Here is a 143,712-nt window from a genome sequence, read left to right as displayed (position 1 = left end):
CTTGCATAAACTATATTGTTTTTTATTTTAATTTTTGTCAATTGGTTTACACTGGAATATGAGGGGTTCCTAGGGATCTTTAGACTCTAATTGAACCCTGAAACTTTAAAAAAAATTCAGAATTGAAGTTTAGAGTTCGCCGGTAGCAGAGAAGACGAACAGAGGAGTAGAGAAAGCTCAAAGTGGGAGAGAGAAGGCTCCAGATTTGTGGGAGCCATCTCCCCCTTCAAAGAGCTAGCTCCAAGGGGTTAGGGAGCCATCTCTAAGTGGCAAAGAGCCTGCTCTGTGATTTTAGAGCAGGCTCCCTTGGTTGGGTTGTGTTTGGACGTGGTTTGGACACTGTTTGGGCACCGTTTGGGATTTTAAATGGTTTCAGGGACTGGAATGGGAATTCTAAAAGTAATTACAATGGATTTTTGTCCCTCTAATGGTATAATTTGGTTCCTAGGGCAATTGGAAGAAACAGGGTAAGAATAAACAACTTTGTACGCTCTAACGGATAGGACGGATTAAATTGCTAAATCTTGTTTTAAAAATTTAACGGATTGTAGCATGGACTTTAAACATTATACAATGCTATATTAGAGCCACCTGTAATAAATTTAGGTCTTAGTATTCATGGATTTAACCGTAGGGAAGTATACAACGGTTTAGACGGTTAACTGATGGAAGGAGTTTAATTGCCTAATATAATTTTAGCAATTGAACGGAATATGTATATATTTATAAATCTTATTTTGGTTGCATGCTAGGATCGTTTAATTAACAAGTTTGGTCTATGCATAACTTGGATGTTAATGGTTGAAGTTCTAAATTCTTTTCTGAAATGCATGGATTTAAGCTTGGAATCTTAATTGCTGTAATGTTAAGCAGTACACTGAAATTATTGGATTTTGGTTTGAACTTAAATTGCTGAACTAATACTTAAGTTCTGTCGATCTAATTGGATGTTCGCCTGGAATTAATTGCAGAATTAATTATATATTTTCTATCAAATTATCTGGATGGATGCTGGATTTTAACTTGATGAAATGTTAAACTTTGTCTCGTTAGTTACGTGGAGGGATTCTGGATTGCTAGTTGATTAACTGTTTAAATTCTGTATATCAACTATTTGGATTACGTGGATTTGATTTGATGAACTGCTTAAGGTGTTGCATCATTTACGGATCATTTGCATGATATGCACCGGTATGGGACGGTGGCATACGGAGGGACGGATTAGGTCACAACGCTAATCCCTACCCATTCATACATAAGGAATAGATTAACTAAAACAGTTAAATCCTACATGGATACATGTCCTGTCAACTAAAACAGTTGAACGACATAATGGATATTTGTTTTATCTTTCTGCACTAGGAAGGAATTTATATATATACTTATGGTACCGTGATACAAGCTTGAGTCTTCTGATCACGGTTAGGGTGCGTATATCGCAAAAGTTGGGTAGCTAGATATAGCTGGTATTCCCTGGTAAGTCTAGGTACTTGGCCGCTGGAAAACGTGTTTTTATGTCACCTTCTACCCAGGCTGAACTATGTTATAGGCTAGTGAGTATCCTATAGTGTGTGTATATATATATGGACTATTTTAGATATTGCCGAGCAATATAGGATGTATCTGCGTATCGGGTTTATGTACGGATTGTAGTAGGATAGAACTTGCATGTAGGCCTGGCCCACCTTTATTTTTCAAGTGTTCGTGAGTACCATATTTAGGGCTTGATCGTGGTGATGCAGATACAGTCACTCACTCTTCCGACTACATAGGATTTACTTTCTTATTTTGGTTTTGGATTTTAATTCTGTAACTGTTTTACCAGTTGGAATTATTAGGGGTCCACTAGATGGATTCCCGAGTTGTACAGATTTGAAGGATTTAAATGATATTAATTTATTATTTTAAGTTGATGATTTTTATTTTAAAATTCTTTCAGCGTTTTGTAATTTTATTCTTAATTCAATTTTTATTCCTACTTGTTTACATATTAATTGTCTGATATCCCTCGAATCTGTGCTCGGACTTGATCACCCGTGGCTCTAGAATCGAGGGGTATCACACACATGCTTGCAAATATAAGATGATAACAATCCCTTAGGGTATGTTTGGATAGATAGGAGAGAAAAGAAAAGAAATGATAATATTGTTAGGAGAGAAAAGAAAAGAAAAGAAAGGGTAATAATAATTTCTATTCGTGTTTGGATAGACAAGAGAGAGAGAGAGAGGGAGAGAAAAAAAAAAGAAAAAAAAAAAAAAGAAAAAAGAAAAAAAGATAGTTATTCTTGTTTGGATAAGATAGAGGATAGCAAATAAAAGAAAAGATAGTGACCAAATTACTATCCTACCATTTAATAACCACTTCACACATTATTCATTTCCAAAATCGCACTTAAAATATTTTGGAATGTTTCTTTGGATAAAAAAAAAAGGAAAAAATAAAAATAATGGGTGAAAACAAAATTAGAAAGGACCCATTCAACCCAAAACACACTCCTACCTGTGACTGACAACTTAGCGTAGATACATGATTTTCAAGTTCTTTTCCATAATACTTTCTTTTTTATTTAAGTCCATTTTTAAAAAAATTCCTTTATTTATTTATTTATTTTTTACTTTTATTTTGTCTTTTCCCCAAACAGAGCGTTAATTAATCAAAATAAAAACTAAATAAAAAATGGAACCATAAATCCCTGCGTGTAAATCCCTGCGTGCAAGGTGCGTTGTCTTCCTCATTTTTTCTCTCTAACCAGAATAAAAATTCTAGAGACAACCACAGTAAAGTCCTTAAACATGAAGAGGAAGAAGGTTCCACGGCCCATTAAAGTTCAATATGAAATGAGAAGTGATAGATCTTCCGACCTCAATTGCCGACTCTTTCTCCGAATATAACGTGGTTAGGAATGAATCGAATAGAAAGAGATGTTTACGGGAATTTTTTTAAGAGTTCCAACAGAATTCAACCACGTTGTATTCGGGAGATGAGTCGGCAATTAAGGTCAGAAAACCTATCATTTCTCATATGAAATTCTTGGATTGGAACACACAGTGACAGACTACTTGAGCAATTTATTGCTAAAACGGAAGGTACTTTGCAATATAATAAACATATTAACAAAAATTATCATAATTTTTATTAGATTGCAGATGGTTTCCAACTTTCCATATTGCAGATGGTTTATTATAGGGTTAAGTGCAAAAAACGTCCCTGATATATAGACTTTGTGCAGAACATGTCCCTACTTTTTGAAAAAGTGCATGCAAGTCCACAAAATTCAAAAAAGGTGCATAACCGGTCCCTCTGACAACTTTTTACAAAAAGTAAAACTTAAAACCCCATTTTACCCTTTTGTTTTCCATTTTGCCCCCCACCATTTGTGCATAAAAGTCCCTCAGCATTTGTGCAAAAAAAGTTGGTGGACTACACCAATCAATTGTAGACAGATGTGATAAAAAATATTTTTATATTCCACACCTAACATGCTTACACCCGCACCTAATCATCTCCCTCTCTCATCCCCTCTGCACTCTCTTTTCTCCCTCTCTCTATCTCACCCTCACCTTTGTAAAACCCAGATCAAACAAAACCAAAAAACCTGATCTCTCCAAACCCATGTCTCTCTTTCCTCTGCCACCGCCGCCACCACCACCACCACCACCATTATTTCTTCTGTTCATTCTCTCTATCTCTCTCTTATATATACACACAAATGTATTATAGACACATAGCAATCCAATCCATACCCTAACCTTCCCCAAATTAATCGTAAAATTTCTCTGTCCAAACTAGTGGAGACCCAAAACAGCAATCGCCAACATGTTGGTTAATGTAAAAGCTGATGTGAAAACTAAGAGCTCACATGTTAGTTGTACAGATAGAATCCAAACCAGCCCCAGCCGAATTGATTGTGAAAACTGAAGATACAAGAAATCCCTCCCCCTTTCTCTCTCTAGAATTCTTGCATTTCAATCCAAAAAATATCTCCCCTATTCTTTCCATTACTTCTCCTATTTATAGATATTTACAAATGTTGATGGACTGCTGGATCTAGGCCCGTTCCTCCATGAGTTCTGGCCATCTTTTATGGGCTTATTCGCGTTCGGCCCATATGGCAGTGTCTCTCTATGGGCCTGACCCATCTGTACGGACCGGATGTCGCGTTTGCAAGTCATATCTGGCCCATGTCATCTCGGGCCTCCTCAACTGCCCCCATAATTACCCCTTGTTTAATAAGGGGGTAATTATTAAAGGCGTCTCATCATGACGTTGACGGCTCGAGAAACCCACATGCGGGAACGGACAGTCAGATCCAGAATCAATGTTCCGGGGCTCGATGAATTTCTCGCCTTCCTGACGCTTCGGCCCTCGGGTCCCCCTCGCCTTTATAAGGCTCTAAAATACCACTTCATGCCTTTTTACCATCTCCATCATCAGTCAAATCTCTCTCTCTTTAGAACAGTGCTAAGCTTCTTCCGATGAAATCCTTCAAGAGTCATTCTTCCAGCGGTCTCGCAGTGCTCTTTGTTGCTTTCTACCTCAGAGGTTAGTTTTGTTCCTTTTTACTTTCGGCAGGCTTCTTTTTACCCTTTTAGATCCTTCAATCACTTCCATCATGGTTGTAGATCTAGATGTTCTTCGTATGAGACTTAGACTTCCTGACAACATCCAAGTTAGGGTTTGCCCTAAGGATGTTAATATTATGACCGGTGCCGGCCTCCTTCCCGGCGAAATTTTATTTTCAAACCTTCAACTGAATGTCGTTAGGTTCCCTCTGCATCCCTTCTTTAATTATGTCTTCAATAGACTGGGGATATCCCCCCTGCAGGTAAACCCCAATTTCTTTAGAATCATATCCGTTATGCTACTGTTGATTCGTGACAGAAGCCTGGACCTTGACCTCATAGATTTTCTTCTGTGTTATAAAGTCAGTAAGATCCGAACTAACGAGCCCTTCTACCACCTCTACCCGATCGACAAGATGTCCATATGTACGGACACAATCAAATCTGAAAAGGGTTGGAGGGATAACATTGTGGGCATTAGTGGGGCCTGGTCTTCGCCGGCTGCAGAGGATTACCCAATCCCGAGCGCCTTTGGCGTCTGTTCTGTTTCCTCATATAAGAAATTCAAATCTCACAAAAACGATTGTCCCTGCGAAACATGCGTTCCTCGCTTTTGTACTTTCTTATGTCGCTCCTTAGGCATACCTTATGATGACTTGAGCTATAGTGTTTGCAGGGATAGGAGTAATTACTTGAAGAAATACGTTCTGAACGATATTCCTTCTTGCTCAGACCTCCTCACTTCAGACAACCTTCTAGCGCTCTCATCCCTCGGCTATACCATGAGCAGGCTTCAGATTCCATCCTTTGGTAGGAGGAAAAATACTCCCCCACCCACTTCTGCTGCTGGAGCAACCTCCTCTCCTGCATCAGCCTCTTCCTCAGCCACCATCTCTGACACCATCCCGAGCACGGTGGCTATTGATTCTGTTGTCAGCACCCCTGCTACCAACCCGAGCACGTCTCCACAAATCACTACTGCCCCTGCTGCTGCTGGGGGCGCTCGGGACAAAGAACGAGGCAAAAGGCCTCATCCTGACGGCGGAGTCGACCCCGAGGAGGAACCTCTTATAAGAAGGACCCGGGTCTCTGGGCCGAGTGCTCTCTTGTATCGCCCAGTCAGAACTCCTGCCCCCTACGGGCCTGTCGCAGCTGGTGCCTCTGCTTCTACTTCAGTTTCTCCTTCTCTTCCCACTTTACCACCGTGGGCTCCTCGGTACACCCGAACGGATGGGACGTTCGTGAAGCCGAACGAGACCATGCTAAAGGATGGCCAGACCGCCATGGCGTATTACAGGAGCATGTGGACTTCGAAAGACCTTGAGGCGGCGAAAGGTCTATCCCAAAAGGATGTGTTTAGCCGCTTCCCCCAATCTGCCATGGAGGTGACTTTTATTTCCCAACTCATGAATCATCTCATACTATTTGGTCTTACCTTCGTCCGACCAGACTATCAGTTTAACCATTATTAATGTATATCTATGCAGACTTTGTTCGGTATGATGGCTATGCAGAAGCAGGTTGAAATAGGGAACGCCAGGGCCCGTAAGTTCTCTGATAGCCTGGAGGTGGCCAATAAGGAAAACGACCTTCTCGCCAGCAAGAATACCGAGGTACTGGCTCGGCTTGAAAAAACCGAACAAGAAAGAGATGTCTTGAAGAAAGAAAACGACTCTCTTCAGGATGAGAAGGATGCCCTCCAACTTGAAAAGAGTGTCTGGCAGACTGAGCGTGATTCAATCAGAGACGAAAAGGCAGAGCTCCAGCGCCTTCTGGCTGATGAACAGTCTGCTCTGATGGCTTTTGAGAAGAGAGCTCTGAACGAGCGTACTGCTCTGATTGATACCATCAGCAGAGTGAACGGTGGGATGCTGGCTCTTCATGCTCGGTTCTCAAGGGTCGGCGCTTTTAGATATGCTCAAGGATTCCGAGAAGATTTCTCCGACCGAGTTCCGGATGAGGGACAGACCAGCTCAACTCCAGATGAGGTCGATAAGGATTTAGGGATTGACCCTCTGGGGGTCTATGTTGACCCAGAACCCACCGAAGCGGAGCACATATTTGATGAGTGCCAGGACATTGCTTCCTCTAGGATCACTACAGCTCCTCCTATCGCTCTGCCTCTAACCGCTCCTCAATCGTCAACTGTGGTACCTCCCATAGCCACTGCTGACGTTGGCCCCCAACAGAATGACTCTGTTATTCATCTTGATTCCCCACCTCGTAAGGGTGAGATGGCTGATGGGACCGAGGAGGCGGGTCGGCACAACCAGGAGGCTGTCGGTACTGAGGCAGCTAGCTAGGACTCCTCCGGACTCTTCGATTCCATATTTTTTTTGTAACAATGTGACTTGAATATTTCATTTTTTGTAAATCCAATGCTTATTTTGAATGAGATGACAGAACTCTTTTTCTTTTTTTCCTTTGTGTTGCGCTCTGTTCAAACCCATTTTCAATATATATATACCTTTTCTCTTTTTTTTCTTTTTTTTTTTTTTTTTTGTATTAACTTTGTCATGTGCTTGTTTATGGCAAGTGCTTGGCGTTCGGCTTGCGGTGCCAGCTGCCACTTATCTTGCTCAAGTGCCTGGCGCTCGGCTAGAATGCCACTTGCCACTTGGCTTTTCATTTTTTAGCAAGTGTCTGGCGTTCGGCTTATGGTGCCAGCTGCCACTTATCTTACTTAAGTGCCTGGCGCTCGGCTAGAATGCCACTTGCCACTTGGCTTTTCATTTTTTAGCAAGTATCTGGCGTTCGGCTTATGGTGCCAGCTGCCACTTATCTTGCTTAAGTGCCTGGCGCTCGGCTAGAATGCCACTTGCCACTTGGCTTTTCATTTTTTAGCAAGTGTCTGGCGTTCGGCTTATAGTGCCAGCTGCCACTTATCTTGCTTAAGTGCCTGGCGCTCGGCTAGAATGCCACTTGCCATTTGGCTTTTCATTTTTTAGCAAGTGTCTGGCTCTCTGGCGTTCGGCTTATGGTACCACTGCCACTTGTCTTGCTTAAGTGCCTGGCGCTCGGCTAGAATGCCACTTGCCACTTGGCTTTTCATTTTTTAGCAAGTGTCTGGCGTTCGGCTTATGGTGCCACTGCCACTTGTCTTGCTTAAGTGCCTGGCGCTCGGCTAGAATGCCACTTGCCACTTGGCTTTTCATTTTTTAGCAAGTGTTTGGCGTTCGGCTTATGGTGCCAGCTACCACTTATCTTGCTTAAGTGCCTAGCGCTCGGCTAGAATGCCACTTGCCACTTGGCTTTTCATTTTTTTTTTTTTTTTAGCAACCCATTGAAGAGGAAAGTTATTTTTATAAATTTCAGAAATTTGCACATTCATACGTACTTGATTGACAACAAACAACACCCAATAAAGCCGAAACTTAGCTTTCATTGGTAGTACCTCTTCAGAGACGTGGCATTCCAGGGCTTGCTGACCAACCTTCCCGCCATGGTTTCTAACGTATATGCTCCCTTGCCTATGACTTCTGCAATTCTGTATGGGCCTTCCCAGGGTGGCATCATTTTTTTTACTATCCCCACCTTTCTTTTCAGAACCAGATCGCCAGGGGCAAAATCTCTGTGTTTCACTCTTTTGTTGTGACTATTCGCCAATACTTGCTGGTATGATGCTAACCTTATTGCTGCAGCGTCCCTCCTTTCGTCTATCATATCGAGGTTCAATCTTAACATCTTGTCGTTCTGATCTCAACTCCATGCTAAGCTTCTGATAGTTGGGACCAAGTGCTCAACCGGTATAACCGCCTCGGTACCATATGCCATTGCAAACGGGCTCTCCCCAGTCGGCCGCCTTGGGGTGGTTCTGTAAGCCCATAGGACGTTCAGGAGCTCATCCAACCACTTCCCTTTATGGTCCTCCAGCTTCTTCTTAATGCAGGCGAAAATTGTTCTGTTTGTAATTTCTGCTTGTCCATTGGCCTGAGGATGACTTACTGCAGCCAACTTCTGATTAATTCCATACTCCTCCAGCAGCTCTCTTACTTGCTTGCTGTCGAGGTTCGTGCCATTATCCATCACTATTGACCTTGGAACGTCGAAACGGCAGATAATATTGTTCCAAATAAATCGTCTCACATGAGGCTGAGTCACGCTAGGATATGGTTCTGCTTCCACCCACTTAGTGAAGTAATCCGTGGCTAGTAACACATACTTGTTCTGAGCTCTTGCCGTTGGCAGAGGACCGACCACATCCATCCCCCATTGCGCGAAAGGCCACGGCAAGGCCATTACGTGCAATTCCTCAGGTGGTTGGTGGATCAATGGTCCATATCGTTGGCATTTATCGCACCTTAGAGAGAACTCCTCCGCATCTCTTGACATGTTCGGCCAGAAATACCCTTGTGTCATTGCTTTATGCGCTAACGACCTTCCCCCAGAATGATTGCCACACACACCTTCATGAATAGCTCGCAATACCTGCTGCGACTCTGCGAGGGTGACACACTTCAAGTACGGGCCAGAGTAGGATCTTCTGTACAGCTGGTTATACACGATGGCGTATTTTGCAGCATTCTTTTTGAGTTTCCTAGCTTCATCCCTTTGCATAGGCAAAACGCCATCTCGAATATAAGTAATGATGGGGTCAATCCAACTTGGTTCATACGGTATGACGTTGACTTGCCAAGGGTCAGAGTCCAAAGGTTCTTCGAAAATAGATGGCTGGGTCAATATTCCTATTGGAATCACCCTCGCCAATGTTTCACCAGAACTCGAAGCACTATATGCTAACCGGTCCGCATCTGCGTTCTGTTCCCTCGGTAACTGTATGAATTCAATCTTTGCAAAGTCCTTGGCTTTATGCAGAACGGCAGAACGATATGCCCCCATCTTGTCATCCTTGGTCGCGTACTCACCATTTACCTGCCGAACAATCAACTGTGAGTCACTATAAACAGTCAAACTTCTGACCTGTAGCTCTTTGGCCAACTTTAACCCATTCAGCAACGCCTCGTATTCCGCTTCGTTATTGGTGGCTCAGAACTCAAGTCTGAGTGCTTGACTCAAAGAAGTACCCTCTGGGGTTTGCAGTATAACCCCAATTCCGGCCCCCATCTGGTTAGAGGAGCCATCCACATAAAGTTTCCAAGAGCCGTACCTAAGGTCTTCTTCCGTATCTTCAGAGTCACATTCTAGCAGGAAATCGGCTACCGCTTGTCCTTTGACAGCTGTTCTCGGCTCATATGTTATGTCAAATGAACTTAACTCTATAGCCCACTTTGTCATTCTGCCCGAGAGTTCTGGCTTGTGCATAAGCAATCTGATTGAAAAAGTTGTTAGAACAGCTATAGGGTGGGATTCGAAATAATGTCTCAACTTTCTTTTTGCGTTTACAAGTGCAAGTATCACCCGTTCGGCCTTCGAGTATTTTCGTTCTGCCTCGGTCATTGTTTTACTGACATAAAATACCGGGTGTTGCACGCCTTCCTTGCAACGAATTAGAACGGCACTTGTCGCAACACTAGATACTCCAAGATACAAAAATAACTTTTCTTCTGGATCCGGGGCTGACAGGACTGGTGGATTCTGCATATATTCCTTCAAATGGGTCAATGCTTGTAGTTGCTCATCTACCCAGACCTGTCTTCCATGACTCCGAATCGTGTCAAAGAACGGCTTGTAGTGGTCTGACAATTTTGAAATGAATCGACTTAACGCAGCTATTCGTCCTGTGAGGGCTTGCACCTCTCTGATCGTCTTTGGCTCGGCATTCTTAATCAAAGCCTCTGCTTGAGCGGGGCTAACTTCGATGCCTCTACGGTTGACCACGTATCCCAAGAACTGACCGGAACTCACACCAAACGAGCACTTGGTTGGATTGAGCCTCATCCCATATCGCCTCAGCACATCAAATATATCTTGCAGATGTTTTAGATGATCATTCTTCTTCCTACTCTTTACCATCATATCATCAATATAGGCTTCCACAATCTTTCCTATTTGATCCTTGAAAATTTTGCTAACAAGTCTTTGATAAGTTGCTCCCGCGTTCTTTAGTCCGAAAGGCATAACTTTGTAGCAGTATGTCCCTCGCTCGGTTATAAAAGAAGTTTTTTCTTCATCTGCCGGGTCCATAGGGATCTGATTATAACCTGAATAAGCATCCAGAAAGGTTAAGCGTTCATACCCGGTGGTAGCATCCACCATTTGATCAATCTTTGGCAGCGAGAAGCTATCCTTCGGACAGGCTTTGTTCAATTGGTGAAATCAATGCATACTCACCATTTCCCATTCTTCTTCTGCACGACAACGACGTTGGACAACCAATCAGGGTAGTGCACTTCTCTGATAAATCCCGCATCAAGCAGCCTATCAACTTCCTCGGCTATGATTTGGTTGCGTTCTGGAGCAAATCTTCGTTGCTTTTGTTTTACTGGTTTGAAATTGGGATTGACATTCAAGGAATGACAGGATACGGAGGGATTAATTCCAGGCATGTCTAGGTGACTCCATGCAAATACATCGGCATTGTGAGACAAGAAGTCAGCTAGCTCTTGCCGCTCTTCCCTGGTCAGTCTTATTCCTACTCTGGTAGTTCGTTCTGGCCTGGACTGATCGATCTGCACATCCAGAAGGGGCTCTTCGGTCAAGTCAACTGACTCCTCCACCCTGTTCTGCTTGGGCGGAGGTTCCTGTAATTGCTATCTGGAGCTTGCCGATCGGACGGGCGCCTTCCCTTTCCCAGCATACTTTAGTGTGACGGAATAACACTCTTTGGCTGCAACCTGATCCCCACGAATGTCTATCACCTTATTTCCATCGGGTCCGAGGCACCTCATGACCTGATGCAAAGTTGAGGGTACTCCTTGGACTCTGTGAATCCATCCTCTTCCCATCAGGAGATTGTACGAGGGGTGAATCTCTACAACCACAAAAGTTTCCATAAGAACTCGTTCTGCAGCTTGAACTTCTACTTCCACCATTCCGACGGGCTCCACCCTCTTGCCATCGAATCCTAACAGGGGATTCCCAGTGGGCTTGAGCCTCTCTGGTTTAATCTCGAGCCGATCAAATGTGTCCCTCGGCATGACATTCGCACTGCTCCGGGGATCGATCAGAACTCTGCGCACCAGGCAGTCCGCCACTGTCAAACTGACTACCAACGGGTCTTCATGGGGGATTTGAACACGCTGCAGGTCCGTCCTGTCGAACTTTATTTGTATCGATGTGATCTGCTGGTGTAGAGTATTCACACTGCTGACCCTTTTCTTCATCTGCGCCTACCGTAGGCGCGCTCGGAGCAGCTCATCTGAATCTTCGCTGGGCTCGGGTCGACCGTGGATAGCATTGATTATACGAACTGGTTGTAAATTGTGGGAGCTTTGTTTATGGCTCCTTTTTACTTGTTCCATCGGTCGATTCTGCTCTGTCGCCGAGCCTTGAACATAACTCGCGAACTCCCCTCTAGCTATCAACATCTCCACTTGCCTTCTCAAATTCCTGCATTCATTAGTCTGATGACTGAAATCGGAATGGAAAACACAATGTTTAGTCTGATCCCTCTGTTCGAGGGGTTGCCTAATTGGCAGTGGTGGATGAAACTTATCTTTGTTCTCCTGATATAGCCTCGCCAGAGTGACTTTCAGCGGAGTGATCAGCTCTTCCTCCCTGGACCTCTTTTCTGCCTTCCAAGAGGTCTGACGCTGCGGCTGAGCCTGCTTCTGCCTAATCTTTGCCTTGGACTTTTTCTCGGTCAACACGAGCGACGCTGTCCGAGCATTGGCTGCCTCCTCTTCTTCTAGGCGCACAAAGCCGTCGGCTCTTTCATTGAGTTCATCCATAGTCGTCGGCGTGTTCACTACCAGACTGGTATGGAACGGAGTGCCACGTGTCATGGCTAACTTGAAGGCTTGAACCGCTGTAGAAGGGTGGCATTCGATCACCATACTTTTAGTGAGATTAAACCTGGTGAGAAAAGCCTGGAGACGTTCATCTTTGTGCTGTCTCATTGTGAATAGGCTTGAGATGTCCTTTAGCGGACGCTTGTTCCCATAGTACTGGCTTATGAACCGATCGCACAGGTCTCGGAAGCTACCAATGAAGCTCCTAGGCAAGTTCTTGAACCAGCTGAGCGCCGGTCCAGCTAGGCTTGTAGGGAAGCATTTGCACATTAAAGCGTCGTTTTCCGTATTCAGGGCCATCTTCAACTGGATATGGTACACATGATCGATCGGATCGGTTGTTCCGTCAAACAGAATAAATACTGGCATAGCAAACTTCCTTAGATGCGGGGCATTCAGGATCTCGTCAGTGAATGGTGAATCAACCGTTCGAGCCGCGGATCGGAGTGCTTCATTCTCTCTTTGGCGCCCAGTGGTAGCTCTGTGAGCTACGATTCTGCTCTCCGAACCGCGATGAGTGATTGTAGCCATGGAGGGCCGGTAGGACGGATCGAACGACCGTTCCTCTATGAGCTCTCTTTGCCAAGGCGACGCAACTTGGCGGCGATCAACCTCTATCACCTCCTCTCGGTTGAACCTTTCCCGATGCGGATCGAAGGTCATGGCTTCGTTCTGTCTGATCTGCTCATGTCGCGGATCAACGTGAGTCGATCCTTCGTGATCCTCAATTCGACGAGCATTTGGCGGCAAATCATCCATCCTCCTTTCATCACGGTGGAGAGCTGACTGACTGTTCTCGTCCTGCTCGCCTTAATGCGCGATATTAGATCGAACACCTCCTTCACCGGCCGGAGGTGGACGCGAAACCGCGGGCATTTGCTGATGTTGCATTCCAGCTTTCAATTCTGCATTCTCTTTTTTTAGAGCCTCGATCAAGTTCATCAACTCCTCAAGCTTCGTTTGTTGGACAACCTCCATCGGATTGGAGCTTTCACCTATCATTATTCTTGAACGGAGTAAAGGCATTAATCTCAAGTTCGTGAGTAGATCCGAGCTTCGTGAGTGGGAATTTTTCAGATCTGGTTTCGAATTCTCCGAATTATGCTCACGGTTGACGAGATCTGAATTGTCCGAATTCTAAATCCGTCAGATCCTGCCACAATCGAACAACTCGTTGTTACGTAGATCTGAAGCCACTTCTGCCAAAGCAACAGGAACTAAAATTCCTCTAGAGTAGGTCACAATCGCTCAGATCTGGATCCAACTCCCAAAGATTGAGTCTCGATCACCCGGATTGGTCTGAATCCACGCGATATTAATCATTGATCAACCAAACTTCCACGATTCCCACAGACGGCGTCAATTGAAGATACAAGAAATCCCTCCCCCTTTCTCTCTCTAGAATTCTTGCATTTCAATCCAAAAAATATCTCCCCTATTCTTTCCATTACTTCTCCTATTTATAGATATTTACAAATGTTGATGGACTGCTGGATCTAGGCCCGTTCCTCCATGAGTTCTGGTCATCTTTTATGGGCTTATTCGCGTTCGGCCCATATGGCAGTGTCTCTCTATGGGCCTGACCCATCTGTACGGACCGGATGTCGCGTTTGCAAGTCATATCTGGCCCATGTCATCTCGGGCCTCCTCAAAAACACAGCACAAACTTTGTGTCTTTGTCAAATACAAAAAGTATCTCTACAAAAGCACAAGAACATATATAGAGAGAGATTGATTCCATGCCTTATCTTTTCAATTTCAGGTAAACAAATGAGAATTGAAATAACAAACAAACCCTAAAAGATCTAACATTGGGTTTTAAGCATTAGGGTTAGTAGCTCTTAATAAGTTATCTCTCGATAACTTCGATCTCGGCCAGTTCCTTAAAAAACTTGCGCGTGATACAATTGCCGGCGAGCCTAAGCACAAAACGGCGTCATCTTTGTCGGCGAAGGAGTAAGAGCACCGAAAAAAGGTGCTCCGAGAGCTCAATTCACTCATCTCCTGTTCCTGTGCTTCTCCAGACGAAGCTGTTGACGAAAAAGTTTCCGATACGGAGTGGTTCTTTCTAGTGTCAATGACTCAGTCGTTTGCTAATGGAAGTGCTCTTCCAGGTTAGGCTTTCTTCAATTCGGCTCCAATATGGGTTGCAGAAGGTGACCGACTCACCGCCTCACCCTGCGAGCGAGCTCGATAGGAACGGGTGTTTGGGTTACAGACCATGGTGTGTATACCTTTTGCAAATGGTGTAGTCGAGTTGGATTCGATAGAATTGTTATTACAGTCGTTGGATCTGATGAACAAGGCTAGGGTTTTGTTCAATTTCAATAGAATCTTGGTTTGATTTTCCGGCGGAGGTTGATATTGGTGAGGTGATGAATTTGGATTTGAAGAGATTGAGTTTTTTTGGGTTTGAAAGGGCATGTTTGGTTTTAGATTTAATTATATTCAGGTTTATGCTATCCCAATTTTATACAATTTGAGATTTATATTATCCTTATACCAAACAAACTCCATTTTACACAAATTTGGACAAAATGGTCATTTTACATGGCCTTATTTATAATCATTAATTTATTTAACTGAAGTGAGGGTATTATTGTCATTTTACATCACCAGGAATCCAATCTCACCAAATTGATAGTATAGGGGGTTTTTTTTATCACACGGGGACTGATATGCACTATATCGATAGTAGAGGGATTTTTTTGCACTTAACTCTTTATTATATTGCACTGGGACATAAAAGGAATAACTTTTTTATATAATGATTTGTGGAGGGTATTTTTAGTATTACGAATTAATTACTTACTCTATTATCCTTTCTCTCCCTATCTTTTCAAATTATGAGAGAAAGCAAATAAGGGATAGAAAGGGATAGCTATCCCTCCTTATCTCTCCCTATCCTCTCTTTCTCTCCACTTAAGTTATCCAAACACAAGAGAAATTTGTGTATGAAGTTTTGAATGAAAAAGTCAGCAAAACCATCAGTTACAGAGATCGACGATTGATTCTTCACCCGAATTGCTAATCGTTCCTCCTGAGGTTGTGTTTGAGATGATGAGATCTACGGTTGATGAGGAAGGATGAACATTGACCCAAAAATAAAGTGACGTCACATAGAAGAAAATATATATATTTATAATTTTGCATAGATAACCCTCCAAGTGAACATGAATAAAAATATATGCATGTACGCACACACTGTGTCAATGAACAGGTTTTGCATGACACAAATTGGATTTCGTAGGTGGGTAAGGCCCAAGATTAAGATACAAAGGATGGGCCTAAATTCAAACCATTTGAGCCCACTTGCTACGTGGGCTCAAATGGGTCTTCCACCTATGCTATCACAATTCTTTTTTCTTTTTCTTTTTGTTTTTTTAAATATGAATTCGAAAGTTAAAAATAAGACGATTAATGAGTGTAATGCCGACCTAAGGAATTCTATTAAATAAGTCAATCCAAACACGACCCAATGTAAATTATAAGACACAAGTTTAGATTGTTATTCTGCAACTTAAATAGAAATTTGTTTATGACACGTACATTTAATTCAAACATAATTAAGTAAACGGACTACCTGAATCCTCCATTGTTGATTAACACATAGTAGACAAACGCTGGTAGCAGCATGACAGGATATCGCTTCATGGTATTCTTTGAGTGACGGGTTTATTTTGGTTAATACATTAAGGAAAATAATTGAGTAAGGTGGGGGAATTTAAATGAAAACGATAATGGAGGATTTCCCGCTAAACAGTTTTGCATACACAAGAGTCGGGAGAGATTACTAATTCCATTTAAATGAATTACAGGTATTAAAGAATTATGCACTGTTGGTTTCTCCTACTTGAGGCTACAAGACATCTTTGTCAGTTCAACGCAATGATCTGTCAATATTTATGACTCCAATGTACACCAAACCGTATGGTATAGCTAGGCAACTCGCAACCAAATTGTCTCCAACTCAATCTATTCTAGGAATGTCCGCACATAACTATTAACAACTTCTACCCGACATGGGTCGTCACATCATACCTACGGGACATCTATTTCAATAAAAATTTCTTTCAATCCCTCATCCGCTTTATTGAAAAAAAAAATGCAGCAGCTGCATTTATTCAAGGTGATCATGCGGTCTGATTGACATGAACATTGCAGCATACTGCCGAAGCCTACGTTCATCATCTCCATTTTCCACCTCATGAGTCATTGGACCCTTGGTCCTCATCATGTAACGGCGCCAAGATAACTGTATGTTCACAGCTGCCCATGTTCTCCAATTGGATGAATAGTATCTTGACGTTCGCTTCAGCCTGTGGTTAGCAAATTTGTAGCGGAAGTGATCAGTGATGTATCGCAGATCGTTTGCATCCAGACCAAATGCTTCTGTTGATTCAATACAAGTAAATGTTGCGGATGAGGCTGGAAGTCTGTCTGTGAATGGGCGGCGAAGGCACCATGACAGGAGCTCATCACCCAAAAAGCCTCCCGGTTCTAGTGTGTTTGTGGCTACCATGCCTTTGCTGAGGTTTTGGCTACTCATTACTTGTCCATGAACAATGAACACAATCCGCTGCACCGGGTCTCCTTCTCTAATAATCTGTTCCATACAAAGTTTGAAACATGAAAAAGGTTAAGAAAGTTACTTCCTGGTAGATTAAGTTTTGTGATTTTCGTGTAACTCATGTAACATACCTTTTCGTTTCTGGAGAATACAAGGGGCCTAACTCGGTCACAAATGTTGTCGAGGATAAGATCATCCAAGCTTTGAAACAAAGGTACCTAAAGAAGATGAATTACCGAAAAAAAAAAAACGTTAAACCTACAGTTTGTGTAGTAATGATGGTATGCTAAGGAGAAGCTGTGTGTGTGTGAATATTTCAGATGGTCTTTGATCACAAAAAATAGTTAGCCATTTTGGATTTTTTTTTCTTTTTCTCCTTCGATCAGTTGCTAAGAAAATTACTTGAAACAAAAGTGAAAATATTACACTATATGAGTTACTAAAACCAAAGTGCTCATCACCATTATAACATATAAAATGCCTCTATGAAGTCGGTTATATCAAAAAATAAAAAAATAAACTGAGGCCCGAGGATAAGCTAAATATTCAAACTCTGTGCCGATTGCTAAGCTAAATATTCAAACTCTAGTAGGGTCCTTAATACACTTGGACTGCTTAAGAATTGATGTATCCCCTTCAATCTCAAGACACATTTAGTGTACTACTTCTATAGATAAGTTTTTTTTCTGTTTCATTCCCAAACACATTAGTAGATGGCTGTTCGTAATACCTTTTTTATGAGATCAAGGCAAAGATAGCGCTTAATATCCCGTCGGAGCCCTTCAGGCAAGTCTTTAATCAATTCCAATTCATCTTCTCCACCCATAGTTGCCCATCTTTGGCGTTCGAAATGGCGAACTCTGTGCCTCAGATGAGAAGGCAGCTGTCTCCGTCTCATCCACCATTCCATGTCGCGACACCTCAGCTGCATCTTTCTCTTCTTTGCCATGACCGCGTGCAAGAATACCTTCAAGGCAACATTTTTAATTTGGTCCTCATTGTCAGACCATAATCTAAAATAGAACTTTCACATTAACAATCAGAACATTTAGAGTAAGCTCGTGAATTGTGAGTTACCTGAATATTCCCAATCAAAAGAGTGAAAAGCATTAAGCCACCGAGGACAATAAATATACTGAAAACTACTTCTAACCACTGACTTGTTGGTTCAAGAGCATTGCCAAAAGTGCTGTAACCAAAGATCAAAAGGTGTATGAATGTTGTCCATGAAGGTAATAAGATGGTCAAAACCAGGCCCAAAGAAGCCCACACACACACACACACACACACACACACATATATTATTTTTTTGTTAAAAACAAATCAACATATTGGAATTCACACGTTTTTTTGACACAGAATGGAAGTTTTCCAAAACTCTACCAATTTTCCACTAATATCTAATGAGTTCCAAAAAGAATCCAACTTCCATTGACCAAGTCTATCCAGAGAATAAAATTTGGAAGATTTTAAATCTCCCTCTGGAACTCCTTGTAGTTTCAGATTAACTGCAAAGTCACAGGTCATTAATGAACTCAGATAAACCTACTCCATTATCTATTTGTTAGTCAAGCTAGAGCAAATATAAAAATTTGAAATACACTAACGCAGTCCGGTAGCAGCAAGTTCTTACATGTAGCCCAAGAAGAGGCTACAATTGCAATCACAAGTAATAAATTGCATTTCTAGAAATTGGCAAATAGAAAAGGCTATAAACGAAGGTTTTTAAAACAAATTCTTGATAAGTTTCATTCACGGACATAATTAATTTACTGTTTACCTGAGGCTCATTAATCCCCAAAATATTGGATAAAGAATCTTAACAGCAAGAGAATTGCTTGAAATAACCGGAAGAGCCCCTTTGTAGATCCCATAAGGAAATGCTCCATTTTCATCTAAGCACATTGGCTTTCTGGTCATTGTTGAGTTGCCACCACAAGGATTCCCTAATGTGTATGTCGGTGACAGAAACTGGTAACAGACCTCCTCTGAGCAAGACAGAGAGAGATTGCACTTACTTTTTCTGTCACACTGCTGCTGGAGGCATAATGCTACCCGTTGTATCGAAAGGACATACCAACATCCTCCGGCAACCTGCACATGGAATAAGTGGAGTGCCATGAACAATTTCTCAACACAGATATATATATATATGTATATATATAGTACATATTAACGAAGCATAACATAGACTTACATGAGAGGCAATGAAGTAGGCAATGAGATTAAGGCCAAAACCCCACCATATGGTGCCAAATATATAACCAGTGACCTTTTGCATTCTTGTCATTAGGTGTATGCTGTGGTAGACCTTAGGGAGGAACTGGAACAAGAAGATCAGTAGTAGTATTGTCATTATCAGCTTTATCTGCTCTTCCCTGATCAATTTCGGAACAACTAACCAAAACACAGCCTGCAATTACAGAAAAGAGAAGTAAGAAAAAAGGAGGAGGAGGAAACAGTATGAGAATATCATTGAAATCATATAACAAAATGGCGGGAATGAAGGGCTAAAAGCCAGAATCACAATACTTCATAAGAATTCTGCTTTTAGATATTGGCAGACCATTATAATTGATGTCTTGTAAAACATATCCAATGAGGGATATCATATAATGGCAATTAGAGTTCATGTTCATTGCTGACCACGGTTTTCTATATAATATCCTTCAACGTCGCCAGTGGGGAAAACAATTATTTGTACGTTTTCGAGTTCATGAGCATCGTTTTTCTATCATAAGCTTGTGTTTTGGTTTTTGATTCAGCAAGTAGGGGGGAAAACAATTATTTTGTTGGTAAAAAAACTAAAGAAGCTGATTCAGTATCATGGGCTCGAAAATTCAATAATCAAGGAAAAGATATTTTGCAAGAGAATAAAATGGACAACCAAGAGATATTTTTACCAAAAAAAACTGAAAGTTCTGGAGAGTGGTATATGTCAAAAGCACATGAACGTAAGTTTAAAGGATGTGTGTTCTGTCAATAGACTGTTAAAATAAAGGTAGACTTCCATTTTTATTGTTACTGCCTCCAACAGTCCAAACCCTAAGGAACAATTTACCACTTTCCTTGAGAGCTAAAACACAAAGAAATCCAAGAATTTCAGCTGTTCTTCCATACTGTCGCATAAAAACAAAAACTTAAGCTTATTCACATTTTCCATCCATCATACATCACTATCAAACAGACCCACACTTAACCACATTAATTATGCTCATTGATGGAGTATTACTAATTAATTTCAATCCTCACCCACCATCCAAATCATGGTTAGCACATGCATGATGATTTAGCCAGGACTAACACTACCATCCAAACTTACCATAATTTCTTACCTATAAAATACATTGGAAATCCTAACTTTAATAAGCACCCAAAACTAAAATTAGTAAATATCACATTTTCCTTTTATTTAGCCACAAATTTGAGTATATATATATATATATATTTGTTTTAAAGAAAATAATTTTCTTTTATTGTTCATCAAATATTTACTTCAAGTCTTCAATTAATAGGGTGCAGACTGTTACAATAAAGTCTTAGTACAACAGTGGCATGTTTTGTAACATTTTCTGGTCCTTGAGAAGGTCATACTGGACTCAACAGTGACAGTACGATGAGGATGTACATGTATACATACTTACATACATACTTACATACATACATGTATATTTGTACAGATTATGATGTATATATATGTACATACACAGCTGTCCATATACTCAACAATAAGTACTCACCCTCGCGTAAGATAGCTAGCACGCTTAAGAATCCTCAGTCACAATTAAATACTCACACACAAAGACGGTTATTGTTTCTGATCATATGATGTCCTCATGTCCTTACATTAACATGCAGAGAAAGCATGTATCGTTTTAAAAAAGATGAGGGTGTTTCTGACATTTCAACAGGTAAGTATTAAATGACAGATCTACCCCTTTGGTTTTACTAACCTGAGGAACCGGGAGTATGACGAAGGCGTCGAACCAGAAGCCCTTGAGAGAGCGCACGTAGTGGGAAGCGATGGCACGTGCATCCCACACGAGCTTCCCACAGCCGACCACCAACGACTCGCGCGACACGTACGCAAGCCGAAACTGGAGCCAGAGGTGGCACATGTGCACGGCGTCCACGCACGTGCGGAGGACGGTGACGATCGCCGCCAGCCCACCGTCCATGTAGAGGCACGGCGCGCCACCGCGGCCGATGGACAGCGCGTAGAAGAACAGAGGATCGACGGCCAGGGACACGCCACGTGCCATCAGAAACCCCCGGTTCCACTTCTGCACGCGCTTGCTCCGCGGGTCCAGAACTCGCCCGAACGGCCCCGCTGGTCGCCGGAACCCATGCGACCGGTCCTTCCCGGTTTTCTGGCCGTGCCGGTTCTGAATTGGGATCAGCGACGAACCGGCGGACGCCTCCCACTCGGGTTGGTGGGCCCGGTCGCAGCTAGTGGAGTGAAAAACTGGGACGCCGACCTGCGTACATGCGTAGCATTCGATTGAATTCGAGATTGGATTGTCGTCGTCATCGTCATTGCTGCTGGAATGTGCACTTTTTCTCCGGAATATTTCAAACCACCTGCAGGAATCAAAATACAAAACATTAAATGAGAATAATGGGTTTGAAGTAGAAAATTAAATCTAAAATATTAACATAGAATCCACATTTTATAATTAGAAAACAAGACAAAAATTAATTTAAAATTTAAACTAAGTAATATACTATCAAACGGAGTGTCAAGATAATTTATATATGATCTTCCGAACAAAAAAAAAAAAAAAAAGGAAGATAATTTATGTGTGTGTGTACAGTATAGATTCATAAATAGTATTATAGGTGACCTTGAGAGGAAGAGATGGGAGTTTGCACTAGAGGGCATGTTTGGAAGGTAGGAACCATGGGAGAGAAGAAGAGGCCAGGAGCAAAGCTTAGAGAGAGAGAAATGTGTAATGTGTTATATATATATATATATAGATATATATGAATGATGATGTATAGGATGAAAATGGAAGGTAGTGAGGGTAGGAGAGAGAAGTGGGTGTGTTGTTGTAAGTGGTCTGATGATTTAAGGGGCCTGTCATGTAGCACATGAAGGAGGGTGTGTGTGCAGAGATAGATGAGATGATGAACAACCTTTTACGGAACGTAGCGACGGTGGGCCTAGATGTGGTTGGGGTCCACACAAAGTATTATCACCCTCCATTTATGGTACTAATTTCTTTACTTATATCAGTTTCACTTTCAGTCCCAAAAAATACTCATGAGATCCGTGAAAAATATTGCAATTAAGAAAGTACATGTGTACATATATGTCAATATGTGTTAAATTTCTATTCTTCAAAATAACTCCATTTCAGGATGTCAGAACAATATACATACACATATGTATATATATCTATCTCTCTATATATATATTACAAATTTACATTACATGTATACAATAATATAACTTATATATCAATTAATATCAAGTCCTATATGCTTGTTCTGAGAGGTTGAAGAAGTAGAACATGAAACTGGCAAATTCTCATTTATTTTGGGAATGGGATTTGAATTGGGTTATTTATCGGTTTGGATTGTATTGTATAATTAAAAGGTGTGATTAAAACTTGGAGCAACTTTTTTTTTTTGGCAGATTGATTTTTTAGGAAAAATTACAAACAAGTCTAGGTGTCTTCAAAATGGGGTAAATTAACTTTTAAGTGACAGATACATCAATTATTACTTAATGTTAAACAATGAAAAAATAAAAAATATTTATTTTTTAATTACTATTTAAAAATTTTAGTACTTAAAATTCAACTCGTTGGGATCTTAGAATCTATTCCAGTTACGTGTAAACAATTCCTTGATGGGAAATGTGTGAGTAACAACGAAAAGAAAGAGAAAAAAAAAAAATCTTAAAATTTTCAATTTTATCAAACCACATGAAACTATCAAATCCTACCAATAAACAAATTTACTAAAAGTTTATTGTTAAGACATATATAATAGTCATTTATTTTTAAAAGTATGACTTTTTTTAAATATTTTTTTGTTTTCTTTCGGGAATAACATATTCATACAATTTGTCCAACTACTATACTAGTGTTGTATTTGGTATGGATGAATGGAATGAAATGCAAGCGATAATGGAATGAAATGGTCATTTTTATTCTATTATTTGGTTGCAAATATGAAATGTGTAAGAATAGAATGATTGTTTAGTTAGGCAAATTTAAAATTTAGAATGTAATGAATTTCAATTTGAATTCTCCAAAATACCATTATTAATGACAAATAAATAAAATTAACAAAATAACATTCTTCTATCAAATTTTTTTTTTTTTTTTTTTAAAAAAAATGATGGTGGTGACGATGGTGGTGGAGGTAGAAAGTGATAATGGTGTAGGTGGTGATGGTGGAAGACGGCAAGTGATAACGGTGGTGGAAGGCAGCGATGGGCGGCAGTGGTGTTGGTGGAAGACAGTGGTAATAGCGGTGGCGGCAGTAGAAGCAGTGGTGGTAGTGGTGAAAGGCGTTAGTGTTGTGGTAGTGGAAGAAGGTGGTGTTGAGATGGCGATGGTGTAAGTCGGTAGTGGCAGCGACGGCAGTAGGAAGCAGCGGACACCACAGTGTGGTAGTGGTCGAAGGCGGCGATAGTAGAGGTGATGGCAGTGATGATAGTGGCAGTGGTGGAAGGCGGTAGTGGTATAAGTGGTGGTGGTGGCTACAGTGGCATTATTGGTGACGGTGGTGCATAGACGGCAATAGAGGTGGCGACAATCAAATATGGTAGTAGTGGAAGGTAGTGGTAGTGGTGGAAATCGGTGGTGGTGGTGGCAATGGTGGATGTGGTAGTGGTGGAAGGCAACGGAAGCGGAAGCGGTCTGGTGGTTGAAGGCAGCAACAATGGTGGCGATGGCAGTGACTGTAGTGGAAGGAAATAGAGGTGGTGGTGATGAAAGGCGACGATGTTTGTGATGGAAGGTGATGGTGGTGGTGGAAAGTAACAGTGGTGGTATCGTAGTGGTTTTTGGATTTAGAACAAGACGGTTTTTTAGGAACTTGATTTTTTTGTAAAAAAAAACTTAGGAATGGAATAACCATTCTATAGGTTTAGTTATGGAATGAATTTTCATTCTCATGAATGAATTTTTTTTTCAATGGAATGACCACTACCACTTTAAATTGTATACCAAACAAATAAATAGTTAGAATGTGCATTCCATTTCATTCCCTATTCTTGCACACCAAATGCAGCATAGGTGAATTGTTTATATGTTTGGTTTTCTTTTCATAGGTACCTTTGGAGAGTTGGAATGATCTTTTCTAAAATTAGAAATAACACTGTGCTTGAATAAGTATAGTGCAAAAAAGTGGAAATAATAAGGCACCGTTTGGTTGGATGGAAATAAGTAAGAAAATAAAAAGAAATAGGAAATTAAAAGAAAGTGAAGTGAATGAAAAGAAAAATAATTTTCTGACATACATTTGGTTAGTATAAAAATTTATTCAAGAAAATTATAGAAAAATATTAGTTAATTAGTTTGAATAGCATGAAAGTGAAAAGAAAGTAATTACACATATCAAAACTACCCTTGTGATTTTAAATGTTAAAAAAAAAAAAAAAAAAAAATGAAAATGTGTTTGATGATACTCATTTTTAGTAAAGAAATAATAAAATGATGGATTATTAAATTTAACAATATAATTTTTTAAAATTTATTTGTATTATTTATATTTAAAATAAGGCTCCATAATATTGTTTTTTTTGCAACAACACACCAAGCCAGAAAATAGAAGTGAACCGGTGATGGTGATAAGTATTTAATAATTCGAAAAACAAATGATGTAATAAAATTTCAACAAATTGATAAAGTATTTATTAAAAGTTATAGTATATACAACTCATACCAGCAACATATTTTTAATAAGCTAGATTCCAAGTCTTAAATTTTTTTTTAAGAAGGAGAGATCAATGAATATAAAGTTGAGGTGGAATGGTACTGAATTTTGAGAAATGTCACACCCATACCATACTCCTAAAAAAAACAAGGCTAACGTTAGAAGGCCAACAAGGCTAATATTTATTTCTAAAAAAAACAAGGCTAACGCTAGAAGTTTTCTACTGTTTTATTGTCTTTGTTTGACATCTTATATATCACGAGTAGCTTCCGTTTTACAATTTTTGCACGAGGACGAAAGCTTGAAAGGCACGATTAGGTCACTATGTATATATATATCTTCGTACATATTTGTTGCTTATATGCACAAGTTGATCATTTACTATATATATATAGGTACGACCACGAAATGTGTGATACACCATTGAAAAAACCAAAAATTAAGAAGGAAATTAGATACTATTTTGTTTTTTTTATTATTATTTTTACCAAAAAAAAAAACTCACTTCACTCATTTATCTTAATATTTCTTTTGATCGGAGGATGAAAAAAATGGATGGAATGAAGAGGAGAAGAGATGGATGAGGCATTCTAAGAAAGAGAAGGTGATCACAGTTTTGGACGAATAGAAAATTACAAACGAATAATGGATAAAGTATCTCTTTTTGCTTCCTTCCTCTTTTTCCTTCCTTTCCAACAAACACAAATTTTTTTTATCTTTTTCCCCCTCTCATCCATCACTCCTCAATCCTTCCATCCAACGTACCATAAAGACAACTTAAAATTTCACTCCGTTTTACAAGTAGAAAAAATACCACCAAATTACAGTTTTTGGTGTTCATGGCAGACTTACATTGGTTCGATGCAATATTTTACCGGGAAAAAAAATACATTGGCTCTTGTTATTTATTTTCAGTAGAGAAGATTTAAAAATTATAAAAGTGCTTCCAGTACTAAATCCAAAAAATTCATAAAAGACCCTTTCAAAATTTAAACACTCCTTATTTTCTAGTGTAACTCATTGGCTCTTAGTGAGTCTAATGCTATGTTAGGTGGTATGAAATTAGTATCTTGACATCGGAAATGATAAAAATTTAATTCAAACTTTAAATTAAATTTTTTTTTTTTTAAATTTCATTTTGAAGGCCATATATGCAACTGAACATATCATAAAAATTATAAGAATTAAAATCCAAAAAAAAAACAATTCTTTGCTATCTATTATTTCGGCAGAAATTCTTTTTATCATATAAATCAACGAGCTCTTGAGAGTTGATTTTATTCTATTTAATTAATTAATTTGGTGGCAGGGGATTCAGTACAAATATATTGTAGGTTATATGTCGTGGTCCTATCAATATCAATATCCACACAAGATAAGAAAAACAGATCTGATGACACTTATATTGAAAGCTCGAGTCTGCCTGCCAAAGGAAAAAATCCTTTAATCTCTCTCACAGATACACGCACACACAAATAGGCTCGCGTTATATGCCTAGGGTTCATAAAGCCCCTCTCTCTCTCTATATAATATATATATATATATACACCAGCTTCCACAACTTGTCTACGTTGCTTCAACACCCGTCTTTCACTCTCTCTCTCTCTCTCTCTCTCACACACACAAAAACACACACACACTATTTGAACAACGTTTTCATGGTGAGGGGTGTGGAAGCTTCGTATGGCAAGAGCCAAGAGGGACAAAGCACAGGGCCCACCTTTGATGCATGATAAACGAACAACATTCCAAAACAAGTAGTACATCAATAAATTAATTTAACTAGAATAAATAAATGGCGAATCAAAAGAAGTTTAATACATACTACTACAGTACTACTATTCTTGAGTCTTGACACACACTGAACCGGGCGGAGCCAGTGTGTCCTGGCCCGCCCTATATATATATATATATATATATATATATGATTTTTATTTTATTTTTTACATATATTTATAGAAATTTGTATATTATGCTCTTTAAAATTATTAGTTTTCAATTTTTTTTAAAAAACTTTTTCTATTTTTTCTCTTTTACTCTTTAAATTTTTTTAATTATCTTTTTAAAAAAGTTAAATTTTTCTTATTTAATCATGTTCTAATTTGTTTTTGTCAAAATTTATTTTTCTTTTTTAACAAGAAAAAACATATTTTTCTTTCTCTTTTTTTCTTCTTATTCTTATATATGTATATATATATTTTAAAAATTCCACTATGCTCCGGAATTTAAATCCTAACTCTGTCCTACACACTGACAATGTGTGTGGTTCTCATGTGGGTAGCTTCATTCTACTCACCATTTATGTATTCTAATAACAAAATAATACATCAGCTTTAATAACAAAATCAATAAAATAATTAAAAAAAAAAACCTTTTTACATTTATTCAATGGTTAATCCGAGAAAGCAGAGTAGGAGGGTGTGAATTATTTTGTTATTGAAGCTGATATGTTTTTTTGTTATTATAACACATAAGAGGTGAATAGGGTGAAACTATTTACTGATAAGTAACTTAACAGTATTCTTTAATTTATGAGCAACCTTCCAAATTAATTAATTAAACTGTAAGTCCTGTTACAATGTTCCCCCCTCCATCAGTGGCATGTGATATTGGTTCAGCAGTTACATACTGGGGAATTGCATATATTTATATCTGTGATTTGACATACCCAACCACAAATTTAAATAAAACTAGACAAGAATCGACATTTTTTTATTTTATTCGGATTGCTAATAGTACGTAATTCAACATTTTTTTGATTTTATTGATTGCTAAATAGTACGTAATTCAACAATTATTGAACACATCAATATTATGCAGTAATTCAGAATCATACTTCAAGTTGTAGAAGTAATTCAGAATCATACTTCCAAATTAATTAATTTAATTCAAACTTTAAACTAATTTTTTTTTTTTTTTTGTTATTTACTTTATAAATGTCCCAACTTCTTAAAAATGTGGACGTCTAAAATGATTTTTTAATTCAATACATATATTTCAAATAAATTATATTTTGTTATTACTTCTTTTCTTTTTCTTTTTTATTTTTAAATTAAGATGCTTAATTCTTTCATCTAAAAAAATTAAACTAATCTCTTTTCCTTAAAAATAAAAAATATAGTACTAGTATAACTTTATACATCTTAAATTATATATCAAATATTATGCATTTTCCAACATAAAAGAAAATAGGTACTAGTATAACTTTATGCATGCTTTTGTTTTGTTTTGTTTTTTTTTTTTTCCCTTTGTTTTATTATTTTTTTTCCTTTGTTTTATTATTATTATTTTTCCCTTTTATGTTGGGAAATGCATAATATTTGATATATAATTTAAGATGCATAAAGTTATACTGGTACCATATTTTTTATTTTTAAGGAAAAAAGATTGGTTTAATTTTTTTAGATGAAATAATTAAGCATCTTAATTTAAAAATAAAAAAGAAAAAGAAAAAGAAAAGAAGTAATAACAAAATATAATTTATTTGAAATATATGTATTGGATCAAAAAATCATTTTAGACATTTATATTTTTAAGAAGTTGGGACATTTATAAAGTAAATAACAGAAGAAAAAAAAAATGAACAATATAAAGTTGTTTTTTTTTTTTTTTATTACTTTTTTTTTATGCATAAATTGTTCATGAGGGTAGATTGGTCCAATTTATTAAATTGTAAAGTTAAAAAAGTCTTATAAACAGTCAAAGGGTAATTTAGTCAATTTCTCATATAAAGGGGTATCTTTGTTCATTTTTAAACCTTCCGGGGGTATTTTTGTCCAAAAAACAGGTAAATTTCATCTGAGTATCCTTTTGGCAAATCTCAGAGGGTGTGACTGTACTTTACCCTTTTAATAAATATTTTACGAAAGCAAAATTTTTTAATAAAAGTATAGGGTAAAGTATAGAGACACCCCTTGAGGTTTGGAATAAGAACAAACAGATAAAAGTTTGGCTATTTTTGGATAACCACACCTCATTGTGAAATTTGTCATCCAAACAAAACCTTAAAACTTATAAAAAGTCCATTTTACCCTTCACTATTTTATTAACTTTAATTATAAAATATCAAAATACTTAAATAACCAAATTACCTTTTTATATATATATATATATACCCACACAACAGTCATCAACACCCCCAACCCAAACCGAAAAATGAGAGAAAACCAGGAATAAACGAAAAAAAAATAATAATAAATAAATAAATCATCAACTCCGACAAAGTATAGGAATTTCAGATAAGATTTAAAGCAACAACGCCGACACGAAGAAGAGACTAGCCACAGATCCACCGACCGTCAATCTATTCAAAGCAGCGTCATTGGGAGTCGATGACGGAGATTCTCCCGGAGCTGAAAAGAACGATGACGGAGGCACGTCGATACTGAAGCTAGGGAGACGAAGCAGGAGCGTCAAAGGTTGGGGGAGCAGGCAAAGAAGCAATCGGAGAGGAGGTCGGGGCAGTCACCACGGGAGATGGAGACGAAGTCGGAGAAGGAGTCGCTACCACCTGTGGCAGAGAAAAAAACAGCGAGGACGACGACTTGGTCAAAGACGACAAACTGAAACACCATACTCGACCATTCGGTCTTGAATTGGTTCAAAAGTCCCGTTATTGATCAGGCGATGGATGTTGGGCGTCGAGGTCTTGAATTGTTACCCAATTCGAAACCCATCTGATGAAATTAGGAGACACAACTAGGTGGTTGAGTTTGGTGAAAGAAGGAGCAAAATTTTCAATTGATTCAGAGGTTTGATTGGGGTGGGATTGAAATTGAAATTGACATCATCAAACCCATCTTTCCAATAACCCATACTGGTGGTGGTTTAATCAGATCATTTCAGAACCTTACAATCCACCACCACTTAAATACTATTGGATGTCTGGCTGATATTAAGTGATATATATATATATATATATATAGAGAGAGAGAGAGAGAGAGAGAGAGAGATTTGTTGTGTATATTATGTCGAGAAAGAAAAATGAGTAGAGAGACAAAGACTGATAGTGGTTGTTTATGGCTGGTGGTCAGCCATGGCTGGTGGGTCGCGGGGGAGAAGCGACGGCTGTGATAAAAACCCGTCACCGCACCTTGTCGGCTCCCTTTGCCGGAGCCTTTTCTGCATAACGGACGCGTCATCCTCTCCGATGATTATTTATGTGTGTGTGTGTATATATATATATATATATCTCTAAAAATATAGAAGTTAAAAAGGTAATTTCAACATTCAGATCGGTCAATATAAAAGTCAAATGGTAAAAATGTCAATTTATTATTATTGGGGTGTTTTTGATAATTATATCAAACTTGAGAGGTGTCTTTGTTTCAAAATAAATTAAGTTTCGTCTGTCTAGCTTTTGACAAACTTCAGTAAATGTTGCTCTACTTTATCTAAAATTATGAGATAGTGCATCTCAGCAGATTCATCATAGAGTAGTGAATTTCATAGGGTTTCTCATGATTAAACATCCACTTAATTAAAATTGTCCTTCAAATATGAAAAATAATTACATGATTTCATTAATTTCAAACAAATTACAAAAACAATACGCAAATAAATGTGTTAATTTCATGTCACTAAACATGCCATTTCCGTGTTTAAATAAAATAAAATTAGGTGAAAATATTAAAGTGTGTATAGATGAAAAGGGTGACAGAGACAGTAGAAATAATAGGGAAGGGCATGTAGCAAAAATTGACACTGCAGTCATATCATAATCATGTTGCCAGAAAAGCGAAGCTGCGTGTAACATGCCACTGAGCGGTGGGCGCGCGCCAAAGAAAAAAAAAAGGGCCTTTCATCAAATGATTGTACCTACTAGTATAAAACTCCATCAATTATTGACATTCATAAATAATACTGTTACTTTTTGGGATTCTAATTCCATCATATTGTTTTGGGACAACGACTGCAGTGTTTTTCCCTCTATTAACAGTCAATTTCAAGTAATTAAGGTAAACTAAGTATTAGTGTCCACCGAATAATCATATTTTTATTTCTTAAAAAGAAGTCAAAAATTCAAATCTAAATCATATAAAGTGAGAGTACTAAAACGACAAAATTATGTCATAAATAGTGAGCATTTAAACGACAACATGCGTAGAGCGTGAGAGTGAAATTACATTCGGAACGTAAGAGCGACACTTGTTGAAAAATATTGTGCGACTTAGATTCAAATTTTAATAAATACATGTGTGTGGGTAACAATTAAAAAAAAAAAAGAAAAAGTGATGAAGTAACAAAGTTCGGGTAATAAAAAATTTTCAAAAATTTATTATTTATTGACTAAATTGCATTAAGTTCTCCTTAATGTGACAAAAATATTCATGAACGGAAGCAATAAATTTTAAAAGGTGTGTAATTGCACATAAAAATAAATAAACATAGAGAATGATGATTCATGCATGGAGAATTAAGGTTGTAGAATTCGACCGGATCACGTGGCACAGCAGGTACGTTGAAGCTTTAATTTTGTATTTTTCTTGTGAATTGCATATAATGCAACCTAATAATATTTTTCGTTTTCAAGTAACATTGATGTTGTTGGAGAACCGGAGAAGCTAGGTCGACCAAAATAGTTGGCTGCTATATATCCATCATTAATGTAAATAAATTAAGATATGGTGACCATATCTATTCAAATGAATAGTTCTCTTCTCCATAAAATTTGTATATATATATATATATACACTACGTATATAACTACGAATAATAATTGAAAAATCACTCTCCTTCATATTAAAATAAAGCTAGCTAGCTAGATTTATATCTTCAGTGCACGGTTGGGTCCGCCGCTTATTATTGTCAGGAAATGTATCTGGTGGTGACACAAGTATACCCCTTATTGTCTCTAAATCTATCTGAAGTGACATATCATACAAAAATAATAATAATAATAATAAAAATAAAAAAATAAAAAAAATGAAGAAGAAGAAAAAAGAAAGAAAGAAAGAAGAAGAAGAAGAAGAAGAAGAAGAAGAAGAAGAAGAAGAAGAAGAAGACGACGAGAGAGTAAATGCAAAATTGCAAATTGATTGTGTTAACCAATAACACCTCGCTGCAAATCATATCATCTTCACAACACCATGTATCATTTAAATCAAATATTACATAAACTCTCACATAAGAAATTTTCAAAAGAAGTAATTGTTAGACACATTTGTTAATAAATTAATATTGTCACTTGATATTCCTTTACAGTTTTGTTATTTAGATATATCTCTTGCGATTTTGAGAAGTGATTTTAAAAAGTTACGATAGTTCTTTAATCACCATTCTGACTAAGGATAAAGAGAGATATATTTAATGGAAGTAGAATGAAGTTTATTCTTACGTTTTTCCTTAAAAATGTCTCACACTAAACAAGTAGAAGAAAGGTCTGTGTTGTACGTCTCCATCAAATACACGCATAAGGATTTGCATGCCTTGAGGTTTTTTGATTTGGTTATAACTGATATATATATATATATATATATATATATATATATATATATATATATATATTCATTTTACAAAGTAAAATTTGAATAACAACAGTCAACAAGACAAATCTAAATCATTACTGAACATCATCATGTAAGAGATAAAAGCACTTTAAATGGGTGAAGTACTATAAGCATTTTCAACTAAACAATGATTCATACTTGAATTTCAAAACTCTTCCAACAATATTTACAATGATTCATACTTCTAAATGCAACCACCCATTCTCGTCTGTCTTGATTTGGCAATTAAATATCACACTGAAATAATTGCACCACAGATAATATTTAATGCAAACATCTTTTCTGTATTCTAGATTAGTCGAGGCAAAATTTGGGACACCTCAATTATGGGAAAAAAAAAAAATTAAAAACTATATGAACTTAAGTTATATAATCATTTTCAACAGGTGACGCGCTCTCACTCTCATTCCCACTTTTTGTGATTTAAATTTTGCTACTTTTGCGCTTCCCGAATTTACTCTCATTGGGAGCTCACGCTTTATGTAACTTAGACATGTACTACACTAAAATTGCAAAACTAGATCGAATTATTTATCATCATCTCAAAATTAAGACTGGATTTCTCGGGTGGGCTAGGCCCAAAGTTACAACAGTTTTATACAAAGGCAGAGGCCCAATTTCAAACCATGACTCAAATGAATGAGACTTAAGTGGGCTCAAACGGGTATTCCACCTATGGTCGATCTGTCAAAATATACCAAAACAAACAATTGACACAGTTTTTTCAAGTTTGTACAGAGGAGAGAGAGACTGGAGTGTGGTTTTCTTTTGATGGCACCTCTCTTCTCTCCCATCAAATTCAACTGAAATCGCCGCAAGCAATCGGTAAAGGTCGCCTCTCAATGACCCTAAATCTGTTTTTGCTATTTACAATCATAATGATTCTAAATTATATACTGATTATACTTGTGATTTATGCTTAATTTCTGTGTGGATCAATTGTTTTTTACTTTTAATGCGTGATCATGCCCTATAATTTAGTTCTAGGGTTTTATTACAATCTTAACATAGGTTTTTTCTCCCATTTTTTTTGACCACTCGCTAAATTTTATGATAAATTAATGCGATCAGTTTCGTTTTTAGTTATAGGGACCATAGGGTTCTTTGTTGTTCCAGGCGACAATATATTTTGTTGATACTGTTGTTGTGTAGAATGATTATTAATGTGGTGTTGGTTAAAAATCTTATGATGAAACACTCACTTGTAAAGATTTTGAATTTGGCTATGAATGGAATTTTCAAATTGAACCCAAATGTTCTTTTTAAGGTGTGTGTGTGTGTGTGTGATTGATCAAGTTTTGGGTGTAGAGCGCTGCGCGGTATAAAGTTGATTCCAGTGTTATTGCATTGCTTGGAAAGAGTGAATGTGTTTTTGTTCCTTTCATGTTTGTTGGGCACTCTCATAAATGGTATATCTTGTGGAAAAATGGGGATTTTGTTCAAAGTATATTTGGGTTGTTTGGATCGGTGGAAATTATCATTTTAAGGTTAAGCTCTTCTACCTTGGTCTCACATTGCAAACTTACTGGCTACAGGTTCAAGCTCAGTTCTCCTTATTTGAGCTTGGTTAAGGCCAGTCACTGGAACTAGCTTGAGCTTCTGTGGCTTGCTTTCTAAATGGTTGAGCTTTTGAACTATTGTATTTGGCTTTATTTGGCATTGATGCAGAGTAGATTCTTTGCATTTTAAAGTAACTCGATGATGGTACCTTATATATATACCATGAAGTGATTCAATTCTTTGTTAGTATTATTCTGCATAACTCTTACAAAGTTTTGGGCCCTCTCTTAGTAAACTCTTACATTTTGCTTTGTGTTCATCTACGTGCTTCATGAGAATTGTTCAAATATTGTGGGAACTCATCAAGATAGAACATGAACATATTTAGTTAACTTTGTATTCGGTACTCTTGATTTATCAATTGTATACCCTTAGAAGTTGTGTTCTAATTCATTTTTGACATTGAGACATTTATTAAGCGGGACTTATTGGATCGTCTGTCCTAAAATATGTGTGTTTGTGTGTTTTATTCTTGAATATGAAAGGTTGTGGTCAAGAACCAAGTTTTCTTTTCAACATTTCATAGAGCATAATCAATTCCCCAGTGTAATGTTTTCATCTTGATGGAAAAGCAACTAGTCTTGTTTCACCGTCAACAACTTTGATTTTGGGTGCACAGATGATTTTTATTTTATAAATTCCTAACTTCCCTTTCATGTTTGACTCTGCAGGACAAATATTGTTGGCAGTTAAAATTGAAAAGATGGTTGGGATGATGGTCCATGAGTACCAGCTGCTTATTACATTTTTCAACATTAGCAAGTGATGTTCTTTTTGTAATCACGTGTCCTATGCTACCACAATGTGGAATTTTTCATCCGGCTGCATAGCTAGATGCGTTGGACTGAAGAAAAACTTGGTAAACCCAATTGATGCTGCTTTTGAATCCTCAGACGATGAAATTTCTTGGAACACCATCACAGAAGAGGTTCTAGAGTGCCCAATTTGCTGGGAATCTTTCAACATTGTCGAAAATGTACCTTATGTTTTGTGGTGTGGCCATACCCTTTGTAAAAATTGCATCCTAGGGCTGCAGTGGGCTGTTGTCAAATTTCCAAGCCTACAAATTAAGCTTCCACTTTTTATCTCCTGCCCATGGTGCAATCTCTTGTCCCTCCGTCTGGTTTATAGGGGAAACGTCAAGTTCCCTCGCAAGAACTTCTTCCTGCTTTGGATGGTTGAGAGCTTGAATGGTGATAGAGTGAAATCACTTTCTCCTCTGTGTGAGAATCATCACCAACCAATCTGGCCGCCATACAGCAGCTTAGCATCAGGAAGCCAAGCCAGCCACCCTATCCTCCGGAGGGGTCAACATATTCACCATACTGAACCTTCTCGCTCAAACCATGTTCAAAACCGTGTCAATACCGTGGAGAGATTACACCCTTCCCTTAGGAAGTCTCTGGCTTTCTTTGCCCATTTGACAGCAAAGTTCCCACTGGTTTTCATATTCCTTCTGATTGTGGTATATGCAATTCCTACCAGTGCAGCTATCTTAGCCTTGTACATACTCGTCACTGTCGTATTTGCCCTTCCGTCGTTTCTGATTCTGTACTTGGCAATACCTAGTTTGGATTGGCTGGTGAGGGAAATCATCTCTTGAAATGCCGTTGGGTTCCTAGTCCTTGGATCCTGTGAATAGAAGAAGTTTGCACCTGAAAATAGTATCCATCTCTGTTGGAACCAAACCCCATCAATGGTGTAATTCGACGACTCTACTCTTTCGTTAGCAATCTTGCAGTTAACTTTTTGGCTTGTGCATACAAAGCAGTTGAAAAGTTATTGTAGCAGTTGTTTTCTGGGTAGCTTGCTTTCTTGTTTGTATGGACTGAAAATGTTTAATATGCATGTTCCTGTGTTATGTGGTATCAATTATACATATTCTGTTTTCTGGTGTGGCAGTGTGTCCAATGGAGCAATTCATAGTAGATTCTTATTTTTGCTAATGGGTGTAAGCTTATATCTTGAATCCGCAGACTGATAATGCGTTTTCTTTTATTTTCTCTTGAATTCTTCCTGCAGTTGATGATACCTTCAAACCAATACAAAAATTTTCCTTCCATATCTTCTTTAGGTTCTAATTGCAATAGAAATAAAATTATGAATTTTTATGCGATCTTGATTAGGGATAGCAATCTAAACAAGGAATTGCTGAACATTGCATCCTCTCAACATTTATGAATTAAGATGTTTCATAGTAATTACTCCACCATACTACCAACAAATTATTGATATCAAAGGTTTCGTTCCTTTGAATTTTTCATAATTGAACAATTAAGAACTCCAGTTATTATGGACACAAGACGAAAGCAACAATTACATTACCAATTAATGACAAGGATTTTTTTTTTTTTTTTTTTTTTTTTCCGAGAAACACGGCCAAGATGTTCTTATCACACGAAACACAGATATTTATTTATTTTTACTCATTAAAATATGTGAAGTCCAAAATCCAAATATTACAATCCTGGACGAAAATTTGTTCTAAAAACAGGAATAGTAAATTAGATGTATTCTAATTTCCGAAAAATAATAATAATAATACGAGTAATAACGGATGTATGGAGGAGACAAATCAAGGAACTGAGAACAGTTGTGGTGTGGTGTCACATACTTGGTGACCGAATGACAACCCATTACTTGACAGACAAATGGAACAGAATGGTCCCACATCTCTCTGCCAAAAATGCCACGTAAGCTCTTCAAAATCCGCAAACCCACGTGGTACTAACTATAAACATGCTTTGACTCTTCTTAGATGACCTACTGTCACTATATAATCTCCACGAATTTTTTATATGTATGTATGTATAATTTTTTATTTTTTATTTTTTTTATTTTTTATTTTTTATTTTTTTAACTTCTTGATGATATCTAAAGCCCCCTTTCATCTTCTATTCTCATGTCTGCAACAGCTTACAGCGCACAGGCTACATCAGTCCTGGTACCATTTTCTGCCTGGACGAAAAAGTTCACTATTCCTTGCAAAAGCTTTGGTAATTTCTCACTTTGATACTCTTCAATTTGCCTTTGCAAACCATTCAATGGCCATGCCCTAATATTTTGTTTCTTCTTGCAGTGGGCTTGTTTGGTTCGATTTTCAGCTGACACCCAAAGGATCTCTATGAATTAAGGTGAGAAAACTGGGGTTTGGGTCTCAAGTTAATTATGATCTAGTTCAGTTTCAGCTCCTTTTTGTTCCAATTAGACCTCTTATTATCATTATCATTTTGTTTTTGGGGTTTTTTTATTTTTATTTGACTTAGTATTTTCATAGTTATTAACTGATTCGAAGTAAATTCTGTTTCCTTGTAATTGGTGGAAGACTTAAATGTTGATTTTGGACGTGGATTAGGGTTTTTTGAACTGTTACATATTTTGGAATAAATGCAGTTGTTATTCAGTCATGCTTCGAGAATTTTTGCAAAAGAGATTGTTGATCTAAGCGAAATTGTAAAGGATTGTTAGTGATTGATGGGTTTGATTAAATTTGTGGAGGCACTTTAATTTTGATGCATAGGGATCTTTTGGATCTTGAACTTCTGTGGTTACTGACATGCATAGGAAAAAAAAATCCTGAAATTTTTCTTTAAAACAATCGGTAATTATCATTACACAATGGTATAAGCAGAGGAACTGCCGATATACCAGTCCTACTATCATACAACATACCTGTTGGACTCTGCCTTAATCTAATTTATATATGAAGCTTCAGTATATTTATGAGTACGTGAAGATGTTTATGCATCTCAATGCTTGTACTCATGCGATTTCTTGATTGGTTGTTTATTTCAACAAATTGAGGTGTTATTTAGACCATACTTATTGAGTTAGGTCACTCGGATTTAATAAGTATAATAATTAATTGTTTAATTCCATAATGTAGAAGCTTTTACCACTTCTGAAAACAATGAAGAGTTTTGAATCATTTTATAACTGTCTACCTTATAAGTTGTGCTCCTCTATTTTTCTTGTACACACCCCTTTGCCATCTTGTAGTTTAAACACTTGAGAGCCTAGAGATATGCAATCAGAACCATCTAAAACAGTAAAATAGTCAAGAGTTTCGTTCTTTACCAATGGATGGCAAAGTTAAACATCTTTACCCCTTTTACGTTGTTGTTTCAATGGTAGTTATTGTCTGGGAAAAAAGTTTCGGGAAAGTGATATTTCTTTGAGACTTCCATATGTGATGAGAGTGACGAATGCTTTATTTGGAAACAAGTAGACCTTACTTCTTAGGTTTATAAAATGTCACAACTTTTTTTTTTTTTGTGTGTGAATACCTTGTACTCGTAGACTCATTTTCCGTTTCTTTTCTTTTGAAGGCCTACTGTCTGTCATAAAGTTCCCAATTTCTTTAGTGTAAACATACTTGTAGACAATTTTTTTGGTAAGTAACACATATGCACACAATTGTTTATTATGGAGACTTGAACCTTCACTTGGAAAGTAGAGGAGATAACACTAGAGCTAATCTCTTGGTAGTACTTGCAGATTTAATTTCAGTTCCTCTTATTTTGAAGGCTGACACCCTAAAGACTATGCTCCTTGCCAGACACTTGAGTGGAAATATAAAATCAGATATTCATTATTGGAAACTCAATGACATGCTTCATTCTAAATTCCAATGCAAAACAATTTGATAAAATGTGACATGAACTTTTAAATGAAGTGCATTTTGGACCGAGTCCATGGCTATCCACTTATCTAGACAGTTGTATAACTGATACTCATTTATGAATATTATAACATTTAAGTTGAAGTGATTGAGGACAACTCATTGATCAACATTAAAAACCTCAACCTTTTGAATATATATATATATAATACACACACAGTAGATGGTTCCGAATTTCCAATATTCTTTTTAACTCAACAAAGCCTTCATTCTTTGAGAGTAGATGTCTTCCAATCATTTTTTTATTCTAAGCTTATTCAATTTCATATTTGTGTTTTTATCGGCCTATTGTTTTGTGTTGGTATATGATGAAGCTAATAAACTTTATAAAAGATCTTTGAAAGGTCAAGTAGTCAGGCATCTTGTGAAACACAATGTTCATTTGCTTTCAGGACAAGTTACATAGACTGAACCAGAAAGTTAAAAACTTCACATAGGAGCATTTTCCTTCGTTATGGATTTTGGCAAGTCATTTCACTAAAAGCATTACTGTTTTCGTTAGATTTCTTCTGGGCAAATGTTTAATATTGTGTGCAGATGTGTGTCCAAGTATATCGTGTGCGGGTGTGTCTAAGTGTCGGACCCCTCAAATCCCTAAGTGTCGGACCCCTCAAAACCCAAATCTTAGGATACAGGGGCGTGTCAAAAGTTGGATATGAGTACGTGAAGACGTGCTGCGCATTTAAATACATTATATTATTACATTTTAATGTTTAATATTGTTGATTTTTAAGAATATACTCAATTATTACTCAAATTAAATGGGACGCAGTAAAAGAAGAGAGTTTCCATCTATCTCATAGAGAGGAAACTCATCTCTGCTTTTAAATTTGAGTTTTTTCTTCTCCTTCAATCATGCTATGTGAAGGCTCAAAGCGTGTGATTTTTGTCCGTACATTAGAAGCATGTCTTGTACCCATACCCATGTAGTGTCATGATGACATGGATACATGAAGGGAAATAGAGCATTTAACAAAGCCAGCAAACACGTGTAAATAGCCACCTGACCGGATTATATTCAACATCTTACATGTAAATTGAATAGGAACCCTATTATTTTATTGTGTTATTCTAATTGTAAAATTTGTTTGGCTTATATTTTTTGAGATTGTAGTGCTATTGGCATTAAACCTCTTTCATCTTGAATTTTGGTAAAAATCAGCCACTTAGATCCTAATTGTTGACATTCATAGGATAAATTTGTGTATGTAATATCGCCTCTGATTATATGTTTACTGAATTTATCCAAAAAAGGAAGTAAATAAAAAAAAAAGATATGTTTACAAAGTTAACATCTGTCAGATGATACAGCGAGGATTTTTATAATTACCTCCTTTGATTTGACTAGGTGGTGATAATGATTATAGCAAAGCAGTATCGTTGCATACATTCAGCAAGCTGTGCGTGCACAAAAGGGCATCTAACTGAAGAAGTTATCTTCCTACTTTTTCAACATTTGAACTGGAACCCCAAGTTGATATCCACTCTTTCTTCTGCATGCAAATGGTTTGATGATCTTGCTAAGAGAGTACTCTGGAAGGAGTTTTGCCGAACAAGAGCTCCAAAGATGATGCTTGATCTGCAATCTAGTGGGAGTCACAATGTTGATGGTAACTGGAGGTCACTCGGGAAGCTCCTTATTTACTGTTCAGGATGTACCAAGGGGCTATTCAACAGCATTCATATTCCTGGTCACTTTGTTCACAGGACCCGGTTCTCCAGGACATCAGGGAAAAGTTTTCTTTTACCACAGTGCAGAACAGATATTTTGTATGTCTCTGATCCCTGTGAACACCTTGACCAAGGGGAAGAGGGGGATGTTGGATTTTTTCGTGGAATTTTCAAGTCATTTGCAGGGTCAAAGGTTCGGAAGATGCTGATCGGAAAACGGGCCCAGCTCCATCCAACGGAGATGTGCCCCTATTGTAAGGCAAAGCTTTGGAGCATGCTGCAAGCAAAAATGATACCGCAGAGTGCCAGCTGTAGGTTAGGTGCCTACAGAGATTGCATTGAGTATTATGTGTGTCTTAATGGGCATGTGCTTGGGATCTGCACCCTCTTACCCTTGTCTGATTCAGAAGAAACGTCTGAGATCGAGTAATTCTTGAAACGAAACCAAGGTACCCTCTAGCACAAGGATTTTCTTTTATAAATTTGATGGATATATACATTAGATGATGTAAATGTTTCTCTGATTTTGTTTGAACTGCCTAATTGCCTATATATGTGGTAAAGAACTTTATTTTATCTTACTATATTTTATTATTGGACAGGATTTTATGTAATTCCAAAGATGAATGTCCATTTCGTGGTGGATCTGACATAGACCTGAGTAAAGCCATATATTAACAGGCTTTTTATTCATCTTTCGGTGGAAGCTAAAATCAACTGCCACTGTATCATTTAAACGTGTATGAATATTTCACATCCCAATCTTTCTTAGCTGTGAGGATTCGAAGCTAATGCTAGTAAGGTGGTTGTGAACCATGTAATCCTATGTACATTGTATCCAATTATATGTTTATTCAGATTTGAATGACAGATTAGAATCTGTGAATTTGCACACAATTTTTATAATAAATCTGTGATTTACCTGTTTTACCTAGGAATTCTACTGAAAGCCTGAAGGTATCGGTAACATCATGGCCTATTATTGTGATCAATGCTTCAAGTTGAGGCACACTGTAGGGGCTGGGCAGAACACTTGAAAACAATTTGAGAAAGCTCCGGTAGTTGTTTCTGGTTTATTTTTCTAGCATTGAAGTAGAAACTGTCTTAGCAGTCTCTTTTCTCATTCTCCTTGTCCAAGTAAACAATGGCGAATCCAATTCAATAAGCATTCATGTTTTAGTTGATTTTTGATGTCTGAAGAAATGCTTCATTTCACACCCTCCTTGCAGCCACTGATATCAACATAAATGTGATGGTCTAGGTACATCAAAATATGTAAGCTTTTATGTCATGGAGATTCAGGGAGGATTCCATGATGAGGGTTCCTGCATTTTTTTGCAACCCATATCAAATCAAAGGATAGGGTTGGTTTCCTATTTACCCATATTTAAAACTCTCATTTTGAGGGGTATGATTGTAAACTAAACGACTAGTGAAATGAGCAAGGTGCAAAATATTAAAAATAATTCTTGAAATTCTCAATCCAACTTCGGCTTTAACTGTTGGAGTACAAAATCTTTAATTGATCTTCACACTTTTTTGTGACTGGCATCTGAAGTATTTGCATACCACTTGGGAATCGTAGTAAAATAAATTCCATGCATTACAGTGTGTGCATTGATTTAGCAAAACAGAACATGTAAATAATTTACATAATGGTGGCATGGTAATGAACAGATTAAGATCTGGTTATTTTGAAGTGAAGAACAGAATGCAGACGAGAATTACATCAGATGTTTGACTGATGTTAAGACCAGAGCCATCAAACACCTATCCAGCATATTGTAAACAAGAAAGTTAGAACATTCACTGTCTCATATATTCTGCTCAACATGCTCGTGTTCAGCATCGGCTTCAAAGTCCAAGCCTGCGATACTCATGTGGCCAATGTTAACTGCACATTCAAACCATATGTGTTAGGAATTATGCAAGAAATAAATAATACGAGCAATATACCAGTCTTGGAACGAAGTGATGGACAACATAACAGTGCCAGAGCATTCTTGCTATATGCTAGAATGGCAATGGTCATTCTTTCTTATCAGTTTGCATCCGAAGGCACAATCCAGGGTTTCATGTTGTATTGTTTCAATCAACTTTATTGCTCAAAGTAATTCTTGAGAATTATCATAAGAAGTTAAAGGTAATCATATTCAAATAAATAATTAAAAAAGCATAAGTTTATTGTATTTATCAAATAAATTAACAAACAAAATAAAAGATAGAACTTGGTTAGGTACTGTAACATGCTGCCAAACCAGGATCGTGACCGAACTCGAATCTTATATTAAGATTATCTCAATATGGCATGTGCCAGTTCTGGACTGATTGCAAAGCTGTGATTCTAAATCTGACACTAATTTTGTGGTATTTTAGGGGTAGTTGCTTAATATAGCGGTAAACCTCAAGTCATCGAGCATGAGAAAGCAGTTTCGAACTTGAAAGCAGTCAATTTAAGCAAATAATGCAAATGGTTAAACATATGCCCAGTTGCGTTTGTTTTTTGAGAACAGCCACTTTGTGCAAAAACAATGCCAAAAGTTTAGTTTGTCTTTGCATCCACCCTCTCAACACACCATGTAGGCGGGAGAACTGGCCTTTGTAAACTTGAGGGGAAACCCAAGGCCAAACTGTTGATGGGTTTATAAGAACTTCTCGAAACAATGCATGTAGTAGAAGAGGGCATAATGAAAAGGTATGGAAAATGGAAAAGAATACAAAAAAAATTACTTACCAACAGCATCCATCCCAGCAAATTTGGGCATGAACTGCCTAATATGGTCTTCTGCCGCTTTCTCAGCTTTGAGTGTCTCACATTCAAAAGAAACCAAAATCTTGCTCTTTCCATGCTTCTCTTCAACCATACCCACAACATCGTTCTCCCATCTGTATAGAAATGGAATGTACAAGGCTGTAGAATATAAAAAGAAAGCATATTCCGAGTTCTTAAGTAGAGCCAGAAGTAAGTTTGAGATTAAGCCACTACAAAACATACTAACAAACAATTTATTATTATTACAATTATTGTTGTTGTAACAACTATTACAACTAGTATTATTATTTTACATTTGAAGATTTGATGTTATACATAAAGATACCCACATACAAAAATTAGTCTTAGTAAATATACCTCCTCTACAGTCTTATAATTTTTAGAAACTTTCTAAGTTCTAACTGCAATGTCATCTAGAGATTCTAACTTCTATCACATCCTTAAAATTCATTAATGTTACAGAAATATAACGAATGCCATCAGACATTTAAAATACTAAAAAATACAGTGTGCATAGAGTTCTCAGCTTAAAAAATGGCTTACCCATGAGCATGATCAATGTTACAGAAGCGAGCAGCATCATGTCCTCTGCACTCCACCACAACAGTACGTTCTTTCTTGCTCTTTGATGCAAAAATTCATTAAACGAAAATTAGAAAGGCCGGATAATGAAAAACGAAGGAAACTCACAAATGGGGTAGAAGAATCAAGCGACTCCTACATAGTAGTCTGTGATTGTGAGCTTGATCAAGCGGTAATCCTCTCCCCTGCTACATTCCCTTTCACAAGCTAATTCTGTCTCCAAGAAAAGAATAAACACACACACACACACACACACACACACACACACATGAACATCAATGTCCAAATACTTGGAGATAACAACAGCTTTAGATAGAACTGAATGGTGAGACAGGGTTCAAAAAACCATTCCCACTAGCTGGGATTATTTAGTATAGTTTTACACAGAGTCAGCATCTCTAACCGAAAAATTATTTTTAAGTGTCCAACTAATTTTCACAAACATATCCACCATGTTTCTATTTTCACTAAATATTTCCCCAATTCATTAAACAACAAATTCAATCAACAGTTTGAAACTACAACAAAGGAGTCCAAGACAAATTCTACGGAGCACAAAAAATTGTGATTCTGAAGAAAACAAAATTTTGGCAGGATGCTGGTGGACTGTTTCAGACCTAGGTTAGTGGAAGAGAGGAAAAAAAAAACCCACAGCATACCATATGATGGGTAATAATTGAATTTCACTATGTGTAGGTCTATATATACTGATATATATATATGTGTGTGTGTGTGTGTGTGTGTGTAGAGAGAGAGAGGCGGTACCAGTGCCATGGAGGCCATAGCAGACGGAATGGGGAAGTTGAATGAAGTGGCCAGAGATGGAGCCACATGGCAACAAAACTATTGATGCTATTCCTTCCATCACCGCCTCCACCTTTTCCCTCTTTCCTGACTCTTCCTGTTCTCCTTCATCTGCAACAACAAAAGAAAGCCTTTTCCTAACAACAAAGATATTCTATAAATGTGTGTGTATATATATATATGTTTTCAATTTTAGTTATTTCTCCAACCCATTTACTGAAATGATTCAGAAATTACCCATTGATATCCCCCAACGAGTCTTCGACTTTGGACGTGTTTCAATTCTCGCTTTAAGAGGGTTGTTTTAGCTCTTAGACTAGCAGTGTCCTCAGCGAAGAGCCACAATAGGAATGTTGACGAAAACGGTGCGTTTCGTTGTGGATCTTTTCCTTTTTTGCGGTCTTGAATAAAATAAATAAATAAATAAAAATAAAAATGAAACCCAAAGAGAATTTTAGTTCAGTATTCAAAGGCCCAAACCCGAGTGACACAGGACCAGAGGCCTTACAAATTTATAAGAACAAATATTACATATGATTATTATTATTATTGATTGGGTAAATAATATTATACATAATCTTAATTTGCTGTATTCTTTTAAGTTTTTATTTTTAACTTTTTATAGGTAAGTTCACACATCTACTCTGTCCCAGTTGAATATTAAAATCTGTCTAGTGTAGCTGAAGGAAACTAGTCAAGAGACTCACTCCAACGTAGTTAACTCTTCAGACAGTAATTTTTACCTTTTATTGATTGTTATTTTTCTTAGAAAAGTCACCAATTTGTTCATCCACTTAAAAGACCAATATTTAACATAATTAAATCTTATTACGTGAAAAGGTTGAAGAAATAGTAGAGTGATCTCCATTTTTTCTTGTGCACAAAACAATATCGTGATTACATTAGTTTATTTCGAAGTGAGTGGAGTAATCTCTAATCACTAGCAATATTTAATAGAATTAAATCTTATTACGTGAAAAGGTTGAAAAAATAGTGGAGTGATCTCCATCTTTTCTTGCGCACAAAACAATATTGTGATTCCATTAGTTTATTTTTCCGGAATCATGATTATAGTTGGTTTATTTTGAATGGGGTGTTTCTCTACACTGCCTCATTCATGTAAGAGAGAGTTGGAGAAGCAAAATTGAAGATTTGCTTAATTAAGTTTAGAGTATGGTTGTCACATACAGTAATCTCTATCCTCCTCCTCCGTGCACAAAAGAGGATCCCGATTCTAGTTGGTTTATTTTGAAGTAGGTGTTTCTCTGCTTTCATGTAAGAATGAGTTGGAGAAGCAAGATTGAGGATATGTGTGGGTGGGTGGTTCTCCACATTGCGTCATTCATGGAAGAGTGAGTTGGAGAAACAAAATAGAAGATTTGCTTTACTCAGTTTTCTTCTAAATGAATAGAACTTGAAACAAAATATTACTTGAAAAATAGTTCAATTTACAGCTGAATGAAAAACGGTGTCTGAAAAAGGCTCAAATTAGAGATGAAAACAGACTTCGGAGGGAAAATGCGGTTCGAACAGACCTGTAACTGGACTTGACTAATCAAACTTTAAGGTCTAGGTTATTTATACCCATGACTATAACTAAAAACCAATATTGTCCCTTGGAAACTAAAAAAACAGACAATTAGCGCCATATAAATCAACTTTCAAATGATCTCAATGCACGCAACAAAGTAGGAGAATTCATCTCTGCGTTGGTAAACTATTTTCTTGAATACAAATACGGAGTATATTCTAACCTAAAAAGATCAATAATGCTTCAAAGGAAACAAGGAATTTTCACTCTACCAGAACTATTAGGGGAGGAAAAAGAGAACCACATATCAAAGTGACCGGAAAGCAAATGTAAATACTCTTGAGAAAAGTAAAAAAACAGAACATCTTCCCGCTCAAAGCTTCACAGTAGTGTAAGAAACACGTTTTATACAAAATGAAATAAAATTTATTGGCAAAACTAGACATCTGAGGTGGGTCGTGTGTAAAACCTGTCACTGAGGTGCATCTATATTACAAGTCGTTCAGAAAGTCTGTGGAACTGCTTCTTGATTTCCTGCAGCAGGAGTATCTGAGTCAGGATCCAAGCGCTTGAAGACTAGCTTTTGCTGGGGAAGCTGCCCATTTGAAAATGCAGACACTTCTGTGTCTATTAGGATAGTGTCCTCGTCCTTCAACTCTCCTCTCAAGATGCCCTTGGCAAGTTCATTCTCAACATAATGCTGGATCACCCGCTTGACTGGCCGAGCACCATAGTTGGGGTCATATCCAAGACTTCCTAAGAGCTGAACTGCAGCATCGGTCACTTGGGTTTTCATCTTCCGATCAGCTATCCTCTTTTGCACTCGTTCCAACTGGAATACACATTCAAACACAGAGGTAAGATAAATCGAATTTGCATCTAAAGGGTATGTATACTACCGAACTACATTCTAAGAGAGGTCACAAAAAGCATGACGAGGCTGAAAGTTTTGACAGCAATTGCTGTAAGTAATGCTTTCACAGAGAGAGAGTGATTTATGATAGGCAGGCACTCCTAAAAGGTTGTGGAAAATCCAATGCATCGTGACAAACGTGTGTGTATATATATATTTCTTTTTTTGTTCATTCCCTATTAATGAACAAAATGATACCCAAAGAACAGTGATTAGATTAGGACTGCAGATCTCAGGTTGACCAACCCTAGTTGCATCCCTAGAATCTTTGATCTCATTGAAGATGGAAAAACACCATTATGGAAGGAACAACATGACGTTTGTACATATGTACTAAGCCTTGTGTTGCAACTAATAAAAATATCCACTCATGGTCTGCTCCCCTAAAAGAACTAGATATATTTGAAAAATAGTCTGGTAAAGGAATCAATTTGAGCACTCAGAGCATCGGGTGGAAAACATACCTGTAACCTGACAATACTGTTTATCTGTTCCCGGTCCAGGGGCCGGAAAACTATATATTCATCAACACGGTTCATGAACTCTGGACGGAAAATTGATCTTGCAGCTTCCATTACCCTCTGCTTGATAGTTTCATAGGCCATCTCACTTGGCGAGGTCTCATCATCTGTATTAAGTATGTACTGTGAACCCACATTTGATGTCATAATGATTACTGTGTTCGTGAAACTGACTTTTCGACCCTGTGAGTCGGTTACTCTCCCGTCATCCAGAATTTGAAGGAAAACATTGAACACATCAGAATGAGCCTTTTCTATCTCATCAAACAAGATAACTGAATATGGCCTCCTTCGTACTGTTTCTGTCAACTGTCCGCCTTCCTCGTATCCAACATAACCAGGTGGAGCACCTATCAATCTTGAAACTGCATGCTTCTCCATGTACTCACTCATATCAATCCGTACAAGGGCTTCTTCAGTGTTGAACAAGTAGGAAGCTAGTGCCTTCGCGAGCTCTGTCTTTCCAACTCCTGTAGGACCCATGAACATGAAACTAGCAATAGGACGGTGCGGATCAGAGAGGCCTGCTCGAGATCGCTGGATAGCCTCAGCTACTGCTCTCACGGCAGGTTCTTGACCCACAACGCGTTTATGCAGTTCTTCCTCCAAATGCAACAGCTTCTCTCTCTCTGATTGTTTCAGCTTGGAAACAGGAATACCGGTCCATTTACTGACGATTTCAGCAATATCATCCCCGGTAACTTCCTCCCTGAGCATTGACTTACCAGATTTCATATACTCAACCAATTCTTTTTCTGCAGCTTCAAGCTGACGTTGTAAAGAGTTCAAGCTCCCGTACTTCAATTCAGCAGCGCGATTAAGATCATACTCCCGCTCAGCCTGCTGGATCTCAAGATTTACCCTGTCAATCTGAACAAACACACATGGTAAATTGATTTCAGGATGCCACTTCCGAGTTCACAGATCTTCCTTTTTCTTTTACATTTTTTCTTTTTTTTTTTTGGTGGCTATTGGATATATCATGATTTTTACTTATTCTAATTGACCTGACCACATCCAGTTGAGTTTTCAGTAACCAGCATATTTGTCTCTAATTAGATTACTGTTTTCTAAATTGAAGTGCACATGCTCTCACTAAACTCGAATTATATACAGATGAGATAGGTCTTGCCAGAGTAATGACAAAAAGAACTCCATACCTCTTCTTTGATTGATTGTATGCGTGTCATGACAGATTTTTCATGCTCCCACTGCTCAGTCAATTGTGCTTGTTTATCCTTTAGAAGAGAGAGCTCTGCCTCAAGGCGGTTCAACCTATCTTTCGAAGCTTTATCTGTATCATTCATCAGAGATAACCTTTCCATCTCTAGCTTCAAAACTGCACGGTTGATCTCATCAAGAGCTGTGGGTTTGGAAGTGATTTCCATTTTCAGCTTCGCAGCTGCTTCATCAACTAGGTCGATAGCTGCAGTTCAATTGGATATGTTAGTCATCCATGCAACTTCTACATGCCCATTATTTGGATCAACACAAGTAGAATGGTTAATGAAGCTAATAGACGTATTATATTGGAACCCACAAATTGTACTAAGATAAGTTCCACCAAAGCATTAAGAATTAATTAAATAGTTTAGAAAATTTTTATTGTTTCTCTAAAATGTTATCTTCTTCCATGATGTTTGTTCTCTTTCTTTAATTTCAGGCATCATTCTAAAAGCTGCACAGCTGGTAGAATTCGCGACCCAGATAGATCACTGTTTCCAGACTTTAGCTATGGTATACCATAAAGTCTTTTTTTCCCCCCTTCTTTTTCATTATAAAAAATTAAAACCCTCGAGCAGTATATGATCCTCCCAAACTCCATTAAATGTGCTAAAAGTTGCAGAAGCGCATAAAGCTTATATCTTTCAAAATTTTAAGTTATTTTTAGTACCAAATGTAATAGCTGCGAGATTTCCAACTCACAGCTATTAATAATAATGTGCATGAAAACAAGTCGTTCTCGAATTAGCATATAATAATAATAATAGTAGTAGTAGTAGTAGTAGTAGTAAGATCCCTAGGCCTGTTAGGCTGCTAGTGTGTCACCATCACATCACTTACCTTTGTCAGGTAAAAAGCGCCCACTGATATATCGATCTGAGAGAATTGCAGCTTCAACAAGTGCACTATCAGAAATGCGCACTCCATGATGCAGCTCATATCTTTCTCGCAGTCCACGAAGTATAGATATTGTATCCTCCACGGAAGGCTGATCAACATAAACTTGCTGGAAACGACGCTCTAAAGCTGGATCTTTCTCGATATATTTACGATATTCATCCAACGTCGTTGCACCAATGCATCTCAATTCTCCCCGACCAAGCATCGGTTTCAAGAGATTGCCGGCATCCATTGCACCATTGGTGGCACCTGTAAATAGAAGTCAAGAGCTTAATTGTTGTCATCTAATGAATCATGACATGAACTTTGTCCCAAATATTGGGAACTACCCGTTACATTATATAATAATTTATTTAGCAAAATCAAAGAAAATAGAAAGCTCGTAGTTTGGACCAAGTAGAGGAGAGTGGTTTCTGAAATTTTAAGAACTCAACAACACGCACATAGAGAGAGAGAGAGAGAGAGAGAGACAATATATATATATATATATATGACAACTTCCTTTCAACTATCAAGTAAATGCAAATTAGCATCTGTAATAAGAGGTTATCTTAGCAAGTACCTGCCCCAACAACTGTGTGGATCTCATCAATGAAAAGGATAATAAGCCCATCTGATTCTGTTACTTCTCTAAGCACAGCCTTTAATCTATCTTCGAATTCTCCACGGTATTTCGCCCCAGCAATGAGTGCACCCATGTCCAGGGAGATCAACTGGAAATAGAAGGCATATCAGTTTGATATTCAGATTTTGGTACTGGTGGCAACTTGTAACAGTCATACCATTTTGATACTCCACCCACCCCCAAACCCCCAATAAACCTGAAAACTGGAGGAGACAAACAGAAGGAAACACCATTATCCTCTTAAAGTTGAGAGATAACTCTATGTTAAATACGCACCTTTCGGTTCATTAAAGCTTGAGGCACATCTCCTTCTACAATTCTCTGAGCAAGCCTGTAGAAAAGGCATGGTAAGATTACCATTAGAGAAAGGTAATACTAATGTGAAGAACTAATTTGGCATGAAAACCAACAAAAGGAGAGCACCACAATAACCCTTTCTAGGAAATAAATGAGTTAAATTAATACTCCCTCCGTCCCACAATAAGTGTTCACCTTTCCATTTTTAGCTGTCCCAAAATAATTGTTCCAATTGAAAAGTTAATGTACTACTTTTTGTAATATTACCAATTTAACCTTCTTGCATTGAACTTATAAAAACAACTCAAGTGTAAACCATCACATCACTGTGGACCCACTATGGCTATATTTGGTAATTCATTTGCTACCAATACAATAAAAAAAAACACTAAAAGTCATCACTTAAAAAGTTAGGTTCCCAAAAAAGGACAATTAAAATGGCACAAAGGGAGTATTTAATAAACAAATTAGCATAAATAAATAAAAATGGTTGTCAATTCATAAGCTCAAAAACCAAAGCCTTGACTTGAGTGGTATGTCCTCCACCTCCCCTTGGAGAGGTTGAGGATTCAAGCCCAAGGGGCATGTGTGAGTGAGTATACTTGTCTATCCCCCAAAAAAAAAAAAAAAAAAAATGACTTAAGCTCTCATTAAACTACACAACAAGCCATCCTAAGTTCACCAGTGCTCAGACTTGGCTCATGCTCAAATGATCGTTCTCAAGTCTATTTATCCTATAAATGGATCAGCATTAAAACATTGATGGGCCGATCAGTGAGCATAAAATGCAGGCACTAACAAATATATCAGAAAAACAAGAGAGTAGCTAGCAAATGAAGCCATGAACAAGGAAGAATGCCTAATGTCTTAGTTAATTTACACTACTATTTTCGTCCCTTGGTAGAATACAAAACATCTAAGATCTTACCCTTCAGAAATTGCAGTTTTCCCAACACCTGGCTCACCAATTAGCACAGGATTGTTCTTTGTTCTTCTAGAGAGAATCTGGATGCATCTGCGTATTTCGTCATCCCTTCCTATTACAGGGTCAAGCTTTCCGGCTTTTGCCATGGCAGTCAAATCTTTGCCATATTTCTCTAATGCTTCATACTTTCCCTCAGGATCTGTACATGACTTGTAATGTGAGGCTTAACACACAATATAGCATATGAAGCTCCCACAAAAATGCCCTAGTAATTTCATTTACTTGAAAGTAAATTACAGCATTGGTGCTACAACATAACCAGTGAAGTTGCCAAAAGGATATCTTACTACCATGAAACATGAAAAGATTCAAATGTAGAAAGGATTCCTAGCTACACCATTAACCACTGAATTGCTAGAGTTGCATTAATGCCAAAATTTTAAATGCACAGGTCCACATGATTAAGACAAAGAAGCTTCTTCACAGGAGCCAGAAAACTGGGATATCTTTCCATTTTCACACCACAAACGTTATGTGGCAGTGTGCTAAATGGTAAACATGAGGCCCAAGTAACTTCCCCAATTTCAATGGTAACACTGTCCCAAGTTCCAAAAAGAAAAAAGGAAAAGAAAACTGGATTTATTCACCAAGTGGGAAGCAAACATCTGTAAATGACTTTGGACCATGAAAAATACCAAAAAAAAGAAAGATTATGTCGATGATAGAAAGAAGAATATTAATATGATGCTAACAAAAATCCTCCTTCCAATTTTAAGTAAATGCATAATGATTCTGGATTAGCAAAATCAAAAATAATAATAATAAAATAAAATAAATAAATAAAAAAATGGTCAACAAAAGGATTAAATACAAATAATACCAGCACAAATTCCTTAACATGCACAGTAGATGCAGACTATCACATAACTTAACAATAAAGCAGTAAAAAATAGAAGGCATGAAATAGTTATCACCTTGGTCAATAACTGTCTGGCGACCCCGTATTGCCTGTACAGCATCTTTTAAGATTTTCAGAGAAATCTGAAAATCCTTGAACAATTGCTTCCCAAATCTGTTATCTTGTATAAAACCAAGAACCAAATGTTCAACTGACACAAATGAATCACCATACTCTTTCTTGTAATCCCTGGCTCGCTGTATTAGGGCTTCTAAATCACGTCCTAACATTGAGCCAGCTGACTCACCAAGAACCTGGATTGATTGGACAGGTGTAAACATACAAGAGATTAGCAAACATGAGCTGAGCAGAAAATTAACCTCAGGTCCTCATAGAGGCTGCAAGATCCCTCAAATGACCCTAACAGGGGTTCTAACTCCTTAATGTGACTTTTGTCAGCCAACTTGGGGGTATCAGTGAGGCGTTAATAATTTATGTAAACTAATATCAATACAGTATTAAGTAATTTACATTCAATAACAATTATTGAGAGTTCACCATTATTGCTCCTGTTTTTTATATCTACTGTACTTGGGCGCAGTTAACCATTTTTGATATCTACTCTACTATTTTTTTTTAAAAAACCAAATGTAGGTATCCTGAAAACCAGGGGCAGAACTATTAATGGGCTAACCTGGGCTATAGCCCAGGTTCAATTAAAAAAAAAAAATTAGCACTACTTATAAGCCCAGTCCATATGTAATCAATTTTTAGTACTACTCTTCCTCTTCCTATCAGCCCAAATGTTCCTATGTTTATCTGTGCTATACTCCTCGAACTGTTCCTGTGTTTATTTTTGAATTTTCCCCCCTTTAAGCAAGAGCAGAAATTATGTTAATTAGAAACCACAATTCAAAAAGCTTACAACAGCTAGAAAGTGAGGAAACATCCAACCCATATTCCCTAGAACAGGGCAGTCTTATTTCAAAATCTGAGCACCTTTATCATTTAATAGTTGAATGGATGTTGAAGATTCAATTGGATAATTTTTTATTTTATTTTTACCCGGAAAACAAATCCCAATGGGGACTTTGATGGTGGATAACGAACATGTTCTTATACCTAATTTTAAGTTGAGATCTAAACTTAGTAAATTAGGTCTCTAGGTCCTCTCGGATCGGATCTTCGGTCAAAAATGATCCATTTCATGATATAGTTATTTGGGTATGAAACTAAGGCCATATTGAACACAGTATGCCCTTACCATATCTCACTTCTACAAGAAAATTGTCTAATATTTCACAACTTTTATTGTGTTTATCTTCAAATTTTCTTAACTCCCCCCCCCCCCCCCCCCCCCCCCCTATCTTTTCTAAGCAGACAATAGGAGGTAAAGCTACACACAAGCAGAAAAAGACACCTCAAAAGTTAAATTAAGAGGATTTAGATGTTACCTTGGGTTGGCGTTGAATGTACCTATCGGTAGCTTCTAGAAGACGGGTATTGTCAATCCCGGCCTTGGAAAAGATACGGCGAGCAAGCCCATTCTTCTGCTCCAGCAGGGCCTTCATCAAATGCTCTGTCTCCACTATCTGATGCTTGTTCTCCTTTGCCACTTCTGGTGAAGAAACAATTGCTTGCCAAGCATTTTCGGTGAACTCTTGTTGGGTAATCTGTCATCGTGTCACAAATGCAACTCAACTCGGTACACAAAAAATCTCACCTAAAAACTCAAATTATGCAAAACTTCACTTTGTTTATATTCTAGGTGACTCGTACCAAGTGTTTGGAAAATTCATCAATGAATTAAACTTAGTTACTGTTTTGCTAAACTGAGGAAAATTTGGATCCATATTTCAGAAAATAAACAGGCTATATATACACATACAATCAATTTTAGAAATTTGGTTTAAATTCAAATTACCAAAAAAACCAAACAATCAGATTACTGAGAGCATAGCTTGAAATAAGCATTCAGAAGATATTGGTATCAGACAGAAAATATTTAACCATTCATTATCTTATCTGTCAATCATATAAGAAAACAAAATCTTCAAATGAAACCAAAATAATTGACCATGTGAATTAATCCCAATAAGAAACAAAATCAAATTGAAACATGGAACACCCATAACATACATATGTTTCTTGTGTGTGGATTTGAAATGAATTTTCAAATGCGTGCTTCAAATATATATCATCGGTGTGTTTTGTGTGTGTATATATAGATATAAAAAAAGATGATGAGATGAATTACCCTTCCACCACTTGTAGTTTCGCATCGAACAACAAACGACCTGGAACTCTTCCCGAACCTCTCAGCTCTTCTGGTGAGAAACACATCGCTCTTCTTCTTCAATTTCAACGAACTTTCTGTTCTCAGAGCTCTCGGCTTCGCTGCTATGCTCAACGAGAGCAGCGGCTGAGAAAACAAAGCGGCTCTATTACAAGACGGAGGTACATGAAACTGGACGCCGGAGAACGACGTCGTAGTGGCCATTGTCAGAGTCCGGTGATCACACGTAAAATTTCCCGGGGAGTTTTGTCGGTATGTTCGCGAATTTACCGGCGAGTTGGGAATGTGGATAGAGAGAGAGAGAGAGAGTGTGGGGATTTAAACAAAAATTAGAGGGGCCGTGTTCTCGCAGGTTCTCGTAGGCTGAGGAGGGGGCGAGATTGTGGGGTACGCAGAGGTGCGTAGTGTGCATCATTCTCTGTGTTCATACGCGTGGTTTTGTTTGTGCTTTGGGATATGAAAGTGAATCAATCGGCCCACGTGGGACCCAACATTTTACTACGTATTACATTTGATTTAAATAATACAAGTAAGTACTGTATTTGAGACCAAGGACCAATTTAAAATTCAAATTGTAAAATATACTACGTATATATATTCTGTTTGAGAGCAAGGATCACCTGAAAATTCAAATTGAGAAAAAAAAAAAAATTAAGTTTGAGAGTAAGGATCACCTTAAAATTCAAATTGAAAAAAAATATATTTTAGTAAATTAAATTAAAAATAATAATTTCTCTTCCATTCGAAATTGGCAACATTAATAAAGTGAATTTATTTTTTTCTTTTTCTTTATTTTTGTTGTTGTACTATGACAATGCATACATAGGTACATTTTGATTGATACAACCAGAAAAAGCAAGAATATCTCTCAACTCCATCAGGGTCAAGAAATTTTCATTCATTCACATGTGGTTGACAATATTTTCATTCAATTCAAAAAAAAAAAAAAAAAAAAATAGTTTTTGCCTAGTGGTACAATCTTTCTAATCTCAAAGAAAATGAGAATAATTCGAGCCGAGTGTGGACAAAAGAATTGGCGTGTTTACTTTATTATTCAAAAATAAATAGTAAAAAAAAATATTTGCCTCCAAATTCATATTCATTCTATTGGAATCTCAAGGAAAATGGTATACAAGACACAACCGAGGTTTAGTTGTGAAATTTAGGACTAAACTTATAAACATTAATCCCGATAAAGTGTGTGTGTATATATATATATATATATATTTCAATTGTTTATCTCATAATCAGATTGTATCTCTTATTCATTTTTAAAAGAATGGTTTTGAGTTTTACATTTAAAGATATGAATTTGGAGAGAAATTATTAAATAGTTCAAAACCACGTAAAGGCCATTTTAATCAAAGCTCTTTTTCAAATTTGTTTATGCATCAGTCTATAAGATTCTTGCTATCTTTCTGTCCAAACTGAGGAACTCTGCAATGGCAATCCAAACACAAAAAACCAAAATTTCAGAGATGTTGACAATTGACACACAGAGCTTAGTCGTCATTCTAATTCATGTCCAAGACATGCAGGTGCGGCCAAACCCTTTCAATGCAATCTCACTCAAGTTGTTGTGCTATTACTGGAATTTACACTGTAAAGACACCATCATTTTAACCCTAATGAAGTACTATATCATACAAAATCAGGGTTTCAACAATAATTATAACACATTAGTCCTAATAATATGACTTGAAGTAAAGTAGTCACACAAAGCGCAGACAGCAAAATCAAAAGAGAACGCAACAACAACACGCCAAGAATATTTATGCCAATACCACAACAAACCCTACTTAAATCCTCTGTGGCACAGGGTACTCTGTGCATTCAATCATGCACAAAGAGGAATCATAAAAGCAATGAGCGCTTGTCCTCTGCCCATTCTTACTCCCTTATCATTACAATGGTAAGATCACACTGCTCAATACGGCAAAAAAAAAAAAAAAGCAAAAGTACTCGTACATTGCAGAGGAATTTCACCCACAAATAGTGGCCGTACCAATCTGTTTATGGCAAACTTAATTTTAATTCAAAAAAACTAAGGCCATACTTTGAGACCCAAAAGTTCACATTAGTGTCACCAATTGCCAAGACAACGGAAATACCTATTTTGAAGTGTTCTCTTTTTCTAAGCATCCAAAACCATTTAGAAATCAAGAAACAACGCTAATCTCAAATCTCCACACGGCATAAAAAAGGACTTGTTCAATTTCCCTGTGGTGAATTTCATTGTCCACAAGTATACTTCTCAAAAAATATATAAATCGTCATGGTTGTCAACACATGAATCACATATCACTGATACAAAAAATGCGCATTGTACTCAATAGGTCAGATCTTGCAACTATGATCGATATATTTGATGAGTCACAAATTTTAGCAGATGACTTTGAGGTTATAAATGCAAAAATAGAAACGTAGAAAACTTAACAGAAAACAAATTAGGCTATGCGCAAGAGCAACAGCTATATGGACATATGGACCTGCATCAAAATATGATATGATATGATAAACGAGACCAACTGCCCCTCGTTAGTCCGCACAACAATCTCAATATCTCTATACCAACTCCAGCTTTCATTTATCTGCAGGAATATAAAAAATGGAAAGGTTAATGTTTGCAAAAAATGATGATATTGATCAAAGGAATGGTCAAGTACCTACCGACATGCAAATGATGCTTTCCAGCTTTCCAGTTCCTGGACCAACAATTTATAATATAACACAGACACACTTGTTCTGCTTCGATTCATTTGGCACTTTCTTCTCTGCTCCACAAGAAGAAAAAATAAATTACTCATAAATGACAAACATAATATTGAGGAACCAAATTTGAAAGGCTTTAGATGAAAGAGAAAATAAATGAAATGAAGCCATTCATCAAATTTGAGGAATGATTTCTGTTCAAGAGAGCGTGAAAGAACAAATAGATATGTTTTTTTATTTTTTTCACTGACAAGATACGCACTCACACCCCCGCTTTGCCCCTATGGGAGGGAACTTGAACTCTCGACCCTCTACTTTGGAAGGTAAGGAAGTACCACTAGGCTACAGCCTTTGGTGGTAAGTAGATATGATTCATATGCTAAGAAAAAACAAATCATGCTCACTTCATATGGTATGAAAATTTTCATTCGGTATAATACAAGAGACAAATAAATATGACACTTTTGACACATTGAAGTGTCAAAAATGGTTCTCAGGATATCTGAGAGAAAATTCATACCTTTTTCAAAAGCTGGTGGTTGAACAACAACGTGCATGGTCGTAACTCCCCCAGGTATATCACATAATGGGCTCCTACACTCTCCCAGTGTTCTGTTATTCTCCAGTATTTTTCCTGCACTAATTAACTTAACATCTTTTACAGTCCTTGGACCATTCTCCTTCTCTGATAAAAAAAGATTATAAGTTCAAATGAGTAACAACAAATCTCAAGTACTTACAACCTCAGATACAATAAATACAAGTCGATCGTACAATTCAAAGGGAGAGGCGGTGCTGTACATGATAATGACAATATAAGACAATGGACAAGTCAATCTGAAATACAGAAACCTAAATCTAATACAAAATCCTGTCCATCTATTGTTTCTATACAACTTTTGAATAATCCATATAATTAGCATTATTTCAAGTTGATTCGAGTGCTTTCAAGATGAATCGAGTATTTGAATACAAGTATATCCCTAATTCAATCAAAGAAAGAGAAAAAAAAAAAAAAGATTCAGCTATCACTCTTGCTGCTTCATGATTATCTCAATCTCAATATTTTTAAGTCCGAACTCTTCACCAAATGAAGAGAGCCAAATCCAAAAGGTTGTCTACGAGAGAGGGAATGGAGGGAAATATAATGATTTAAATGCAACAACAACCAACCCTTTTTCCAATTACTTGGGATCGGCTACATGAATCCCATGTTTCCATTCCGCTCTATTTAAGGCCAAATATAGTGATTTAAATCGAAAACTTAAATTCTTTAAAAAATAGTAACACCATTGATCATGTGAATAAATGGTTTTGGAAAACTATGCTTGCATCAAAAAGATAAAAATTTTGTTAGTAGGTCACATGCATCCTTGGGCAGTTAGAAATTTTGTATACGAGGCATTTACACCCAATGAGAAGGCATCTAGCACTGCATGACCACATATAAGAATAATAATGCCCTGGTGAGAACATCAGCGGGCATTAAATTAAATAGTCAAAAGCTATGTCACATGCACTATCCTATCTTCATGTTCCTTTCATGTGCACATGTCAACGAAACGCAACATGGATATGGGTATAAGATGTGTTTCTGACACTAACCCAAATCCAACATCTTGGCCATTCATATGTGATGATTGAAGATGAAGTGAAAAAAAAAAAAATTAGTAATAATAATAATAATAGAGATGGGCCAATTTTAGTCCAGGAAAATCCCTGTGAGGCTGGCCTCAAGGAAGGAAAATCAAAATCAAAACCTCCACCTTATCAGTGTTGTTCTTAACCAAAATTACATCCCCTTGGGGTTAGAACCCTTTTTTTACCACAAGGTAATTAATAAAAATCATAATCGAGTATATTCTTAAAGAACATCATACATCAGATGACATATAAGGTACTTAATTGCGTGGTACATGTCTATGTGCATGTATCAAAGTTTGACACATTTCTTTGTGTCTTAAAATGCAGATTAAATCCAGTCCAAAACTCATCCGCACTCAATACTTGTACCTATATTCATGTAACATAGGTTCAAGGATAAAATTACACTCCAAATGAAATGACCAGAGCTTCAGCCTATTAAGGTTCGGCCCGTTCTTTTGTGGGTTCAGCTTGGGCTCGGTTCATTACTTTACCAAGCTCGAGAAGAGCTTAGGCTCAGCTAATCGTTATTTTAAAAAGCTCAGGTTCAACTCATTTAATAAAATAAAATATAAAATAAGAAAAACAACCTCGATATTGTATTCATGTTTGTGCAAGGTTTGAGCTCGTATTTAAGATCACTTTGACTTGTTCATGAACTTATACGAGCCTAAAAGTCTATGTTTATAAACATATGTTCATGAGCCTACATTCATGAACCTATACATATGAACCTATGTTCATAAACACATATGAGCCCACAGGAGCTTAGTGTTCACAAATCAGGCCTAACAAAGTTCGGGATCGACTCGTTTACTAGCCGAACTCGAGCTCAACTCATTTACTTAATGAACAAGCTTGACCCAAACTTTAAGTGAACCGATCCCGAGTTGTTCATGAACAACTCAATTCATTTGCATCCCTACGGACTGGAAAAGATCTCCAATCCTGGTGCTCTCTACAAGTCAGATGATAGACTTTGAGATCTGACTGCTCCAAAATCAAATCCAGAATATCCATCCGACCTCTTGAAAACCAACCTATTATTTTCACCAACCCAAAAACAGTCTCGACTTTCTAATCAGCATGCTGGTAAGACATAACAACATCCTTTTGATAGCAAGAAACTCATTTGGTCATTCCCAAGAGGAATACACGTCATCAGCAAGTAGTAGATTAATATGAAAGTAAGAGTCCTTTAGGGAAACTGGTATTGCAACTGGATTAAAAAACACTTGAAAGGTTTCTGATTCATGGGGTAGAATTTCACCCAATTGGATCAGTACTTATCAGTGATCTCTATCTACTCTGTAGATGGGTGGCCCATGTATGCCAACAGGCCAAGCTATGCAATCTTTTGTATCCAAAAACAGTCTCACACTTTTCTTCTTCATGACTTCATCTTCTTCTCTAGTGTTACTTAAGCATCAGAGACACACTTGTTCCAAGGCTCTTAATTATTTATACAGTATCATTACTAGAGAAAAATGACAAGTACTACGATGGCAGGAGGTGAGATTTTTGCGTCCACAGTTTCTATTCCATTGTTAGCTGTAAGTAATTTTTCTATCGGCAGCAGCCCTCAACTAAGAATTCCAATGGTTAAGTTTATCCCCAACTAAAAATTACTTCTCTTAAATACTCTGACACCCTTAAGTAAGGTTGTACCTCCTGGGACCATCAACAAAAACCATTACCATCTTTATTTAGCTACAAGGAACATCTCAATCTTTCAAAACCTCAAACCTCTTTCACACAGGAAGATTATGAGAAGAAGTACATGAAAATAGCCCAAAAAAGGTGGAGCAAAAATAACAAGAATCTTTTGTCTTCTTCATTCTTCCTCAGATATTTAGGTGTTCTCTATTTTATATTTTTCTAAAATTTATCAAAATTCAACACTCTAATTTTTTTTTTTTTCGTTTCTTTTTTTACTTATTTTTAAGAGTCCTACAATGCTTAATCTTATCCTATGCGTTGATTCTGACAACTCCCTCATTGATAGTGCCAAGGATCCCAGTGGTGCATTCATGAAGAACAACACTTCCATTAAGAACCTTTAAATTCTAAAGTTATAGCAAAAAACAGTATTCATTTCAAAATTCTAAAATTAAATCAATCGTTTGGACATATTATGATATCTTACTCCCGGCTATGCATAATTTCATAAGTAAGAATCATCAAAAGTATAGAGAAGTACTCCTATCAAGAAAACCTATTCAAAGCAAATGGAACCAATCAAAGACCCAACTAACCTTTAGGCCATTGAGCAATGATGCTTTCCTTCAAGGTTGCAACAGTTGTAGCAGCAGGAAAGCTTTTGGGGCCGATGTCCGATCCATCAGGCAATCGGAACTTGATCTCCAGCTGATCTTGCACTGCAGACATCTTTCAATTTCCCAGACTCTTTAGTATCCAAACACCCAGGACCTTCACTTAGGTCTTCTCCAAATTTATATATCTAGAACCTCAATTAGGCTTGTTATAACAAATCAAGTAACCCTCTATCTTGAAAATAATTGGGGCCTTCAAAATAATCTAGAATTCATCGCTTTGTGTACTCTGAAAAATTGAATGTACAAAAATAAGAAAACAAACCTTGAGTCGGATTTATATTAAAAACAGGAAAGATCAATTAATAGCAACCTAAAATTAGAAGGTTAGATTATAAAGAAAACACTGTAAATAACATATATATGAATTCTGATTTCTGATTTCTGATTTCTTCCAAAACAAAATTACCAACAAAAATCTCGAATCTTATTTATCCAAAAATAGGGAAAAAATCACTCCAATATTTTGATCAAAAAGTTTCAAAGTGGGGAGATAAGAAGACCATCGTACAAACCCTCCAGAATAACACACACAAAGACACACAGAGATAATCAAGAATCTTGAAGTGGGTGTTCCAAAAATCCCAAATCCCACTGAAATATTTCACTGGGTCACCACTAAATCAATCGAAAAAACAAAAAGTCAAACAGCCACTCAAGAATGGAGTTATCTACTCAAATCTCTAAAAGGGTGTCCACAAGATAAATCAGAAACCAAAAGTTTCACCCAAAGATATGGTAAAAGTCATTCATTATAGGCTTACTTGGCTCAGAAACTGATCTGTTGTCCTCCAATGTCTTCCACAATTTTCTTGGTTGAATAGCCCGAACAGAAGAGTAGAGGAAACCAAATCGTGTGTGTATATATATATAAGTATAAAAAAAAAAAAGAAGAAGAATAGATCAAAGAAATGAATCCCTAGAGATGAGATTAGGAGAAGAGGGTGTTTCGGAGTATTCAAAGTCTTGTTAAATCGGTGGTCAACAAATACGTCCTTTTGGGTGCCTTCTTACCATTTTCCCACCTCGATGGAAAAAAATCCACCTTATTACGGAGTAATTCTTTTTCCTTCCCAAATAAATACTCCCACTTGCTTAACTTCAGCTGCAGTACCATATTATTATACTAATCGTACTATATTATACTAATTATTACACAAATACTTCTTGGTCGGTATTCTGAATTAGTATTATTATTATTAATTGTTTTTTTAGATTTTATTTTTTATTTTTTATTTTAAAATAATTGAATTAAAAACTAACTTGATTTTTGGTTGACTTGATAATGAGTTTGAGATGAAAAATTTTAAGCCAAATTTAATTTATATTAGAATGACATTGAGTGTTGAGATCAAACTGAATCCAAAATTTATTTTTATTTTTTATACATATTTTGATAATTTTTAAATGTATTATACACATTTCGATAATTTTTAAATGTATTATACATATTTCAAATATAGTCACCCTCTTTTCTTTACAATTTACTTTTATTTAAATCCTAATTTATTGTATATTAATATTTTAAAGAATCAATCCAATTCCCTCTAACCGTGATCAGGTTGGGACTATCTCTTATTATAGGAACTAACTCTTACTAATTCGAGTTTAAGTTCAAATTTGAGTTGAGTAGCACTGCTTAGTGCTCACACCGCATTGAATTAGAGTTGACCCTTCAATTTGTATATATTTATGTCAATAATTTATACTGTATATATTTATAAATTTGAGTTGATTGCTCGCTTAGTTTCATGTAAATGCATGTACTAATAATTATTATAATCGAGTCATTATAAGACGTGGGTCCTACAAAGGTATCCTGTGATCTCGTGCTAAAAATTCAAACTCCTGTTTAATTGCTTGGAAAATACCTCATTCCTTCTTCAATTTAGATACATGTCCCTATTAATGCTGAATAATTAGATATGAAAAAGAAATTGATACTTTTGAGATCAATTATTTATACAGTATCATAACAGTGAAAGTCACACCATAAAGAGTGAGGACCAATCAATCTGATTCACCTAAACACTAATATATATATAAAATTCTACATACACATGTACTGATATACATATTGTAATTAAGGTTATTTGTCCCACGTCTAATCCGAATGAAAATGTGATTGGGAATAAATTAGTAGGTATACAGCACTACCCAACAACTTAAACTTTTGAATAAATGGACAAACGTTCACCCGATACACACACAATAGCATGGGACCAAGGTTGCTGGTATTTACTTGAACCGGTATCGGTCATTGCATTTGGTCCCAGTGGAAAATGGTTCATGAACCAGATAGGCGGTGCCTAGTTGACATGGTTTTTGATTGGATATGATGTACAATCCAATGAATATTAGTACATTACATTGGATGGTCAGACACAAGTTATGACTACCAATCTTAGTAAAAGTCCTATTTTGACACTTCAATTTTCTATTTCACAACAAAAACGTGAGGATCGTTACATTAACTTCACCACCACCAAAAGTTAGATCCATATCATGCCAATTGTTTCGTTTTGCCCAATTCCTTGTGATGATGACGACCTATCTGTGTTCTTACCTTATTTGATTGGGACAGGTAGTTGAGTTGATCATTTCAGCTTCTTCCTCAACTATTAAGAGTCCAACCAAAATCCAGAATCTTATAAAACGTCACCAATTCAGACTAATCATTTACTAATCCTTCAATTAAATTATTGCCTTGAGAGCAAAAAACGGCCACCTTCAAGTATCAGCATAGCCAAAACCTTGTTTGGACGCTACTACTAAATTAGATGGATTGCTTGTACATCATGAACTTAGCAAATCCCATAAACAAGAATCTTCTGTTAAACAACCATTATATGTGTTATTCAAATTCCTCGCTTTAGAGCAATGATACATCCTCCAAAATGTGGAGCATGCGGAACGGAGGATATGTGAGTGGAGGATGCGGAATGGAGGATATGTGAGTGCGGGTCATGACATCACCCTAACATTACGCTGTTGTGAGTGCGGGTCTTGACATCACCCTAACATTACGTTGTTCAGCCTACATCCTCCGAATTTGAACGATGTATCATCGCATGGGCTAGCATAACAAAATCAAACTACTCCCTTTGCAGGATAGTAAGAAACTTGGCTACTGATGATTAGTAGCCAATAAAACAACAACCAGAACATCAAGAAAGAATTAAGAAAAGAGAGAACTCAATAAATATAATTTCAAAGGGATAATAATATTGAAGTATCCAATCTGTAAAGACACAATAAAGTATACAAAGCTACATAATCATCCCGGTTTAAGTGGTGACAACACTCAGATGACAAAAATGGGAAAAAGAATTTTCTGCACATTTTTGAATGCTTCTCATGAATCATACAGAATAACAAATACGGTCATCTAACCTAAGAATAATTTCCCAACCCAATGGAACCTGTAACAGGGTAATCTTCACAAGCTACCACCTAGAGATCACCATGATAATATAGAAGGAAAAAAGAAGAAAAAATCGGGGTTGAAATAACAAGAACGTAAAACAAAATGATAAAAAGAGAAGGTTTCTGAGGCTAAATGGAACTAAAGTTGGGACCCTACAAAGGACCAGTTTCCTAGCGTCTCCTTGCACTGCTTGTATGATTATGGCATTGACGAAGTCATGTTTTATCTTGAGTGTATTCCACATTATTTTGTTCCAAGCACTAAGAATAGGCAAGACCACTCTCAGGAGGACCAAATAGTGTGTCCTCCCAATCAAAAAATACATATGACGGAATGGTATGATACAGACAGAGAGAACAATCTTATATGCCCGAGCTGGTGATGCAGGTCCTCTTCTTCGCAAGGGGACAGCAAGGAATTTGGACCTTAAATGTATAGCTTCCTGGCCAACCTTCTGTTTCTCTTCTCAAATGAATATTCACAAATTTTTTATCTGCAAAAAATACTTGAGCTAACCCCATAAGGCATTAATCTTCCGTCTTATCTTCTCTGCTTAAAATCTCCTTTGGTTGATTAACAACTACTCCAAGATGTGGCAATTCCTAATAAAATCATTGGAGTAGTTAACATATTTGGTCCAAAACGGCCGGAGATGCTCAAAGCCTATCTGCAACCATGGTTTTGCCTGGCCATTGTAGTGAATAACAGCAGCCTTTTTAACACTCTCAATGCTAGTTTTATTTTGGTAGCCCAAGCCAAGCATGTGCCAAGACGGGTCAATTGGGCGAACATGACCTTTAAATGCAATTAAAGCTGGGGGTAGAGTTCCAAGCTTCCACATTGTCATGTTTGATTTCAGATTCTGCAAGATCCCAAAATTATTATGCATCTGTGACTAGCTGACATTCCAATGTAAATTTGAAAAACCAAAAACACAAGATCTCTAAGTTTATCATTCCAGATAAAAATTTAGCTCCTCATTGAAAATTCTCTAAAACAAGAAACATTAAATAAGGAGGCAGGCCACAAACCTTAAAAGTGGAACAATTACAAAATAAGCAGGATATAATATTTCAGTTTTCAACTAGAGGAAAAAACACAAAAGTATTCAAAAGAGGGACAAGGAATTGGAATTTACCTCTTTCAGCCAGGCATGATAAGTGTCTCTTATGTTTTTCTTTCTCCATGCATGCAAGTCAAAGATGTTCATCCCGTACGCCCATGCACATTCCTCAGGGTCCAAGTTTTTTGCTATGAGGGGATGAGAAAAATTGAAGTAGTTGCTAAATCGTTTAGACATTACCCATGCATCTTCACCTTTACAAGTTTCTACAGCTCCATTAACCTTGCCCCCAAGGTCAATATCCCAGAGTGGAGACAGATCGCGCTGAACTACGACATCGTCATCTAAGAAAACCACCTTATCAAGTTCTGGGAACAGCTGTGCATTTCAAACATATAAGACCGTCAGTATCGTTATCCAAAAAGAAGTCTCAAAAGAAACAATAACAAAAGACAATGGCAATATCTCTATCATGGTTATTTTAGCCTTTAGGATAGGAACATAACAACCCAATGTTCAAGCCCCCTGGTAAAAAACCCACAATTCCACCTACACACGCCATAAGAGAAACGATCTTCTAGCAGGGTTCTCTTTGGGCATCTAAATAACCCTTAAAACGCACTGCCTCTAATATGAAGCACTGTTTTATTATTTTTTTTCATTTCTTTGGAATAAAAAACATTTAATGTGCTTGGATGTCCACCAACAAATGAAGGGAGATCTATTATATCAGATCTGATTACCTCTGGTAAATATATTCGAAGATGGTTGAGCAACGAAATGTACTTTGGGCTTCTAGCCTGCAATTTTGAAGCAAATATTCGAGGGGTAATCTCACTGAGATTGGCCCCCGCCACATGATTGCCATGGTAGTAGTTCCTGACCACATTATGGTTTTCTACAGCTTCAAGCACAGGGACATTCTCTCTTGTTAACCAGTCAAATTGATGCACACTTTTTACCTCAAGAATAGCAGGAGAGACAGAATTCAGAGCAAACCATGAGTGCATGCCTGCATAAGTTTTCTTGTCAGTGATGACATGGAAGACTATCCTCTCAGGGTTAAGAGATGACTGGACAGTGGAAGAGACCACGACAGAAGCAGCCAGAATATTATCAGTTGACAAGACAAAGTGATGGTAAGAATTGTCAGTAAGCAAAGGGAGGGATTCTGGTGAAGGCAACTGTTTGCGAGCATGAGCATTAGATGAGTACTCATCGGTCAAACGCAAAGAGAGACAGTGGATGCCTTTCGGAATGGAACTAGCTGCAAAATGTTTGTTCATCAGTTCTGCAAATTTTGATTCCCTGATCTCCCTTTCAGATCTCTCCATCTGTGCACCAAAAAAATAAATAAATAAATAAATTATTTAGTTGAAACAACAGCTGCAAAACATAATCAGCCCCACAAAAAACAAAGGACATTAACACCGTTTTCTTTTGCTGCAAAATTAACACAATATACATCATCAAACATCTTTATACCCTCATGTATGCATGCAAGCACAATGAGCAATGAGCTACTATGTAAGAATCTGTGCTGCATGGACCCAAACATGAGATTTGGATCTCATACAATAGAGTCCACGAACAAAAGCCCTTTTAATCTATGAAACTATAAGCTGTCTATCATATAAGCTTGACTAAATGAAAAAATTACTTTGGTTAAATTGTTTCCAATTTTATAAAAAATCTAATTAATAAAAAAAACTATAGGTGAGAGTTTTAGAAGTATTAATTAATGTATCTACACTGTCCATATTACTATACAAATGAAAGAACGGGAGATGGTATGGCCTTCCTTGCATTTCCGAAAATGGCCCTGATTTACCTTTTCTCAAAGACCTTAGAGAAAGAGGTAAATAAGCCGCTGAATTGAACTCCAACTCCCTTACCCCAAAACCAATTACTGTGCCATGTTTCTTGACTCTGCACCCCCTTCCAGCACACACAAACATTCAGCTAGGATAATGTCATTGAAAGTGGAAGAACCATTTAAAAAAACTATCTATATTAATGTATAATTAACATAGGCTCTTTGATAGATAATCTGATGCTCCTGATATTTAGAATAATTTTCCATGAATCTACCGTTACATGCATCTATTCAAGATATGTTGTTGTTCCCTCTGCTTGTATTGGTCCCATCAGCCCTACTTACTTTGTTCGTACATTAAATTTCTCCTAATTTGATGAATTTGGTATGAATTTGTGAAAGATGCAATTTTTTCAGTTTAGATAGCTTATTTCAGAATATATATGGAATTTTAACATAAACATATTTATTCATCTTTGCAAAGACTTATCTTAAGTATTTCACTTGTTAAACAGCTCCACGAGGATTCTTTGGGACAAAAAATAAGATGACATATTCTTTTCCACACAATGAATTCAATTCTAATATGGTTCTAAACTTGAGTCACATATTTCCAAATTAAATATACTGGTGATATCTAAAGATTCAATTTATCTTTCTAAAGTTTATAACAGCATGTATTACTTATGTATTTAAATTTATTTTATCTGGTAAGTAGCATGGATTACTCATTTCTCATTTACTTCTTTAATCTTTTTGGCTGTCTAACACCCATCTCCTTTTTGCCTTGACAATGGACAAAAAGAAGTACCAAGCAAAGTGTTTTCCAAAATCATTTGGAGTGGGCTTTTCTCTATATTTGGGGTTTAGAACTCAGGGAGGGACACAATAACTGCTAGTATGGGGTGCCCGATTTAAGAGTCAAAGTGGTACAGATCATGGTTCCTTGAGGCTTATTCTGGTGTTTGTGGAAGGAGACAAATAAAAGGTGTTACTTTTATATTTGTTACTTTTACATTCTGTTTTCTGACTAATTCCTTTCCTTTCATAGTTTTCTTTCTGACTAATTTTTTTCTTTGTATCAACTTCTAGTGGCAAACTAATACAGGAAGAAAGGAAATAGAACTAAAAAAGGCCTTGATGACTCTTAACAATCTAAATGTACGTAGAAACACATTATTATTGAATGTATTTGTGAAATGCAAATCTTTTTTAAAAAGTTAAGTATCACCATCATTGACATGTATAGAACTCTAAAACAAAAGCCATTTAGTTCCTTCTTTATGGTTCAGATGTATAGAGCACAACATCTAGTGAAACCGTACGACAACATCTAGTGAAACTGTACGACAACATCCACTCTCAATGCTAGCTCTTCTAGTGAAACTGTACGTCGTACACCAGCAAAATATAATTTTTATTAAGCAAATATTATACATAAGGCTCAAGGAAATTATTTATAATTTAAGCTTAAATATTGGATAGGATTCGTATCAAAATCATAAAATGTTAACAATGGGACAGACATGAAGTACACTACAAAAAACTGCTTCAAGAAGGGGGAGGCAAAGAAAGGGATTAAGGGGAGGGCAAAAGATAAAAAGTAAATATCTAATCATATTAACCAATAATTATCTAAAGCACCCGACCTAATCATATGTAACAGCAGAAAGTTTGTCTAACAAGTTCAAGTGTGCAACTCAGTATAACTTGTTTCCTTAAGAAAAGCAAGCAAGAAGGAAAGCATAGATTGTTCAAATTGCAGGACTGATGTTCTATGTGGTTTAACTGTTAGCATATAACCAAAAACCATAATCCATGCTTATAATTTGAGCTGGGATGTTTGTCACCTCATCCCTCTTTCTTTCTTTGTAATCTTATTTGCATTTTAACAAGTGTTAATAAGGTAGGTCACCTCCCAAGAAATATAGATACCTCAAAAGAATACTTAAAAAGTTACAAAATATTCCAAACGGAATGTTCAAATCTAAGCACCAAGTCATGCCAATTCCTATCTAACCCAAACAATGAATTAAATTAGGACATATATTAACCATTCAACCAATGACGCATAAAATGTAGATCATTTAAGAACACGGAACCGGAATTAGAAAATAGTTCACCAAAGAACTTTAAACATAAAAAGTTATGGCTATGCAAATATGGATTACATACTTGCAGTGTATTGAGGTAATCTAAATTCAAAAAAAATTCTATGCAAACAATTATTTATAATATTATTACTGAAAGGCACAAGGTTTCTATATACTATAAAATTTTTGTTAAACTAGACTTATCAAAAAAAAAAGTGTTAAACTATAAGTTATTATGCAAAAATAAAAATTTAGTGGTAACCTATACAAGTTCAGTTAGTGACGTAGTATGGACTTTTCTTTGACTCTTCTCTCAATAATTTACTATAACTCTATTCATTTTTTTTTTTTTTTTTTTTATGTTTCCTTTTACACAAAAAAATAAATAAATAAATAAATAAAAATAAGAACAGATCAAAGGAAATATTTTCTGGATCACTGATTTAGTGCTTAGAAATAAAATGTACCATATTCTGTGTGGTGCTTTCTGACTTTCTTAAAGTTAATCACTACAATATTAGTGTTTGCCTAATAACTCTTATTCCAACCAATTCCAAAATAAGTAAATAAACTAAATATAAAAAATAAAAATAAAAATTGCTGTAACATGCCACATACCATTCCCTTTAATATCAAAGCAAATTCCTCTGCACTATACTTGTTATTTTTCATTTCAGAAACCAGTTGACTAAATGACTCTGGCAGATTCAAGTTATCTGGGATTTTCTTGTCGTTCACTTGATGGAGGACCTTGTAAAAATCTGTAACAAGACCCTGCAGCAGCGCAACCATGACACATGCTAAGCTTTTGAAAAAATATTGAAATAAAAAATTAAAATGAGCAATTGGATAGCAAAGAAATAGACTACTACAGATAGAATGAAAGTATTATTTACCCCTGATTTTTCAACCCTACCAAGAAACCTTGGTCCCAACCGCCTGCCTAAACAACCTGAAGCAGAGAGAAGGAAAAGAAAAAGTGAATGAAACCATTGGTTCACAATTGATTAAGAACTTTTTATAAAAATGCCAAAAAGAAAAAAATGGACACAGAGAGAGAGAGATTAAACTGGTTTAAACACAATATAAATACAAGAGGTGGGTTGTAAAAAAGAAAAAATACATATAATGCAAGAACGAAATTATCAATTCCATAACAATCCGGCAAGGCGGCAACAAAACAAACAGCATCAAGAAAATATATATATATAAAATAACATGCTCCTGTATTAACAACATATAGAGGATAAAAGTAGGCTGCAAAAATCAACACAAGTTTACCATATAAAATCCACTAACTAGGAATACCAAGATTCTATATAATCCCAGAAAATTAGTCAAGGTTATGTAATATTGGTAAAGAGTAAAACCAAATGTTTGGGAAAAGAGTAAAACCAACCGCTGAAACAGGGGAGAGGAAACAGAATCAAAGGGGAAGAATAGCCATTTCAAAGACCCAGCAAAACCAAAATGAAGAAATTTATATATAGTATTGATGTGAAGCCAAGAAAATTACAACAATCACCATATAAATGTGGGATTGATTCAACCCAATTCTCTATCCTATCACTTCTAGCTTAGTTAAAGCAATAACAGAAACTGAGTGCACATCCAAGCAACAACTCATTACCACTAGAAAACTATAAGAAACATAAAAGGCCAACCAAATAATATTTTGTCATCCGCTTCTAAGCTTAACAGAAACAACCAGGGTATGATAGAAAAGAAGAATTCAATTACTAGCTTGATAATTAAACAGTAATTCCCTTATCTGCCTAGCCAGCATCCAAAACAATAACACGTTTATTTCTTTCAGTAATTATCATTTCTTAATCAACAAAGGTTTTCTTCGTTGGTGCGACATAAAAAATTCAATTGTGATAAAATTTTAAAGTGATAACCAAGAATACAACAACAAAAATCATTATAAACCGCAGACATTAAACTACCAAATATTTCAGGATGATTAAGTTAGATTTTGCAATCCTGCATCATATAATATACTATTGCCCATACTGAAGGAATAAAAGAAATCCCAATTCAGATTTAGGTTCAGTAAAATTAATATAACTCGGATCTCTCATGATGTAAACAACTGCAATAACCTGATCAACAAACCAACTTTCAAAACCAAACATCCCCACCCACCTCCATCCTCCCCAAAACCCATAAACAACATACCAAAGAAAGAATCATACTAATTACACATCACAAAAACAATAGATTGCATAAAGACCGACATTACTGTCTTCCCACAACATATTACAATAACCCAATCATATATATCATGTAATTACAATAAACCAATATAAATCAAATTGAGATCTCTGTAATACAATTAGAAACGAAACAATCTATCTCGACCCGCAATCGTATATATAATAAATGAATTAAATAAATCAATATTGCAGAAGAGGGGAAGAGATTTGAGTACCAATTGAGGAGCAGTCGTTGACACCTTCAAGAGTAACAAGAGCAGTGAGAATGAAGACGAATGGCAACAAGAAAGCAAGGATGAGGATTGTGTGGAAGAGTGTACGGTAAGAGATGCGGCGAGCTGCGACCTTGATCTTCATCAAGTCAATAAACCCATTGCTGCTCGATATCGTAATGCTTCTCATACTAGGTGAGAAGTGAAGCTGCATCGCCGCCTCTGCAGCCCCTCCTCAAAACCCTAGAACCACCCTGACCGCCCCAACCCTCTTCTGACCCCTCCCCCGATATTCTCACCATCAGATCCACCACCGCAATCACACCAGATCGAAGACTCCGACTCAATCGAATTCGTTGCTTGGGGCCTTCTCGGAGACCAATGCATTGGAGATAATAATTACAATCTTTCTTATAATTCTAAATACGCATATACAATACAACATACATATATCTTTATACTTTATACGAATTGATTCAGCTACAAATACAAATCAATAATCACAGATTGTGTTGTTATATCGAAATTGCTTCTCTCTCCTCGAATCGGAAGAGTGAATGTAGAGAGAGAGGGGGAGAGAGACAATCGTATCTGCTTATTTTGTGTATTTTCACTAGTTTTGTTTTGCCGACGCTGATCGGACCGATCTAATTTACTTTTTCTCTGGAAAATTAAAAAAAAAAAAAAACAAATTAACAATAATTATGATTTTAGTCAAAACCGTGTGGTGGCAGAGAGAGAAAGTGATTGGTTTAGAGAGAGAGGGAAAAATGAAAATGAGTTGAAGAGACAGAAAGAGGAGAGAGAGGGAGGAGAGAGATAGTAGCTTGACCTTGAGATTGTGGGTGAGGTGGAGAAAGGGAGGGAGTAAATTGTACCTAAATTTAGAGGGTTATACCCTATGTTTGTGGGGAGGCTTTTGGTTGATAGAGGATGAGATTAGACTAGTTGTTTTTAGTTTATTAAGTTTAATTATGGATTAAGAGGTACATAGTACTGAGGGAGAGTGGTTAGTGTAGTTAATCTTAAGTATCAAAACATAATTTACTTCCTTCGGAAATTTTCTTTATATGGTATTAATCTTTGTTTTTATATATGGGGAAAAAAATGTTATGGCAATGTTGAACAATGATATAATTAGTAGGGCAAACACAAGCTATCTTATAGCCAATTAGCCTTATTTATAAGTTTATTCGTTTAAATAATTCATTTTCTGATTTCAAGTCGTACTTATAGGTTGAACTCGGATTTGCTATCTAATTTATGAACTATTGAAAATAGTTTGTTGAGTTTCAATTCAACAACAACTCAGATGACCACATGTCATTATAGGCACTTGTACTCTCGACCTTTTGTTTTAAAAGGCTATAAAATATTACGAAGTTACGAACTTTATTTTTATTTTTTTTAAATGAGATTATAGACTGAAGTTATGATAATAGTAGGACAATTTGTTTTTTGTGACATTTTTTAATTAAAAAAATTAACTTTTTATCCTTAATTAATCCATTTTGTTATGAAATTTGTTGCATTACAAGTCCAAAAGAAACAAATGGAAAATAATTATTATAATGATAATAGTAATAAAATAATAGTTTAAAACAACATGTAATAAAATTGGCCTGTTTTCTATTGTTGGCCTTCTCAAAAATCTCATACCACATTAAAGCTAAAAAAAAAATCCTTCTAGTCTCCCACGGCCCCTCATCGAGCACCTAAATATGGTGATTAATGTCACCTCCTCAGTATATTATTGTCATCATCAAGTTAACAAATGAAGAAAGAAAAATACCACTCTATTTATACAATATAATATACTGAGTATATTATTATACCATTCAATTTTACCTTTCGGAAGAAATTAAAATACCTTTTTTTTTTCTTTTTTTTCCTTATTTTTTTTTTTTTACTTTAGGAAATAAATCATTCCAACTCTAGTAAGTCTTATATATCATTTGTTCTTCCCTCCATAGCATTTGTTCTTCATCGGCTCCAAATCTTATCAAAAGTTGAAGGATTATTCGTAAGATAATTTACCTTTTAATCGAAATAAGAATTTATTTTTTAATTATTCTTCTTCTTATCTGCAACTTTTCATGTAGTTCTTTATTTGTTCTGCATGTGGATTTTTTTCTTTTTTAGAATTTTCTTTATTAAGGATGTTCAAATTTCAATCAACTGGCCCATCAAGTAAAAGTCAAATTTATTAAATAATAGATATGTTGTATATGGAATTTGTATGTATATATTAAGGAAAATAATTCTTGCACCGAATAATTGCATTAAATTGGTAAACCTACTATTTTAATTGGTCAATTATGCAACAAATAAGAAAATAGAGCCTTCCACTTAGTTGTATTTAGTATAAATAACCAATTAAAAATTATTAGATTAACTAATTTACTGCAAATATTCAGCTCACATATATTAAAAGTTTGATAAATAAGAATTTAACGTCAAGTCAATTTTTTTTTACCCCAAACCAATCCAATGAGAAAATAACTGGAGTCCGGAGATGATTTTTTTCCCAGTAAAGCGTGTTGGACTCGTGTGCCCTGCCTTCTTAACCAAAGATTGGCAATCTCTTGGCTGTCATAGGCATCTGCCGGTTAAAGGAATAATGAGCCTGTTTTAAGAACATTAAGAGTCACTTTTCTATATATAAAATAATAAATAAATAAATAGACTAGGTGTAGATGATTGATGTGAAATTGTGAACAACCAAACAAAACATCAATTAATCACATTTGTATGCTTTTATTGTGCAAACTAGTGTCACAGATAGTTGCCTTGTTAGACTTCGTCAAATTAATGTGTCATATGTATTTTATATGCCTAATCATTCTAACCTTTATCTCACGCGTATAGACTAGAGAGTTTAACAAGTAAAATTAAAATTGTATGATAGTATTAAAAAATTGATCCCATCAAACTATTATTTAAACCTTCAACTGAAATCTATCTCAACTCCATTTTTAGATCAAACTCTTTTTAATATATGTAAAAGCTGCATTTGTATCTAGTTTAAAAGTTTGAATAAAAAAAAAAAAATTGTTGTTTTCAGTTAACAAAAAACTCGAGTATTGTTTTTGTCTCGAAATAAATTGTTCAAGAGTGTTTCAAATTAAAAATTATATTAATTGATAAACAAACACAATTTTTTAATAAAAAAATTGCTACTTTTTCAAATAAATGGGCAAAGAAGAAAGAAAAAAAAAAAATCATTGCAAAATTATATAATAATCAATTAATAATATAAGAAAGATAAATAGTTAACCAATATAAAAATTAAAAGTTATTTGGTAATATTTTCATTGAATACAGTTGAAAGTCTTTGCATTAAATTACACCTATGTATTCATAAAATTTAGGCCTGGTGAAAAAAAAGTTACATTACTATAAGTGCAAAAAGAAAAAATTTAAGAAGCAAGAAAAAAAAAATTAATAGAGAAGAAGAAGAAGAAGAAGAAGAAGAAGAAGAAGAAGAAGAAGAAGAAGAAGGAAAGAAAAATTATAAAACATTGAATGGAAAAAATATAGTCTAATTGAAGAAGGAACATTTAGCTCTTTTTTAAAAATAAAATTTAAGTGTGGTGAAAAAAAAGTTCTATATTACAAGTGCAAAACAAAGAATTTTAGGAAAAAAAAATTAGAATCTAATTGAAGAAGAAAATTCAAATTTTTTTAAAAGGAAATTAAAGGAATCTAAAGACTAAAGATAAAAGAAATTCAAAGTTAAAGATAATTTTAGAAAATAAAAAATTTAGAGGGGCATTATATAGAATTTTTTCTAAATGTATAGAAGAAAAAAAAATACCATGTACATATAGTTGGTGGAGACCAAGGGCTTTGTGTCTCAGTAGTATCTCCTCTACCTCCCAAATTGGATGATAAGGGTTTAAGTCTCTAAATGAACGAAAAGATGTGTGAGTTTATTACTAATGAAAATCATAAAATCCCCAATACTATCATTTTTTTTATTTATTTTTTTTTTATTTTATCATAAAATTTCAACTTTTGACGTTAACCTAACGCGTTGTCTTCACATGCATTGGCAATCAAATTTTAGTGACAAAACTACTTTTGCAAGAACATGTGCCAACCATGTGCTATTAATTTTTAGGGTTAAAAATCATAAAACCCCACTATTTTCAAAAATTTGATCATAAAACCTTAACATGTTTCTGAAAACTCTTATACTTTAAAAAAGTGATCACATTACCCTAATATCCGTATCCAACCCGTTCAAGGGGTTATAAAATAACAAATTTAACCTTACTATTTAATGTTATATTAAAAACTAATTTTTTAAAATTACAAAAATACCCTTTAAAATAAAAAAAAAAAATTATGTGAGAGAGAGTGTGTGTGGTGATAATTTTAGAGAGATAAAGGGATAAAAAGAAGATTAAAGGGTATTTTTGTAATTTTAAAAAATAATTTTTGTTTTTAATTTAACATTAAATAGTAAGGTTAAATTTGTTATTTCATAGCCCAGTTAACGGGTCGGACATAAATATTATATAGGATTTTCAAAAACAAATTGGGGGTTTTATGATCAAAATTTAACAGTAGTGAGGGTTTTATGATTTTAACCCTAATTTTTATTTTTATTTGTTTTGTGCAAGAGGATAATGTTGTAATTTGTAAAATATGATTTTTTTTTTTTAATAAAATGGTATATCATAACGATTCATTGACAGAATTGAGGTAAAAGAATAACTTTGTAATACTGTTAGAGTATCTCCAACTGTTGTGTATATTTTTTTTTGTGTAAATCTAATATGTCATAATGGATTTATACAAAAATTTTGAATCATTTAATTTTAACTCCAACGGTTATTTTATACCTTTTATGTAAAAATCAATCATGTGTCATGTCAGGACCCACATAATATACGGTTGATTCTTTAATGGAATAAGAAAGAGGGATGAAAAAGGAAATATATTGATTTGGCCATGTAAATAGGTTGTGTATTTTACACAACCCTTTTACACATTAGTGATGTGGCAATGTAGATTAACAGACTGCTGGAGATAGAAAAAATTTATACATCATAAGTGGCAGCATATATTTTACATAAAATGATACTTTAACATGTCGCTAGAGATGCTTTTATAAACAAGTTGGGATTTTATGATTAAAAAAATGATAGTATTGGTAGTTTATTATTTAGTCCAAAAATAATATATATATATATTGTTGATGGAGCGAGGTCGGGGCATGTGTCCCTCTGAGTCTTAATTGACTAATTGAACTAAGCACGCCCGCACATGATACCAAGTCTAATCATATATGAATGGAAACATAAGATTTGTATAACCAATTCCAAATGGGTCTTAATTGGCTAATTGAGTTAAGGACGCGGGCACATGACACCAAGTCTAATCATATATGAATGGAAACATAAGATTTGTATAAATTCCAAATGGTTTCATGACACCAAGTCTAATCATATATGAATGGAAACATAAGATTTGTATAAATTCCAAATGGTTATAAAAATGACTTGACTATAATAGTTGTTGTTGCTATCAATGCCAATCATATTGGTCAATCAAAATTACACCCCAATCTTGTATCATCTCAAACTCGGAGCTAAAATTAACTAATTGCATAAGTAAGGAATCCCTATAACCCTAACTTATTAGGGGAGTTATTTTTCACTAGGTTAGGCGGTTAAAGAATAAATCAATACACACAACTCTTAATTTATGCATAATCAAAGGAACTAAAGAGTTATTTTTCACTAGGTTAGGCGGTTGAAGAATAAATCAGTACACACAACTCTTAATTTATGCATAATCAAAGGAACTAACTTTTTAGGTAGCATAGGGTTGTGGTTTCTGTTTGAACATGTTTACATTTCAAACAAATATAATACTAATTACTATTCCATACTTTTTAATTTAATATTGGCAAAACATAAACAGATTGTAATGGGCTGCGATTATTGTATTACAAACAACATGTTCTTTGTATGATAGCTGGTTATGAGGCAAGAGGTGTGAGGTAAACCTCCATTTCAGATCTCATATTCTATATAACTTTTTATTTATTTTATTTTTAGCACATATTCTTCTGTACAAGTCTCTGACTCACACATAACACAATATGTGGGGCCTTGATAGAGCATATCTTAAATGGAAAAACAAACCAGTGGCACATGGTTTGTTTCAACTATTTGGAGACAACGGCATGAAGTAAATAATTGATTGATTCATAGATTCCTTTATTTCACAGGGTGGAAGGTCACTACAACAACAGTTGTCCATTTCAAGCCCCACTTGCTACATCCTCTTAACTGTCACAATCAATTGTTGTTTCAGATTTCCTTTCTCTCATTTTTTTATGCGTAATAAGAACAGCATGTTCTACTCATAGTTTTATGTATTTATCTTGTGTTCTACTCATAGCTTTATGTATTTATCTTTTTGTCTTGGAATGTTGAGCAAGTGTCTTTTATTTTTTTATTTTTAAATAATCAATGTATAAAAATGATTTAATTTTTCTAAATTGTACTTTGATTTCGGAATACTTCCCAGGTATGAGAGAATTTTTATTTTTTATTTTTTTTTAAAATTTTAGAGACATTTATTTTGAAATAGTGGGAGTGATTCAATACTGACATGATGATAATAATAATAATAATAATAATAATATCTTTGTCCAAATGATAACAATAACAAAAGTAATAATGTTATGTTTGGCAAAACCGAATAGGAGATTTGAATTTGAGATTAGAAAAAATGTAATATAAAAATTGAACTAAACTTTCTTCCATTCCAAATGTGACGCAACCATTAAAAAAGAATTATTCTTTATTTTTTTTTTTTTTTTAGAAGTATGTCTCATCAATGCATATGATTTGAGGGAGTGAAGAGATCAATCATAGTAATATTTTTAGACTTGAAAATTTTATGTACATTTAAAAATATAAATATATAAACTAAAGCACTTTTTAAAAGTAGTGCATGATTCATGGTCTAAGACTTGAAAATTAAATGCATTGCTCTTTTTATTAACAATTTTTTTTTTTTGCTAACAAAACTTCTGCACCTATTTGAGCATCATATCAATAGTTACAGTAGTCCTACCTCTATAGAGTGATGGATGTTTGAATTGGTGACTTTCAAGTCACAAATTACGTGTAATAATGGTAAAATAGTTCTAACTAACTATGTAATAAAATTTTAAAGTTGTGAAATTATATATATAAATAACTTAGGATTTAGAATAATTTGATAATTTCTCAGTGAATGTATATTCTAAATATTACTATAAATATATTATAAAATAACTGCATAATCTAACACATGTTTCATAAAAATCCAAATTAATTCAAAACAACACTAACACAATTTAAGAATTTAGTTGTTATTCTTGTAACTTTTTTGCACATTTAGGTTACAAAATAAAATTATTTACATATTGCCATATACATAGAAAATGGTATTCTATACAATTATAATTGAACCAAATTATAATTGAAGATAATTGACATTTACTTTCAAAACATTTTTATGCCTCTTTACAATTGCAATCAGGATCGGCTCTGAGCATAGGCGAACTACGCAGTGGCTTCCAATATGAAAAGGGCCTCATATTTAAGGCATGTGCTAAAAAAAAAAATTCTCAGCCAATCATAAAAGTTTATCATTAATACATCAAATTTCTTTGATCCATTGAAAAACCAATCATAAAAGTTATCATTAATACATCAAATTTCAATAATATGTGTGTGTGTGTGTGTGAGAACAAAGAAAAAAAAAGAATTGTAAAAAATAATAAGGTAATGAAAGAAGCGATCTATAATATTCACACACGGCTTATTAATTATGTTTTTCCTTGTTAATTTCTAATGATATTGCCGCCTACTCAATGACACTCTTAATATATAATTTTTTTAACAGACCTGATAATCAAATTTTATAAAATAACAATATTATCTTTTTATGTATAAAATATAATATGATTATAATATAAAATGCATTATAGGCTTTTCTCATTTCAAGTCACTTTTTGGTCGCTATGAAACAAAATTATGGAATGTGAAAGTAATCATTTATAATTTGTCCAGACTTAAGGAAGGTGGATGTAATTTAATTTTTTATTTTTTTTTCTTTCGTAAATTTAATGCATGGTAGATATTATGCTATAAGATACAAAACTCCATCTATGGAGCATAACATCAACCTAGAGTCAAAATATCAGCCGTTGGATGAGCATAAAAGTATAAGCAAAATAATCCAAGGGATTTGTGAGGTTTCATATACCATCTGAAAGAGAAGGGATAGCATACTTTCTGTCCTCTCGTGGCTTATCGTCCTCGTCCCCCACCTTCTCTCTCTAGTTCACTCTTTCTCTCTCCTCTCAACGGTTCGTTCTGTGAGGAGAGACGTCAGTATATAAGCGCACGAAGGTAATCCTAAAACCTCTCTCATTTGTCTATGATGTCTATCGCAATTGGCAACTTACGGAAAATTAAGAGAAAGAGGAAACCCTAAATTTATAGGTCTAATTCGATTGCTCCTTGGAATAACTTGAACATTTGTTTGCTTACTTTTTGTTTGTTCAGTGTAATATATATATATATGTGTGTGTGTGCATACATAAATATGTATATCATTTGGGGGAAGGAGGATGGTGCTGAGTGAGCTTGTACTGGTTTAGAAAAAGCTTTTCAATTGTGTTGGGACACATTTGACTGTTTTTATAGTGCCAGTCTCATGTATTGCAAAGAAGATTTTTGCTTTCTTCCTCATTTTAGCTTCTAGTTTATTGCTGAAAGCTCTAAATATATGTAGATAAAAGTGTGTGCATTTGTGTATTATGGGGTGTTTATTGTGACAACTTATTTTATATTAATCAATATTCACTATATTTGATGAACTAAAGTTAAAATCGTTTCACTAAATGCATTTTTTTGGGGGTTAATATCGATAAATTTCGTTAACACTTAAAGAGTAAAATGCATTACTGTAATTTTTAGCTTAATGCTACAAAAAATATGTGGTAGCGATGAGTTATTTTATTAAGTAATCAAATTTTGTCAAATAGTGCAAAATGGTGTGTGGTTTACTCAATGGATTACATGATTCAGTAACCTCAATAAATTATAGAAGTAAGAAATTAGAAATGAATTTCATTAATTTGATGCTGAATTTTTTTGATGGTCTCAGTGTATGAACTTGATTTTAGCAACAAGATTAACTTAACAAAAGAGCATGGAAGAGGAACAGGCAAAGGAGGTTGTAGAACTAGTGGATTCTTATGTTGGTTTGGAAGAGGAAGGTGATGCATGCTGTGTTGTAGAGGATGTTGAAGCTTCTATGGATCTGGATGATGAAAAAAGGGAAGATTCTTTGAATTTTGAATATTCTAATCATCTAGGTGGTGGACTTATGGAGCCAACCTTGGACATGGAATTCATTTCTGAGGACGATGCAAGGAATTTCTACAATTCGTATGCTAAACAAACGGGGTTTAGCATTCGTGTGAACTCTTATTACCGTTCAAAAAAAGATAACTCAATAATTTCTCGTGAGTTTTGTTGTTCTAAAGAAGGTTTTCGCCGTGACAAGCGTGCAAAAAAGATAGACTCGGGAAATAATACTAAAAGGAGGTGTGCCCGGCCAATCACAAGGGAAGGTTGCAAGGCACTGATGACTGTGAGGAGACGGGACAATGGGAAGTGGTATGTAGCAAAATTGGAAAAAAACCATAATCATGAGCTAGTGACTCCAGCAATGCGGCATTTTCTCCGATCTCACAGGCAGGAAGCTGATTCAAATAAAAGTTTGAGAAACTCATTTAGTCCCCCTGGAATGGACTCAAGTACTAGCATGAATATCTTAACCGAAGATTATGACAGTTTTGGCAAGATGGTATATACACCACAGAATCATGTCAACTATATTGGAAGAGGAAGGCTAAGCACTTTTGGTATAGATGCCCAAAGTCTTCTGGGTTTTTTCAAGATTATGCAAGCAAGTGATCCTGCATTTTATTATGCAATTCAAGTTGACGAAGAAGACAGGCTAAGTAGTGTCTTTTGGGTTGATACGAGGTCAAGGATTGCTTATAATTGTTTCTCTGATGTAGTAGCGTTTGATACAACTTACCAAGTGAATCAGTATAAAATGCCCTTTGCACCATTTACTGGAGTAAATCATCATAAACAGTCTGTGTTGTTTGGCTGTGCATTGCTTGCAGATGAGTCAGAATCCACATTCATTTGGCTATTTACAACTTGGCTTGAAGCAATGTCTGGACTGCAACCAGGCTTAATAATAACTGATTATGATGCAGCCATAAGCAAAGCAGCACAGAGGGTCTTCTCTGAATCAAGCCACTGCTATTGCAAGTGTCACATCATGAGCAAAATGGCAAAGGAAATGGGACACACATATAGCGCACTTCCGAAGACATTTCAAATGGAACTTGATAAATGCATTAATAAGAGCGAGACACCTGAAGACTTTGAATCTGCCTGGGATTTGCTTCTTGATAAATACAACCTCAGAGGAAATGAATGGCTTCAATCTCTTTATATTGATCGCAAGCTTTGGGTTCCAATATACATAAGAAACACGTTTTTTGCAGGAATGTATGCTACCCAGCGAAGTGGAAGTGTGAATTCTCTTTTTGATGGCTATGTGAATGCAAGAACAACCTTACAAGATTTTGCTGAACAGTATCAGAAGGCCTTGGATGATCGATATGAAAAAGAAGCAAAGGCCGAGTTTGAAACATTTTACACCAAACCAATTTTAAAGACGCCACTTCCTATAGAAAAACAAGCAGCAGAAGTTTACACAAGGAAAATGTTCACCATATTCCAGGATGAAATTTTTGAATCTCTTGTTCTTGCTGTGAAATTAAGTAGAGATAATGGAGAAACCAGCACATACGAGGTAGCAAGATTTGATGAAGGACATAAATTGTACTTTGTTGATTTTAATCTTTCTGTGCAAAGAGCAAGTTGTAGTTGTAAGAAGTTTCAGTTTGAAGGAATCCTCTGCAGGCATGTAGTAGCAGTATTTAAGGCAACAAATATTTTTATGCTTCCACCATATTATATATTGAAGCGATGGACCAGAAGTGCAAAGGATGAGGTCATGTTGGATGTACTACCCTGTGTTGAGATGCAAGGTAATTCCCAAAGAGGCAAGAACTCGCTATACAATATCTTGTATCAAGAAGCCATTAAATGCGTGGAGGAAGGCATGGCATCCGACCACAGTTTTAAGGTCGCTATAAGTGCCTTGAGAGAGGCTAGGATCAAAATTCTTGGTGCAAAGAAAATTCCCATCAATAACCCGAAGGTTGAAACTGTGGCCAGCACAAGCCATCAAGATGAGAACAACACAACTGGAAGTCAAGTAGACAGTTCTCCAATTCTGGTAACTTCGCTTGATCCCCATACAACTCAAACAAGAGGATCTTCAACTGAAAATAATATATCATACCCCGGAGTTTTCATCAAGCAAAGCTAGGCTATGCTCAAGATGTAATTGCTCATGATAGGATCGTGGGAGTTGCTCTTTTGGGCCCAAACACTATTGTGGTAAGTTTAGAACCTTAGGTTCTAATATTTACAGTTTTACATCCAAACTCAAGTATCTGCTTTTATTATTTACACATGGCTATTTCTCTCTCTAGGAGGACCATCAGAACTAGAACTTTTCTACTTAGCAACTCCATTTGGGACGGGAGTCAACATTCCTCCAAACTGAAGGTCTTCCCATTGATGTTTGTTGATCATGTCAGCCTCTTTCTATAAGGTAAGATGTATATATTTTATTCAAGGTAAAGAATTCTTGGGGATATGAGTTTCATATAAATTGTTTTTGTTGGCTAATCGGCTTTGATGTGAGATATATCTGGCTTCTGAAGGCCTGAAATACTATCTAATAAACATATTATTTCAGAAAATATGTACTTATTCATACACACCTTATGTTCATGTGAATCATGTTGAAGAATTGGCGCACACTTGAACATAAGGTGTAGATCGCTGTGGTGATTATGGCTGTGACATGGTTTTATTACATTAGTTTTTCTTCCAACTGACTTGGTACTTATATTGTAACTGGTTTTAAGTATAGTTAAAATGGTTTTTGCAGTGCTGATATTTGGTTTTGATAGCCTGTAGCACTATTTTTGGAAGAGTCATCTTTGCCTTAATAAGCACTGCAAAACCTGTTTGTAAGTGGTTGAGCTATTATTTATTTTATTTTTAATTATTATTATTATTTTTTTGGTCAAGTATGTTGAGTAAGTCAATGAGTTTTATTTCGCGATCTGTATGAAGACTTCAGTGAAGAATATGATCAGCTCATCATGAAGATTTCTCAAGATCAAATGGTAAGGTATATGGTGAGTAAGTGCATAAACACATTAGGTTAATAAAATTGTATTGAGCTGACCATACACCTAGATTATGGGGTCTATTGGAAACTAGGTGTTTTAATATGTTTTTGGACTTAAAGGCGTGATGGGATCGATCCCTCAATTATATAGTGATCGATCGACGCACATTGAAGTTTGAGGGATTGATCCCTCCCTCCTAGTGAGCAGTTGATCGCTCCCAGTCCAATGAGCTGCCAAGTTAGAAAAGGCTTTTAAAACCTATTTTGATCGAAATTAGGGTTCCAAAACCTTGTTTAAAGCCTGTAAAGGATTTATACACATAAAAACTTGGACATGAAAAATTGTACACAGATTCTCAATTACACTTTTTTAGTTCTCACAGTTATGCTTGTTAATACACACATTTCATGAGTTTGAGTGTTCTCTTTACCAGACATGCCCTTTGTGGTTTGGGTGAACTTTGCTTTGTTTGTGGTTGGACACACACTTCTGTGAAAAGGGACGAGACAATGGGTCTGGTTTATTGTTGTTGATGGTCATGGCAGTATTGGAACTGTTGTTTTCGTTGGTGGGTCTGAAACTCTGAGCTGGGCACTGCAGTATGGTGTTTGGTGCGGGTGAAGGCTGTGGGGGTGTGTATTAGTGTTGGGAAAGCAGAGGCGGGGTTCAGGAGGAGGGTGGAAAAGGCGAGAAGTTATGGATTGGGGATCTCCATCCTCTCTAGTAAAAGCTTTTGTATTGTAGTTTGCTGAGCATATATGAAGTAAAGGTGGTGCAGTGCTGCATCCTAGCAGTAAATGTGTTGTTTTGAGTGTTGCATTGATGATCACTGGTGTTGCATCCTCAAAGTAATGATGTTGCAATTTGGATTCTCGTAATAATGGTGTTGCACTTGTAGAGGTAGCAACAGGTGGTGGGTGAGAGGATTCTGAATTTGTTATTCCCTATATATATATTTTTTAAATGTAATTTACACATGTTTATGTTTTTATTTGTTATGACGATCTTTTTTGTTCATAGCCTCCGTGACCTGTAATTTCTACGCGCATTGGCAGCACACAGACTCTTTGTATCAGTTTTTTGTATTTAATAACAATACCTAATATTTTTGTTGACAATGGCATCCAGTCGAGTTATGGCTTAAAAAATAAATATTTTGACCACGAACTGGATGTTTTTATTTTAACAGTATCTAACACCAATATATGGTATGGGGCACAAGGAAACCGTAAGCAAACATAGAAACAAAAAGGTGAAAAAGAAAATTACCACTCTTACATTAAATTTTTTCTTTCTTTCTACACTTCACTTAATCTTTAGGTGGCCGTAGGCAGTCCTGTTCCGGCTGCTTGTTTCTTCATCATGGATACATGCTTCTGTCCTCCAAGATGATATCTAAATACAGTTTCGCTATTGCAGACCACATTACATAACATGCAAGTCCTCACGGCATAGGCTGCCGCCCCACCTTCCAAAACCTTCCTTCTCTTTGTCTCTAAATCCTCCGGCTCAGCTGGCGCCTTTGTTTTCTGGCTACCAACGGCTTTTCCATTATAGGGGTTTTCTTGGGGGCCGATAGCTGGATTTTTTGACGCTGCCAATGCACCAGGTGTAGGTGCAATTGCTTCTTTCAGCTTCTCCATGTTGTGTTTGTGTTTCTTTCCCAATTTATGCTGCTCAAGAACAGCTTGACTGTTGCAATCTATCTTGCAAACCTCACACCATGAAGATTGTACAAGCTTTGTTTTCTTCGGTCCCCTCTTCCAAGGGCCAATTCTCTGAGGCTGAACGATTGTATTTGTCCAGAGTGTGTAGTTCTGATGCGCAGCCACTAACTGCTCTGTCCCAGCTGTAGGTATTGTCACACCCTGCTAAGGAGGTGTGGGACATATGATTATGAATGAAATCAAAGTACACAAATTCATGCAAAGAAATCTTTATATGTAAAGCAAAAAAAACCAAATAATCAATAGCAAGTTACCAAGGCCTGCTTGGTTTACCCTTAACAATTTTCTGTAGTATGAGAACTGAAAATAAAAAAAACTGTCAAAAAAAAAAAAAAAAATCTATTTGGTTGACAATTTCTGAAAATGGATGGAAACTCTAGAGGCAACATCAATTCACCACATCAAAAATCCTCCCAAAAACTAATTGAGGATCCTGTCCACTTGATTTATTGATGATTCCACGGACGGAACTCTAAAAATAGTTAGTTTTTTTTTTTTTTTTCAAGTTCATGAGAACTATTTTTAGAGAACTGAACAAACCAACCCTAAAATTTTGAGGGAAGGGTAATACGAATACCAACAACTACAAAAAGAAATGACAAGGTATCATGGAGAAAGTTCTTTTTTCCTAGTAGTTGTGTGTGTGTGTGTGTGTGTTTTTTTTTTTTTGGGGGGGGGGGGGGGGGGGGCTATTTTTAGAGAACTGAACAAACCAACCCTAAAATTTTGAGGGAAGGGAAATACGAATACCAACAACTACAAAAAGAAATGACAAGGTATCATGGAGAAAGTTCTTTTTTCCTAGTAGGTGTGTGTGTGTGTGTGTTTTTTTTTTTTTTGGGGGGGGGGGGGTCATGAACTATTTTTAGAGAACTGAACAAACCAACCCTAAAATTTTGAGGGAAGGGTAATACGAATACCAACAACTACAAAAAGAAATGACAAGGTATCATGGAGAAAGTTCTTTTTTCCTAGTAGTTGTGTGTGTGTGTGTGTGTGTGTTTTTTTTTTTTTGGGGGGGGGGGGTTGGGGTTAGAAAAAAACATGCTTTCATATACAAACTCTATAGGAACAAATGACAAGAGTCTTCACAATGTGATGTTCTCGAATTTCTGGTGAGTGATGATTAATTATACTATATTTAATACTATTAACTGGAAAAGTTTTATAATTTAATTTCTAAATATTATTTGAATTAGTTTATGCAAAATCATGGAACTTAGTGGTATTGTATACAGATGGAGCAATTGGGTATTGTAGTATTTTATATAAATTTGCATAAAAATGAAACAATCTTCCGAGACCCAAATAATCACTTACAGTCGCGTAAGTATTCGCCCCATATTGCCGAAGAATCACCTCCTCAAGCGCCCAATTCTGCAGAGAAGCGATGGCAGTTGGGTCCTGATAATCTGAGGACGGTACCACCACCGTGCCGGCATCAACAGTCTGATGCTGAGCATAATTCACACTGGAGTTCAATTGGTGTAGACTAGGGCTAGGGTTTGGGTCAATTGGTATACTAGGGTTAGGGTTAGGGTTAGGGTTAGGGTTAGGGTTTGGGGAATGGTGAGGGTAGTGAGAGGAGAGATAATGGGTAGTGTGGATATAATGAGAACATGGCTCATTTGGAAGAGCGATAGGGTTTTGTGGTGGATTCTGTGGGGTTTGAGTCCAATTGGCGTAGTCCATGGAAATGAGTTATACCATATTTCATGCAGGTTTAGAGAGAGAGAGAGAGAGAGAGAGATTTCTCTCTCTAAAAGCTCTGAGCAGACTCCACTGCTTTCTGCTGAAGAGAGAGAGAGTGCGACACCGAGACGTATGAATTCAGACTTGAGAGAGATGTTCAAAAATTGTTCATCCAACTGAAAATTGGCCCAATAGCAATGTTTCTATAGGCCCTCAGCCTCAAAGACTAGTTAAACAATGCACACACATTTTATACCCTTGATGGCCCAAGTGAGTTTCATTTTCGACCTTCATGGGCTTACAACAAAAACTGGTGGTGACTTTTGTGTATTTTATTTTATTATGTGTTTGTTATAGCGGTTCACATATAAAAAAAAAATAATAATAAAAAAAAAAAATAATAATAAAATAAAATAAAATAAAATATTTTCTTTTATTTATATTTTTTAGTTTTTGGTAAGGGTTTAGGTTGATGTTAAAGTCGAGTTCATCGGCTGGGTGTATAAAATAACTTGTTGAAAATTGATGAATAAGTTATTTTTGTTTGGTTTTAATATTTTTTTTTTCGTAAATATTTTACGACAACTAAACACCAAAAAATACAAAAAAATATTTTACATTCAAACAAATAGAGCCGTAATCAAGAAAATTTTAATTAAAATTTTTTTTGACATGCTTCTTACAACACTCCATAATCTACCACCTATCCCACATGTACCGGACATACAGATACTGGCATCATCAATAACACGAGATACTTTCCTTTGCATGACAACATACTTTGCTAGCTCATGAACACTTTTTATTGCAGTATCTACTGCTCCATGACAGTTGCAAAGTGTAGTGCTGAGAAAACAGAAATTGAACTGAATGTTTCAAAAATGATTCTTTATGGAACAGAATGTTTCATAATGAAATGCAGAGAGTTCACAACTCCCCACGGAGTTCTTTTCAAAAAAAAAATAATAATAATAATAAATAAATAAATAAAGAAAAGAAAAGGAGAAGGAGAAGAAATAATTACCACCAAATTGAAATAAAATGAGAAAAAAATTAATTAAAATGATTTGGACATGTGAAAAAAAAACTATTATAAGTATCGGTTAAAAAAAAGTGACACAGTAAGAAAATAGAGTAAAATAGAGGAAGAGAGCTTGTGGTCGGTGGTCCAAAAATGAAGGACAAAGAAAAGGAATGGGCCAAATGGAGACACTTTTTGGTATTTAGAACTCTCTAGACTACTCCATGAAGCTAAAATGATGAAAATGCCCCTTGAACTTCTTTATAACCTCAACCTTGCCATAAAATATCCCCCTCAATTCAACACCACTAATACAACATACATACATGTATAAATATACAACTACACATATGAAATACCGATAACGCCCCTCGGGGCCCGCGTGGCATGCAAAACGAGGCAAGGATTAAAATACCTCTAGAAAAATCAAATAAATTCTAGAAATTAGAAAATAGGAAAAATCGGTAACGTTACAAAGAAGAAGAAGAAATAATTACCACCAATTTCGAAATAAAATGAGAAAAAAATTAATTAAAATGATTTGGACATGCGCAAAAAAAACTATTATGAGTATCGGTTAAAAAAAGTGACACAGTAGAGTAATGCTAAGGAAGGAGAAGATTAAATTAGTTAACTGTGTTCATGTAACCAATTTCAAGTAGGTCCAAAAAAAAGCTACATTGAGTTGAGTTAAATTGATTTCAAAGATATGATAAGAAGATGTATTAATCAATAAGTCCATATAAATAAATAAATAAATTGTTACCTCCAAAACTTCAACTGAATGATGTATTTAATCAATCTAAATTAAGGAATCTCAATCCTCTCTAGTACATTTTTGTATTTTGTGTATAATTAAATTATGCATGTAACGCTATACAATAATATAAAATTGAGGATTTAACAATATAAAAATATTGCATTGTTAATTGGATGATGTTACATCTTGATGTTATATATTGCATAAATGTTACATTGTCAAATTAAATACATGCACAAGTGTTACATAACTTTAGTGTCTTTAAAATAGCGTGTTTACTTAATCCTGTGCTCTGTATAAGACCTGCTGCCTATCAAGGAGTGTTCTACAAATGCAGCCACATTCCGTGCACATAGGAATGGTGAAGATCACTCTATGTCCAACTTTCAAATAAAATAACTTGTTCGGTCACAAGTACCGCATGCTATCACTTTTTCACTATTGTTTTAAAGTATGGAGGCACCATTTTCTTCTAATTGAAATTGAAGGCTAAGGCTATAAAATGGATCTCCCGACACTGTAATTAGGTTCATCGGCTTCATCAATTTCTACTAGCTTAGGAAGATCATGTAGTATAAAGAAAATGAGAGTGAGATCAGTGAGAGACAAGTAACAACTAACAAGTATTACAATGTACTAATTTTTCCAAATAAAAGGAGAAGATGTAGTCCTGTAGACATGAGATGGTCCCCTCACCCCTGCCTCATAGTTACATGTTCTCTTTAGTAAGTTTTTCTAGGAATTACTTACTAAATAATAAATAAAAAAAGCTTCACAAGTAAATCATATATATATATATGTTCGAGAGAAGTGACATAATTTTATGCAAATAAAGCTAAAAGTTAGGTCTATACGGAATTCATTTAGTAATGCACTCTCAAATTAATAATAATAGGAGTGAAGGAGTAACACCAATTAATGATATTTTATTATATTTTTTTGGCTATAGCTTCCAATAAAGTAGCCAGGTCATTCTTCCAAACTCAAGGTTCTTTTATACCAAAAAAAGAAAAAGAAAAAAAAAATTGAAAAATAGGGTGAGGATGCAAGAATTTTTATAGAACACCAACTGAAAGGGAAAGGCATGGATCTGAAATGAGTGTGATGGTTAATATGGTAGGTGACTAAACCACCATATTATGATGCCATCTTTTGTGCATTTTTATCAATTTGTTTCCTTCCTACTTAAACAGATTGATCACTTTCAACTAATCTTCAAAATCTGCGAAGTAATCAGAAACTCACTCATTCAGATCTTCAAACTTCATTTAAACAATAACGTGTTCTCCACTGTTCTTAGGTTTGTAATCACTAAAATTCAACATATCAACCAAGAACTTCTTGCTCACCTATTCATAGAATTGTAAAGACAATTTCAATTAAAATTTTGAAGTTTCAATTGAAGATAAGTCAGTAAGTTCCAATTTTCACAACAGGGGAACAATTTTCCAGATGGGAAAAAGAATTCAAAAAAATCAAAAGAATACATGAAAATGGAAGAGAAACTATCTGGAATGAGTATACCTGTGTGTCATCCTAAAAACTGTAGTGAACTCTCCCACCAAGCTGTCTTTACACAGAATAAACTTCATGGACACCATGAATGGAATGTGTTATCAATTAGAGATCACTAGTGGCTCATGCTCGTGGTTGCTTCCAAACCACCAAAGATTGAACCTAACATCATCAGTGGCCTCTTTTTCAAGAGGCAATGTGAGATTAACATCGAATGTGTTGTGAATAACAGGAAGCTCTTGCTCTACTAACACACTCTCTTTGGCTCCGCCGCTTTCAGAGAAACCGGCATAATGAGCCCTCTTGTGACCTCCCAAAGCTTGGCCTGATGCAAAAACCTTAAAGCAGACCGGGCATTTGTGCTCCTTGCTCTTTTCCAACTCCCAACTCGTCACAGCCACTCCACCAAGTCCCTCCTTGGGTGAATCCTCACTGCATTCATGCTTGTCAAGCTTGGAATTAGCTTCAATACCACAGAAAAGGTTTGCTTGGATAGATTTTTTGCAGCGCTCCATCTTCAGCACAGAGCTGCTATTGATTGTCTTATGGCTACCTCGGTGGCCTCCAAGTGCTTGGTAAGAGTGAAAGACCTTGTTGCAGGCCCTGCACTCGTAGTGGCCTTTTTTCTTATAATCAATTGAGATTTCATAGTCAGGAGCAGCCATGTTTGTTCTGTCACAAGAATTTTCCCCCAATTCAGGATCATGAACATCAAACCTGTCATTTTTACTCGAATTAGACTTCATCAATTCTGAGTCAGCTTGATCCAATTCAAAATCCTTCTCCAATTACACTTCTGTAGATTCCATTCCCTTCTGGATTTCAGGATCACACAAGTCAATTCCAGATTGATCATTCTGTTTAAGCTTCTTCAATTCATCATCCCTTGGACACCCATCAACAGAAACTTCCAATTCAACATTCTTTTCATCATCATTCACAAATCCAGAATGAAAATCACTAAATTCAGATGCATTCTTTTCAAACAAAGAATTCCCAGAACCCGAAATAGAAGAATAAAACTTTTGTCTTGGTTTCTTCATCTTCCAAGTCATAGCACCATCACATACTAACATCCCACCATCTTTTAAAACAATTCCCTTCCTTCTATTCCATGATTGAGCTTTAAAAAATCATAGTTATTCTCTGAAGACTCTGTAACAGAATTAGACTCACCCCAATTCTTCACACCCCTAGAAAACATCATCAAACACTTAGCGATCTCTTCTACCTCCTCAAGATCATAATCAGTTAAAGATTCATTCAAATTAAAACTTGTTATTTCTTCTTATTTTTTTAAAACTTGAACCTCATAAATTTTTTTCTTCTATTTTTGTGTGCGCCTACTAATTATTTCTTTTACAATGGTTTTTCTTTTGTTCTCAATAACTTCAATCGGCCATGTTGTAACTAAGGTTCGTAGTCGCGGTGTAACAAAATTAGGTCCATATGAACAATACGTAACATACTTGACTTAGGGTAGGATATGTATACTAGGCTTAAGGCCTATGGGAGGTGTGTGTGTGTATATATATATTAGTGTATTTTCCTTCTTGTAAATTACACGTATGTATATGTGTATATATTACTATTATTATTACTGTTTAGTTATTATTATTATTACTTTTATTATTAATTGATTTAGTTAACCTGACTTAGGGTAGGATTTAGTACATGTAAATATATATGTGTATATTGGTTTGGAGGGTTTTCTTTTACGTGAAAGAAAACTAAGGCAAAGAGAGGCAGCGAGAATTGATACACGAGAGAGAGAGAGGGAGGAAGGAGAAGGCGACGGAAACAAGGAAGAGTGGCCGGCGGCAACTTGAAGGTTGCCAGAGTTGGAGAAGGAGACTGGAAAAGTTATAATTGATTTTCAATCCAAAAATCACAAAGCAAGTTATTTGTTCTCCTCCTCCCCTTTGTACCGATAAACCTTACATCTTTTGCTAGACTTTAAGGATTAATATCAATAAATTTAATCCATCTATTTGCTGTGATTTGGTCTGTAATTGATATGTATATGTGTGTGTGTGTATATATATATATATATATATAGGATGATTGAACTTGCAAATTAATATGTTAATCTTAAATTTTAATACCTCAGAATGTCTAATTTATGTTGGTTATGATTTATGAAAATCAATTGGGACATACATGCATGTTATAAGACCCAAAACGATAGATAACTGTCCCGACACAGACCTGTCGGACTGATTTTACGAGCCAATGCTCGAGCACAATGCTGTTTGTGAACCAATGCTCGAGCACTGAGAGTTCCGTGACCTACACCAGGGGGACACATTATTTTAAAACAATAATTTGGGGTTTTGTCACGAATAAGTAAAATAAAATTAAAACAAGAAAGAAATAAAATCTCAAGTGAAGAGAATCCACCACCACATATCTATATAAATAAATAGTTTAATTTCCTGTTCTTGTAAAATCTATTTGACCACTTCTTTCACTACCTCTTACTTGCTAAAGAGAATAAATAGTGGCCGACATTCTTTGTATGTACATTATTTGAACACCACAAAGAATCCTTATTCCTCTAGAAAATGTATTATAAATAGTGGCAACTATTCTACGTATTTACACTACATTACTATGTACACTAAGTGGCATATCACAAAGAACACTCCCTCTATTTCCACCAGCTTCTAAGTAAATATTGGCCGACATTCCCGTATGTCCATTAATCGACCGTCACAAAGAATCAGTCCTTTACACTTTGGCCTAAAATTCGTTGAGAAATGTATATTATTAAGATTTACAAAACTACTATATTAATATAACAAAAATATATATATACATTTATCTAAATATTAAATATAGTGATTTCATCAACTCCTTAAACTAAAATATTAAAACAAAAATAATAAATACACACAATTAATTAATTTTATTGAATGACAAGAAATAACAAAAACATAAATACAAGGATTGAGCATGGAGCAAGCACGCCCTGGTGTGGATTATTTTCTTTTTCTTATCTCCTCCTTTTCCCCCATGGACAATGACATGGTGTTGATTGCTGACTTGGAATGATGATTGGATCAGCACCAAAAAAATCTATAAAACATACTCCTTATTAACATTTAAATAACATAAAATTATTGATTTTGTGCGTGTCAATATTATGTTTATCTAATAATTATGAATGATAGGATTATAATTTAAAGTGTCTAAAACACTCTTGCTTCTCTTCCCTCTACTCCATCTTCTGTCCATTGGATAGACGAAAATTTATGAAGATTGAAGATTGACTCATCTAAATCTTTTTTTCATCCCTTTTTGTCGTTCTTTTATTTTTATTATTTTTAAAATAAGTTCCAAATTTATTTACTATTCCTAATCTTTCCTCCACCGCGCTTTCTTCACTCCTATCAAACGAATTATTAATTTATTTGATAATAAAATTATCTTACTTTCTGAAAGCAAAATTTAAACCGATGGTCATATGTATAATAAAACCTTTTTTTTTTCTCAAGTTGTTCAGATGTTTATGTGTTATATTACTTAAGTTTGATGTGATTTTATCACCCCCACAAACTTTTACCTTCCAAAATGATGCTTTAATTTGACAAGTCGACACTCACACACCCAAGTAAGGGGTGAGGCTGGTCCTATTTTATTACTCGTATATTCGTAACCATCCACGAATAATCTCAATAACACCTTTAATAAATAAATCAGGCACTTTGTAAGGCCCTGTTTGGGTGTGCCTCTCTCTGTGTGTGGCGTTATACTATCTGATATGGACCACAAAAGCCCAAAGAATAATGATGGCTTCTGGGATGCTCTCGGCCCAACACTTCGGCTTAAGTAGAGTTTTTATAATTTTATTTCTCAAAAAAAATGCCTCAATTCAATAATTAAATATAAAAATAGGGCAGTCATATATAGTTTTAAAATTGCATCTATATGGTTCACCTATTCATATTTTAGTTAACAAATCATGTGAAGGCATTAAGTTTCTCCATTCTAATAGAGCAAAGGTGTAGTAGCCCCTAGTTTCACTGCTGATATGCCTATTCTCTGATATCTTTGAGATACAAGAAGCCCTGTGTTTAATTTCGTTATTCTTATCAAGTCCCCTTATGCCAATTATAGGTTTAAAATTTAGATACGAAGGTTGAATTTTTTTTTTTAGTCAATTTAGACTCATCATACAAATTTTCACTCATCTGCAAAAGATTAAGCACTAAATTTTTTTTATTATATAATAAATAGTTTGAAAAAGTGACCGCCAAACATTTACTTTCTAACTTAATCTATTGGGTAATACTAATGCTGCATCATTGCAGTTACATCAAAATGAAGTGATGATTAGTTGTGATATCCATTTGTAATAGATCCGACCGAATTTTTGCCACTTAATTCAGAAGCTTAGACTATTAGGTAGTGACCAAATGAACGGCAATAGCTCAACTTGTATAAACCGACTCCCCAAAATGAAGCCTCAATATAGACATGGGTGCTGCACATACTCCATGGAACAGTATCCTCTAACATTAGACTTGTTTAGCATATCAGCGGATTCAGCACCTATAAATATATTATCTTTTACGTGTTGATGTCATGAGGATGTGCATTCATTCGATTTTCAGTTATTTATTTATTTATATATATACAAGAAAAACATAAATACGATACAAAAGCAAAAATGAATCCGCTTGAAATAGAAAGAAATTAACCACACAAATTTTGTTAATTGTAATTCTGAAATTGTTCAATAAATTCACAGACACATTAATTCTTCCTCTCCCATTTTTGGCAAGAAAACGAGTATACAAAAAAACACCGCCCACCACCAAAACACGCAGGCACCTAGACTAATAAATATATTTTGTTCATCATCTCGAACAAACTGGTTCTTCTGCTATAGTCTCTAACAATGGCTTCTTTGACCTGCACATAGACAACCTGTGCTTGAACTCCAGCGACGAGTACTCTTCAATATCATCCAGATTCAACTTGGGCACACCTGCAGATTCATTCACTGTCATTGCCGGCGGCTCACCGCCCTCCGGCAAGATCCTGAAGTTCCCACCGGAAATCCGTTTGGCAGCCGAGTTAGCGGCCATGAACAATACACCCATATCAGCTGCACTCACCACAGAGTTCAATCTCTTCATGGGAAACATCACATAAACATTAGCCATCTCCAGATCTTCATCGGCACTCAGAGCCGAAAATCTCCGACCCATTTGAATGGACTGAGAATTAACGAGGAAGCAATTCGGTGTCTCTAACATTAGTTCTGCTGCTTTGATGGGTTGGTAGAATTGTTGGATTTGGCCTGTTGGGAAGATCACTTTTATTGCTCTGTTTGTGTGCTTGCCTGTTGGGGCTGTTAGTGTGCAAGATATGTAGTTGCCCATGATATATATATATATATATATATATATAGAGAGAGAGAGAGAGAGAGAGAGAGAAATTTAGAGAAAGAAAGAAGAAGAAATGATGAGAGATTGAGGGAGGAGGAGGAGGAGAGTTTGAAGAGAATGGTTTGGGAATAAGAACAGAGAACTCTGTTTTGGAAGTTGTTGGGGGTGTATGCGAAGTGTGTGTGTGTTTATATATATATATATAGGAATGGGTGGGAAAAGGCTGAAAAAGTCTGTTATGGACGTCAATTTCCGAGAAAAGTATTGAGTAGAAGATTCGGAGCCAGTTGTGTGGAATGGGTTGACACTTGAAATGTTTTTTGATTCCGCGTATGGCGAAAGTATGAAATGAAAACATATAAAAAAAAAAACATGGAGTTTGGAGAGTACATATGTCTAGTTGGAGACACAAACACTCTTTCCTCTGTTAATCCGTGTGGAGCCCACATTTTGTTGAAATTTCATATTAATTTCTACACTATTAAAATCATTCTTTTTTACTGCTAGTATTTGTTTTTGGTATTTAGAAGTAATGAGCTACTTATATACTATATACTAAAAGAGTTGAGTCCACGCTTTCTCATATTCGAGGAAATGAATATTGTTGTGATATTCGGAAGGTGAGGTTGTGAGAACGATGTGAGGGCTTTATTATTGTGTAGTGGGTGTGTGTTTGTTTATTTATTTAAAATATTAAGTTATTGAGTAATGTTGTATTTTTATTTTTTTAAACATATTTTAACTTCATTCAAATTTAATGTGGCTATGTGGATCCCACTTGTAACACCGTGACATTATGTGGTGAGTCTCGTACCTTCACTCCACATCTTTCAAATTTGACTTTTCAAAATGTATCAAACACAAGTAAAAAATGTCAGTAACTTTTCTTTAAGACAATGTGAATAATGACTAGTAAATTTAATATTCTATATATATACTAATAGTACCTTTGAGATTGTTGTTGGAATATAAAGAAATGTAATTTAATATTCTATATATACACTAATAGTACATTTGAGATTGTTATTGGAATATATATAAAAAAAAAATGTTTTTATCAATAAAACGGTTAAAAGATTGCTTTCTATAAAATAAAATAAAATAAAAAACATATTAGATGTTTGGTGATTCATTATAATAAATATTTTTTATAATTAAATAAATTATTTTTTAATTTATTTTGTAACAATATTTTTTAAAATATTTTTATTGTTAATTTTATAATAATATCTTTTAATATAGGATGTTACATATTTGATAATAGAAATTTTATTAAAATTAGTCACATTTTATTAGCCAGACCTGCTCGCAAACTTTTGACAGTAATTACATAAATTTGACTAATTACATTAATTGATCAAGAAGGGTTGACATTTCATGTGATCATATTATTTGTTGGTGGGTTATGAATGAGAAAGCTTGTTTTTTTTTTTAACGAGGGATGCATCATTCTCTCTAGTCAAGGTTTGTCAAACCATTTTGTAGTACATACAGATACATATATGTAGATATGCTATCTACATATATATATATATATATATATATTGAGGGGAGAAAGGCGGTGCTGGTGGCGTGGGCCGCGTTTTTGCTGGCGCTGGCAATGAGCAACTCATCATGTGCCTGACGCGTAATGTAGATAAATCATTCTCACCACTGTTTAAATCAGCTTTTTCATTCTCACCACTATTATTCAGGATATTGTACTTTACTAACTAGCTAAATTATCTCCTTTGTGAATGGTACAGTACCATAATAATTAATCTATGTACGACATATACTACGTACTAAGTTAAAAGGCCAATCATTAAATAAACCGACAAATGCGTCCAAAGAATATGGTTATAAATTTGGAAATCATTAAATACCTTTTATTAGCAGTTAAAATTTTAGGTATGAGGATCAATTATTTGATGTTAAAATAATACGTACTACAGAATGTTGGTTCAGGAGTCTATCTCACCACCTCATTCTCATTTGTGTTCATTCGTCACGGGGAATCAAATTATTGTTCCAACCTCTGGGAAGGGGTTCTCTTAAAAAAAAAAAAAAATTCCCTCTAAGTATTTATAGATATTAATCTTAGGGTAAAGTACATTGACACCCCCCGAGGTTTGGGGAAAGGACAAGCAGAGGAAAGTTAGCATGTTTTTGGACAATGAGACCCCTTCAAGTTTGAAAAATGGACAAAGAGACCCTGAAGATGGTGAATTGACTTTATTACCCTTTTAAATAAAATTAACATTTTAATTGACTTAAATACCCTTTGATTAAACCCAAACCCGAAACCAAACCCGAACCCGAACCCGCCTGCGTATATTATACAGTTCACCAGAGGAGAGAGAAGGGAGATCAGATGGAAGGTGGTTGTGGCCGCGGTGGTGGGTGTAGAGAGAGGGGGAAGAGAGGGGCGGCCATAGTTGAAGAGATGAGGTGAAGAGGAGAGAGAGGAAGAAGCATCGGCAATGACTGCGACAGTGGGGTGGCGGCGATGACTATGACAGTGGCGGCGAAACCCAGAAGCACCGGTGAAACCCTGAAATTGCCGGTGAGGACCAAGCTCCGATGACGATGCGGCCACGGACTGAATAGTGTGGCGAAGTTTAGAAACCGAGCAACAAGAGATCGATGAGCAAAAACAATCCGGCGAGGACCAAGCTCCGATGACGACAAGGTTCAGATAAGCACAGTCCGGCGACCGTCACCTGCAAGGCCGAGGAGGCTGAAGTGGCCATCGCTTCTGCCGTCCGTTTTGAGTCCAATTAGAGCCCTTTTCCGTGCGAATGTGAGAATTGGGGATGGTGATGTGCACAGATGAGGGGGTGATATATATGTGTGTGTGTGTGTGTGTGTGCGTGTGTATGAGAGAGGGGAAGAGGGTGGTGGTGGCGGCGGCACCGATCTCATCCTCAAATCTTCCCTGCAGGCTCAAACATCAACTCTCTACCGCTGTCAAGAATGAAAGACGCCGACGTGGGGAACGTCTCTGTCAATCCCAGTCAAACCCGGCTTGTCCAAGGCCGAGTTCGCCGCTCGAACCGAGGCTGAGCTCCGGTGAGGTCGAGGAGGTGGCAGTGGCAGAGCTCCTTTTTGGCGTCTTCTTTAGTGGGTGGTGATTATGGAGGTTGGGGGTTGGTGGAGATTGGGGGCGGTGGTGACTGGTTGTTGGTGTGTGTGTGTGTGTGTGTGTGTGTGTGTGTGTGTGTGTGTGTATAAGTATATATGAAAAGGGTATTTTGGCCATTTAAGTTTTAAATATTTTATAATTAAAATTAATAAAATAGTGAAGGGTAAAATGGACTTTTCACTTGATTTAAGGCTCTGTTTGGAGGGCAAATTTCACAAGGAGGTGTGTTTGTCCAAAAACAAGCCAACTTTCATCTGTCTGTTCTTTCCTCAAACCTCAGGGGGTCTCTTTGTACTTTACCCTTAATCTTATTACTATTAAAGCATCACATCAATAAATTATTTGACTCATTAAATACACTAAAAGTTAGGATACTTTTTAAAATATCTAACTATGTTAAATTACAAATTTACCCACATAAAAAAAACTTTATTTCCCTCTTCTCCTCATTCCCTTCAACAACCCCAAAACCGGATCAGTCAATTTCGCTGATGATATTGCACGCAGCTTGGGATCAACGCTTGAACAACAGACCCAATTTGCTCCTTTTCTTGTTCCGCCATTGACAACTCTCTCTTTCTCTCAAACCTTCTCTTTCTTTCTCTCTTTCTATGTCGTTGCAGAGAGTTGTGTGTCGCATCGAATTAGGTTCACAAGAATCCGTTGAAAAGTGGCGAACAAATGTTTCAAACCTTCAATCAACAAAACTGTTCAGCTTGAAGCCTTCAAATCAATTAATAATTCCAATGCTTGGTGATGGCAATCAACAAAATTATTCAGACTCTTAAATATATATATATATATATATATATATATATACGAGAGAGAAGGAAGAGAGGGGAAGAGAGAAAAAAAGTATTTTTATGTGGGTAAACTTGTAATTTAACATAATTAAATATTTTAAGAAGTGCCATATCTTTTAGGGCATGTTTGGATTGGCTTTTCAAACGCTACTTTTGGCTTTTTGGACTTGAAAGCTATTTTGAGTAGTGTTTGGCTAATTTTTTAGAAGAGTTTTTGTACCTTAGAAGAGCGTTTTGAAGAAGCTGTGTACCCCCAGCTTTTCTAAAACGCTCTTCTTTCAAAGACATAGAAAGCTATTTATGAGTTTAATGAAACTTTTAATATTCCAAGCGTACCCTTCTATTTAGACAGTGAGAAAATAAAATTACAACATATGCCATTATAAAAAGACGTCTTCCTCCAAAACCCTAACGCAAATCAAACGACAATTTTTACAACTCAAGCGCAGTCGATCTAAAAGTTTATCATCATATTCGGTAATTACGTTGATTCTTCTACCAAGGTCTGCTACACCCCTTTTTTTTTTTCCCTCTCTATATCAATCTAGGTAATGATAGTCTCTGAGAAGTAAGTAAAATTTTAAGGGCCTAGCACAGTATAAGAATTTTTTTTTTGTTTTTTTGTTTTTTTTTTTTTTATTTTTATCTCTTGCTTGATTAGGCTTTCCCCCTCCATTTGACTTGATAAATCAATCCTGGTCCTGGCTTCTCCCAATTCCTTGATAGTAATTGTTTCTGTCTTGCCCCCCAAACCAAACCACCCTATGCCGGCTTCTAGTGATTGACTATCCGAAAAATAGGATCAATCACAACGGTTAAGAGCACTTTCTGAACAGGAACATTCTTTAATTTTTCTACTTCTTCAATATATTGCTAATTAGGTATCAAAATCCAATTTTTTTCATGGATAAAAATTTTTCTCAAATCCCAATTTTTTTTGTTAGGATTTGATTTATATTTCATGTGTTACATATATATATATATAGGAGTTGAATGTTGTTAAAAGTTCTAGTTTATAAGATATATATGTGTTGTGTGTGTGCGCGCGCGCGCGCGCGTGCGTGTGTACATGTGTATATATTATATTAACACATCGGAGCATACATGGGACATATCGAGATCCAGCTACAAAATTTGTCAAATGGTGTTTACATTCTCTTAATTATTATTATTATCATTATTATACTTTTTGATATTGATAATAATTTTTCATTATCAGTGAATTTATTATTTTGTAGATAAATATTACTTGATTGATGTTCACTATCCAAATATAAATGGGCTTTTTAGCACCATATAAAGGAGAAAATATCATCTTGTTGATTGAAAAAATTGATATTTCGACCACAAGTACTACTAAGATGGGAGTTATCCGAAACTTATGCCTAGATAAATATTTTATTTTGTTATATTAATGATGAGATGAATTGGTAATTTTTTTTTAAGCACAATGTATTGTTGGTATGTGAAATTAAATTATATTATATTGAATTTGTCTGTGCTTAGAAAAGAGTTGGGTATGAAAAAACAGTTAACTACTATGTTACCAAACAATCCAAAATAACACTCCATTTAAGGGTAAAATAATTATTTCAGTAATAAAAGAGCTTTAACAAATATTTTGCCACACATTCAGAAAAACTTTTCTGATATTAAAAGCTCTTCTAAAATATAATTTCCCAACACTAACACATCAGCCAAATGGAAGTGATAACTTATGATCTCTTTCTCTTTTATCTAAAAGCAGAAGCAAAAGTTATGCCAAACGAGCCCTTAGTGTATTCAATGAGTCAAATATTTGTTGATGTGATGCTTTAGTAGTCGTGAGATTAATACTTGTAGATATTTGGAGATAATTTTTCTTACTGAGGATCCTTGCCCCCAACCTCTTAGTAGTAAACTCGGTACTTAATAAAGGTACGGTTATGTTTGTTAGCACTCAACCAAATTTCTTGTTCACTTGTTTTGGTCACTTTGGAATTGAAACGGATGATTGACTAGTCATAAATTTTCAACAACTTCACTTTTATTAGATCTGGTCTTTGTTTCGATTGTGGAACCAACCAGGAAAATAAAGAGAACTGAAAGGGGAAAAAGGATGCAATTTCCTCGTATTTTCTCTGATGTTTAAAAGAAAAAGAAATTCCTCAAAATCAATTTTTTATCAAACAAGAAAAAATTGTCTGATTTTTATAAGATAGGACGATTAAATTTATTTCAAAAAAATGTTATCATCTTTATTTATTATTTTTCTGATTTTGTAATTATAGAATATTGGACCATCAACTGTGAATAGACAATTTTTGTTTGTTGAGTTGTATTTTTTTAATTAGTAAAAGGAACTTGTCAAAATTTATTTTTGATGAAATAAAAGAAAAAAAGAATTAAATAGAGAAAGGGGAATGATGTATAATTTATTTGTTTGCTAAATTGTGTCATATATCCTTTTGCTTGCATTTTTTCCGTAATACGAGTAGTGAATTAAGAAGAAAAAAATCATTATTTTTCTCCGATGAGGTAAATATGCGACTCAGACACGTCATCACCAGTTTTTGGCCCACTTGGAGTTCAAATCCTAAAAGGAAGGAAAGGTTTAATCACCTGGTCAAAATAATAGAGTATTAATTTCTGTTTTGATTGACCTTTCATACTTCTAGATGAATTTAGTTTTAAGACTACTTTAGTCCACTAATCTAACAACTCATGTGGTAGGTTATAATGGTAATTCATGTGTCTGTATTTTTCCTATAACGCATTTTTGATATAGTATATTGTAATTTTTTAATATATTGTTGAAATTTAAAATTAATTTATTGAGATAAAATTTAAGCGGGTTGAAAATTTTTTTCAATGTATTTAAATACACCTATCCACTTGTATGTTATTTAAATACGATCATATTTATAATATATTAAATATAAGTTTTCATTTATTAAACAGTACACCGGTACCAGTGTACGTATAGCAAATAAAACCAGTCTTTCACTCAATCAGACTTTAAAAGTGATGGACTAAATTGAGTTTAATTGTTGATTAATGTTAACATTGTCTATGGCGTTATAAAGCTGCAACCTACAAGACTTGAGGACGGTCATGTAGGGGCTGAGTCCGGTTGACACAAACAAACATGCGTATACGCCGAAAATAGTGGAATTTCTATTGACCAATCATCTTTCAAGCTTTTAAGTCATCCACAAGAATATTACTCTTGGAAGATCAATGCACTGCCACCCACAAGAATGCGTCTATATATGTGTGCTTATACATATATATATATGTGTGTGTGTGTGTGTGTGTGTGTTTGTATATACATGTATATACTTGCAAATGTGACATGTGAGCACTGTAGATCATGGAAAATAGATTCACACATCTATTAGGTGAAAAAGTACCGATCATCTTTGAAGTCTCCTAAAATAAATTATTGGATAAACTTTATTTTTAAGAGCAAAATACACAGGATTGATATTGAAAATGACCATAAATGATATTAACATGTTGAGCCATGCACAGCATAATTTTATCTGAACTTACATATTTTAATTTCTTTCTGGCAAATTTAAAATAAATAAATCAGAGTCATGAAGCGATGTGATAGGATAATTTGGTTAATCTTTTGACCTAAGGAAAACAAATAATAATAATCAATAATTAAATTTTGGGGCAAAGTTGTATACTAGTACAAGCCAGTGATCCATGTTTTAAAATTCTACAGCAGATATACAACTGGTGATACAAATATTAAAAACTTTGCATCGAATCAGTATTTTAAAATTAAAAGAAATTTATTTTAAAATTTTAATTAATTTTTATTTTAATTTTTAATTCAAGTCATGGACTCTGTGGGCCAATTTTGATTCGACCATGCCAATTATGTCCACTAAATAAATGGCCGCGATCACCTCCCCATACTAGTTTGGGCCTGCACCAAATTATTGGCAGAGTGATTGGACTTGAACGAACACAAGAACCATATTTCCCCACATTTGTCCTTCATTGATGCTAAACATTGGAAGTGGTCCACCCAAATTAGGATCTCAACATCCTCATAGAAGCCAAATGTTACTTCCGACTCCCCAATATTAAATACAAGAGTGGTGATATTTGGAAAACGAGTATCAGAACATTAGCGATGCCAACAAAATTATCTTTTATTTGTATCCCCGGAGTCATGCCGGGCCTTATCGCCACCAGATAGATGTTTAGGAATCAGAAAAATTGACCTGCAGACGGCAAGCCAAGCTATTATTTTTCTTTTGGATGCTCATTTGCAACTCCTAGGTTTGAGGTTAATTAGAATATACCTGCTGCTACACAATATTCTTAGTTGTTGTCAAATGATTCATTTACCCAAAGCCAGCATATGACTCTGTAGGAAAACTAGTATATATACACGCAGAGTCACACTATTATTTCACTGTGTTTGTGTGTGTGAGAGAGAAAGAGAGAGAGAGATGGCCGATACATCTGCTAAACCCATGAATGGTGGAGATGGCCTTCATAGTTACACTCATAATTCCACTTATCAGGTATACATTTCTACATGGATACAATTTTTTTTTTTTTTTTTTTGGACTGATTTCGTCACGTTCAACTTGTAATATTCAAACTTTAGTTCAGTCATATATACAAAATATAAGGAAGTAAAATCCTACACTTCCTTACCATTCGTAAAGATGACCAATCAAAACTTGTAGGTTAGACAATTTTACTTTTAAGAGTTGGGTCCAAGTATCACTGCTCTTCATTAATCTAATTATGCACTAGCTAGCATGATCACGGAAATACTAATCACTATTGCAATTTGCAGCGATGGGGAGTGAACCTTGCCAACTCCATGATCAGTGAGGCGATTGCCGAGCTATTTGATGTAAATCAATTCAAAATTACTTCTTCAAATCATTCATTCAGTGTTGCAGATTTGGGATGCTCTGTTGGACCTAACACATTCATCGCGGTGTCAAACATCGTGGAATCCATTAAACTCAAGTGCCAATCTCATGGTGTTCCTTCAGAAGCCATAGAATTCCAAGCATTCTTCAATGACCATAATTCCAACGATTTCAACACCCTCTTCAAGTCTCTGCCTCATGACAGGCAATACTTTGCAGCTGGTGTGCCAGGCTCTTTTCATGGCCGGTTATTCCCGGACGCCTCTCTCCATTTCATCAACTCTTTTTATGCACTTCAATGGCTCTCCGAGGTCCCAAAGGAGGTGGTTGACAAGCAATCACCTGCATGGAACAAGGGGAGGATTTACTATACAAATGCTCCAACTCAAGTTATGGAGGCTTACTCAGCTCAATATGGTACAGATATGAAGTCTTTTTTTAATGCTAGGGCACAAGAGCTTGTCTGTGGAGGTCTCATGGCACTTCTCATCCCATGTCCGGCAGTTGGGATCCTTCCTTCCCACAGCCCTATTATTGCACTTGCGGATCTTATAGGAGCCACTCTCCTTGACATGGCCAAAATAGTAAGGGTTCTTCCAAATTTATTTACCCAGTATTTATTTATTTGGATAAATTACATTCACAGTCTCTCATAGTTGACCTAATTATATCCAAATAGTGGCTAATATCATTGTCCACCCTTGTTAATGCCCTTAAATGACTTAATAATATGAAGGAAAAAAAAAAATTTGGTACAACATGAAAAGACAATACATTCCAGAGGTTGGTAGTTAATTTGAGGAGTGCACGGCAATGCCCGACCAGATGATGTCACCCCAAACCTAAGGGGTAAACGATGATATTATGTCTTATTTCGATTACCGTGGATAATTTAGTCAAACCTAAAAGGGTTTCAGTGTAATTTAACCTCTTTTTTTAAACAAAACTTGGCTTAATAAATTTGGTTTTGTTTGACCAATCTAAAAAAGTATATACCATATGTTATTTAATTCCAAAAGAAATAATGGCAAAAATTCTCACCTCACATTCGGAAGGTTGGGAGTTCGAATTCCTTTGAGTCCACTCTCAAGAAACATGTGTTATTGAACACATGACTAAATGTGCCCGATAATAGGTTATGAAATACTCTAAGAGACCTTCCATCACCTCGTCACCAAAATAAAATATGTTTTTTTATCTTATTTATTTATAATCTTATTTTTAAAATATATAACAGACGGTCCAATGAATATGACACATCAATTGTAAAAAGGATGTTCTTCTTTATATATATGGAGGCAAGTAATATTACTTTTTTAAAAAAATATTCCTTCTTTGTATGAAATTGATCAAAAACCCCATAGTAAATAATATAAGAGATGAACTGTCTTTGTGACTCAACTGAAATTGAATATGACCTAATTGAAGGGATTGGTGAGTGAAGATAAAGTGGACTCGTTCAACTTCCCCAAGTACAACCCAACCCAACAAGAGTTGGAGGAGCTGATAGAGGAAAATGGATGTTTCAGAATTGTGAAAATGGAAGCTCTTGTTCGCGACCCTAAAATGAAAGAAGCAGCTTCTGACATCAAAATGTTTGTGCCTCATATTAGAGCTGCTTGGGAAGGACTTATCAAAGACAACTTCGGAAGTGAGATTATTGATGAGCTCTTTCATCGTTTCACCAACAAACTCTTGGAGACCTTCACTCTTGATCACACAAGCTTCGAGAAGATTGCCGAATTATTTGTCCTTCTCCAGCGCAATTAAACCTAATTAGAAGCTTCAATTTCACATTGGAACTCTACTATTGTGATTTTTTATTTTTTCGTCTTGTGTTAGTTTTTTAATCAATTACAATAGCGAGTGCGATTTTTTATTTTTAAATTTTTTTTGTCTTGTGTTAGTTTTTTAATCAATTACAATAGTGAGTGCTCAACGGCTGTTGCAATGTTTTACATGTAAATGAAGAATATGGACTTTTTGGGCAGGAAAATACATTTAAATTAGAAAACTCCAAAGGTTAAAGCTTACCGTAAGCTTGTTTACTGAAAAGAAAATAATAAAAGTGTCGATCAATTTTTATTTAACACATTGAGATGTGATAGAAAATACTCTAAGCGGGGGAGAGAAATTACTTTTATCAATTACAAATAAAGAATTTTATTGGACGCTATCTATTGGATTCATCTAAAAAAAAATCGATAGGACATTGTAGCATTACTGTTGCTGAAAAAACCAAGCTTACAAACTATGATGTTTAGAGTTTGTCCATAAAATTAAAAGCCAACCAATAAAGAATTTATTGAAATAAGGTTTTTATCTTTTTTTTTTTCTGGAAAGTTCAGAAAATATATTGATGTATTTAGTATTTACAAAAGCAGATCTGGCCTAAAAGAATGAGGCCCACAACACAAACCGTCCATGATCGAAGAAAATACAAACTTGTCAAGCATTATGTAACCCACGAACAAGCCCAAGTAACCACATATGGATAGCCCAACTTACACTAAGATTAACTCAGCCCACCAATTGGGCAACCTGAAATTAGTTATTTCAATAACATGATCTCTAAAGGAGAAAGAAGGCTTTTTAACCACCAACTCTCTTTCTTTCAAAGTAAGAATTAGGTGCTCCATTTTATTTTCCCATTGATGTCAAACCTAAACTTGTGCCCAACCGAGCTCTTAATTAGTCGAGCTTGAACTGTTCATTCAACCTTACAATTGATTTATCGATTATCAATAACTTTGATAGTTAAGGTCTTTTCAACACTGATGCGATCAATATTAATTAATTAGTCGATGCAACCTTTCAATTGATTTATCGATTATCAATAACTTTGACAAATAGGATCTTCCCCGACATTGATGGGACCAATATGGATGGGTTGTAGGTTCTATCAGAAATCACTTAATCTTATTGGATGCTCTCTATATCTCATCTTCCACTAAAATTGACAAATCAGAATCACAGAGTGCATGTCTTTTTAATTAGGCATGGAGGCTTCCTTGTTTCTCTCCTTCACTGGAGAATGTCAGTAGACAATACACATGTAAATTGATAGAAAGTACAAACAAGATAAATAAGAAAGGGACAACTGATTATTATAATAATTCACACATATGTACTTAGAAAGCCATACATATCTTACTGCTAAGGAGTGCATGCCCAATTGGAATCCACCAAAATTAAGGACCCATACCCTCGATTATTATTTTTCAATTATTACAAATCATTGAACATGAAATGCTCACTTATTACCAAGAAATTTGGCTATATATATATATATATATATATATATATATATATATATATACCTTAACCTAGCTTGTTGATTACCATCAACATGCTACATGCTACAAGCTACATATATATAACAAAAGAAAACCAGAAGCATGCCCTGACGGTGCAACTAATTAAATGACTGCTCTGAAAGGTCCTTGGAGTTAATTAATTAATTGTGTCACTTTAATATAATACCTAGCATTTAAAATTTTGAATTTGAGAAATGTTCTTTTAAAAAACTGAACAATTTTTTTTTTTTTTAATGAAAGGTGAGTTACCTGTTAAAACCAAGAGAAAACAAGTACCAACTATGAAAATATAATTACAGAATACGAAATTATGAATATTTCTTACTTACTGAAAAAAAAAAGAAAAAAAAGAAAAAAAAATTATGAATATTTCTTGGCAGTGATAAATTTATGGGGAAATTTTTTTTACCAGACATTCAGAAATTAGAAAAACATTATTTCCTTTGAAATGATAGATTACCCATGAAATTGTAGCTTATATATATATTTGGTAAGAAATTGAAAGATGAAAATTTCAATGAAAATGGTCTATCAAGCCAGTTACCTCATAAACATATATGCATATGTTAGGTGTATAGGAAGTGCGAGAGGCCATAGCATCAACAACCAACTATGAATCTCCGATCAATAGCAATTAACTTAATGGAGTTTAATTAAGAAAAGAGAAAAATATATAGTTTGAGTGCTACATGAGATCCTGAGAAGAGCTTAATTAAATCGATTTTTAATGAACTTAACAGAAGCAAGCAAGCACAACAATGGAAATGGAAATGAAAAACATGCATAATTTCATCTTTATTTGTAAACTAAATTAACCAATAATACTAAATTACCCTATAATAGAGAAAACAAATGAATGGAAGATGAAAATGATAAAGCAAAACAACTAAAAAAAAAAAAATCAATTTGAAAAATTGAATGGCATATATCTCTCTAATTTGCATAGTATGTGTATGTTAGAAGAGATCTAAAAATAATATATGCTCAACTATATATTGTTATCTTTTGTGATTTGGTTGCTAGACAACAGTGCTATATACATACATTTTATATATGGAAACACTCTAGAGAGAGAGAGAGAGAGAGCTGTGAGCAGATATATGCAAGAGGAACAAGATGTTTAATTCTTCTGCTTAATAATGATGAAAGTAATTAATGATGACGATGATGACGATGACAACAATAATAATAAAAGTAATGGTACGAGCATGCGCTAGCGGTGGGCGATGACATAAAAAAGAAATAAAGAGCACAAAAGAATGAGGAGTAGGGCTTTCTGCACTTCATCATTTGTGCTCCCCATCATCTGTAAATATTATCACCACTGCCTGCTCTCCCCTATTTTATACAAACAATACAAATCTATATATATATATAGAGAGAGAGAGATGATATATATGATAATATGCAGTAGTAGCTAGTAATACAAGTGTGTGTGTGTGTGTGTGTGTGTATATATATACATACAATATTGGAGTGAGGGGCTGAAGGTGATGACAGAAGAATAGAGAGCACAAAGGAGTGAGGTGCAAGAGACTCGATCCATATATGCACTTCATCATCTGTGCTCTCTATCTTCTGTCAACAGCATCACCTATATGCCTCTCCTTCCTCTATTGTACATATCAAGAATGATATATAATACTTAATTTTGAATGATGACCTAAGGACTTCCCAAACCCTCTATTTATAAAGAAATTCTATGCATAGTGCCTGTGTGGACCATGTTAATTCCCAATAGATATGTCAACTAAGGCCAGGTTCAACGTCTTCTTTTTTTAAAAAAAAAAAACTGGTAATGGACAGATCCTTACCATTTTGGGGTCGGGATTAAGCCCTTTTGGACAGATATATGCAACCACCCCCCAAACCACATGCAGGTGACCTCTTGGTCATTGCTCAGAATTAAGAATTACGCTACTATATACGTGGGCGGTTTGAATTTTTACATGCACTTGCCTCTATTTACCTTCATTTTCTATAACTATGAGAGTTACGAGTGCTTAATCTTTTTTTTTGGAAAGGTTGTGGCTATCAATTACAATATTAATATCACTAGTGACTTAAAGAACACTGGACAGTGACACTTGATTTGAAACATTCAAATTTTTAGGTAAAGGTCAAACATCATTTTGTTTATTAGCTATTTTTTCTTCCCGTTATGATTACTGTTTACTGGACTAAAATATTACTTTAATTATTAGGGTTTTTATTTCTTCCACGAAGCTTGATATATTTTCTTATATGGCTTGATGTCTCATTTTTTAAGTAGGAGGTTCAAAACTTGAAGTTATTAGAGACACTGAATGAGGAAACAAATTCAGTGTACTTAAAAGTTATTTGTTGGTAATTCTTTGAAGCTTCGTATACTGCAATTCCTTGTGTGAATTAGGTTTTTCTGTTTTTGTCATTTCTACAAAGCAAATTTGGTGGAAAACTAAAGTTGTAGACATGAAATCGTAATCTATATATAAAAACTTTTTACGGGATTATATTTAAGTGTTTACGTGTATAACATATATATGAAATGAAAATGACTTACCATTCTGCAGTCTCCTTACATATCATTAATCACTGTTTGGTAACGTGACCTAATGAAATTAAAATTACTTGTAGCTCCGATTAGGACAAAATATGATTAAAGTGAGGTGGAATCACATTAATTACTATCCTAATTGCTCAAATGATATTATTATCAGCATAACAATTATTGATGCACTTGTTTTGCTCACTCATGGTAAAGCTATACTTAATATTATGATTAAGAGCATTAATTGTGGGCATGCATGGTGAACAATGAGGCCGACAAAGTCATAGACCCACACCACAGCAGTTGTGGTGGACTCACCAGACTGTCTAGTATAAGTCAATTGTGAAAATTTTCTTGTAAAAATAATGATAGTTTTAGGACACCACACATACACACACATATAGATCTATGTGAATTAATAAAGGTAGATGCTTGTAGGATTGTGGCAAAAGGAGTGAGAGAAAAAGTTGCGTCAGGGCATAGGCATATATACATGCAAGTTGTGAAGAAGCATGGAGAAGAAAGAAAGAGATGGAGTTGGGCAAAACCCCACCACAAGTGCCTTATCCTACCAATACTCTCTCTCTTCACTGTAGCTTTTCCGGCCCCCAAACAAGATAGAATTTTAAGGTGGGTCAGTGGGGTTGTATCCAACCTTCCACGTGTCATCACCCCATTGTCTCCACCCCATATCTCCTTTCACTATTTGCCTTATCCTCCAGCAGATCGACTTAATTTAGAATCATGCCAAAATAGCATAAATTCTGCACAAAATTTGAATTTAATATCTAATCAATCTTATCATAATAAAAAAAAAAAACTTTCATATTAATTCGAATGGTATGATCTCTTTTTTTTTTTTTTTAATATTAATTTGAATGGTATAATCTCTTTTCTTTGAAAGAAAAATGTGAGAATATTTCAGTCCTCTTGTTAGTGTGTTTAAGTGTTTGTGTTTGTTTGAATTTTTGAAGAGAAAATATAAAATAAAAACAAAATTTCTGGTTTAAATCTTGAAAATAATTTTGAAAAGATTGAAGCTAGTGAAGTCTCGCAGAATCATTTATAAATTTGTAAAAGATTGATGCTAGTCAGGTCTAGCCAACCGCCACCAAGTGGTGAGACCCGCCACTCTTGTAAGTGACCGGTCTGACTTGAATCAATCCAATTAACATTTTTATTTTGAGAAAAGAGGGAATCAATACTCATATAATTCTGTTAGTGTCGATCAAATTCAAAGACCTCAGTATCAATATGATGAGTTGAATGTATTGAAGAGAGGTCAAATCTGCTTTGTGAGGTGGGCTATCCAAAAAAAAAAAAAAAAAAAAGAATCAAACAGAGCAACTGGTCCTAAGGAAAAAGGTTGTGTCGAGAGATGTGAATCTAGACTATCCCTTTTTAGAACTCATCCTTGCTAGTAGTGATGCATGCATAGTTGTGCTTTTCCTTTTTGGGCATGGGCTTCCACAGACATCCAGAAGTGTTTAGATGAGGAAAATGCTAGAGAATAGTTCTTGCCACAAGGAAAAGTAATAGGTTGAAAGACCAACGAGGAAGAGTGTGAGACTTGAACACGGATTTTTAGACCGGGGAAACCCAATATTAAAACAAAACAAATTAGAAATAATATTAACCCCCCAAATATTAGTCTATCTAAACAAGCCCAAGATTTAAGCCACAGTTTTCAAAATAAAGTTCTAACCAAACATGCCTAAGCCAAACAAGCCCTAAAGCCCGACTACAGAGCCAGAGCACAAATTAGAGCTCCCTCCAATATATCTAAATTCCTAGTCTTCTATGTGACTTGCACTCTCTCCCTCTAACCCTATTTCAGTATTTCTTTTAAAAAATTTCAACTCTTCCATCTTTCAATTTCCATTATTCGTTAACCCCCTAATTGACAATTTCTGGATTCGTGAAATATTGAGGGTGGGATGAAGAATGATGAATAAACCTTTTCAGCAACGGTTTTGGAAGGTTCAATAAGAGTATGATTGGGTCATTTTTGTTGCTTCTGATTGGTTGCTTCCATTTGAGGCAGACAAGTCTCTACACGAACTGTTGCATCCACTTTTTTTTTTAGCTCGGGCTCTCTCAGAATAGGTGCCGGGCGCTATTGCATCCCACTCTTTGTGCATGTGGACAATCTCACCATGGCAGCATCCATCTCAAAAGTAATGGACTTATTTCCTTTCTTTCAAACCTCCTGTCTAATAATTTAATCAGTGAATCAAAAAGTTGAATAATATTGATAAGTAACTTCTTCTTTTTTTCGTTTTTTAATGTCTAAAGGATGGAAAATGTGAAAGAAATTAGTATAACTATGGTACTTTAACAAAATATATGAAAAAAAAAGAAATATATTTGTTATTTCAAAATCAAAAAATTTATAAATAAGGAAAATAATTTTTTTTAAAAATAAATTCAGTCACAGTTTTCCTTATTTATTGATTTTCCGATTTTGTAATTATAGATAATGTGGGCATTTGGTCACATTGTTGTAGAGATCATTTGCTCACCGATAAGTAAACAAGTATTGCCCTTATAGTAATCATGTTTCTGAAGGGGAAAAAAAAAATGAAACTATTTTAATGAATTTACAAATATACCTTTTTTTTCATAGATTTTGTATTTTATAAAATAAAGGACAATTTTGATATTAACAAAATTTCATTAAAAAAATAGTATTTTCTTTCATTTCTTCCCATTTTTAAAAGGATAACAAAAGGTACTATTCATGCGGAGAATATTATTATAGGAATCTTAAATTACTGCACAGAATATTGCTCGGAGTGATTTTAATCTATGATAAAATATGATTAAAGTGATTTATGCGATTGATTTCATGAATACTCCATGTATTTGGATTTATGGGATTGATTTCACTAATCCTCCATGTATTTTTTATATTTATCGTTTTGTTCTTTCACCTATAAATAGAGGTGCTCATTGTAAACAATTTCAAAAGAATATAATAAGTGTGATGTAGCCCATTGGGCATTGTGTGTCGATCCTTGTGTAGTTGTGTTCTTCATATTTAATTTCTCTCTTCAATTTTTATATCTTTCAACATGGTATCAGAGCAAGTTTATCATACCATACTTTATACTCTACTTGTGTCAGATCTTAGGATCTCGGATCTTCGGATCAACTCGCTTTAAATCTTTGCAACTCGTTTCGGACTCTCAACAACTTCGTACTTAGTTTCAAGTTGGACACTTGAGTTAAAATCTCCATGTACCAACTTGAGGGAGGGTGTTCGAGAATATTATTATAGGAATCTTAAATTACTCCACAGAATATTGCTCGGAGTGATTTTAGTTTATGATAAAATATGATTGTAGTAATTTGTGGAATTGATTTCATGAATCCTTTATTAATATATTTTTCATATTTATTGCTTTGTTCTTTCACCGATAAATAGAGGTACTCATTGTAAACAATCTCAAAAATGAATATAATAAGTGTGATGTAGCCCTTTGGGCTTTGTGTGCCTGTTTTGTGTTCTTCATATTTAATTTCTCTCTTCAATTTTTATATCTTTCAACACATGCGTTATTGTATCCCTCCAAATCCTTCCAACATTTCATACCAAACACAATTTTCCATCTCCCTCTGTTACCGTTCTTTTCTTTCTTTTCATTTCTATTGTACCAAACTGGTCCTTAATGCCCTAATAAGAGGACCCATGTCACCCACACCTCTAAATACCTCACCCGATATAGCAGGGTGACATTAAGTTGTTAGAATCCAACGTATTAGCGTACCGATGTTGTATTGCATCAAATGGCTCACAATATATCCATGTGCGTGAACTTGAGCTATATGATGTGGTACATACCCTGAAAAGAATTTGGACTCGACACTAATACAACAAGTTTCTAACTTTATATTGTAGCCTAATGTGTAAGTTCTTTATCTAAAAAAATGCAATCAGACACTAAGTCACATAAAGCAGAGCGAGAACAAAAGCAAATTCGAGAGCGGGAGCGTGAGAGCAGCAGAATTAAATCATAAGCAGAGAAAATTTGAGCGAGAGAGCGCACAGAGCATAAGAACGGAAGCGTACTCGGAACGTGAAAGTGACACATGTTGAAAAAATTTGTATGACTTAGGTCAGACAACCATTTGTTTCACAAATTTGAGTACTCAAAGCAATTTTGGAATGCTACATGGATTTCAAAAATAGCTGAGAAATTGGCATATGGACTTAGCACTTGGCCCAAAGCCCACATTAGCCCTGTAGCCCATGACGCTTGACCCACTCAACATGCTTATTTCGAAACTGAGCAGAGTTGGATTCGAAGAGTTTTCTACTTTAAAAAGACCTTGAAATACGGCAATTCTAAACAATTTTTTTTTTTTTCTTTTTTCTTTTTCTAGGCAAAGTTCTAGACATTCCCTACCCTATAACATTTGACATTTTTCAAAGAACCTATTTGGATTAGCTTTTAAAAAGTCGCTTTTGGCTTTTAGAGCTAACAAGCTGAATTATTGAGTCTCTATAGAAGAAGCAATATAGCAACACAAACAATAAATCATCTTCTTGTTTATATATATTGAAGATGCAAGAAATTCTTTTTTTCTTTCTCCCTCTAGAACTCTTACATTTCAACCAAAAATATCTCTCCTCCTCCTCTATCCATTACTTCTCCTATTTATAGATACTTACAAACATTAATGGACTGCTAGATCTAGGCCCGTTCCTCTGTGAGTTTTGGTCATCTTTGATGGGCTATTCGCGTTCGGCCCATATGGCAGTGTCTCTCTATGGGCTTGACCCATTTGCACGGACCGGATGTCGTGTTTGCAGGTCATATCCGGCCCATGTCACTTCGGGCCTCCTCAACTGCCCCCATAATTACCCCTTGTTTAATAAGGGGGTAATTATTGAAGGCGTCTCATCATGATGTTGACGGCTCGAGAAACCCATATGGGGGAACGGACGGTCAAATCCGGAATCAATGTTCCGGGGCTCGATGAATTTCTCGCCTTCCTGACGCTTCGGCCCTCGGGTCCACCTCGCCTTTATAAGGCTCTAGAATGCCACTTCATGCCTTTTTACCGTCTCCATCATCAGTCAAATCTCTCGCTCATCTTTTTAGAACAGTGCTAAATTTCTTCCGGTGAAATTCTTCAAGAGTCATTCTTCCAGCGATCTTGCAGTGCTCTTTGTTGCTTTCTACCCCAGAGGTTAGTTTTGTTCCTTTTTACTTTCGGCAGACTTCTTTTTACCCTTTTAGATCCTTCAATCGCTTCCACCATGGTTGTAGATCTAGATGTTCTTCGTATGAGACTTAGACTTCCTGACAACATCCAAGTTAGGGTTTGCCCTAAGGATGTTAATATTATGACCGGTGCCGGCCTTCTTCCCGATGAGGTTTTATTTACAAACCTTCAACTAAATGTCGTTAGGTTCCCTCTGCATCCCTTCTTTAATTATGTTTTCAATAGACTGGGGATATCCCCCCTGCAGGTAAACCCCAATTTCTTTAGAATCATATCCGTTATGTTACTGTTGATTCGTGACAGAAGTCTGGACCTTGACCTCATAGATCTTCTTCTTTGCTATAAGGTCAGTAAGATCCGAACTGACGAGCCATTCTACCACCTCTACCCGATCGACAAGATGTCCATATGTACAGATACAATCAAATCTGAAAAGGGTTGAAGGGATAGCATTGTGGGTGTTAGTGGGGCCTGGTCTTCGCCGGTTGCAGAGGATTACCCAATCCCGAGCGCCTTTGGCGTCTGTTCTGTCTCCTCATATAAGAAATTCAAATCTCATAAAAACGATTGTCCCTGCGAAACATGTGTTCCTCGCTTTTGTACTTTCTTATGTCGCTCCTTAGGCATACCTTGTGATGACTTGAGCTACAGTGTTTGCAGGGATAGGAGTAATTACTTGAAGAAATACGTTCTGAACGATATTCCTTCTTGCTCAGACCTCCTCACTTCAGACAACCTTCTAGCGCTCTCATCCCTCGGCTATACCATGAGCAGGGTAGAAGGAAAAATACTCCCCCAGCCACTTCTGCTGCTGGAGCAACCTCCTCTCCTGCATCAGCCTCTTCTTCAGCCACCATCTCTGACACCATCCCCAGTACGGTGGCTATTGATCCTGTTGTCAGCACCCCTGCTACCAACCCGAGCACGTCTCCACAAATCACTACTACCTCTGCTACCGCTGGGGGTGCTCGGGACAAAGAACGAGGCAAAAGGCCTCATCCTGACGATGGAGTCAACCTTGAGGAGGAACCTCTTGTGAGAAGGACCCGAGTCTCTGGGCCGAGCGCTCTCTTGCATCGCCCAGTCAGAGCTCCTGCCCCCTCCGGGCCTGTTGCAACTGGTGCCTCTGCTTCTGCTTCTCCTTCTATTCCTGTTTTACCACCATGGGCTCCTCGGTACACCCGAACGGATGGGACGTTCGTGAAGCCGAACGAGACCATGTTGAAGGATGGCCAGACCGCCATGGCGTATTATAGGAGCATGTGGACTCCGAAAGACCTTGAGGCGGCGAAGGGTCTGTCCCAAAAGGATGTGTTCAGCCGCTTTCCCCAATCTGCCATGGAGGTGACTTTTATTTTCTAACTCATGAATCCTCTCATACTATTTGCTCTTGCCTTCGTCCGACCAGGCTATCGGTTTAACCAGTATTCATGTATATCTATGCAGACTTTGTTCGGCATGATGGCTATGCAGAAACAGGTGGAAATGGGGAACGCCAGGGCCCGTAAGTTCTCTGATAGCCTAGATGTGGCTAATAAGGAAAACGACCTTTTTGCCAGCAAGAACACCGAGATATTGGCTCGGCTTGAAGAAACCGAAAAAGAAAGAGATGTTCTGAAAAAGGAAAACGACTCTCTTCAGGATGAGAAGGATGCCCTCCAGCTTGAGAAGAGTGTCTGGCAGACTGAACGTGATTCAATCAGAGATGAAAAGGCAGAGCTCCAGCGCCTTCTGACTGATGAACAGTCTGCTCGAATGGCTTTTGAGAAAAGAGCTCTGGACGAGCGCAACGCTCTGATTGATACCATCAGCAGAGTGAATGGTGGAATGTTGGCTCTTCATGCTCGGTTCTCAAGAGTTGGAGCTCTTAGATATGCTCAGGGATTCCGAGATGGTTTCTCCGACCGAGTTCCGGCTGAAGGACAGACCAGCTCAACTCCGAATGAGATTGATAAGGATTTAGGGATTGATCCTCTAGGGGTCTATGTTGACCCAGAACCCACCGAAGCCGAGCACATATTTGATGAATGTCAGGAGATTGCTTCCTCCAGGATCACTACAGCTCCTCCTACCGTTCAGCCTCTAACCGCTCTTCATTCGTCAACCGTGGTATCTCCCATAGTCACTGCTGACATTGGCCCCCAGCAGAATGACTCTGTTATTCATCTTGATTCCCCACCTCGTGAGGGTGAGATGGCTGACGGGACCGAAGAGGCGGATCAGCACAACCAGGAGGCTGTCGGTGCTGAGGCAGCTAGCTAGGACTCTTCCAGACTCTTCGATTCCATACTCTTTTGTAACTATGTGACTTGAATACTTCACTTTTTGTAACTCCAATGCTTATTATGAATGAGATGACAAAACTCTTTTTTCTCTTTTTCTTTGTGCTACGCTCTGTTCAAACCCATTTTCAATATATATATATATATATATTTTATATTAACTTTGTTGTGTGCGTGTTTTTGGCAAGTGTCTGGCGTTCGGCTTATGGTGCCAGCTGCCACTTATCTTGCTTAAGTGCCTGGCGCTCGGCTAGAATGCCACTTGCCACTTGGCTTTTCATTTTTTAGCAAGTGCCTGGCGTTCGGCTTATGGTGCCAGCTGCCACTTATCTTGCTTAAGTGCCTGACGCTCTGCTAGAATGCCACTTGGCTTTTCATTTTTTAGCAAGTGCCTGGCGTTCGGCTTATGGTGCCAGCTGCCACTTATCTTGCTTAAGTGTCTGGCGCTCGGCTAGAATACCACTTGCCACTTGGCTTTTCATCTTTTAGCAAGTGCCTGACGTTCGGCTTATGGTGCCAGCTGCCACTTATCTTGTTTAAGTGCCTGACGCTCGGCTAGAATGCCACTTACCACTTGGCTTTTCATTTTTTAGCAAGTGCCTGACGTTCGGCTTATGGTGCCAGCTGCCACTTATCTTGCTTAAGTGCCTGGCGCTCGGCTAGAATGCTACTTGCCACTTGGCTTTTCATCTTTTAGCAAGTGCCTGGCGTTCGGCTTATGGTGCCAGCTGCCACTTATCTTGCTTAAGTGCCTGGCGCTCGGCTAGAATGCCACTTGCCACTTGGCTTTTCATTTTTTAGCAAGTGTCTGGCGTTCGGCTTATGGTGCCAGCTGCCACTTATCTTGCTTAAGTGTCTGGCGCTCGGCTAGAATGCCACTTGCCACTTGGCTTTTCATCATTTTTTTTTTAAAAACCCTTTAAAAAGGAAAGCTATTTTTATAAATTTCAGGAATTTGCACATTCATACGTACTTGATTGAAAACAAACAACACCCAATAAAGCTGAAACTTAGTTTTATTGGTAGTACCTCTTCAGAGACGTAGCATTCCAGGGCTTGCTGACCAACCTTTCCGCCATGGTCTCTAATGTATATGCTCCCTTCCCTATGACTTCTGCAATTCTGTATGGGCCTTCCCAGGGTGGCATCATTTTTTTGACTATCCCCACCTTTCTTTTCAGAACCAGATCGCCAGGGGCAAAATCTCTGTGTTTCACTCTTTTGTTGTGACTATTCGCCAATACTTGCTGGTATGATGCTAACCTTATTGCTGCAGCGTCCCTCTTTTCGTCTATCATATCGAGGTTCAATCTTAACATTCTGTCGTTCTGATTTCGACTCCATGCTAAGCTTCTGATAGTTGGGACCAAGTACTCAACCGGTATAACCGCCTCGGTACCATACGCCATTGCAAACGGGCTCTCCCCAGTCGGCCGCCTTGGGGTGGTTCTGTAAGCCCATAGGACGTTCGGGAGCTCATCCAACCACTTCCCTTTATGGTCCTCCAGCTTCTTCTTAATGCAAGCGAAAATTGTTCTGTTTGTAATTTCTGCTTGTCCATTGGCCTAGGGATGACTTACTGCAGCCAACTTCTGATTAATTTCATACTCCTCCAGCAGCTCTCTTACTTGCTTGTTGTCGAGATTCGTGCCATTATCCATGACTATTGACCTTGGAACGCCGAAACGGCAGATAATATTGCTCCAAATAAATCGTCTCACATGAGTCTGAGTCACGCTTGGATATGGTTTTGCTTCCACCCACTTAGTGAAGTAATCCGTGGCCAGTAGCACATACTTGTTCTGAGCTCTTGCCGTTGGCAGAGGACCGACCACATCCATCCCCCATTGCGCGAAAGGCCATGGCGAGGCCATTACGTGCAATTCCTCAGGTGGTTGGTGGATCAATGGTCCATATCGTTGGAAATTATCGCACCTTCGAGAGAACTCCTCCGCATCTCTTGACATGTTCGGCCAGAAATACCCTTGTGTCATTGCTTTATGTGCTAACGATCTTCCCCCAGAATGATTGCCACATACGCCTTCATGAATAGCTCGCAACACCTGCTGCGACTCTGCGGGGGTGACACACTTCAAGTATGGGCCAGAGTAGGACCTTCTGTACAGCTGGTTATGCACGATGGCGTATTTTGCAGCATTCTTTTTTATTTTCCTAGCTTCATCCCTTTGCATAGGCAAAACGCCATCTTGAATATAAGTGATGATGGGGTCAATCCAACTCGGTTCATACGGTATGACATTGACTTGCCAAGGGTCAGAGTCCAAAGGTTCTTCAAAAATAGATGGCTGGGTCAATATTCCTATTGGAATCACCCTCGCCAATGTCTCGCCAGAACTCGAAGCACTACATGCTAACCGGTCCGCATCTGCGTTCTGTTCCCTCGGTAACTGTATGAATTCAAATTTTGCAAAGTCCTTGGCTTTATGCAGAACGACAGAACGATATGCCTCCATCGTGTCATCCTTGGTCGCGTACTCACCATTTACCTGCCGAACAATCAACTGTGAGTCACTATAAACAGTCAAACTTCTGACCTGTAGCTCTCTAGCCAACTTTAACCCATTCAGCAACGCCTCGTATTCCGCTTCATTATTGGTGGCTCGGAACTCAAGTCTGAGTGCTTGACTCAAAGAAGTACCCTCTGGGGTTTGCAGTTTAACCCCAATTCCTGCCCCCATCTGGTTAGAGGAGCCATCCACATAAAGTTTCCAAGAGCCGCATCTAAGGTCTTCTTCCGTATCCTCAGAGTCACATTCTAGCAGGAAATCAGCTACCGCTTATCCTTTGACAGCTGTTCTCGGCTCATACGTTATGTCAAATGAACTTAACTCTATGGCCCACTTTGTCATTCTGCCCGAGAGTTCTGGCTTGTGCATAAGCACTCTGATTGGAAAAGTTGTTAGAACAGCTATAGGGTGGGATTCGAAATAATGCCTCAACTTTCTTTTTGCGTTTACAAGTGAAAGTATCACCCGTTCGGCCTAAGAGTATCTTCGTTCTGCCTCGATCATTGTTTTACTGACCTAAATTCCGGGTGTTGCACCCCTTCCTTGCAACGAATCAGAACGGCACTTGTCGCAACACTAGATACTCCAAGATATAGAAATAACTTTTCTTCTGGATCCAGGGCTGACAAGACTGGTGGATTCTGCATATATTCCTTCAAATGGGTCAATGCTTGTCGTTGCTCATCTCCCCAGACCTGTCTTCCATAACTCCGAATCGTGTCAAAGAACGGCTTGCAGCGATCTGACAACTTAGAAATGAATCGACTTAATGCAGTTATTCGTCCTGTGAGGGCTTGCACCTCTCTGATCGTCTTTGGCTCGGCATTCTTAATCAAAGCCTCTGCTTGAGCGGGGCTAACTTCGATGCCTCCGCGGTTGACCACGTGTCCCAAAAACTGACCGGAACTCACACCGAACGAGCACTTGGTTGGATTGAGCCTCATCCCATATCGCCTCAGCACATCAAATACATCTTGCAGATGTTTCAGATGATCATCCTTCTTCCTACTCTTTACCACCATATCATCAATATAGGCTTCCACAATCTTTCCTATTTGATCCTTGAAAATTTTGCTAACAAGTCTTTGATAAGTTGCTCCCGCGTTCTTTAGTTCGAAAGGCATAACTTTGTAGCAGTATGTCCCTCGCTCGGTTACAAAAGAAGTTTTTTCTTCATCTGCCGGGTCCATAGGGATCTGATTATAACCTGAATAAGCGTCCAGAAAGGTTAAACGCTCATAGCCGGTGGTGGCATCCACCATTTGATCAATCTTTGGCAGCGGGAAGCTATCCTTCGGACAGGCTTTGTTCAAATTGGTGAAATCAATGCATACTCGCCATTTCCCATTCTTCTTCTGCACGACGACGACGTTGGACAACAAATCAGGGTAGTGCACTTCTCTGATGAATCCCGCATCAAGCAGCCTATCAACTTCCTCGGCTATGATTTGGTTACGTTCTGGAGCAAATCTTCGTTGCTTCTGTTTTACTGGTTTGAAATTGGGATTGACATTCAAGGAATGACAGGATACGGAGGGATTAATTCCAGGCATGTCTAGGTGACTCCATGCAAATACATCGGCATTGTGAGACAAGAAGTCAATTAGCTCTTGCTGCTCTTCCCTGGTCAGTCTTACTCCTACTCTGGTAGTTCGCTCTGGCCTGGACTGATCGATCTGCACATCCAGAAGGGGCTCTTCGGTCAAGTCAACTGACTCATCCACCCTATTCTGCTTGGGCGGAGGTTCCTGTAATTGCTATCTGGGGCTCGCCGATCGGACGGGCGCCTTCCCTTTCCCAGCATACTTTAGTGTGACGGAATAACACTCTTTGGCTGCAACCTGATCCCCACGAATGTTTATCACCTTATTTCCATCGGGTCCGAGGCACTTCATGACCTGATGCAGAGTTGAGGGTACACCTTGGACTCTGTGAATCCATCCTCTTCCCATCAGGAGATTGTATGAGGGGTGAATCTCCACAACCACAAAAGTTTCCATAAGAGCTCATTCTGCAGCCTGAACTTCTACTTCCACCATTCCGACGGGCTCCACCCTCTTGCCATCGAATCTTAACAGGGGATTTCCAGTGGACTTGAGCCTCTCTGGTTTAATCTCGAGCCGATCAAATGTGTCCTTCGGCATGACATTCGCACTGCTTCCGGGATCGATCAGAACTCTGCGCACCAGGCAGTTCGCCACTGTCAAGCTGACTACCAACGGGTCTTCATGGGGGACTTGAACACGCTGCAGGTCTGTCCTGTCGAACTTTATCTGTATCGATGTGATCTGTTGGTGCAGAGTATTCACACTGCTGACCCTTTTCTTCATCTGCGCCTGCCGTAGGCGCGCTCGGAGTAGCTCATCTGAATTTTCGCTGGGCTCGGGTCGACCGTGGATAGCATTGATTATACGAACTGGTTGTGAATTGTGGGAGCTTTGTTTATGACTCCTTTTTACTTGCTCCATCGGTCGATTCTGCTCTATCGCCGAGCCTTGAACATAACTCGCGAACTCCCCTCTAGCTATCAACATCTCCACTTGCCTTCTCAAATTCCTGCATTCGTGAGTCTGATGACCGAAATCGGAATAGAAAGCACAATGTTTAGTCTGATCCCTCTGTTCGAGGGGTTGCCTAATTGGCAGTGGTGGATGAAACTTATCTTTGTTCTCCTGATATAGCCTCGCCAGAGTGACCTTCAGCGGAGTGATCAGCTCTTCCTCCCTGGACCTCTTTTCTGCCTTCCAGGAGGTCTGACGTTACGGCTAAGCCTACTTCTGCCTGATCTTTGCCTTGGACTTTTCCTCGGTCGACACGACCGACGCTGTCCGAGCATTGGCTGCCTCCTCTTCTTCTAGGCGCACAAAGCCATCGGCTCTTTCATTGAGTTCATCCATAGTCGTCGGCGTGTTCACTACCAGACTGGTATGGAACGGAGTGCCACGTGTCATGGCTAACTTGAAGGCTTGAACCGCTGTAGAAGGGTGGCATTCGATCACCATACTCTTAGTGAGATTAAACCTGGTGAGAAAAGCCTGGAGACGTTCATCTTTGTGCTGTCTCATTGTGAATAGGCTCGAGATGTCCTTCGGCGGACGCTTGTTCCCATAGTACTGGCTTATGAACCGATCGCACAGGTTTCGGAAGCTACCAATGGAGCTCCTAGGCAAGTTCTTGAACCAGCTGAGCGCCGGTCTAGCTAGGCTTGTAGGGAAACATTTGCACATTAAAGAGTCGTTTTCCGTATTCAGGGCCATCTTCAACTGGATATGGTACACATGATCGATCGGATCAGTTGTTCCGTCAAACAGAATAAAGACTGGCATAGCAAACTTCCTTGGATGCGGGGCATTCAGGATCTCGTCAGTGAATGGTGAATCAACCGTCTGAGCCGCGGATCGGAGTGCTTCATTCTCTCTCTGGAGCCCAGCGGTAGCTCTGTGAGCTACGGTTCTGCTCTCCGAACCGCGATGAGTGATTGTAGCCATAGAGGGCCGGTAAGACGGATCGAACGACCGTTCCTCTATGAGCTCTCTTTGCCAAGGCGACACAACTCGGCGGCGATCAACCTCTATCACTTCCTCTCGGTTGAACCTTTCCCGATGCGGATCGAAGGTCATGGCTTCGTTCTGTCTGATCTGCTCATGTCGCGGATCAACGTGAGTCGATCCTTCGTGATCCTCAACTCGACGAACATTTGGCAGCAAATCGTCCATCCTCCTTTCATCACGGTGGAGAGCTGACTGATTATTCTCGTCCTGCTCACCTTGATGCGCGATATTAGATTGAACACCCCCTTCACTGGCCGGAAGTGGACGCGAAACCGCGGGTATTTGCTGATGTTGCATTCCAGCTTTCAATTCTGCATTCTCTTTTTTGAGAGCTTCGATCAAGTTCATCAACTCCTCAAGCTTCGTTTGCTGGACAGCCTCCATCGGATTGGAGCTTTCACCTATCATTATTCCTGAACGGAGTAAAGGCATTAATCTCAAGTTCGTGAGTAGATCTGAGCTTTGTGAGTGTGAATTTTTCAGATCTGGTTTCGAATTCTCCGAATTATGCTTACGGTTGACGAGATCTGAATTGTCCGAATTCTAAATCCGTCAGATCCTGCCACAATCGAACAACTCGTTGTTGCGTAGATCTGAAGCCACTTCCGCCAAAGCAACAGGAACTAAAATTCCTCCAGAGTAGGTCACAATCGCTCAGATCTGGATCCAACTCCCAAAGATCGAGTTTCGTTTCAACGAATTGGTCTGAATCCACGCGATATTGATCAATGATCAATCAATCTTCAACGCTTCCCACAGACGGCGTCAATTGAAGATGCAAGAAATTCATTTTTTCTTTCTCCCTCTAGAACTCTTACATTTCAACCAAAAATATCTCTCCTCCTCCTCTATCCATTACTTCTCCTATTTATAGATACTTACAAACATTAATGGACTGCTAGATCTAGGCCCGTTCCGCTGTGAGTTTTGGTCATCTTTGATGGGCTATTCGCGTTCGGCCCATATGGCAGTGTCTCTCTATGGGCTTGACCCATCTGCACGGACCGGATGTCGTGTTTGCGGGTCATATCCGGCCCATGTCACTTCGGACCTCCTTATATATATGTGTGTGTGTGTGTGTTCAGGCTAAGCTTGAACCTTCTGGTTGAATTTCAGATATGAAAAAAAGAAAAAAAAAAAAAAAAAAAAAGAAGGTGACATATAGAAGACAAATATTTGTTTGTTTTGATGTAAAATATTTTTTATATCAAAATGTTTACTCTTAAAATAATTTTTATTTTTGTATTTTTTTTGGTGTTAGTCTTGAATTCCAAAAACAATTTTCTACAATTATTTTTAATTATATTTGATTATTTCTAAACCCAACTTCCAAGGGTCCACAGGCCCAGCCCACTACGTACATCCACCTGTCCATGTACACATCCCCAAAGTTGCGCCCTTTTATATATCCTATCTCCCTCAAAATTATACCTTCTTACGGCTTCAGTTCTACCAGTATCTTCTTTAGGCTTCCATTGGATGGAATGATTTGGCGACACATTATTATAAGTATTTTTTATAATTAAGTTATTTTTTTAATTTATTTTGTAATAATATTTTTTAAAATATTTTTATTACTAATTTTACAAAATTATCTTTTAATAAGATGTTACCAAATTTGATAATATCAAATTATTTCTTAATATAATTGTTTTTATAAAAAAACACTAATAAAAAAGAATTAGCAATGAGAATATAAGAAGAGAAAGTTAAGTAGGATCTATTTGGTTTTTATCTCTAAAACAATTTTCTGTTTTCAAGAACTTAAAATAGAAAATTATATAAAAACTCTGCTTAATTTAGTTTTCTAAAAACTGTTTTATGAAAATTCAGTTATAAAAGAATCATATTTTCAAATTGAGAACAATTTTCTGTTTTCAAAATTATAAACCAAGCAAGCCCGTAGTGTTTTCATAATTCCAAAACTGCCCTCAATAATTAAAAAAAAAAAATTATTATTTCACTCGTATCCAATCTATTTAAATGTATGAAAATGATACTTACACAGAATTATCTAACCTATTTGTTGGGCCCAAGAATTTCTAACTATTTGATTTAGTGTATGGGACCCATGTTTGATTTTTTCTACAACATATGGGACCCATGTTTAAGTTTTATCCACAACATCTACAGGATAGAAACGCATCCAATATGGTGCAAATATCATTATTAAAAAATATATATGATAATAATTTTATTGTTATCTATTTTATTTTTTCTCTTATGTCTATCTATTCAAACATAAATATAAATCATCAATATCATTTTTTTTTTTTTTTTCTTATATCACATAAATATTAATCTTTATTCCATATCAACCATTAAAGAATGATTTTTTCTCCCTATTTTACCCTTGTATTCTTAAAAAATTCATAGTCACGTACCATTGATTCTCTCTCTATTCCTTTGATTTTAAATAACCATATCTCTACTTACTTCTTGGCTCAATCACTCGATTTTTACATTTCTATGATCTTAATATTATTTTCTCATGTGCACCGTAAAAGAGACTAATTGCCTAACAGCTTAAAAACTGGATCACTCTCCATGTTCCTGCCAATATTATTTACGACAAAGAGATATATTCATCAAATAATTGCAAGAGAATGTCAACTATATGTAAACTTTGTTGGATAATTCAAAATTCAAGCTCTACCAACCAAGAAATGTCAAACGAAGGAGCTTTAGTGGAATATTTCTAATCCTGCTCAATTTCAAAGACCCACCAACAATTTCCATGCATTTACCTTGTGATGATGCAAATTAATTACTATTTTACATAATTGAAGACAGTCTATTTATTAATTAATGAGAAGAAAACTGGTATTATTGATGAAATGACATGTTCCCCCAAAATATTTTTGTTTATATCAAGTTTATCCGATGATTGTTAATAGAAGATTGACACATGGACATATTGTTGTTCATGCTTCAAGTATAAGGTTGACAAATGGACATATTGTTCATGATTTGCGTATTTATTCCATAATCATAAGTAGGGTGCAAAATCAGGGACGACCCAACAAATAAGGTGGGGGAAGACAATAATAAATTTTTTAAATAATTTTAAGGAGTCATAGTAATATTTTAGAAATATATAACGGAAAAAGAATAAATTAATAGAGTATATTAATAAATAAATAAACAAAAATTCAGGGGGCAATTGCCCTCCTCATGTAGGTCCGTCCCTATGCCAATAGAAGATTCATGTGGCATACAATAAATTTTTTCTCCTTCTCTGTTAAAAAAACTCACAAGACTACAACTTTTGGCTTTTTATTTTAAAAAGTCAGAAAAACCCTTGATGTTGAATGTCACTGTTATGAAATTTGCTTAAAAGTGGAACTCTATATTGCAAATTGGCAAATATCAAGGACGGTTATTATTAACAATGGCTATTGAATGGGTTTGAACAATTTTTAAGCTGGGTTAATAATACATTATCAATCCATTTAGGAATGGTACTTTATTATAATTTCAGCAAATTCTGATGTGAAGGAAATTATTGTGCCACGGAAATTATTGTGCCACTGTAAAAATAGCAATTAAATTTCTCCCAAATAATTTTTATTGCTTGTTATTTTGTCAATTTTTTATTTTTATTTCTTTGACTTCACATAAGGACTATGGATTTGGAACTTGACCGACGGCACATCTAGATGTGCAAGGTCAATAAAAAATTTTGACCGCAGCAATCAATTGATTACGTGTTATACGACTTCACCTTTGTATACTAGTGTGTTCATCATATCCCAATATTTTTGCCACCATATGTGTATTTTCCTCACAAATGATTATTAGGTTCGATAATACTTATCCTTTTCCATTAAATTAGTTTCCAATTTTTATTTTTATTTTAAAAAAAAAAATTGCAATAAATTCATGAACTCATTTTGGGGGGGTGTTTAATTAGCTACGGAGATGCATGTTATCTCATGATTCCAACCTATGCAGATATTTCGTTGACAAAAATTGTCCTTTTAATTTATTTTGGTAAGTAAGTCATGCACGTGTTTTTTTGTCATGGACTGTGGAGGAATCCACATCACTTGGACTAAATTTTTTTGGTATCCATCCTTATATTAAAGATAGGAATTATTACATATAAAAAGTGCTTATGATCCATATTTAATATTTAATGAAAATAAAATTTTATAATTCTGAAAAAATAAAATTAATTAAAATGCTGACCTGAATATAAAAAAATACTGTTTATTATCACTGAGGTGTCACTTTTTGTCACATAGATACAACTTTTTGTACAAATAAAAAGTGATATTTAATGACAAAAAGTGATACATGCACGCACGTACAAAAAAGTGATACATATATATCAATTAATAAACAATGTTTTTCTATACCTTTATTTTTTGAAAAAAGACTTTAACTTTATTAAATGATAAATATAAATTATTAGTAGTATTTATATGTAATAATCCATTAGAGATAATATAAGATAAGATTTGGCACGTGAGGGAATTTGCTTTTGCTCCAAGGTGGATTCACATAAATTTGAATGATATCGTGAAAGAATTTTGTTTGTCATCATTCAACTCAATTATTATGGGTAAAGGCAGCCATCGATTAAGACGAAGTCATTATGATAAAACATAACTATTTACCCAAAAAAATTAATAATTTGAACTAATACAGTTTTTTTTTTTTTTTCATAATTAAATAGAACAACGCTATTACGTATTACTTTTTCACATTTCAAGGTAAATAAGTAAAACATTTTTAAAAAAATCAAAAAGAAATTAGACATAACAGAGAAAACTTGAGGGGAAAAAAAATTAGTGGAAGGATGTGATCAAGCTCTTTAGAATCCGCTATAAAGAGTGGAGTGATTTGACCAAAACGATCAAACTCGCCCCCATCAAAGGAGATGAGGATTTGAGCTCCAAGACAATTTATAACATGTGTGTATGAATATTTATTTAATATATATAAAAAATCCCATGGAAATCGAGTTTAAGATTTTCATGCTCGGACAGAGTCAGGTAAGCCTCTTCCTCTTCCATTGGAAGGAAAATAAAATAAACCAAAAATGAATTAATTAAAATACTTTCACACCGTTCCATATGAATAATCCACATGTATTAACTAATGGTAAAAGCAAGGATGTCTTACAAACATAGAAAATACATATACATACCTACATAGATAATAAGAAAAATATTACATGGACCACAATCCATAAATGACTATCTCAGTTTTGTTGTTGTCCAATTTGAAGAGAATTAGATATATGCAATCTTATCTCTGCCGTGCGGAATCGATTTCAATTTTGAAATCGTAAGCTCCAATATCATAACGAAGCGACCTTACGGCGCGTTGGGGTAAGGCAAACCCTCTCCGGTGACCACCGTACACTAGACTATGCAGTAGCAGTAGTGGTAGTCAATTGACTCAATTCTCTGGAAGCCATCAAGGCCTTGTAAATCTCGAAAACAAGCCGATTCTCAAATTCATCGTTGGAATAAGGAGCGGTAGGAACTTGGCGAGCCGTGGGAATCCGTTTCCCGCGGAAAACATTTCCGTCGTTCAGCGCCCCAACGTTTCCCGCCAGATTAAGCATCATGTTGATATAAGCGTTCTTGAACCTGGCCCAAAGCTTCATGGGCGAGGCTGAGGATATGGCTCTCTTCATCAAACGCAACTTGGGGATGATTTTGATCTTCCACGACCTCCGGCGAGGCCCTCCGAACCTAACGATCTGCACATTCTTTCTGTTTGCAGCGTCGAGTCGCCGGTACCGCCTTCTCCTCCAGTACCTGTTCACGCTCCCCTTTGAAAGTTCTACTTCCATTTCTTTCTTACAGAGAGAGAGAGTTTTGTTAATGGGTGAGACAGAAGTGAATGGATAAATTATGTAGTAGGTGTGTGTATATTAGAAGAGCAATAATGTAAATGGGGTTGCGTATTTGATCATAATTATAGACCAAGATTGTATATTTAAATGCTGGAACAAAGTAGGTCGCAGGTGAATGGGGGGACATTTCAATAAAGACGGTTTGACTTTTCAAGCTTTTTTTAATAGGTGGATGGCCAGAGAGAAGAAAATTCATACATTTGTATTTTTTTATTATTATTATTATTTTTATAATAGTATAAGAGTATGAAAAAAAGAAGACATGGAAGATTGATTATTCAATTTGTGTACAACTACAACAGCCAACAGCCAAGCCAAATCAATTCTCGTACAGTTACAACACCCAACCACTCTTGTTTTTACATAAACGTCTATGTTATTTCACCCTCAAGTCTCAACTGTGATTTTCCACAAAATTTAAACCTCCTCTTAGCCTCTCCTCTCCGGTACCGTTCTCACAAAACCCTACTCTCTTTTATCACCACAAGATCAACCGACCAATCTATTTCACCTCCACCGACCAATGTCGTATCAAGCAACGTTTATCATGCATGAGACTCGTTGCTCATTCAATTAAAATACATTATTAAATAAAATTTGTGATTGATGTCTTGCAAGTATTTTCAAATACTCCATCTGTTGATGGAGGGTCCAACTGGTAAATCACATAAAGCGAGTGCGGGAGTGAGTGTGAGAGCGAAAACGCAAAAGTTGTAAAAATTTAAGTCAAGTGGGAGAAAACGACAACTAGAGCGCGCGAAAAGCAAGAGTGAGAGCAGCGTGGAGTGCAAGAGCGACTTAAAACTTGTGTGCTAGTTAAAAATAATAATAATATTTTACATCAATACCAAAAAAATAAATAAAAATTCACACCATTCTTTAAATAAAAGCACTGATTTTTATTTATTTTAAATGACAAAATATCTTTATACTTTGATTCTTCTTGTTCATTATTATCAAATTACTTTAATATTTAAAAATGAAGTGAAATATTGCCTCTCATACCAAAATTCACATGAACACCTGGCCTGCCTTGTAAGATGGAAATCAGTGAAGTTTTGAATTTTCTTTCTAAACTCTAATTTAGTAATTTGACCCTAATAAAATTATTGATTTGGTATTGCATCAGAGGACAATTAAGTCAAGAAAAAAAATGTCAAAATACAGATTTTAAGGAGAAAGGTCGTGCCCCGCTGTTGGACTTCAAATGGAGGCGTTCTTCCAGAAGCTTGACCACCTCAGCTCACACAATATAAAAAAAGTATATAGAAGACTTCAAAGCCTTTTGTAGGCTGCCCAATTCGAATTTTCTTGGGAACTATAACAGTATCATTGGTATATCCGTATATAATTAATATATATGTCATATATACACGTTTCACATCATATCTATTGTATTGGTGTCATGTTTTCTTATATTTCTCTTTGGCCTCCATGTTGTTTGGGAAACAATATTGTGGATGCTACGTATTTTTCTTCTTAAAAAACACGTTGTTTTTTTAATAAAATTCAATGACAAAATCATTAGCACTATTATAACCCTTTTCCGCCAATGATGAATTCTTCATCAGAGTGGTCAGTCAATATGATACTAGTAAAACAGTGTGTCAAACTTTCAATAAAATTTTAAATTTCATTTTTTTGGGTTAGCTCTTTCCATATTTGAAAATTATTGAAACCCCCTATTTATCATACCTATCCCAATTACTTTGAACAGATTTATCCATATTTAGCAACTCTCGATTCCAATGTGATATCGGTTCATGCCAAGTTGCTGATTTCTATAGACTTCACTTAATATTTGCCCAAACTAATTTGGACCAAATACCAACCATGGTTCGATAAACCTTATGTTGTTGAGAAATTCAAAATTGCAAACCCATTTCTGGTTGTAGATAAGCCCAATAGAATTTTGCCCTATAACAAGCCCAGTCAACAACCATTGATATTTGAGCCCAATGGGTAGCACAGATTTGATAAATCTATTCATTTAAAACATACTCTTTATATATTTATACAAGGATAGAATCATAAAGTAGTTTGAGACTGATTAGAGATACCGCGTGAGAGCAACTTCAATGCTCTTTTCTTTTGGGCTGTCAAATCCAAAATTTGAAAGGTAAGTAAAAAGTGGGCTCTTCAATAAACTTTAAAAAATTGAGAATATGAAATCTGCTCTCAGATTTGAGCCCTCAAGTCTTTTAATTGTCCAAACAACACCGTTTTTTTTTGCGAGTGTTTCAATTGCTTTCTATATCTATCTTGCCCCATTGCTATATTTTGGATCAAATGCACGGTACAATTACTAAAATATAATATTTTAAGATTGTAACAGTTCGAAATGAATATTTTATTTATGTGGCATATAATATAGATAATATAAATAATAAAATATTAAAAATGAGGGAATTCTTTCTCCAAAGAGGGATACTCGTGTGACTTACATTTAGACCATATATGAGATATAGTTTAACTGTAATACCCAGTCATTCTGCAGAAGAAAACAAGCAACTTGCGACAACATTAAAAGGATATGAAAAAAAAATGTATCCACAAGATATTGTATTTGATAAGGCTACCCACCTAACAATCTGAGTTGAAATTCAGTACACCCTTCTTTTCTATTCCGGCATTCACAACTCATGAAGCCCAAAACCAGTTTCATAAATGGGATTCAGAAGGCGGACACCAATTCCTTTTGGAGCAGAAACAAGAGAAGACGCAAAGAGAAGCCCTTCTCCGTTACCGGATTCCTCCAAGACAGTGGCCGGAAGATACAGGAAACGATGTTGGGTCCCGGAGGCGGTGTGGGGATCGGATGTGGAGTGGGAGTGGGCTTCGGGTTAGTCGGAGGAGTTGGGTATGATGGGTTGTCATGGAACCATGTGAAGATGGTTTTTGGGATTGGGATGGGTTGTGGTGTTGGGGTCGGGTTTGGGTATGGGCAGGGTTTCGGATATGGTTTCGATTCGGACTCTTTGGATTCTTATCTGTCCAAGCCGAACTCAGATTCCTATAAGCCAATTATCCAGATATGATGATTTAAGTGGAGTACTTTTTTATTTGTCGTTCTGCACTTACTGTTTCAAACACTTATTTAGACACGGCTTCTCTTGCTTACCTCCGGAAACGATTTGTTTTTGTTTCTGGAATTGGTGTTGTCCTCTGAAATCTTGTGAAAAAATGGTTTTAACTTTTGAGGGTGTTTGTTGTTTCATTACTTGTTTCAATAAAGATGAGTAACTCCTAGTATGGGGGTTGGTGTTTTCAGTATGAGGCCTATTTGTAATAGTGTAACCGATGAGATATACACCTGATGTAGTGGAAGTGTGATGCTATACAATTACTTTCAAAAATCGACTAAACAATCATTTTCCTTTTAATATGGTTGATTGAATTTCTTAATTTCAATGTAATACCAAGGCAAAGTATACTTAGCAACGCTTGGAATGCTCTAATTTTTGCACTTGCTGAAATTGCAAAAACTAAAATGGTAGAGATGTCAATTTTTCCATTAAAAGTGTTCTAATTTGTTCTCTTTTTGTATGTTTGTGTTACTTGTTTTGCTTTTATTTTCAATTGTAATACACATAAAAAGGGTACCATTTTGTGGCTTGATTAAGTGATACTTGCATATTCTGCCTTTGTAATGCTAAAGAAATTCAAATAGGAAAAATGTGAGAGATTGAATATTTAATTATTAATGACTTGAAAATTACTTGCTTAGTTTGTAAATCTGAAAACATTTTTCAAGAATTCAAATAATAAAAAATTATTTTCAAATAACTATAAAAGACAAAAATTATAACTAAGTTTTCATAAATGAGTTATAATTTTGAAAACAATTTTTTATTTTTTAAATTCTTGAAAACTGTTTTCAGAATTATAAATTAAGCGAGTAACTCTGGAAACAGTTACTTAAAAATACTGAACAATAACTCACCTAAAGCTTTGGCAACCCTTCACCATCTTCTGATCATCTTTCCCTTCCTTGAAAAATACTGGACAATAACTCTCTAACGGGAGAATGGCTCATATGGATGGTCATCTTCTTCATCCATACCTGATACCGGATTGTATTTATTGACATCTTCATAGTCATCAACAATAATGTTGACGATCCAACTTGGCTCATTTTTTTATTTTTATTTTTATTTTTTTTTTGTATCACATTCAACTATCTTAGACTTTATCCAAATCAAAACCCTATATATATATATATATATATATATATATATTATTTATTTATGAGTATGCAGCAATTTAGTCTTGTGCCTCCACCAAGTTTAAGTTTGTGCAAAAATTGATTGGCATGATGATTCCATTATTTAATGTCTTGTATAGATTTACTTTTAGATAAAGTTGCAACGGTAGCTTGGCCTAGATAAAATTGTGAGCATTAGGTTGATTGCATTATCTCAATTATGATGGTATAGTATTAGTATGATCTCAATTTGTTTCCTTGAGGTGGTTATTTAGGGTTTCTGGTGAGCAATGTGTTCCCTGGTGTTTTTAATTGAGGGTGCGCTGAAATGCGCCTTCCGGCACTTGCGACGCGAACTCGACACCCTCGGGTTGTACTTCATTTTTTCCTTTGCCGAGTTGTCTCCCTACAGCGCTGCTGCAAATTTTGGTTGAGAAGAGGAGAGAAGGAATTGAGTTGGAGCGGCGACGAGAGTATCGAAGGTAATAGGGGCAGGGTGTTTAGGGTTCAGATGAGTTGACGAAAATAACCTCTCTTTTGGCTTCTTCTTATTCTTTTCTGTTTTTAACAATTGATATTTTATTAAAAATTGTAGCTAATCACCTTTGTTTTTCTTTTCTTGTTTTTTTCGAAAAATCACCTTTGTTACCTCCTTCAACCAAATGTGAGCAAACTTTAAATTACAAAATAATAATAATATTCAAAAGAGTGAACTCTAAATTACATAATAATAACAATATTCATCAGGGTATTTGGCTCTTAGGACCTCTTGCTTACCGCATTTAACTCTTAGTCGTTATCTAATCAATGCGAATCGAGGATTAATTGAACCCAATTCACGCATCAAAGCATCTGTCAAAAGGGTAAAAAAACGAGTAAAATGGCCAATTCATGCATATAAATCCATTGATATATTCTCCTTTAAAACGAAAGGTGGGGTTCGGGCTTCACGTAGAATTCCCAAATTTCTCTATGACTCCGTAAAAAAAAAGCACCTTAAATGTTTCGAGTGTGTTACTATAAAATCATTCTATTGCACTTCCCTCTTAAAAACAAATCTGTTCCTTTATGCTTTTCAATCCTTGCATTTAGTTCCTTCAACTTTTTCAAAGTTTGATGCTCTAAACGTCCATCTTTTTTCCTTCCATTGCTTACCTTCTTAAAACAGTGTGAGGCGAGCAAGGTTCTGATAAACTGCAGAGTATGACGGCCAAAATGCAGGATATGAAAATCAAGGTGCTTGCTCTTCATGTTTCAAAATACATTGACCTAATTATAGAGTTGAAATGGGCAATTGGCCATACTATGCTAATTATAGACCTGTTAAGTTTCAAGCAAATCCCTCAACTAGGTCACAATTTATATGGATTCATTACTTAGTGAGGATACAATAAGTAATATAGGCCGGTTATAGTCCGTGGACGTGGCATCGGCGCAAGCAATTGAAATTCAGCCCATATAGGAGCACCACAGAATGGGCCGAGCTCGGAAGATCCACCAAAGAAGGCCAAGCCCACTGGAAAGAAGGCCCAAAGTTGATAGTCCAGCAGCACCTGTAATTGCCTATAAATAGGCGGTGAAGGAAGTAAAGAAGGGGGAGATTATTGTGAAATGTACTAAAACTCTGTCAAAATGAAGGGAGAGATTTTCTTGCATTTACAATTGGCGCCGTCTGTGGGAAACGATGAAGAACATTCATTCATGCTTGATCGATGTCATGTTAATTCAAACTGATCCGTGAAGACGAAGCAAGATTTCTAGAAATTGAATCCAGATCGGAGAGATTGCAGTTTTTTCTAAAGGAATTCTTGATTATTGTTGGTTTTGACGTGTTTGCGTTGGAATTACGCAGCTGAGATTTGCCTAATCGCAGCTAGATCGGTGAGTTAGAAGCTAGAAAAACTCAGATCTAGCGAACTGTGATCGCGATTCGGTGAATTTGAGTCCAGATCCAACGAGATTTGCATCAGTAAAGCTCAGATCTGATTAAGATCTTGTGATTCATGCCTTTGCTTCGCTCCGAAATCATGATAGAAGGCGAGAGCTCCAATCCGGTGGAGAATGTCCAGTAGATGAAGCTTGATGAGTTGCTGAACATGATCGAAGTTCTCAGGAAAGATAATGCAGAGCTGAAAGCTGGAATGCAGTGCCAAGAAGCTCCGGCGATTCTGTAACCGCTTCTAGCGGGAGAGGAGGTTGTGCATCCTGTTGTTACGCGTCAAGGTGAAGAGGAAGAGAACAATCTGACAAATCCTTGTCACGAGGAGGTTAGGCCGGATGATTTGCCGCCAAATCCTCGTCATTTTGATGATCGAGAAGGCTCAATTCACTTAGATCCACGGCGTGAGCAGATCAGGCGGAACGAGGCAATGACTTTTAGTCCGTATCAGGAGAGGTTCAACCGAGAAGAAGCTGCGGAGTTCGGACATCACAAAACTACACCGATCTGGCAGAAGGAATACATGGAGGAAAGATCATCCGATTCGCTTTATCGACCTTCAATGGCTACGTTAGACTACCGAAGCTCAGAAAGGAGATCTACGGATCAGAGAGCTGCCGTAAGGTTCCACAGAGAGAATGAGGCCCTTCGTTCAGCAGCTCGGACGGCTGACTCGCCGTTTACCGATGAAATTCTGAATGCTCCGAGTCCGAGGAAATTCTCCATGCCAGTTTTCATCCTGTTTGATGGAACGACTGATCCGATCGATCATGTGTATCATATCCAATTGAAAATGGCACTAAACACGGAGAACGACTCCTTAATGTGCAAATGTTTTCTAACAAGCTTAGCTGGACCAACGCTTAATTGGTTCAAAAACTTACCGAGGGGATCGATTGATAGTTTCCGAAGCCTTTGCGATCGGTTCATCAGCCAGTACTATGGGAATAAGCTATGATACCCCTCGGATCCGAGACACGGGTTGATCAGGCCCAAGCCCAAACCCGAGGGAGTATCAAACAATTAATATTTTATAACGAACACGGAATACAAAATGAATTAAGAAATGAAAGTTTAAAGCTGAAAAGAAACTAAAAGATAATCCTTAAATAATTAAATACTTAAATTTGATAAACCAAATATCCATAATTTGAACAACTCGGGAATCCATCTCTAGTGGACCCCTAATAAAAATCTCACACTAAATGAAAGTAAAATAAAAGATAAAACCCAAATCCAAGATCTGGAAAGAAATCCTACATCGTCGGTAGAATGGAAGATCGTCTCTGCTCAGCACGAACAAGCTCAAGCCTGGAACTGACGTATACCTGAAAAATAGGAGTGGGTCAGGCCCACGAACAAGTTCTAACCTACTACAATCCAAGCAGAGACTCGATACGCATGTACATACTAAATAGTTCAACAATAACTAATAATCCGTACATAAATATATCCACACTACTGGACTCTCGCTAGGCCATGAAGGGGGTCTCAACCTGGATAGAAGGCATCACACAATACGCACCTGAGTGGGTATGAGTACCTAAACCTAAACAGGGTATACCTCAACCTTCACAGTCAGCTACACATCCAACTGCATATACGCACCCTAACCGTCGACACTGAGACTCAAGCTCATGACACGGTAACATAAAAATATATCTAAACTCCGTTTCTATCCATCCACAAGAAATCCAGTAAGTCACTCGGCGTATTCAACCGTACCGACTTATATATATAAGGAGGATTGTATTTTATAACCCGTGCCCTTACTCCAAAATAGGTAGGACTTAGCAATTTGAGCTAATCCAAACCCAGTATGTCACCGTCCCATACCGGTACATACAATCCAATCCGTCCAATAGTTGATAAAGCATCGATAATTATAACAACAATATCAACAATTCCATACTAAACATAATAGAATGCATTAGCAACCATTCTTAAAAATACCAATAATTGATTCACATTGAAAATATAAATATCAATGTCAACTACTCCTTACTATGCATATTGAAATAGATAATCAACATGCTTATTTACATTCACAGTTGACAAAATAATGACCATATAAATGTCAATACCAACAGTTCCAAACTAAACATGTTAGAACAGATTAACAAACATGCTTAAGTAAGCCAATTCAGAATCCATAATTTGATCATACAGGGCTTTATTTATAATGATGACCTATTCCCAGTTTTCATAGAATTAACAGAGCCTAAATAGATATTTTCCCACTCAAATCTATAGCATGCAGAATAAATATAAGTAATCTATTATACTTATAGTTTCCTGTCCAACAACTTGCCGCACTAACCGTTAAATTTAATCATCAACTAATTTTCAGTGAAATATAAATTTTTAGCATAATTTCAATTTCCATGAACATATAATTCGAGTGGACAAGCTCTCACAGAAAATTTCTAATATAATTAAGAAATTAGAAACTCCAAATCCACACAGTCTATAAGACATTCGTAATTAACTCCATGTGATCCTAATGATTAATGCTTTGTGTCCAATTCCATGTTAATCTGGTCTTTGCATATTTATGTTTACTCTAGACCACTCCTAAACCATCCATTACAGTATTTATTCTCCACTAAAACACATTAAAACAATCACTAGGAAGCCCAATCACGGAAAATTGGAAAAAAAACCAACAGAACCAAAGAATCCACGAACAAACAACCTGGAGCCGGCTCCAGAATATTGGAGCCGCCTCCAATGGCCCTGGAGCCGGCTCCTAGACCGTTGGAGCCGCCTCCAGTCCAAGGAGAGCCGGCTCCAATCCAATAGGAGCCGGCTCTCTCCCTCCTCTTCTTCGTGTTCTCCTCTCCGGTCGCCGTTTACGCCTCCGATACTTCATAGTACAGGTTTTCAGAGAGTTTAACTTAATCCCAGAAGATTCCAACCCTTAATTCAGTCCTTATTATGCTACTAATATGGATTAAACCAAAAATTAAACAAGAAAGTTCAAAGTTTAATCAGTTTACAATTTTAAACAATTTCAGTTTCAGTTACACTCTAAACATGAAACACAGATAGCGTTTTTATTTTTAAACATGTAATTCATCCTGGAACCATTGAGTATGCAAAGAACACGAGTATAAGGGAGAGAGTAAGGTTAGAACTTGCCTTTTGAGATTTTTGTTAAAAATCTCTACGTTGTCTTCTACGATCTCCGGCGATTCCCACTGCAACTTCCTCTGTTCCTCGTTTCTAATTCCACAGACGTGTTTTGGTTGTATTATTTTGTCCCTAAGCAGACTTATCTTATATATTTATAGACAACCAAAACCCTAAGTCCAATTATATCTAAAGTCTGAAACGCGGCCCATAAACACAACCTAGTTTATAAACCCTATCGGCTCATTAAATTAAACCTAAACAAAACTAAAACCCTAACCACACTTTTATACCCAGTCACAAATTAAAACATGTAATTACTAATTCAACAATAAAAATTCCAAGTTAACTACTAATTCAATTAAAGAAACAATAAAAATTCCAAGTTAACCGTAAAACAGAAAATAACATACAATTTACATAGAATTAAAGCCAAATAAATAATTAAAACAATTAACTTAAATAATCACAATTATCACAATTAATGTAAATAATTCAAATAATTAATTAAACCAAAGAAAACAAATAAACTAACAAATAACACAAATAAGTCAAGTAAATCAAATCATTAAAAAGTCAATTAAAACATAATTCAAAACAATTAATGAACCCAAAAATAATTAATGAACAGAAAACAATTAAACAAATTACCGAGACTATCCTTTTGAAAATTAGGGGTATTACATAAGAGCCCGGCAAAAGATGTCTCCAGTCTGTTCACGATACGGGAGCATGAAGATGAACGCCTCCAAGCCTTTCTTACCAGATTCAATTTAACCAAGAGCATGGTGATCGAGTGCCATCAGTCCACGGCGGTTCAAGCATTCAAGCTGGCTATGATTCGTAGGACTCCGTTCCACACAAGTCTGGTGGTAAACACGCCGCAGACTATGGATGAGTTGAACGAAAGAGCTGATGGATTTGTCCGTTTGGAAGAGGAAGAGGCAGCTAATGTAAGGAAAATGTCAATTATTTCAACAGAGGAAAAGTCTAAAGCTAAGATCAGGCAAAAACCACCTCCATCGTAGTGGCAGATCCCTTGGACAGCAGAAAAAAGGCCCAGGGAAGAGGAATTGGTCACTCCATTGAAAATAACCCTAGCAAGACTGTACTAAGAAAACAAAGATAAGTTCCGACCTCCTTTACCTATCAAACAACCCCTGGAGCAGAGAGATAAGTCTAAGCACTGTGCTTTCCATTCTGATTTTGGCCATCAGACTAACGAATGCAGGAACTTAAGGAGGCAGGTGGAGATGTTGATAGCCAGAGGAGAGTTCGCAAGTTATATTTAAGGCCCGGCAATAGAGCAGAGCCGACCGGCAGAGCAAGTGAAGAGGAATCAGAAGCCGAACTCCCACAACTCGCAACCAGTTCGAATAATCAATGCAATTCATAGCCGGCCTGAACGTGAAGAGTCAGATGAACTGCTTCGAACATGGCTCCACCAGGCGTAGATAAAGAGGAGGATAGGCAGTGTAAACACTCTGCACCAACAGAGCGCATCAACACAGATAAAGTTTGACAAAACAAATCTGTTCCGTGTTCAGATCCCTCATGAGGACCCGTTAGTCGTCAGTTTGATAGTGGCCGAATGTTTGGTACGCAGAGTTCTAATTAATCCTGGAAGTAGTACGAACGTCATGCCGAGGGACACATTTGATCGGCTCGAGATCAAGCCAGATCGGCTCAAGCCTCGAGCAAGCCAGATCGGCTCAATCCCACTGGGAATCCTTTGTTAGGGTTTGATGGAAAGCGAGTGGAGTCCATCAGTACGGTGGAAGTAATAGTGCATGCTGCGGAGAGGGTTCTGATGGAGAGCTTTGTAGTTGTCAAGATTCATCCCTCTTACAACCTTCTGATGGGCAGAGGGTGGATCCACTTAGTTCAAGGTGTTCCTTCCACTCTGCACCAAATAATGAGATGCCTGGGGCCAGACGGAACCAAGGTGATTGACATTCATGGGGACCAAGTTGCAGCTAAGGAATGTTATTCAGTAACGCTGAAATATGCTGGAAAAGGGAAAGCACCCATCCGTTCGGCACGCCCGAGATAGCAATTACAGGAGCCTCCCCCCAAGCAGAATGGGGAGGAGAAGCCAGTGAACTTGACCGAAAAACCCCTAGTTGATGTACAGATCGATCAGTTCCGACCAGAACGAACAACCAGAGTGGGGGTACGACTTGCTGAGGGGGAGAAACAAGAGTTAGTTGATTTCTTATCTCAGAACGCCGATGTATTTGCATGGAGCCACCTGGACATGTCTGGGATCAATCCTTCCGTATCCTGTCACTCCCTGAACGTTAATCCCAATGCAAGACCTGTAAAGCAGAAGCAGCGAAGGTTTGCTCCAGAGCGTAACCGGATCATAGCCGAGGAGGTTGATAGGCTGTTTGATGCGGGATTTATAAGAGAAATATACTATCCTGACTGGTTGTCAAACGTTGTTGTTATGCAGAAGAAGAATAGGAAATGACGAGTGTGCATTGATTTCACCAATTTGAACAAAGTCTGTCCAAAGGATAGTTTTTCGCTGCCAAAAATTGATCAAATGGTGGATGCTACTACTGGGTATGAGCGTTTAACCTTTTTAGATGCTTATTCAAGTTATAATCAGATCCCCATGGACTCAGCTGATGAAGAGAAAACTTCTTTCGTTACCGAGCGAGAGACCTATTGCTACAAAGTTATGCCGTTCGGACTGAAGAACGCCAGAGCAACTTACCAAAGGCTCACTAGCAAAATTTTCAAGGGTCAAATAAGGAAGACCGTGAAAGCTTGCATTGATGACATGGTAGTAAAAAGTAAGAAGAAAGTTGACCATCTGAAATATCTACAAAACGTATTTGATGTGTTGAGACAATATGGAATGAAGCTCAATCCAACCAAGTGCTCATTCGGCGTGAGTTCTGGTCAGTTCCTGGGACACGTGATTAATCATAGAGGCATAGAAGCTAGCCCTGCCCAAGCAGAGGCTCTGACTAAGAATGCCGAGCCGAAGACAATCAAAGAAGTGCAAGCACTTACGGGACGAATAGCTGCATTGAGCCAGTTCATTTCCAAGTTGTCAGATCGCTGCAAACCATTTTTTGACACAATACGAAGCCATGGGAGACAAGTTTGGGGGGATGAACAGCGCCGAGCATTAACTGGTTTGAAAGAATATATGCAGAACCTTCCGATCCTATTAGCTCCAGAACCAGGAAAAAAGCTATTTTTATACCTCGGGGTATCCAGCATCGCGACAAGTGGAGTTCTGATCCGTTGTAAAGAGGGGAAGCAAAATCCAGTGTTCTATGTTAGCAAAACGATGACTGAGGCCGAACGACGTTATTCAAAGGCCGAGCGGGTGATACTCTCGCTAATACATGCGAAAAGAAAGTTCAGGCATTATTTTGAATCCCATCATATCATCATTCTAACCACTTTCCCTATCAGAATAATCCTGCATAAGCCAGACCTCTCAGGGAGGATGACGAACTCGGCCATAGAGTTAAGCTCATTTGACATAACATATGAACCCAAAACGGCAGTCAAAGGGCAAGCAGTGGCAGATTTTTTACTGGAATGTGATTCAGAAGACATGGAGGAAAACCTTCGTGGTTGCTTGTGGAAACTCTTTGTCGATGGATCCTCAAATCAGATGGGGGCAGGCATTGGAGTCAAACTGCAGACACCAGAGGGCACGTCCCTAAGTCAAGCGCTCTGGCTTGAATTCCGA

The 143,712-nt window shown here is 36.4% G+C and overlaps 14 protein-coding genes across 23 annotated transcripts; 5 read left to right on the top strand and 9 right to left on the bottom strand.

Moving 5' to 3' along the window:
- Positions 1-16,364: 16,364 nt before the first annotated feature.
- On the bottom strand, positions 16,365-22,068 carry LOC132286501 (cyclic nucleotide-gated ion channel 2-like). Its single transcript, XM_059788850.1, has 8 exons — positions 21,828-22,068; positions 20,937-21,564; positions 19,181-19,396; positions 18,764-19,077; positions 18,061-18,172; positions 17,714-17,950; positions 17,115-17,201; positions 16,365-17,019 (listed from the first exon to the last, which is right to left on the bottom strand). Exons 1-8 carry the CDS (start codon positions 21,863-21,865, stop codon positions 16,534-16,536), a joined length of 2,118 nt encoding a protein of 705 aa, XP_059644833.1. The 5' UTR covers positions 21,866-22,068; the 3' UTR covers positions 16,365-16,533.
- Positions 22,069-33,083: 11,015 nt separating this feature from the next.
- LOC132286194 (uncharacterized) lies at positions 33,084-35,887 on the top strand. Of its 2 annotated transcripts, none has more exons than XM_059788473.1 (2): positions 33,084-33,206; positions 34,613-35,887. In XM_059788473.1, the coding sequence occupies exon 2, from the start codon at positions 34,744-34,746 to the stop codon at positions 35,542-35,544; it is 801 nt and encodes a 266-aa protein (XP_059644456.1). In that variant the 5' UTR covers positions 33,084-33,206; positions 34,613-34,743; the 3' UTR covers positions 35,545-35,887. The 2 variants fall into 2 exon arrangements, with proteins under 2 accessions (XP_059644456.1, XP_059644455.1); XM_059788472.1 differs by having other exon boundaries at positions 33,084-33,212.
- Positions 35,888-36,795: 908 nt separating this feature from the next.
- On the top strand, positions 36,796-41,173 carry LOC132282994 (EID1-like F-box protein 2). Its single transcript, XM_059784856.1, has 4 exons — positions 36,796-36,937; positions 37,021-37,075; positions 39,971-40,742; positions 40,896-41,173. The coding sequence occupies exon 3, from the start codon at positions 39,980-39,982 to the stop codon at positions 40,721-40,723; it is 744 nt and encodes a 247-aa protein (XP_059640839.1). The 5' UTR covers positions 36,796-36,937; positions 37,021-37,075; positions 39,971-39,979; the 3' UTR covers positions 40,724-40,742; positions 40,896-41,173.
- Positions 41,174-41,878: 705 nt separating this feature from the next.
- LOC132282995 (uncharacterized) lies at positions 41,879-44,834 on the bottom strand. Its single transcript, XM_059784857.1, has 6 exons — positions 44,690-44,834; positions 44,414-44,563; positions 43,788-43,861; positions 43,610-43,689; positions 43,028-43,179; positions 41,879-42,187 (listed from the first exon to the last, which is right to left on the bottom strand). Exons 1-6 carry the CDS (start codon positions 44,691-44,693, stop codon positions 42,108-42,110), a joined length of 540 nt encoding a protein of 179 aa, XP_059640840.1. The 5' UTR covers positions 44,694-44,834; the 3' UTR covers positions 41,879-42,107.
- Positions 44,835-46,296: 1,462 nt separating this feature from the next.
- LOC132282447 (chaperone protein ClpB3, chloroplastic) lies at positions 46,297-54,962 on the bottom strand. Its single transcript, XM_059784135.1, has 10 exons — positions 54,544-54,962; positions 53,741-53,959; positions 52,363-52,600; positions 51,392-51,587; positions 50,443-50,497; positions 50,104-50,254; positions 49,482-49,790; positions 48,578-48,843; positions 47,361-48,287; positions 46,297-46,815 (listed from the first exon to the last, which is right to left on the bottom strand). The coding sequence occupies exons 1-10, from the start codon at positions 54,784-54,786 to the stop codon at positions 46,486-46,488; spliced, it is 2,934 nt and encodes a 977-aa protein (XP_059640118.1). The 5' UTR covers positions 54,787-54,962; the 3' UTR covers positions 46,297-46,485.
- Positions 54,963-56,789: 1,827 nt separating this feature from the next.
- On the bottom strand, positions 56,790-62,317 carry LOC132282448 (membrane-anchored ubiquitin-fold protein 2-like). Of its 4 annotated transcripts, none has more exons than XM_059784139.1 (5): positions 62,036-62,317; positions 61,194-61,500; positions 57,815-57,928; positions 57,253-57,356; positions 56,790-57,173 (listed from the first exon to the last, which is right to left on the bottom strand). In XM_059784139.1, exons 2-4 carry the CDS (start codon positions 61,324-61,326, stop codon positions 57,301-57,303), a joined length of 303 nt encoding a protein of 100 aa, XP_059640122.1. In that variant the 5' UTR covers positions 61,327-61,500; positions 62,036-62,317; the 3' UTR covers positions 56,790-57,173; positions 57,253-57,300. The 4 variants fall into 4 exon arrangements, with proteins under 4 accessions (XP_059640122.1, XP_059640119.1, XP_059640121.1 ...); XM_059784136.1 differs by having other exon boundaries at positions 57,815-57,979; positions 62,036-62,311; XM_059784138.1 differs by lacking the exon at positions 62,036-62,317 and adding an exon at positions 61,787-61,916 and having other exon boundaries at positions 57,815-57,979.
- A 2,132-nt stretch (positions 62,318-64,449) lies between these two features.
- Positions 64,450-72,914, bottom strand: LOC132282586 (probable galacturonosyltransferase 13). Its single transcript, XM_059784313.1, has 6 exons — positions 72,105-72,914; positions 70,567-70,622; positions 70,289-70,444; positions 66,505-67,095; positions 65,837-66,139; positions 64,450-65,560 (listed from the first exon to the last, which is right to left on the bottom strand). The coding sequence occupies exons 1-6, from the start codon at positions 72,313-72,315 to the stop codon at positions 65,279-65,281; spliced, it is 1,599 nt and encodes a 532-aa protein (XP_059640296.1). The 5' UTR covers positions 72,316-72,914; the 3' UTR covers positions 64,450-65,278.
- A 7,471-nt stretch (positions 72,915-80,385) lies between these two features.
- LOC132285947 (protein FAR1-RELATED SEQUENCE 5-like) lies at positions 80,386-85,499 on the top strand. 5 transcript variants are annotated; one of them, XM_059788189.1, is made up of 5 exons: positions 80,386-80,524; positions 81,285-83,671; positions 83,767-83,888; positions 84,231-84,312; positions 84,911-85,499. In XM_059788189.1, the coding sequence occupies exon 2, from the start codon at positions 81,330-81,332 to the stop codon at positions 83,598-83,600; it is 2,271 nt and encodes a 756-aa protein (XP_059644172.1). In that variant the 5' UTR covers positions 80,386-80,524; positions 81,285-81,329; the 3' UTR covers positions 83,601-83,671; positions 83,767-83,888; positions 84,231-84,312; positions 84,911-85,499. The 5 variants fall into 5 exon arrangements, with proteins under 5 accessions (XP_059644172.1, XP_059644170.1, XP_059644168.1 ...); XM_059788187.1 differs by having other exon boundaries at positions 84,419-85,499; XM_059788185.1 differs by having other exon boundaries at positions 84,231-85,499.
- Positions 85,500-85,730: 231 nt separating this feature from the next.
- LOC132285948 (uncharacterized) lies at positions 85,731-88,051 on the bottom strand. Of its 2 annotated transcripts, none has more exons than XM_059788190.1 (2): positions 87,525-88,051; positions 85,731-86,348 (listed from the first exon to the last, which is right to left on the bottom strand). In XM_059788190.1, exons 1-2 carry the CDS (start codon positions 87,894-87,896, stop codon positions 85,794-85,796), a joined length of 927 nt encoding a protein of 308 aa, XP_059644173.1. In that variant the 5' UTR covers positions 87,897-88,051; the 3' UTR covers positions 85,731-85,793. The 2 variants fall into 2 exon arrangements, with proteins under 2 accessions (XP_059644173.1, XP_059644174.1); XM_059788191.1 differs by having other exon boundaries at positions 85,731-86,345; positions 87,525-88,048.
- A 3,242-nt stretch (positions 88,052-91,293) lies between these two features.
- On the bottom strand, positions 91,294-92,247 carry LOC132282195 (uncharacterized). The gene is made up of 2 exons (XM_059783810.1): positions 91,985-92,247; positions 91,294-91,909 (listed from the first exon to the last, which is right to left on the bottom strand). The coding sequence occupies exons 1-2, from the start codon at positions 92,245-92,247 to the stop codon at positions 91,294-91,296; spliced, it is 879 nt and encodes a 292-aa protein (XP_059639793.1).
- A 3,643-nt stretch (positions 92,248-95,890) lies between these two features.
- LOC132284437 (uncharacterized) lies at positions 95,891-96,748 on the bottom strand. Its single transcript, XM_059786553.1, has one exon. It carries the CDS (start codon positions 96,580-96,582, stop codon positions 96,055-96,057), a length of 528 nt encoding a protein of 175 aa, XP_059642536.1. The 5' UTR covers positions 96,583-96,748; the 3' UTR covers positions 95,891-96,054.
- An 8,142-nt stretch (positions 96,749-104,890) lies between these two features.
- On the top strand, positions 104,891-107,462 carry LOC132282194 (loganic acid O-methyltransferase-like). Its single transcript, XM_059783809.1, has 3 exons — positions 104,891-105,113; positions 105,326-105,991; positions 106,836-107,462. Exons 1-3 carry the CDS (start codon positions 104,970-104,972, stop codon positions 107,175-107,177), a joined length of 1,152 nt encoding a protein of 383 aa, XP_059639792.1. The 5' UTR covers positions 104,891-104,969; the 3' UTR covers positions 107,178-107,462.
- A 22,762-nt stretch (positions 107,463-130,224) lies between these two features.
- On the bottom strand, positions 130,225-130,656 carry LOC132282193 (uncharacterized). The gene has a single exon (XM_059783808.1). It carries the CDS (start codon positions 130,654-130,656, stop codon positions 130,225-130,227), a length of 432 nt encoding a protein of 143 aa, XP_059639791.1.
- A 2,705-nt stretch (positions 130,657-133,361) lies between these two features.
- Positions 133,362-133,757, top strand: LOC132282192 (uncharacterized). The gene has a single exon (XM_059783807.1). The coding sequence runs from the start codon at positions 133,362-133,364 to the stop codon at positions 133,755-133,757; it is 396 nt and encodes a 131-aa protein (XP_059639790.1).
- The last annotated feature ends 9,955 nt before the right edge of the window (positions 133,758-143,712 follow it).

Source organism: Cornus florida, unplaced genomic scaffold, assembly GCF_030987335.1.
Source record: "Cornus florida cultivar Cherokee Brave unplaced genomic scaffold, ASM3098733v1 CherokeeBrave_3.0.0_Hap2_Chr11, whole genome shotgun sequence".
In the NCBI taxonomy this organism is placed as follows: Eukaryota; Viridiplantae; Streptophyta; class Magnoliopsida; order Cornales; family Cornaceae; genus Cornus; species Cornus florida.
Note: the sequence above shows the minus strand (reverse complement) of the source record. Positions and strands in the feature narration are given on the sequence as shown.

Coding starts and splice junctions, on each gene's coding strand:
- LOC132286501 (XM_059788850.1), bottom strand. CDS start 21,865: ATGCCCTCTAGTGCAAACTCCCATCTCTTCCTCTCAAG. Junction 21,565..21,827: donor TCCCATCTCTTCCTCTCAAG/GTCACCTATAAT, acceptor TGATTCCTGCAG/GTGGTTTGAAATATTCCGGA. Junction 17,951..18,060: donor TTTTGATTGGGAATATTCAG/GTAACTCACAAT, acceptor GTTGCCTTGAAG/GTATTCTTGCACGCGGTCAT.
- LOC132286194 (XM_059788473.1), top strand. CDS start 34,744: ATGTGGAATTTTTCATCCGGCTGCATAGCTAGATGCGTTGGACTGAAG.
- LOC132282994 (XM_059784856.1), top strand. CDS start 39,980: ATGATTATAGCAAAGCAGTATCGTTGCATACATTCAGCAAGCTGTGCG.
- LOC132282995 (XM_059784857.1), bottom strand. Junction 43,862..44,413: donor CTATGGCCTCCATGGCACTG/GTACCGCCTCTC, acceptor TCTTGGAGACAG/AATTAGCTTGTGAAAGGGAA. Junction 42,188..43,027: donor TGCTGGGATGGATGCTGTTG/GTAAGTAATTTT, acceptor TTGAATGTGCAG/TTAACATTGGCCACATGAGT.
- LOC132282447 (XM_059784135.1), bottom strand. CDS start 54,786: ATGGCCACTACGACGTCGTTCTCCGGCGTCCAGTTTCATGTACCTCCG. Junction 53,960..54,543: donor AAACTACAAGTGGTGGAAGG/GTAATTCATCTC, acceptor ACACGATGACAG/ATTACCCAACAAGAGTTCAC. Junction 48,288..48,577: donor TACAATCAATCAAAGAAGAG/GTATGGAGTTCT, acceptor GTGTTTGTTCAG/ATTGACAGGGTAAATCTTGA.
- LOC132282448 (XM_059784136.1), bottom strand. CDS start 61,326: ATGTCTGCAGTGCAAGATCAGCTGGAGATCAAGTTCCGATTGCCTGAT. Junction 57,980..61,193: donor CATTGCTCAATGGCCTAAAG/GTTAGTTGGGTC, acceptor TTTTTTTATCAG/AGAAGGAGAATGGTCCAAGG. Junction 57,357..57,814: donor ACCACCAGCTTTTGAAAAAG/GTATGAATTTTC, acceptor CTTGTGGAGCAG/AGAAGAAAGTGCCAAATGAA.
- LOC132282586 (XM_059784313.1), bottom strand. CDS start 72,315: ATGCAGCTTCACTTCTCACCTAGTATGAGAAGCATTACGATATCGAGC. Junction 70,623..72,104: donor CAACGACTGCTCCTCAATTG/GTACTCAAATCT, acceptor TCTCTGCTTCAG/GTTGTTTAGGCAGGCGGTTG. Junction 66,140..66,504: donor TTCGAATATATTTACCAGAG/GTAATCAGATCT, acceptor TGAAATGCACAG/CTGTTCCCAGAACTTGATAA.
- LOC132285947 (XM_059788189.1), top strand. CDS start 81,330: ATGGAAGAGGAACAGGCAAAGGAGGTTGTAGAACTAGTGGATTCTTAT.
- LOC132285948 (XM_059788190.1), bottom strand. CDS start 87,896: ATGGACTACGCCAATTGGACTCAAACCCCACAGAATCCACCACAAAAC. Junction 86,349..87,524: donor GGGCGAATACTTACGCGACT/GTAAGTGATTAT, acceptor ACACCTCCTTAG/CAGGGTGTGACAATACCTAC.
- LOC132282195 (XM_059783810.1), bottom strand. CDS start 92,247: ATGACTTGGAAGATGAAGAAACCAAGACAAAAGTTTTATTCTTCTATT. Junction 91,910..91,984: donor GGAATGGAATCTACAGAAGT/GTAATTGGAGAA, acceptor TAAAAATGACAG/GTTTGATGTTCATGATCCTG.
- LOC132284437 (XM_059786553.1), bottom strand. CDS start 96,582: ATGGGCAACTACATATCTTGCACACTAACAGCCCCAACAGGCAAGCAC.
- LOC132282194 (XM_059783809.1), top strand. CDS start 104,970: ATGGCCGATACATCTGCTAAACCCATGAATGGTGGAGATGGCCTTCAT. Junction 105,114..105,325: donor ATTTCGTCACGTTCAACTTG/TAATATTCAAAC, acceptor TGCAATTTGCAG/CGATGGGGAGTGAACCTTGC. Junction 105,992..106,835: donor TCCTTGACATGGCCAAAATA/GTAAGGGTTCTT, acceptor ACCTAATTGAAG/GGATTGGTGAGTGAAGATAA.
- LOC132282193 (XM_059783808.1), bottom strand. CDS start 130,656: ATGGAAGTAGAACTTTCAAAGGGGAGCGTGAACAGGTACTGGAGGAGA.
- LOC132282192 (XM_059783807.1), top strand. CDS start 133,362: ATGAAGCCCAAAACCAGTTTCATAAATGGGATTCAGAAGGCGGACACC.